This window comes from Drosophila rhopaloa, unplaced genomic scaffold, assembly GCF_018152115.1.
Source record: "Drosophila rhopaloa isolate 14029-0021.01 unplaced genomic scaffold, ASM1815211v1 contig_115, whole genome shotgun sequence".
In the NCBI taxonomy this organism is placed as follows: Eukaryota; Metazoa; Arthropoda; class Insecta; order Diptera; family Drosophilidae; genus Drosophila; species Drosophila rhopaloa.
This window is the reverse complement of record NW_025334990.1, coordinates 9,797,520-9,907,161: the sequence shown is the minus strand read 5'-3', so window position 1 is coordinate 9,907,161 and position 109,642 is coordinate 9,797,520. Positions and strand designations below refer to the sequence as shown.

Below are 109,642 nucleotides of genomic sequence, written 5' to 3'. Positions count from 1 at the left end.
AGCCTTCGCTGGGGATTACGGTTCACTGTCGAGTCGTTCAGTGAAAGTGAGCCGCCAGGATCCAGCAGGACTCAGTCAGTTGGTCGTCGTCTGGTCTGGCCAACACCGCCCCCTCTCCCGCGAGGACTCCACCCCCCCTCCCAGTCCCTCGAAAATGTTGCATTCGCCAGCAGTTTTCTATAATTTGTGTTGCCCTTCTTGGGGGTTGGCTTGACGGTTTTCATTTTTTGGTTTTTTTTTTGTTGTGGCGGCTGCGGTTTATGCAAATTAGCAAAGTTAACATTTGCCAAATTGTCGAAAATTTCATTTGGCCAGCTCATCCTACTAAAGCAATGTTTGTTTGCCTTTACAAGGCAGACATATAAATATAACCATATCAGTTACATCAACGTTTTAAATGTATTTACTTTTATTATACATTTTTTTAAATTTATATGCTTCTTTAACTCGATTTAAAATTTACCAGGGTTTTTCTTTTACCAAAAACTTTGGGTAGTTTTTCTTTACTGATAAAATAATTGTAAAAAGTAAAACAGGTTAACAAATTTTAAAATTATTAAAAATCGTTATTAAAAAATATTATTAAAGATATTTGGGAAATAATAATATATATTTCGATATTATGTTTTGGCAACTACTTGTAAAAGTAATCCACAAGTGGAAAGAGCCGAGCATGCGGAAATGGGAAATGCGAAAATACGAAAATCCGAAAAGAGAGCTGTGAAATCAAAGCATTTTCGGATTCTTTTGATCAGCAATGTGTTAGGATATAGATGTCCGCCCCTCGAAGTCAGTGCCTGGCCCCTCCCAAATCCCGCCTTCTAAACCTCCCTATATTTCCATCTTTATTAAGGCAGATCTTCGGCTGTCGGCCGACCAAGTGACAAAATGCACCTGCACGCGAGTTTTCCCAATGGGAAAAAAAGGAGTGGGATGTGGAGGGGCAGGAAAAAGCGAGTGCCATGAGTTGGGAGCAGCTATCTATCATAATTAGATTTCGTTCTGTGCTGAAATGTCGTAACGGGAACGAAATGCGTGCACATAAATTAAGTGTGGAGTTTTTCCAGACCGCACTTTTCCCTCATTTCCCTCCCACTGGCACAGCAGCAAATAGAGCGCCTAATAGGATTTTATTTAATTTCCGTCGCCCAAGGATTTTCCTAATGAGTTTTTTAACCTGCACAGAGGAGAGATTCCCCCACATTATTTGGATGGGGGACTCAAACTGCGCCCAAGTGAGCAGTCTAGAATATTTGAATAGAAATGAAACCTTGGGATCAGGTGGAGCCACGTCCCAACATAAACACGACTTCGGTTTGATAAACACAGTTCAAAAAGGATGCAAAGGCCAGGAATCTGTTTATCCTTTGTCTGGTTTCTAGGATATAGCCACTCTGCTCCCTTTGTTGTTGTTGTTGTTTGGCTTGCAGATGCTGCTGTTGAGTTTAGCGAACTTCGCTGGGATTTTCTTTGTGTCTGTCCCCCCCGTTTTCCGACCCCCATTTCCACAAAAAACCCCCTCGGAAAAAGGGGGAGACAATGGCTTCAGCCAAGTGAATTGCCCTGGGAGCGCAATTTTTCTCTGTATTTTCGGTGTGAAATTTATGCTGCACTTGGCTAATTTAATGCTATTTTTCCACAACATAACCAGTGGAAAGGGTGCAATTAAATGCAAGAGGAATTGATATGATTTGCGAGGAGATTTGCATAAATTAGCATACAATGCGTGCCAGTTGCTAGCACTTAACCATAATTAGATATATACACAAATGTTGCGACCGTTTGTTCAGGTAATTAAATGCAGCCCAAGGCAAATATCTTTCACATAAGTTCAGTTTACAGTGTGTTACGAAACTATAAGAAATAACAAACAAGAATTGCTGGAAAAATTGTATTTGGATAGGGAACATTAATATTTAATATTAATATTAATATTTTTATGAATCTAATGCAATTATCGACCATTTAATGGTTATAAATCAGTTTGTTAACTGCCCTGTAATTCGATTTTCTATGTGTGTTTATTTTAAACTATTTTTTGAACTACATATCAGCAACATTCTATTTAGCAACGTTTAATTTAATTACAGACATGCATGAATTTCCCAATCAATGAAATCATTGAACTATACAAATGTGTCTGCGTATATACAATTTTCATTCATCAGAGTTTCCTTTGATATTGGCTAAATTAAAATGTATTCGGTTATTTCAGTATTAAATTATAGGACTTCTAACGTTAGAATTGCAGTTTATTTAAAATTCTGGGAATACAATTTCTTAAATACTCTAAAACGAAACCAAAATGTGGTATTATTGAAGTTTTTTTTTCAAAACTAAATCATTCTTTATCTGGCTAACAAATTCCATACAAATTTATAGTCATAAAAGGGGGTTTAAGTTCTCATCCCCCGCGTAAACTGCGCAGTAAATTCAATCAGTGCAGGCACTCCAATAAATGGCGAATCCTTTCGCTCATATTTGAATATTTGACATTCTTTGGGGGAGGTAGATACGTACTTGAATAGACCCCTTGAAAGTCCCTAGAAGTAGCTATGATGTGAAGAAGATTATGAATTCATTTATAATAATTTAGTTTGAGTTATGCGTGCAACACTGAAATCCACTCAGCTCGGAATCCCATAATGAGCATATTCTATTAGTCGGGGGAGGCGTTCCACTTCCACCCTTAAGAACCGAGGGTTGAAAATTAACAAAGCCCAAATCCCGGACACATGTTGCATTCAAATGTCGTCTTTGACGGAGTCTGGGTAATGCCGTGTTGTGACAAACCCCAAATCGCCCAAACTGACGGACGGGCAGCCGGGGAATCCCTTTGAAGCCCGTTAAACATTTGCACCCGCAACCACCAAAAGCAACGAAAACAACAACAACAAACAGAGTTTTTTTGGAGGGCAGGAGAAGAGCGACTGCATCACCATCATCCGACATCCAGACAACCAGACAGCCGAAAGGATATGCCAGGAAGTTGCTCGGACGGGCATCAAAAAGCTTTGCCCAACTCCCACAGATTTCCATGTCTTTCCCTTTTTCCAGGACATTGATAACTGACACGCAGTAGCAACTGAAAATACGGGAGATGTATTTGTTTAGCATAATGGATTTAAGGCACTCGGTATTTGGTATAATTGAAAATCGAATCAAATCGCGTGAAATTTAATCAACTTAAGAACTTGGGGAAACTCGAGAGCTGGGCTAACTCCCAACTCCAATTCGGATCGGGTTCACAATTCCCCAGGCGAGCAAGGAAATGGAAAAATTAGCACAAATCCATGTGATAAACTGGCTACTATTTGCTTTGAATTGAGTTACTCCACAAAAGCCCCCCCCAACCACGATCTGCGAGGCAGGAAGAGCGAAGGGAGGGGGGCCACTAAGCGCACAGGAAGCCCATTGGAGCGGATGCCACAGCTCCGGACATCCAAACTCTAGACTCTAATGCACGATTAATGCCCAATCCCTGACGCACTGTACCCGCTTCCCCAATGTGATGTGCATTTCCTAGTTACTACAGGCGAACTTTTAGAGCTGGAAATACATTAAACGAAAGTTTATTAAAACGCGGAAATAGAGACCAAATTGAATGACCTTGGTTCTTAAATGCGGGTATTAGTTTAACTAATTTTCTTCTTAAAGTTAAAGTTCATAATGTAATACCATGATTTAATGAAATGCTTAATAATTAATTTAAAAATAATTTACTTTTAAATCTAATAATTATGATTCAAATCCTAATGTTTTAAGCGGCTTGTCTTCAATAATGATTCTCACCGTAATCATCATAATCTGTGAAAATATAAAAATATTAAAAATGTATAAAAATGTAGATATTTTATAAGCTATAATTGAACCAGAATATTGGCTAAAATAAAGATAAAGAGCTTTAAAAAATAATCTTAAATAAGAATACTTTAAATTTATAAAATAAAGATAAGAAACTTTAAAAAATAACCTTAAATAAGAATGAATTAAATTTCTTCTAAATTTTTCAAAAAGCAACAACTAGATATATAAATTTCTAAAAAGCCAGGAAATAAAGTAAATTTAAAAATATTACCCCTTAAAAAGAATCTTTACCTTTGATTATTTTAAAATAATAAATAATAAATTAAAATATATAAGTTTCTGTAAGTTCAACATAAAAAGTTTCACTGTAGTAGGCGTAGGATGGAGGCTTTGTCGTGGGCGAATGTCGATGGCTTTTGTCCATTTCGAGAAATTAAGCCCTGTAAGCGGCTTTCATGGGACTTTGCCTCCGACTCAGTGGCATTTCCCAGAATGCGGCCCATCTGGCCACTTGGGCCATGTGGAGCTATGTCCGCCACTGGAAGAGGAATGGAGGTGGAGATGGAGATGGAGATGGAGTCACTTTCGTTGACGACCCTTTATTTGATACCATCAAAGTCATCACAGTATATGTACTATTTAAGCAGATTTGCCACTTGGTCACTTGTTGGAGCGACGGCGGGAGTTGCCGAAGATGCGCAGGTGTTTGCTCCGGGTGAGTTCCCTGGCTTCCCGCTGGCTAAGTTCGTAGAGCTCGTTCTCCAGCCGCTGGATTTGAAGTGCCATGGCAGCTGGCGAGAGGAGACTTAGTTCTGGAAGAAGGAGTTTCTGGATATTTATGAACTTGTCACCTTTGGCGAACCACTCACCGTACATATTGCGATTATACTCCTCGCTGTTTCTATCCAGCACACAAATCGCCTCCTGCTCCTTGTCCTTTTCCTCGTCCATCTCCGAGATGATGTCATCCACATTTTTCTGATCCTGACGACCTTCCTCCGTCTCCTCATCGCTTTCCTCGTTGGAACTGCCGCTCTGCACCGGCTTTTCCGCCTCCAAATCCTCTTTTGAGATGAACTCTTCATCAGAGGGACTTTCCCTCTTAATAGATTTCCGGACTTTTTCCATTTTTGTTGGCTGAATATTAAACTTAAAATGTGCTTCTTTTAAGTCACTTGTCACTCGCAGAGTTGTATTTAATGGAAGTTACAGCCTTGCCAGCGTGAAATTGCCTAATTGACCTTACCACCTCGCTAATAGATAATACCAAAACAGAAGGGACCCCCAATTTCCCATTTCAAGTTCCCAATTTTAAGCCACCCTGGGAGAAAGTTTCTCACCGCCTAATGAGCTGTACGAAATTAATTGTCACCACAGGAGGGTTGCCATCTTCAAAACGAATACGTAATATGCAAATTTCCAGGCATTACCAGGGTTGCAGCCAAGGTCAGCGAAGGAAGCCCTGCAAAAACTGGGAACTGGCCATTAGAAAGCGTTTTCAAAGGACTCGGCTTCTTGTAAACAATCCATCAGCAAGCGCTTCCCACCCCATGACAAAAATCACCTCTCCAACTTAACCAACTTTTTGAACAGAGGCGTATGCAGAAGAAGATTTAAAGGGGGGTTAATACGTAAGCTTTTGGATAAAAAAGTAAAATGTTAACCATTTTCCAAGATTATTTTAAAGCTTAATTAATAATTTAAACCAATTTCAAACTAAAATTCCTTAAGTGTTGATAGTGAATTATCTTAGGGGGTCTTTGAACCCCCGAAACCCCATTGTTTTAGTCACTACCTCCTTTATTTTGGGCGCACGTGTCCGTTTGCTTTGGTGGCGGCTTAACTGCCAAAGGAAAAGGACATGGACATGGAATATGTGTCGTGATGGTGACAAAGGGACGCGTGCTCATTATTCCCCTTGTCCAAGTGCTCTGTCTGTTTTTGTAGCTGCTTTATGGACAAAGTTTTCGGGCAAAGTATCGTTTGTACTTGGGCCCGCGACTCATGCAAATTGAACAAGTTAAACTTTTGAGGGGTCGCGTTTGCCCCCATACCTTATTTTCAAGGAGTATACTCCCCAGGGTGGCTGGCGTCTGTGTAAACAGTGTTTGCACTGTACAATGGGCCCCATTACGCTGCAGTTTATTTGCCAGGATTCGGCCTATTTGCCGTGTTATCATCCATTCGGCACGTGTCACTCGCATCGGGGGATTGGAGTGGGTCTCCCACTTGGGTCTGCAGCTGACTTTGATTTGTTCAAATCGCTGCTTAATGGATGTTAACATGATGCAGGCAAAAAAAAATATAATAAATTATGGCAACATATTATTTAAATATATGGTACATATTTTCCAGAATCTATGTGAAATAAAGCATACAAATTTATGCAAACAGAAAGACATTTGTTTCTTTAATTTCTATGATGGGTATCTTAGTAATGATATGTACTTATAATTTATGATCATTCATATTTAAACCATTTATTTTCTACGATATATTTTTGAAGATATATTGACGATATTTCTTCTTTCCACAAAAGAAATAAACTTTAAGCAATCAGAGGGAAAACATTTGTTTAATGATATATTTTTACGTCGTTATCTACCGATATTTCCCATGAAGCAAACAAATCTTTAAAAATATATTTAAGAAAAACATTTTTTTGTGAATTTAAAAATGGGAGTTATGAGTTACATAAAAAAATATTATGAATTCTGTACTTGACCTTTTTAACTTTCCAAATGAAAGGAGAATTAGAAGTGAATTTTTAGCACCTTAAGCTGATGCCTTTCAATTCAATGCCTATTACTAAAATTATGCTTGGGATAGAACAGTTTGCAGAATTACCTCTTTAAAACCTATAATATTTTCTTCACTGTATGGAAGAAGACGCAGTAACCACAGTGACAAGAAAACAGCCTGGGGTCAAAGCAACCCAAACAAAGGAATAGAGTGGTGGCCAAAACAAACATGCTGGCCAGAGACAGAGACTAGACGATAAGTTGGTGGCAGGACATTGTCCCAAATCCGAAAATGACCCCCGACTCAAAAAGGGTCCTGTGCCAACTGCAAGTGCCACTGCAAATGCAGCTGCAGCTGTAGCCACCGTTTAAATGGTATTAGATGCCTGCTTGCCAAGTATTGCCAATTTTAATGAACAACATTTTCACATTTCAGCCATGCAAATGGCCCATTTAATTGGATTAACGCACATTTCCGCTGCGTCGCTGGCCAATTTATCACAGCTTTATGTGTGTTTATGTTTATTTATGTTGCGTTTTAATTATGCGCCACAGTTGGAAGTGTGCCATGCGGAGATGGAGATGTGGAGATGGAGTCGAAGATGCGGATGTTTGCCTCGCTGCAATTGCTCATTTCTTTTCTTTGCCACCGCGACCATCTCTTTCTTTCCACATCTACCAGTCTCTTTCATTTCTTTCCTGATTTACTGGCTGATCCATTGTGAGCGGCTGTCGATTGCAATCGATACGATCCATACCTCGCCTATATGTATGTACATACATATATTTTTTAGCACCGACTCCCCGTTTCCCCAGAAATCCGACAGCCCGATGCGAATACCCATTGGATTGTATCTGATTCAGCGGGATGAATGCAGGTAATTTGAAGTCTTGTTTGCGGTTCGCTAATTTCATTGCTTCAACGTCGATTGCCGCGATTGTTGTGTATCGATAGCCGAAACGAAACGAGTGAAAGTAGCAGCCCATTTCTGGCCAAAACATATTTTTGAGGGTAAAACATGGCCCATTGCAGTGCTCTGGAAGTACTTAACTACCACATTATTACCCAATAATTGCAGGCCTAATGGGAATGTTGGTCATTAAAGGAGATAATTACAGCTCAGCGATTGATAAACTCAAATAATACTGTCTTACTAAAATTGACCTTTAAAAATTTAACAAATGGGTGTTATAAATTCCAAATAGGCTTTAAAGTGCTGCATATAAATTTGGTTACAAAATGGTCCGTCAGGTACAAATTGGCAGAAAAGGCTCCCAAAAGTGGTTGTCTTAGACTTTTGTTTCCTTAATAAAAGCCAAATGGAATTTAACTTTCTAAATAAAATTCCGATTACTAATATCAGTTACTTCCTCAAAACAAACCAATTTAAAGATATTTTGAATAAATATACGAGTGGTAAGTGTTTTTTGAGTCCCATTAAACATGAATATTTTTCTCAGTGAATGTTGTAATAAAAAGGATGTAGAGTTTGAAGAATAATAATGAGAGTTGTTACAAAAAATCTTCAGTTACAAAAAGTCAAGATACCACAGTTTAGCCATCTTATTAATTTTTCCCTTTTTTAACTTTTTTGAGCCTCAGGAATTGGGTGGCCTGACAGGCAAATGAAAGACCTCTTTTTTGCTGTCAAGTTTGATACAGATGAAGAATAGAAAAGGTCCATGAATGGAGCAGTGCCCGGGGAACCAACGACATGGAAAGTGGATTTGGTTGCGGCTCCTTCAATGAAACATCAGCAGACATTCAGTTTCTGAGGTGGAATGGGATCTTCGGACTTGTCGGACACGCTTTAATGTCGTCTGTCCTGCCAGCCGACATATAGTAAATATTCATTATAATAGATACTTATCTTGCACCCTTTCGCAGGACAGCGCGTTGGACTCCCAAGCCGACTTGAATTAACGGTCGCATTTCTGGCTTATTAATTGCCCACATACACGAACGCAAGTCCTGGCCAGAGTCCTTCGTCCTTATACTTTCGTCCTGAGACCCCGGTCCCCTGTCACTCGCGTCCTTGGCGACCTGTCGCCACCAAATGCAAAACATAAAAAGCATAAATATTAAAAGCCTAATTAATTTTAGGTCGCCGGGACGGGACTTATATTTTATTACAGAACTGAATGTCAATAATTGCACGTAGGCCGGCTGCAGGTGTGAATTATCTCAGTTCACCTGCCTTTTGTCGTCGAGGAGAGGCAGGTTTGTCACTTCAATATGCCGCAAAACTGTTTAAATAATTAAAGCAATTTACAAGGATTTCACAGGGAACAGCTGCTGCACTTTAAAATTTATCAACGAACAGGAAATTTTCGTATAAAAATTCCCAAACATTCGTTTACATTTTTTAAATAATTTATGGGTACACGTAAACATTTTGTAGGGGTTTTTTATATTTTGAGGGTTCTTTTATTGCTACATAATATAATAAAACTTACATATATTAAAAGTATAATATTATACTTACAAAAAACATCACATTAATAAAAATATTGAATAAATTAGTACAAAATATGTGTGTATAATAAAAAGTAATTATGCAGATAAAGTAATTGTTTGGCCAGTTAAGAACAGTTAAAAGTATTTAGGCATTTATTTATAGCATACCTATACATTTTTCCAACCATTTTTTCGTTCAAATAAATTTGAGTTTCATAGGCCATACAACATTTTTTCCAGTGCAGTTATGTACAAGTTTTGGCGACAATTTACCAGGAGCTGCAATTAGGCATTCCGGCAGCCCGACTTGCCCTTTCGATTGCCTTTGATTGATGAGTGCTGCATTGCTCAGCTCTTCCCGAAGAAGCCACCTGAAATTGAGAGTGAGGTCTGCGGACTGGGGATGTGGCGACTATGGACCTTTGCCAAAGCTCCAACAGGTGAGTCTGGGGCAGTAAAAGTGGCCCCACTTGCCTCACAGCCCAATCATTTTATATACACATCGAAGTCGCCAGTGCCGCCGGCTAGTCTTTTTAGTTGTCTTTAGTTGCAGGTGCAGGTGCACTGGAGTAGAGTCTTAGCCATTCACCGTTTGTGGCTATCAGCGATATTGATGGATAACGAGTTTGCGGTGCCGGGAAAGTGGGTGAGTGCCACAAGTAGCCGGCATCGTAATTCGCTTTTCCATTAATTGATATGCGACCGTTCCCGTCCAGTTGCATTATTCATATAGAGAAAACTCAGCCACGCCAAGTCCAAACTAATTTCGATTTTCCAGCAATTTCCCTTTGATCTGCTGGCCGGGTGATCCCAACTGTCAGAAGCGCCCAGCTCACCAGATCCTTTCAAGCAGCATCCGCTTGACAAAATAGTGCCTTTGAAGTGCTGAAGTTTCTTAAACAGCTAATTATAGACGGTAATGGTGCATTTTTTGGTGGAAAAGCGCACAGGATGCGGAAAAACATTTCCGAAAAGCACAAAAATAAAACACACATTAACCGTGTTTCTGGAAAAGCTGTTAAAATTGATGAGACAAACTGGCGCGCCATGACTTTTGACCCACATCGCTGACTTCTCGCCTTACCTCGTGGCAAAAAATCTGCGAAGATGTGTCACGGATTTCGAATGGGAATGGGTGAATTGGACGAGGATGGGGGACAGAAGATGGGGATGAGGATGAGAATTTGCGACCACCAAGACGCTGTCTGCGGCAATCTTTCGGCGGCGCCGCCACTTCGTCTGACCCAGTTTTATATTTCATGGCAGACAAATTGTCTGCGCGATATGTGCGCTCCACAGATTGTTTATGATGCTTTTGAACTTTCCTTTAAACAAGTCGCAGAAAAACAAGCCGAAAAACGACGCAAAAACTTCGTAGGTCAAAAGGAATGCCAAAACTCTGAATTCAATTATGGCCAATTGGTTGGGGTGAGCAGGCCAACTAATGTAATGGAGATAACCGCAGGATCGCATCGCATCGCAACACCTTGGCCAATGCCAATTAGTCGGACTGGCCTGGCCAAATTTCAATTAACGTCAAGAGCAATCAACGAAACTTTCCACCCAACTTGTCTCTGGTCGGCTTGGGAAAAGTTTGAACTCCGAACTTTGCTGCATTCTGGGCTTTTCAATTATTTAAAAACCGAAAAAACAGCTGCCTGCAAGTTGCACAAGCAAAGGTTTGGTTTTACAATCCACTGAAATGTATTTACTCGTTATTTATTCTTGGTTTGATGACTAAGGAAAAATATATTTTAAATATTTTATTGGGATTTATTTTGCGTATAACCGACTTGATTTATAATTTTCAAAAAATAAATAGTCACAAAAACCAAAAAATAAAAGCGGTATTAATTACACAAGATTTAAATGATTGTACATTATAAAATATTAATACAATAAAAATTAATAAAAACAAAAGAATAAGATCATTTTGAAAAATACAATTAAAACTTTGTTTTAGAATTCTATAAGCCCTACAAAGCTTAATTCAGTTCCGAATAATATCAATGATATAGTAAATATTTTTATGAAGCCTTATTATAATAATTTAATAGTTTGATTATCTTAATGAAATATGGTCAAACAAAGTTAGTGTTTTTTTCTAGGTGTGACATGACTAGTTTGAATTGCAAAACTTGTTAGCTGCATCGCAATTATGACAGAATTAAGTTTTATGCTGTGCCACCGAGGTGACCAACTGTCAGACCCGGCTAATCCCCGATCCCGCTCCGGATCCCGAGTCCCGATCCCCGCCAGACAACCGCAAGGCGGCAAAAAAAGCGACTCAGACCGCACATAAAACTGTCAGGGAGTGTGTGTGGTGTGATGTTGTGTGCTGTGGTGTGTCAATGGCCAGTGAGATGTGGTGTGGATGCCACACCATACCAGCTCCACCCACATGCTACACAAATCACTTCGGTGGGTGGATGGCTGAATATGGATGGGTGCATATTGGATGCACATTCGGATTTTCGTCCATGTTGTGCCATTGACTTTGCAACTTTGTTGCGGCGATGTCGCCCTGTCTGTTTGTCAATAAAACAAACAAAGAAGTTTGTCCCCCAAACCGACAGTGTGCGAAAGATACAAGCTGAGTATCCGTATCTGTGTATCTGCATTTGCACCGGAAGTGCAACTCAAACAGCGAGACACGAGACAACTTTTTCTGCAGATCCTTTCCATCATCGTTTCCATATTTTCCTTTTGTCTAGAAAGTTTTTCCCCTCCCCTCCGCTCCACTCTATTCGACTCAACTCCTATTTTATCAGTGACAAGTGTCAGAAGCAAAGCGCCGAGGAAATTAAAGTTCTATTGGCGGAGCCCATTAACCCACGTTCAAGTATCGATGATGACTGTCAATGGGATACGGAGAGAAAATGCTTAACTTAAATTCTTGACAAAAGAAAAAGATTTATTTTAGGACAATATAAAGCTAATCTTATCTTATCTTGCCATTAAAATAGTTCTTACAAAATAAAGTTATAACTACAAAATTTAATACCAAATTTTATAACTCTAGAGTTTTTCGATATATTTATTTATTTGATATGTAATATATTTCGATATGAAGCTATCATATATTATCTTACCATCTTATCTTAAAATCGTTCTTAACAAAAAAGTTATTGACATAAAATATATTATAATATTATAAAATTCAGCTCTTTAGAGTTTTTTGATTTATTTATTTATTTGATAAAAGTTATACATTTTTGAACATAAAAAAAAATAATTTAAAGCACAAAATAGATTTACTGGAAGAGTGGAGTTTATGATATTAATATAAGGTGTGCAATATTAAATCTAAAACATAGATTTTACTTCATTAAACCTAATGTTTTTTAATTACCAAACACAATATCTCTCGAAAACCACTATTAAAACCAAATAAAAACTAGCTTAAATGTGCAGATAGTAATATAAACCCCAATATTCTGTTTTGGCCCCCTTAAACTATATGCACGCTTCTCAGCCGTAATTCAGCCGGCTTGTACGTGATTACTGCCTGATTGCAGGACTAGATAAAAACGCCAGACCCGTAATTATGGCTCCAGATCCTTTTTATACCGCCATCACTTTGCCTTTCTCACTCAATGAAGCGCAATAATTGCAGCGCTTAATGCAAATTCTTAGCCCAAAAGCCAGCCACACCCACTTTGGCGATGGGGGCGGGGGCGGAGAAAGTGGGGTTCGGTTGGTTAATGCCGGCACTGTGTATGCAAATGAGTTTCCAATGACTTGCCACGAAAACAAAACAACACGCAGCGAAGCGAAGGATATGACGTTATGTCGTCTGCTGCACTTGAACTTGGCTCCGTCGTCCGCCATTAACTTGGCCACATGCGTCTGCCCGATGTCTGTCCATATATACACTATATGTATAAATATATATATATAGAGAAGTACATATAAGCTGGCTTAAGGAGTGAAAGCTTCATAGCCACTTGTATTATAGTTGGCTGCAGGCGTTTTATGCGAAATTTGCACTTTTATTGGGATCGGGGGGTCTGCTCCTTTCAACGCTCAACTTAAAGCGATAAGCGCCTTGCAATTTAGGTTTAGTGTCTGCCCTTTATTCCGCTTATCGGTGCACTTTAAATGCTGTGCGGGAGTGACACTAAAAGCCTCTGCAGATGTCGCGTCGTCGGCCCGAAAAGTCATTGAACATTTGCGATAGTAAGTCACTTGGGTCGGTTTTTGAACAACTTTAATGGGTGACGAATATTTGGTTTTGTAAAGAACATGCTCTTATTTATTATTTTATTTGATATTCACCTCATTGAAGCTCTTTAACTTCTTATCCCAGGTTATAAAATCTATATTTAAATCCATTAATCTTTAAATTCTTATCAAAGATAACTCGAAAACTTTTATAAGTCGAAGTCATTAATTATAAAAAATCACTTATACATGGTTTTGAATTTTATAAGTGTTACTCTTTGAGATAAACAAATGGAAATATGTTATTTTTGCTTAAAGTTAGGCTGTATAAGTATTTTGTAATATTTTTAATTATGTTAACACTTAAATTTCAATTTCAGGCGACTTTTAAAGTTGCTTTTTTTTTCGCGCCTTTGACTTAAAAGTTTTTAAAAAGTGGCAGCACAAAGTATCCTATTCAAGTGCGTTGATCTGGCAACTGCCTGCAAAATCAGCTGTTTTTTGATTACATTACGTTTGCAAAGTGTCGTAATTCGCAAAAACCATCTAACATCTAACATCTTGAGATTCGGCCAAACATGTCGAGGCACGCGTTGATAGGTAGGTTCAAAGGTGGAAACCACGGCCTCTGGCCAGGCGAACTAACCCGGATTCTCGCTCAGGTGGCGGCACCGGCTTCATTGGCCGCAATCTGGAGAAGCACCTGGCCCAAAAGGGTTACGAAGTGACGGTGATCTCCCGGATGCCAGGTCTCAAGCGCATTACCTGGCACGAGCTGGAGAAGAACGGGATACCGGACTCCGTGAACGCTGTGGTAAATGCCACGGGTCAGAACACCCTGGATCCGACGAGGCGCTGGACCCCAGGATTCCAGCAGAACGTTTGGAACTCCCGCATCAACTCGTCCAAAACACTGGCTCAGGCCATCAAGGCGGCTCCCCAGGTCAGCTCCTTTGTGAATTTCTGCGGCGTTAGCCACTATCCACCGTCCGAGTCCAAGGTTTACAACGAGGAGGACCAGGTGCAAGGATTCGATTACATGTCCAGATTGTGCTTGGCCTGGGAGGAGGCTGCCCACACTGGCGATGAGCAGGATTGCAAATGCGTGAGTTGCTCGTAGAGAATATCTAGAATCCCCATTAATAAGACCCCTCAATCCTTTCCAGACCATATTAAGATGCGGTGCTGTTGTGGGTCATGGCGGTGGAATGGTTCAGTCTATGTGGCTGCCTTTCAAGCTGGGAGTCGGAGGCCCTTTGGGCAGTGGCAAGCAAATAATGCCCTGGATACACATGCACGATCTGTGCAGCTTGATACAGCACATCATAGAGAAACCAGTGCCAGGAGTGGTCAATGCCGTGGCTCCCGAAATAGTCAGCAACTTGGAGTTCAGCAAAGTAGGTCCACCTTAATTCCTATTATAAAATCTGAATGTAATATTTCATCTTCTTGACAGGCCTTTGCCAAAGCCCTGCATCGTCCCTGCATCTTCAGCATACCAGAGTTTGTGGTCCATGCCATCTTTGGCAAAGAGCGGGCAGCTCTTGTCCTGAGTGGGGCCAAAGTCAAGCCCCAGAAAGCCCTCTCCTCGGGCTTCAAGTTTCAATATCCCACCGTCAAAGAGGCTGTGACGCAATTGACCCTCAAAGGATGAACTGAATCGACATTGGATGCGGCTGAACCGCCGCTTTAGTTCAAAGTTACCTGTACATTAAATAGATGACAGTACCAAGCACAAATTAAAACGAATTTCTGCGACATGGGAGTCATGTATCACTTCACCCGAAAATATAGCCATTTAATTTGTTTACTCATTAGTCATGACCACCAGTATTTCACAATATTTTATTAGTGTCACATTAAATGTAATTATTGGCTGAATTCATATTATAAAAACATGTTTAAATATTTTTAATTAGTCTGTCTGAAGGTAATCTTTGTGGAATCCATCTGTAAACGTGTATTATAAGTTAAATAACACCGTGTAAATTTTAGGTTATTCACAAGAGTTGCAACTGAGTGTGAGTGCTAGATTAGGTGATAAATCCGATATATATAAGCCCTTTTTGCATGGTTTCTGGCCAATTGAAATAATTGCCACCAAACTTAAATGAGCAGACAAAAAAAGTTAATTGACGTGCACACGCTGGGAATAGACTATAATACCACATAGTTATAAACATATATCAATTGCTGCTTTTTTTCGATCGTTCGGTGGGTTCTATAAATTGAGGGCACATTTCTGTTGGAGAATCAGTTTCATTTTGAGCCGCCAAACCGAAAATGCTTTCGAAATCGCAACTATTATTGATCGTTGTCGGCATCTGCTTGGTATGATGAATTGGTATCACGCGATTTCAGCCCGGTTATAACTAATCCATTAACAGAATGCAGCCGCTTCGGCTGACGTGGACTGCAGCAAGCGTCCCCCGTTTGTGAATCCCAAAACCTGCTGCCCCATGCCGGATTTTGTCACCGCCGAGTTAAAGCAGAAGTGTTCAAAGTTTGACATGACCCCACCGCCACCTTCAGATGGAGAGGCCACTGGATCCTTTGAGAGCACGCGCCGCCATCATCATCCTCATCCACCACCTGTGAGTATCTCTGGAACAGGATCTTGGATCACTATAACTCGGATTACCACCTTTTAGTGCTTCTTCTCCTGCATCTTCAACGAAACTGGCATCTATCAGAACCAAAAATTGGATCAGGATAAGCTGAAGAGCTATCTGCAGGTGGTGTTCAAGGACAGTTCCGACCTGCAGACCGCTGCCACACAGGCCTTCACCACATGTGCCACCAAGATTATAGAGTTCGAGGCCAATTTACCAGCACGTCCCTCTCCGCCACCTGGATTGCCACTGTGTCCTCATGATGCCGGCCACCTAATGGGCTGTGTGTTCCGAAATCTGATGAAGAATTGCCCAGACTCGGTGAGAAATGATTCCCAAGAGTGCACCGATATGAAGGAGTTCTTCACCAAGTGCAAGCCCCCACGTGGTCCTCCTCCTCCTTTTGGTGATGATAAGTAAAGAAAACCAAAGAAAACCTCAACATCTGAAAGTCCGCAATGAATATACCTCCCCCAAGCAGAACATTCAATATTTTTTCATTTCTAGCCAATAAATACTTAAAGCTCAATATGGTTTCACTTTCTTTCGGCTGATAGAAGCATCCTTTGTGCCACTTATCGCCAAGATGCACGTCTGGGCGCGCAATGAGTTAGAAAATTAGGTTTTCCTCCGAGGAAATTGCTTATCTCGCGCATGTGCGTGGTTAGAAAACCATTGAATTTCCTGGCTAAAAAGGATTCATTCAATTTCTGTCTGGGAAAGCGCGAAGGACATGGAGGAGGAGCTGAAAACATTTTTAGAGAATTGCCAAAAGCAAGAATTTTCAGCAAAGGAAATGCTGGCCATTTGTCAACCTTTGATTTGGAGAATACGCCTGGCTAGAATTAAGAAATGGTGTCTTATCCTACTGCCCTTGGTGATTATCTATTTGCTTTGGTTATGTAGCGACACCTTTGGTTGGTGGTCGAGTGCAGTAGGACGATTGCTGCTCATTCAGATCCTTCCCCTCTGGGATTGGACACCCTACTATAATGCCAAGTGCTTAATTCCACGAGATCAGCTTGTCCAGGAGCAGCCATCTCCATTGGGAAAATATGAGACCCAATGGCAAAACTGTGCTCTTTGTGAAAGTTTAGGTATGTTTAATTTGAAGAAAATTACCCTTATTTCATTTGTCTTATTTTCAAACAGAGGGAATAGCCACTGCTTCGAATGTAAGCTACTCCACTTTGGAATCTGAGTACCTGGATCGGGGACAACCTGTTATTGTAACAGATGCTGGTTTGGAAATGGATATCATTAATCTTCTAAATCTTATAGAGAAGAAATCGCCGCAATGGTTGTCCAGTGAACCCTGTGATGTTTCCAGCAATCTGCTGCTGAGAAAGCTTTTCAACCTAGAGGCAGCTCTGGACAAGATCCACTCCTGGCAGGGACAGTCATCGAATAATTGGCATCTTCAACTAAGAAACTGCCAGAAGAAGGCGGTAAAGTCCTCTCGACTATTCCTGGAACGTCCCTACTACTATCCTCTTCACCTGGCGCCGTATTACTCCAGCTGGTTATTAGCAGTCCATCAGCAAAAGTTAAAACAGTCGGAGATTTATGTGCGTGGTCTGGTTCTCATCCAACAACTCAGTGGACACTTTGAAGTAGTTCTTCATCCCAAAAATCCCTGCGATAAGGGAGTGTGTCCCAGTTTGAGAATGCGGCTAAATGCTGGAGAAGGTCTGGTATTCTCCACGGATATTTGGAGTGTTAGCTTTGGCCTGGAGAAACCTCAATCCAAGCAGAGCTCCCTGGCCAGCATCTTCGAGATTGACTGGCAAACGTAATGCAATTTTCTTAGTTGGCCGAAATTGTATTTACACACACAACTAGATACATATAAATAGAAGCCTAAAGTTATCGAGAGTTTCTGGAAGGGATTGGGATTAGGAACAGATTTGACTTAGGCCCTACGGCACTTGGCCTCCACGAGTTTCTGCAGCGTGGCCGTCAGGCTGTTGATGGCATCGATCTTCATCCGCTCGATTCGTTCCTGCTGCACGAGAGACATTTTCTGGATCTGCACCTGTTCGCGCTGCAAACTCCGCTGAAGTTCCATCTTCTCCCGCTCCACCTCCAGTTTGCGTTCGAAGTAGTCCTTCCACCAGATGTCATCGGGGATGCCAGGGACTGAGCCCATAGGTCGTGCCAGATCGTAGAGCTTGCCATTGGACTCCAAATGCTGACTACAATCGCTGGTGCGTTCCGCCTCCGCCACTTGATCGCCATCGTACTCCATCTTAGGTTGGCGCACCTCCGACATGCTATTGCTATCCTCATCGAACTCATCGTTGGACTTGCTGTCCAGATTCATCTGAGCCTGCAGCAGGACCTGATCTACGGGCGTGATATATGGTTGACCCTCCTTAGCACTACTCTGGGTTGGAATTTGCTGCTGCATTTGCGGGGTTCCGGGTTTTATGTTAACGGGAGTGGGTTGAAGTTGAATAGTTTGCTGGGGAAGTCCTTGGGTTTGGTTTTGTCCATTAGTTGTTGGAGCCGGTGCCACTGTTAAGGATTGCTGGGGTAGTTGCAAATCAAAGTCGGCCTTCTTTCCCTGCAAATACTTGAACATCTCTTCGAAGAACTCCCAGTGTACGTAGCCGGATACGTATTTCTTGCTCAAATTCTTATTGTAGGTGATGAGGATGTTGTGCCACTTTTTCTGCACCTTGGCGGCGGAGTATCGAAATCCCAAACGTTGCAGTTGCCGGGTGCAGTGCAACCAGAGAGCGGTCCTTTTTTGTCTGGAAAAGGGTTGGTGGATTTAAGTAATTTTAAATACTTTTGGGTATGATCTCCCACGAACCTGCCCTCTGTGAAGCTTCCCTCCATGGGACCACGAATGTGGATCAATGCTCTAGTGGCCTCTGTGGTCCAAGCTCGCTCGTAGGGACCACGCCCTAGACTATTGGCTCCCGAGGTATCCGCCTCTTCCAGCAGACAATCATCATCCAAGTCCTCCAAGTCATCATCACTTATTTGGTAGGCTATAGATATGATAAAATATATTGTTTTTAAATCAAAATTTGTGAATAGGTTGATTGACTTTGGAATTTTATTATAAAGCACACATTTTAATATATTTCAAGATCCTGGCGAAATATAACAAAAAAGGACAAATTATCATAATTGAATTGTCAACAAGAAAGAATAAAATAGTCAAATTTTTACTCTGTCCTTTTTTGTTCTAAGAGCTAGAATAGAAAAAGCAATTAAATTCAAAAACTTGTTGCTTTTGCGCTCCTGTCGCAGCCCTGGCGTTCTCGCAGCATTATTTGTGCGCTCCCAGCTCTCTCGCTTGTCCTTCTTTCTCTCTTTCAATCTACCACCCAACGCCAGGCCAAAAAGCATCCTAGCTATGTCGAAGATGCTAGCTGCCGCTGACATACATCACGTATGATACATACATACATATCTACATCCTGACACACCACACACACTATGTCCTTCGTCTAAGCTTGTGCAGACACCAATACCTATGTATGTACCTTCCTGTCAAACGCTCAATTTCCTATTGTGATTTTATTTACCAAATAGCAGACTTACGTTCATTATCCTCTACGTTGTTTCCGTTGCTCTGGGAGGCATTGCCTCCATTCAGTTGAACTTGAGCCATTCGGCCTGTGGAGATTTCAGGTATTAATCTGTTTTTTCTGCCAGCCTATAGGTGAGCCTTAGACCTTTCGCCTGTCAATAGTTTTCCCGTACTAACAGGACAATTTTCGGGCTGCAGCTTCCAGGCATCGAGAACTTCCTTCGTGGTGCGCCTACTCTCTCCGCGCTCTCTCCGCTCCTCTTGCTCTCTCGCTTGCTCTTAGATCTGGAAAGGGAAGCTGCGGCTAGCCAAGGAGTAGTGGTATTTGTGCCGGTAGAAAGGTGGCTCTAGAAAGGGGGGAAGTAGGTGGTCCGGGTGGTCCAGTGGGTGGGGGAGTGCAGCATCTGCGCACTTTGCACTCTGACTTCGCAGGTCTGTTAGCCGCAGCCACAGCCTCACTGGAATGGCTGGACGGTTGGAAGGTCTAACCTAAATAGTTCTAGTCCGGCTACACTGGAAGGCTACACTACAGTTAGGCATTGATAGGGTCCCACTGCAATTTAAACATGTCAGGCAATACTAACGACAAAACACAGCCGAACCTCTTGAGTTCCCGCACACCATGGTAGAACTCGATTAAGTCGTGTTTTTCTCTTTCTCTAAAGCCGGATAAATGAATTCAACTCATGTAATGGCGTATTTTTAAAAACTGTAAATTAATTTATTGACTTAAAAAATAATAATGATTTTATTTAGTTTTGTTTTTGCTTTAATAAACCAAAATACGTCACGGTTGTAACTTTTGGAAATACCGATTTCGGATTCGTTTTAATAAGACATTGTTTTTAATTTCGATTTAATGACTTATAGCTAATATTTATTAAGAATAATAGCATATCAAAAGTTACCTTTTTCTTAGTTATAACAAGTGTCCAGAAAATGAGATTTCGGCTACTTAATGTTGCCTACTTAACATACGTAAAAGAGGATTTTCTATCAAACAACCAAGTATGTATAGCAATATTTATGTAAATTTTGTTAACTATTAAATATAAATCGTTTCTCTGATTTAAAGTTAAACATTTACAAAAATAATCTTTTTTTAAGAGTGCACCGAAAGTTTGTGTTTTCAATTAGGGTGCGCCCACTGTCAACAATTTTCTAACGGCCTTTTTCTTATCGTTATATCGATAGATGGTTGCCCTGGAGTTTGTACTAGTGGTATCTCCAAAGTCGCAAGTTCGAGTGTTTTTTTACTTGGTACGCTCTTTACAAGACCTGAAAGTTAGGAAGTATTGAACACTATCTAACCCATTACGGTAAATTAAAAGATACATTTTTGAAATTAAACTGTAACACCAAATTCTAACGGAAATTTAAACAACTTGGTTATCGCTATATCGATACATTGTCAAGGCTGCCAGCTCGTTTTCCCGGCATTTATAATATTAGGTGGCAACTCCATAACCGCGGACTTGCGCGTGGAACAAAATTGTGTTTGTTATTAAATAATTAAATAATTGTAATTTATAGTTGTTAAGAGAGCGCGAAGACAATGCCCGCGGTGGAGAAATGCGTCATGTAAGTACCTGGAGTCAGAAACTAAAGGAATCCAGCATGTAATCTCCTTGAATTACTCTCCGCAGCACCGACTGGAAGCGCCTCTGGCAGATGGTCTCCGGAATCCACTATGAGACGCCTCAGGAAACGGTGCGCGAGGAACTGATGAACGTGGCCACCGAACTACAGGCCGGTGTGCTCCAGTTCAAGCCCAAAAGTGCCTCCAACATTCAGCTGGGCACGCTGCTCAAGGAAAAGAAGCAGGAGAAGCTGCTGCCCTTCACCGAGCGACTGCAAGATCTTCTGGACTTGGAATCCGCACAGTGCTGGGAGATCCTGTGCTACTACCTCACGCAGGAGTACCGCGGCTCGGCCAGCCTCCTTACCCAACTCATTTCCACCGAAACGAACATGGCCAAGCTGCACGAGGACATCCGGCACTACTACTCCTTGGAGCGCATGATAGTGCTGAAGATTGTCAAGAACCTGATTGTGTTCCACCGGGTACCGAATCACCCCTACCACCAAGAGTATCGCGCCGTGGTAGAAAAGATAACCCTATCCCGTCTGAGGGATTCCTATTTGGAACAGTTGGAAACCCTGATCAGCGAACTCCCACCTAGGAAACTGATGGCGGGCGAGTGCTTCCATTCCGCGGAGCGATTGATTGCCTGGTCGGAGAGAAACGCCCGCGAGACCAACGAAGTGCTGCAAATTCTTCTCCTGCTGGCGGAGCACCTGCCCATGGGATTGGAGCAAATCAAGAGGATATTCGCCGCTTGCAAGCAACACTCTTTCGGAAAGATACAAAATTACCTGGACGACAGCCAAGCCTATCACCAGGAGCTGATCCGCAGCCTCACGTACTCGGAGCTAATGCTCATTCTAAAGTGTCTCGATTTTGAGAACCCGCAGGAAAACTCAAATTTGATTGAAAAGCTGATTGAGGACTTGCAGGTGGACATTGCCAGCATGCACCATCGACCGGAGCATGGCCCACTACTTCTGGTGTGGATGTTACTCCGCCTGCGTGGCACCAACGATGCCGACGACGCCTCCAGTTTGCTTCGGTGCCGGCAGTTGGGCAAGCGGGCCGTGGATCTAAAATGTTTTGTCCAACTACACCTAGTAGCAAGGCATTCCATGTACGCCGATGATTCGATGCTATCGCGGATTGTACGCAAGACCATTTACAACCAAGTGGGATACATGTGCAACCTATTTGATGGCGATGGCAGCTGCGCCCGGTATGAGGGCATTTACGAACTGCTCTGCGAACTGGTGTCCTGGCCTCACTTAGCTAAAGATTTTTGTAGTCGGGAAGGTAAGTACTATTTTATATCTTTAAATATGTAAAATGTTTAGAACAAATAAATTTATTTAGATGATGGTCCGCGGTCACTATATAAAACTCTTCTGGAAAACTTCCCGCTGGAATTTACACATCTGTCCAAGCTGGCACAATCGCTAACTAAAGGTGGACAAGGCAACTATGTAAGCTAGAAACCTCTTTTAATTAAAGATATCAATCTAAATATTTCTTTTAACCATTTAGGTAAAGAGTCAGTTAGAATCCCTGCCCATATTGGCTCTCCTTTACGATGAAAATCAGCACAAACTCAGAGAGGTAGACACGGATGAATTTGAGCTCGTAGCCAGTGTGCGTCCCTTTCCCCGGATCGACTATACCATACCGGCTGGAACCAGTTGTACCGCCATTCAACATCCCTCCGGCTGCTTTATGCACTTTCGCACACAAGTGAACTTCTTCGACGCCCTACACCACGAGATTAACTGTCTCCTACGAGAAACGGGCGCCCTGCATGGCGATTTTGAATCCAGCGACCGTATCCGTCATGTAGAAGCTGGCTTGAGATTTCTGGAGAGCGCTATCCAGCTCAGTCAATCGGTTTCCGGCATCAGTGCCGAGATGGTGCATCCCACCGAGATGTGTGTCGATCTGCTGCACAAGTTCAAGAGCGTCCAGTGCCCACCTGTTGGACTCCTGTCCAGTTGTCTTAATGTGTGCACTGCCCTGCTGCCACTGGTGGACGAAGAGATATTTTCTCGAATTAGCAACCTACAAATCCTGCCCACCGTAAGCCAGGGATCCCAGTCTGATTTCAGGATGTATGCCAATGCCAGTCAAGTGGGCTTTGAGTCCCGCTTTCTCGGCTCAGTCATTGATAATGTGGAGAAGAAGAGCGAGCGCTACGAATTCCTGCTTTCTTACCTCGGATTCCTGCGCACCTACACTAAGCTAAAACGGCATCGTCACATCCAGGTGGAGATTCCTGGTTTGATATTCCTGCTGAGGGATGTTTTTCCGCACTTGCACACCTGGCACTTCCGCTCTCAGTTGGAAAGGAACAAAATATACTTCGAGGTTCTGAGCTTTATATGCGACATACTGGACTTGTTTAACACCAGCAGTGGATCCAAGTGCGACCAGCGAGAACTTTTGGTGAAGGTGTGCGTCTATTCGCTTCTGAATTTGGATAATGGTCTGATCCTTTTAAGGTAAGAATTGATATTTATTCCCAAAATCCCTATTCATTCATTTGTTATACGTTCAGATTTGTGGGTGTGGGCAATGCCTACGTGCAGTACACCATGGAGTTGGAGACTAATTGGATGCAACAGCAGCCGCACGGCTTGATGATGCTGGTACGTCTTTCCATGCGCATCCTTATGCAGCTGCTTCGGCTAAAGGACAAGGTATATGGAAACAGTGAAACCCTATCTCCCCTGGAAGCGCTAATATACACACAACCCAAGCAACGGGACACTCTGCGGATCATTCCCACAGTATGCAGCTATATGAGCAACATATTTGATAGATGGCTTCCGATCCTGTCTTGTCGCCTTCTGAAGAGAATCGCACTTGAGTTCAACATGTCTCTTTTGGCCTGTTTGGACATGGAGGCAGATCAAATCCGATTGACCTTTATGCAAAAGTTGCCTGATGAGTTGGAGAGCGATTCTATCAAGCTAGCTATACTGGAGCTGGTAGATGCTTGCATTGCCAAGCAACCGGGCGTAACCGAGGCTTTCTTCAAGGTAAACTACGCCCAAGACAAACGCTCCCGCTCCTTCTTCGGCAAGGAATGTGTTCCTAATATTGGAGAGAGCATCGTCACTTATATGCGAGAGTTTCTGGATGTCCTTCAAGTGGAGCCTTTGACCATTCAGCAGGCACTTCCTGGCAAAATCATGAACATCTTCCACTCGCTCTGGAAGCACAATCTTCAGATGCTAGTAGACGAACTGCTGAAAGACAAGCTGTTTTGGGAGAAGCTCTGCGCACCGCTCTTTTCCGAGCTTCAGACGAATGTTAGGATCTACACACAACTCCTAAATATCATATCCATAGAAGTTTACACGGGGAATGGAAGCAATACCGCCCTTCTGGATGTGATGAACAAGTTCTTTGAGCCGAAGCATTTCAAGCCCTGGCTAAATTACGTATTCAACATGCCCATGGTTCCTGCTCAAAATGATTTAACTTCCTCGGACGAGCTGCCCGACTGGATCTGCTGCCTCCAGGCTTTTAAGGATCTGATCGTCATTCTGCTTAAAAAGCAGCCCAAGTTTATGACTATACCCGAGGCTCAGTTCAAACTGATGGCCCAAAAGTGTCTTAAAGTCTTGGTGGATCGCTCTCACTATCTGGAGGACATGCGTCCGTTTATCATCCTGGCTGAACTGTATGTGTTTCTTCTGCTCCAATTCAAGCACTCGTACACAAACAGCGCGGATGAAGAGCAGGAACTGATGGAACTGCTTCTGCAGCTAATGAGTCGGATTTGCTCTTGCTATGAAGATCAGCATGTAAGGGCCAAAGAGGCCTGCTTGGCCATTGTGACCAAGTGCACACATCTTTACACCGACTTACTCATCCGGGACTCGTCAATCGCCCTGCGTTTTCTCAACTCCGTCGTAGGCATTATCTGCAGTGAGCTGCAGCACATGGAGAACTCGGTGAGCCTGGAAAAATCACAATGCCTGAATATTTCGGACAGTTCAGACAGCAAGGCTTCAACCAACTCACTGATCCTGTGCCTCAATCTTCTGAAGGCGGTGGCCACCATATTCCATAATGATGGTCCCGGGAACTGGGATCTGCCATTTGTTTCGGTTCGGTTGTTCCAACGGCTCGTGCGCTGCGTCTCCAAAACGTTGCCTTTGTTTAGCAAACAAGTGCTTAGTGTCCAACTGCTGGATGTGCTAATTGTGTTCGCCAAGGGCCATTGCTCTGTGGAGTTCCTGCACTGCGATGTGGGAGAGTATTTGTGGCTCAATCTACTGCCACCGAGGGAACTTTTGCAGTCGAAGTATGAGTTTACTAAGCCGTCGCCGGCGGATTCAGAGCGCTGGACTGTGGAGCAGTGGTGGCCTGTTTACGCCAGGGGTATCGAGTTCGTTACCATCATCTACGAAAAGCACAAGAAATGTTTCCTGAAAGAGGCTTTCCAGTTTGTTGGCATTCATGCGGTCTATCTTGAGGATGCCTTGCTGCTGAGCAAGCAATCTCTGGAACCAGCAGCCATGCAGTTGATAAAGGCAGCTGTTTCAATGGTGGCCAGCCTGACGGAGCACCACAAAGAGTGGAAGCAGGATAACGATTTGTCGCTTGTCAATATAATGGTGGGTTCAATGAAGATAAATCTCTTGACTACAAATGTAATTCTTTAAATTTTATTACAACAGCGTGCAGTTCAAGGATTATTGTGCCACAGTTCATCTTTGTTCCATCAGCAAAGAAATTTAAAGTGCCTCCTGGCTGGTAGACGATCGCAACTGGAAATCCTGCGCAGCACCGAGGCTATAATAATTGATGACGAACTCATCTCCGCCTGTAATGAGTAAGTTTACCTTTTAAATCTTATACTTTCAGATTTTTGATTGTTTTGTTCACCCTTAATAATTATAGCCTCACGGATATAATTATTTACTGTGTAAAGTCCTTGCTGAGATTCAGTCCCGATTTGATGGAACTTCTTTGCTGCAGTGTATATGAGCCCTCCAAATACTCAGCATTGCTAGATGTAAAGTTTGGGGCCCCTAAATTGAACGAAGAAAATCTTACGCTCACATTTGGAATTATTCTCAACTTGGTTAACATATACGTGAAAGCTTTAAATATGGTATGTAGATGACCATCATACTGCGGACCATTTTGTAATTATATTTTTTTAACCGCAGCAAAACTATGGCTTCAGTGAGGTACCCCTTAATACACTGCCTAATGTGGAGCAATCCGGAGACAACGACGATGCAGACATCTGCGTGGGCAATCAGACGAACCGCACCTTCTCCAAATCCTTATCCAGCGTCTCGATTTCTTCCGTCAGTTGCCCAGCCAGTGAGCTGCTCTCCAACATGGACGGACAGCTTTGTCTGCTGGCTTTGGAGCACCTGCTCATGTTGGTGGCCTCGCAGGCTATTTACATAATCCGGTCGCCGGATCTGGAACCACGCTGGAAACAGATTGTGCGCCGGGACATTAGCAACGAGTTGGTGATTTTTAATGAGTTTGTGCGCCGCAAGGTGATATTGGATTACAAGGAAAACAGGAGTCCGTGGCTGCGACGTAAGCATGGACACTACAAGGTCAAGTTTGCTGATCCGGCAAGGAGTTCGCCCAGTTCATCACGCAGTTTAGATATTGTCCGTCGTAGCAACACAAACACAAATGAGCTGAGGGTTAATGTGGTTCGCAGACTACACCTGCAGCAACAGCAACGTACTCCACCGCCACATAACTTTGACATGTCAAGCGAACTGAGTCCCATTGTAGCGAGCCAAGGTGCTACCATGTCGTCGACGCTGGAGCACAAAGACAGCCGAAAGCGATTATATCCCGCTCAGCAGGCTGGCGATGCCTTCTTGGAGGACGAACTGGCCGCCATCGACCTGCAGTTTTTTCCCCCGCCCTCGGAGCACGGTTATTGTGAATTGTCGCAGGTTCAGATGGTGGAAGAGGACTACCTCCAGCTTATGTCGGCCCTCTTTAATGTGATGCCCCATTGCGACTGAGCTGTTTACCCATTTGATTGTTAAGAGGTTGGTGAATTACTGAATAAAGTTTGTACACTTAAAATAATTTCTGCCTACTTTTTCGGTATTACAATTTTTATTTGAGATTTTAACATCGACAGTCGAGGCGATATAGCCAAGTCCTATCTAAATGAAACTGTTCCAAAACTCTTTTATAGGTTGCAGATTTAATATACTCATAAGATGAAATGGGCCAAATCGAACTATATGCAGGTTCTTAATAAATAAGTATTATTTTTTTATCGGTTAAATATTAAAAAAAATTATATTGTCTTTATTTTAACATCGTAATCAGTTGACTTTAGAATTATTAAGACAGTTAAATATTTTAATAAGCGTTCATAATGGTGTCAAATAAATCTACACTAATAGGTATCATACAAACATTAATATAAAAGTATTTCGACGGCGAAATCAAATATATGTTTCTTAAATCTAGAAATTTGTATTATTATTATTTCAGCCAATAATGAAATCTTTGAGCCAACTAAAAAGTGTTAAAATAATTTACACAACTAAAAATCATAAAAATACAATCATATAAGTGAATAAATGCGAATAAAATTATTTTCTTTAAGGAATTCGATTTTAAAAAATTTAGGAATTAGAGATTGTGTCATTCTACTAAGTAATGAAATAGTATGTATTTGTGCTCAGTGTACAAAATTATTTTCTACAATTGTGCAAATGACGTCACGAGAATAGACGAGCCCCCAACAACGTCATCGCACTCTCTTTTGAAGGAGAGTCAACCACCGCTGGAAGAGTCTACTTCACCCACGCCGCGAAACTCTCCCCCAGAAAGAGAGAGATTTATGCTCGCTCACCAAGCGAAGAAGTAAACGTCGCTGCTTTTTCCGCTGCCTCCGATTTCGCGGCAGCGTTGGGCTGATTATGGACTTTCTGCTTTCGGCCGCCGTTTAGTACCCAGCGATTGGTAATAGAGAACGCATGTGCAGACAACGGAGCGGATACGCAACGTGAAAGAAGACAAGCCATCAAGTACGAGCATTAAGGTTTACTGTTAGGCATCCGATAATCCGAGAATCAGAGAGACATCGTCGTCATTAGGGCAGCCAATTAGCCAAATCAGTGATTGTGATAATGCTTAAAGGTGTTCCCACGCTAGCCGGTCGCAACCTTCGTCTTCTGACGACCCAGGGACAGGTGTTGGCCCACCATCGCGCCAAGGCATCCGCTGCAGAGCCGGAGGAGCAATTCGACCAGGAGACAGATCTCTTGAAGCGCGCCAAGTTCGGACACACGGGCAAACAGCTGCAGCAGAAAATATCCACCGAGGTGAGTTCCGCGAAGGGTTTTCTTTTTTGTTTCTAACGGGGGTTGAGCGATTAAACAGCTGACTATGTACAATTTTCGGGCCTTAATTTTGCCCGGCTATTGATTTTTCATGTGATATCAGAAAAGTAAACGCATAATACCCACAGATGCGCAAATGCTGGCGGAAATAACAAACAGTTTGCAGAAATCCAAAAATAGATTTTGAAATTTAAACAAAACCAAGATATAGACTCTGGCCTGGAAGTGATTTCGGGCACGTAAGGGCATATGACTTTCATTCAGCCTGACAAGGGTTTACTTTTTAATGAAGACGCCGGGGTTTAGTTTAATTAGATAAATGCCAAGCGCAGCGTGACTGACGCAATCTCCAGATAACACGCCCACTGTCCTGTCTCTCCCTCAAAAAGATAAAATGTTATATCTTATCGGATCTGGGATTGCGGCGACTAGACTACCGGCCAAATTAATTGTGAAATTATCATGACAAATTTTTGGGGAATAGGTGCTAATCAGTTGCAAATCAACTGACACACTCATTCTTAATCCCCAAAAACCACATGTGACATTTGCAACTCCAAAATAGTACTGGTTGTCAACAAGTATATAAAAATTTTAAAAAAGCTAGACGATGGCGAGACGCTGACCGAGACATTGAAACACTGATTGTGAGATTGGGAATAGAAATGGTTCTACAAATCTGCCTTATATTAATCTTTTCACTCGTCAAATACCAGCGCCAATCGTGGACCATAAATAAATATGTATGCACACAGAAAAAATATAATAAATAAGAAGTTCATTTTACCATTTCTTTCAACTAAAATCTTATCTTATTAGATTAAAATCTTATCAACTCGAAAATATAATTTATGTAATTTTGATAAGCTAAAAATATATGCACAAGTTATTTTTAAACTTTATGACAATGTTTTTTTGCACTTAGGGTGCACTAAAACTATGAGATTTCTTAGAAGTTCTGAATTACCATCTTATCTAAGTGGCAAAATGACATAATTATTATCATTTGGAAACGAAATCTTCTTAATACCAAAATGTATTCACAGAATATGATTGAAAATATAAATTTTACATAAACATCTTTTAAACTTCATATTTTCTTATATAAAAATTCAGACCCATTTTGTATCTTATCTATTGGAACAAAATTTGTGAAAAAATGTGTGTTCATATAATAATTTTAAAAGCCTTACTTAAGAAATATTTTTTAAAGTGTATATGATTCACAGACTCTTGGAGTGTTTAAGTCACGCGAAACTGTCACCCGAAAATAAATAGTGTAAACGTGAGCATGGCAACACAAAAAACACATATTTATTCATAATTATATATTATGTAGGTATATGTATATAAACCCAAAGATGGTATTTTATACGTGAACAAATACGGTTGCGGATTATTTAAATTTGGCAGAAGTCCATCACTAGTCGAAATTGTTTTGCGGGTTTTTCGTTGCCATGGGAGAAATGAAAGAACACACATTTATAAATGTTTAGCATACGCTTACGTATTAATATTTTAGCTGCCACAACACAAAAACCAAGCCCCTTCACTTCTCACATGGTTACTAGAAAAGAGAAATAAAGAAAGAGAAATAGTTCTCTCAAATTTTAAACAACAATTTTGGATACTCACTTGCTCTATTCAAGAATTTGGCACATTTTTTTTATAATGAATATTTAATAATAAATTAAGAAATGTAGATAAGCTTTACTCAAAATAATCAATCTTTTCTCTGAAAAAATTCTTGGGATATAAATGTATTTTTTAAAGTCGATAAAGTTTGTTTATCACTTATTCAACTTCACAAAACGAAAAAAAATTTCCGAATATACAATTTAATCTTAAATGTTTATATTTATAAAGATTATTATCTCTAGGAACAATCAAACGCGTCTACATATAATTAAGTATATTCAGAAAAACTCGTTGATTTACGATTATATTTTTCTGAAGTCCCCAATTATTTTGGCAATTAAAGGGCTACTGCTTTTAACTAAAAAGCGTTTATTTTTACAAATAATTGCCTATTATAAAATTATTTCGTAATGCCTAGACATAATCGAACCTTAAGTTTAGAATATTACATAAAAATAGCTTTTATAGGAGAATGTACACGTGATAGTGATAGTTCTTTCATTTTTCCGACTAAGTTTCTCTTTGATAATTATTATCTCTGCACTTCCGTGCAAATTGTGCGTCAACATATCGAATTTTAAAGGTGCCAAAGTCCCACGCTAATGGTGACAGGCCCCTTGAGCGGAAACTTGTTTGGCAAATATTTTATTCTTTTTATTTTTTGCCGCACCTGATCTTGTTGTTGTTGTTGTGCAAAATGTTCGCCCTCACATGACTTTCTTTTGCTTAAATATGTATTTAATAATATGCAAATGAGCAGCAAGTGCGAAAACAGCTTAACAATGAAAACAGATTTTGAAGGCAAAGACTTAAAATTTCTGAGAATGGGAGTCTGATTTATAATAGGGATAAGGGCACGTGCAAATAATCGTATCAGTTAGCTGTAATCAAAAGAATAGCTTTATTTGTGGAATTTTTTTTGTACAAAGTCAACTATTTGTAATTTCAGCACTTGCAAAGAAAAAGGAAATTAGGAAAAATACAGTGACTTCTGTTCCGCTGATGTCATGCGGTTAGGTAATCCAATCCAATAAAACTTATGACCCAAGGCAGGACAGAAAGTATTCGGTTACATTAATGAATGATTACAGATTTTCCATCAACAAAATTATAATTATAAAGAAAACGTTAGTAGGCTAGGAATAACAAGTAGATGGCATGCAAATATTTTCAAAATTAATACGCAAGTATTTTGCAGATATTAGGGAAATATTAAAAGAATAAACTAAGCAGTATGATAATTACCATCATTCTTGTAAGCTTTAAAAATGTTGCAGAGTTTTGGGGATTCCATAAAACATTGGATAGATCAACGCCCTTTTTACTATAAAAGGTGCTTGTTAATGGTGTCTGTCCATTATTTCCACTTCGATCCAGTTGCGGTATACATTGGATATACCACTAAAATATGCTAGTACGTGCCGCTCAGTTGGCTCTTAACATAACTGGGAATACGTGACTTTAGCTGGGCATTCCTGACCTCAACTACAGCTGTAATATACAACCAATTCTTTGTCCATTTCAGAAGAAACTGCGCGCTCCACCGCTATTGAACTTGGTATTTGCCAATCGAAAGTTGTCCTTCTACGACACCAGTTCCACTCCAAAGACCAAAGAGGATAATGCCAAACTGTAAGTAGATAAACAAAAGATAAACTTTAACCTTTCACATCTCCAGTATCAACTTACACCTCACATCAATTCAAACCAGAGCACTTGCATTCAGTAACTAATTGTTCGAATTACAAAATATTTGTTTAATAATTTACATCTACCTCGTCTATGGTTGCTTTTTCCTCACTATTTCCCACGTGGCTAGAATAATTTGGGTCAACAATTGCGCTGCTGCCAGGCTGCATTTCATATCCCAATGATCCATTTTTAGACTCAATGCAGTTTACAATATTATTAATAGCTCGAAAAATATTGTTTTGAAAACAACAGCCGAAACCGTTGACATACACAATTAACAATCTCTGCCAAAGTCCAAAGAAATTGCGAAAATATTTTGATGGCGCTTTCGCGGTAAATATTTTGTGTTCAAAAGGGAACTTTTGTTTTAAATGTATTGAAAGGATGGGGCTGGGGTTGGATGCTCCAAAAGGGAGGTATCTGCCATGAAGCACGCGCTAATTGCCGGCAATCGCGAGCGCATAAAAATAAATTAACATACGTTTATTAAACGAAGATAAAAATCGAATTCGCTCACTCTTTTTGGGTCTGCTGAATTATATGTAAATATGTCTGTATGGCTTTGATGTATGATGTTGGCGAACTATAAAACCATTGGCCGATCGTCGACTGGGCTCATTTCGGCGGTGACGGGCCGCAAGTTTGCACAGTGAAAAAGGAGGACAAATAATACTAATCGTATCGAAATGATGGGCGATCGTAGTTGGAATCTGCTGCAATATGCCACCGAAAGGGCACCCATTCCATTGGACGGATATACTGCCGAGGAGGCGGCCCAGTTCAAGGATAGCATCAGGCAGAAGATAGTAGACGATCTGAAGTCCATGACGGGAGAGGAACTTATCGAACTGGTCAAGCAGAATGCGGCCAAGGTGGAGGAGGAAAAGGCCGAAGTTGCAGTTAAGGAACCCCTATCCGGTACTGAAGAAGGCAAGGAACGCGTTCAGGACGATGCCGATCTGATAGATGCCGGCATTATAGCCGAAATGGTGGCCGGACTTTGCACCAAGAGCCAGAAGGAGACGTTCATCAAGGTGATAACGAAGTATATCAGGTAATTGTGAATCATCCGGAGACGTGCCCACCTCTTTATCAGACAAAAAGAAAAGGGGTTCCGTCGCGTGACGTTTTTGTCTCCTTATCCTTATCGGTTTTGTGGAAGTAGTGTGCCATTTAGAGTGCCAGACAATGAACAGTGCCATTATAATGCCATAAAATCCAGCCATATCTACAGTTGTATATGCTCGTGTGCGTTTTTGTGTACCAGCCGGGGATTGTATAGAGAAAAAGGAGTTAATTAATTTATTTTATTGGCAATAACATGATTTAGAAATTAGCACATTGCGGCGCGGCTCTCCGTGGTGCCCTGCTCACCGCTCACCGCTCTCCAATCGCCAATCTCCAGTCGTCTATCCGTATCTATCTATCTAAGTGCTCCGTTCGCTGGGAGCAGCAGCAAAAGTCACACTTTCCGCTAATGTATAAAACGCTGGCGCGCTTACTGTTGTTCCCATTAAACTTGCAACAGCTCAGCGCTCAAGTCAAGGCGAATCGAGCTCGAAATCCATCCAGTCAAATTCACATACACAAATTGAAAACCAAGCGAATATCACGTATACGCCGTGATGGTGCAAACAAGTGAAATGGACGCGCTGAAGCGCCAGAGCGAAGATGGTGAGACGAAGGAGCGGGAGGAGAACTACAGGCGGGGCAAGGAGCAGGAGACCACGGAGACGGCGGCCATCATCGAGGAGATCATCGAGGGCATCTCGCTGCAGAATCGTCGCGGCACTATAGTGCGTACTATATCCGCGATAATCAGGTAAAAATAGTGCCGGAAAAAGCAACCAGAACAGACAGTCAAGGGCGGGGACAATATGTAGTATACCAAATCGAGTGCATCGTAAAAATAGATTGTGCACAAAAACACTACACCCCACTCACCCCTTTTATCTATATGACACACCCCTTCTATAAATCGAAAATTGCGTTGATTGACGCTCATTACACGTTGTTTATGGCCAACATATGGAAATCGTAACTAACAATTGCCGTATGATCATCCTGTCTATCACCCTTTTTTAGCAATCAGCGACGCCACTATTCGATGCGGCCGTGAGTAATCGATTGAACTGTTCTTGTACCCCGTAGAATTTGAATCAGTTGCCATGCCATGTACCATAAACCAAACGTCTTAATCAAGCCCAACTCAACTAAATTGAAGTTGATTGAAGTCTGCGCGAAATGATTTCCCAAATTGATAGTTCGCAAAAAAAAATAAAATCCGAATTAATCAAATCAGCCAGCCTTGGAGGAAGATCTATATTTAGAAAAGCAAAACAACTGGATCTTTGCAGTTTTAATGGCCGCGCTGCATTAGATGTCTGTGAGCCAATTAGCACTTGGAGTTCAGCGCCAGTTGGCCAAAGACAAACCCCCCTAAAGTTCCCCCTTACCACTTTCACACCCCCGTAGTACTAGTGCCATGTTTTCTGTGAATTTTTGGTCTTGCTTTTCCACACACGCATGCTAAAATTCAGTCGGGGATCGCCGCTTAATTAGCAGGTGCCCTAAACCCAATTGCTTTTCTGTGGCTACGAAACTATTTCGCTAATTCCCTTTATATTAACTGGTCATCTTTCTATTCACAGCCATCGGGAGCAGGAGCAGCGCAATGCGGAGGATGTGCTATTCGATATGTTCGCCAGCGAGGAGACGGGTCTCATCTCGATGGGCAAGTTCCTGGCCGGGCTAAAGACCACTGGCATTCGCAGGAACGATCCAAGAGTACGAGAGCTAATGGACAATTTGAAGAAAGTTCATAAATTGAACAACTACGAGACGGGCTCTTCGGCGGAGACGCAGCATCTCAATCGGGAGACCTTCAAGGCGTGAGTTTAGACTTTGGGAATTCCCACCCAAGCTGTATTATAATAACTTTGGTACTTTCAGAGTGGTGGCCCCCAATATTGTGCTGATTGCCAAAGCTTTTCGGCAGCAGTTTGTGATCCCCGACTTTACCAGTTTCGTCAAGGACATCGAAGACATTTACTGCCGCTGCAAGACCAACACTTTGGGCAAGTTGGCCGACTATATTCCGCAACTGGCCAGATATAACCCCGATTCCTGGGGTCTGAGCATCTGCACCATTGATGGCCAGCGCTTTTCCATTGGCGATGTGGAGGTTCCGTTCACCCTCCAGAGTTGCAGCAAGCCACTCACCTACGCCATTGCTCTGGAGAAGTTGGGCCCCAAGGTGGTGCACTCGTATGTGGGCCAGGAGCCCAGTGGCAGGAACTTTAATGAACTCGTCCTGGATCAAAACAGTAAGTGGGGGAACTGAACAAAATTCTTAACTCAAACCCAACTACATTTTTCAATGCCTGCAAATCAAATCTAATTCATATGATCGTACCATTATTTAAATAATTCTTAATAATATTTCAAATTTTAAAAAAGTATTGAAAAGTTAAGTTATGAATTTCCATTTGGGATCATTTGATCATTTAAAAGCAAAGTTATTTATTTCTTTTTTATACGCTTTTTTTATGGATATGACTTCTAACTTTGTAATTTCACTGTCTATCCTTAAAAATATGAATGGAAATATTATTTTACTTGAAATTTGACTCTATATATTAAGATTTTATTTTATACTAATCGAAATATTTTATTAAATTCTTAGAAAATCTTCTAATAATTCTGTTTTTCCTCCACAGAGAAACCGCACAACCCGATGATCAATGCAGGTGCCATTCTCACCTGCTCCCTGATGAACGCTCTGGTCAAGCCTGACATGACCTCCGCCGAGATCTTCGACTACACCATGTCCTGGTTCAAGCGGCTGTCCGGTGGGGAGTACATCGGCTTCAACAATGCCGTATTCCTGTCCGAACGAGAGGCTGCCGATCGGAACTACGCCCTGGGATTCTATATGCGGGAGAACAAGTGCTTCCCCAAGCGCACCAATCTGAAGGAGGTGATGGACTTCTACTTCCAGTGCTGCTCCATGGAGACCAACTGCGAGGCAATGTCCGTGATTGCCGCCAGTTTGGCCAATGGAGGAATCTGTCCCACCACCGAGGAGAAGGTGTTCCGGCCGGAGGTAATCCGGGATGTGCTCTCCATCATGCACTCCTGCGGCACGTACGATTATTCCGGTCAGTTCGCCTTCAAGGTGGGACTGCCAGCCAAATCCGGTGTGAGTGGTGGCATGATGCTGGTCATTCCCAATGTGATGGGCATCTTCGCCTGGTCGCCGCCCCTGGACCACCTGGGCAACACGGTGAGGGGCCTGCAATTCTGCGAGGAGCTGGTCTCCATGTTCAATTTCCATCGCTACGACAACCTGAAGCATCTGTCCAACAAGAAGGATCCCCGGAAGCACCGCTACGAGACCAAGGGACTTTCGATTGTGAATCTGCTCTTTTCAGCAGCCAGCGGAGATGTTACGGCCCTGCGTCGTCATCGTCTCTCTGGCATGGACATCACCCTGGCGGACTACGATGGACGTACTGCCCTGCATCTGGCTGCCTCCGAGGGCCACTTGGAGTGCGTGAAGTTCCTGCTGGAACAGTGCCATGTCCCACACAACCCCAAGGATCGTTGGGGCAACCTGCCCGTGGACGAGGCCGAGAACTTTGGGCACAGCCACGTGGTGGAGTTCCTGCGCTCCTGGGCGGAGAAAGTGGATCTGTCCAGCGAGGAGTGCAAGACCGAGGCGGTGACCAGCAAGACACAAGCGGATGAGGTCAGTTCAGGTTCAACTTCAAGCTTAAGTTTAAGTTCAAGCTCAAGTCCGAAGACGACGAAGTTGCTGGATGAGAAGCCGAGCAAGAATAACGACAAGTCCAAGCTGAATTCCAATCTCTGTTTTCAGGAAATCTGCAGCACGAGCGACCTGGAAACCAGCCCGGCCACCAGTCCCATTCCCACGCCAGTGGAGTCGGGATCCAGGGCGGGATCGGGGCGATCCAGTCCGGTGCCATCGGATGCGGGCAGCACGGCGAGCGCCGGGAGCGCCAGCAGCATCGATGACAAAACCAAGCCGGGACTATAAGCATCCTGAGATCCGTTACCCGCTGAATCTCTCCGACTAAATTATTCGCACAACCTTTTAGTTTATACATGACGTATTAGATTAAAGTTAAGACACGAAATATCCCCAGTTTCGCACTGGTCGGTTAGTCCTATATAATTTGTAGTTGTCATCCCACGTGTAAGCTTTGGTCCTTCGATCAGGATCATCTGCACGAGCGGCATTGGTACTTGTAGTGCTTAGTTAGTCTCAAATAATCCTTTATAAAACAATGACAATAATCTAAACTAATATCTACTAACCCACAACTTGTGGTCTGTGACCCGCCTAAATGTATTACATTCGTACTTGTCAATTGATATTTGTATGCGTTTGTAAGTGTATTAAATATCTTGTTCCAAAAAGCTCGAGCTATGTGCAGACATACTTGATTGCAGTTGAATATATTAAATATAGTTACCTAAAACAACACAATATATGGCGTATCACTTAAATGGAATAACTAAAGACTTTTTATGCGCTTTAGATCAGAGCGTGAAAACGGATTGAAAAGTTAGTGCGTAAGCTTTGGTCAGCTAACACATCATTTAATGCTGTGTTGAAAAATAACTCTTTTTCGACCCTACCTTTTTTAAAAAAAACTTCAATCAAAAATTGTAACCGTCTTTTAGGTTTTGAAAATTCAAATATGTTGCATTACTTGATGGAATACCCTTGTTAACAAAGTTCGGTTTGCTTATACCGATAGTATTGCATCCCTGGTTCCCGCAAAGCGCCGTTATATGAAGTCAATGCAGAATGGGAGAAATAAATGGTAATTAAAAAAGGTTAAGAGACACCGAAATTAACTTTTAATTTTGAAGCCCTCAGCTGTGTAGGACAGGATGACGTAGTTTCCCTGCGAATCGTCTGCACAATGGCTCGCGATGGCAAACCGAACAGCCTGGAGGAACTGGACAGCTATGGGAACACCGCTTTGTTGAAGGCCTGCTATTTGGGGCGATTTGAGTGCGCCCACACACTTCTGGAGTTTGGTGGAAATATTTACGCCATGAACTACTTTGGACAAAACGCTCTTACACTAGCGAGTTATTCTGGTCACTTGCACCTGGTTAAGGAGCTACTACGCCGGAGATCCTATGAGGATTTCAATCTGTCCTCTATGATTCCGGCTCTCTGCGTGGCTATAATGCAAAAACATACTGCCCTGGAGGCATATTTAATTCAGTTGGATCCGAATGGTGCCCAAGAAACTCAAACTGTGCATGGCAAGTACATAAAATTATCTAATTAAATTAAATATAAAACGCACTTATATTTTAGGTCTCGGAGTGGAAGAACTGCGTGGAATGATGAAACAGGCAGATCGCTTAAACAAGAAAAATGTGTCCTCACCTCCTACTTTTATAAGTCATCGTCTTCGCTGATAAATTGTGTATTAAATTCTTAAACATTTTGTAATTTAGCTATTTAAAATATATATGTTTGTCAATAGTGTGGCCATCTTTGTTTTGTTGTTCTATTAGGTTGGCAGCGCGGGGCCCGGTTGTTATCGATAGTTGCGACGCGTGCGATCGATATCGCCTGTGGCTTTTCACATCCCTATCCCGCTCATTTCGCCCGCCTGATCCGATTCTAAGCAAAAATTTGCCCACGTTCGTCATTCATTTTAAAGACACGGCAGTGGCAACATAATAATTATAAGTACTTTCTTAAGGCAACCCACTTAAGTTAAATAGTGCCCAGTTATTTTTTCCCAAATTCGCATCACGCCCCTAAGAATAAAACAACAAATTCAACATGTTCGAGGCACGCCTGGGACAAGCCACCATTCTGAAGAAGATCCTGGACGCCATCAAGGATCTGCTCAATGAGGCCACCTTCGATTGCAGCGACTCCGGCATTCAGGTACAATCATACACAAGCCTTAAACTTTAGTGCAATCTAATATCTTTGGTGACCTCACAGCTGCAGGCCATGGACAACTCCCATGTGTCCCTCGTCTCGCTGACCCTGCGATCCGACGGATTCGATAAGTTCCGCTGCGACCGCAACCTCTCCATGGGAATGAACCTGGGCAGCATGGCCAAGATTCTGAAGTGCGCCAACAACGAGGACAACGTGACGATGAAGGCGCAGGACAACGCCGACACAGTCACCATCATGTTCGAGTCGGCCAACCAGGAGAAGGTATCCGACTACGAGATGAAGCTGATGAATCTCGACCAGGAGCACCTGGGCATCCCGGAGACGGACTTCTCGTGCGTGGTGCGCATGCCGGCCATGGAGTTCGCGCGCATTTGCCGCGATCTGGCGCAATTCAGCGAATCTGTCGTAATCTGCTGCACTAAGGAGGGCGTCAAGTTCTCGGCCAGCGGAGATGTGGGCACTGCCAATATCAAACTGGCTCAAACCGGTTCCGTTGACAAGGAGGAAGAGGCGGTCATCATTGAGATGCAGGAGCCTGTGACGCTGACGTTCGCCTGTCGCTACCTGAACGCCTTCACAAAGGCTACGCCCCTGTCCACCCAGGTGCAGCTGTCGATGTGCGCAGATGTGCCGCTGGTGGTCGAGTATGCGATCAAGGATCTAGGCCACATTCGCTACTACCTGGCACCCAAGATTGAGGACAATGAGACATAAACCGCCCCCTTATATTTATATGCCTATCGTAACCTCTCATCCTCACGCGTACAATTCATTCCTAACTTTTAAGCCAAATCCGCATTTTTTCAATAAAAGCTGTATTTTGTAATGTTAACTAGCTTACTCTTCCTTTGGTTATAATTTCCGCATACAAGTTACAAATCGTTTTAAGGGTAATAACCATTTATTCGAATTTTATGTATAACACTGGGTATAGTTTAAGGGAAGAGATTGCAAACATATATAAATTGTAATAGTATATCAAACACCTGGTGTACCGTAGATATACATTCAGACGGGTTCGCGTGGGATAGGCAAAGAAAACTAGGCATATCTCCAACATAGTTTAAGTTTAACTCCGCTAGCCTCCATAGTGCCAAAAAATCTGGACACACTATCGGGGAGTGTGAAAATAAGGGTAATGGGCGAATAATTCATACACATGTATATAAGTAAGTACTCGTTTCGTATCAGGCACATATTCGGGAGTTTTGCATTAAACAGCGCTTAGCGAGTGTGTGCCTGGAATCAAGAGCATTAATAAATAGTGCGTGTTTACACGCTTCCAATACTTGCATACTTGGCTTGCTTATGCTAAAAGCTATATATATCCTATACATATTTTGTGAGTATATAAAACATGGAAAGCTGTGTCATATAAAAGTGTATAAAAAATGTTTGAGATTACAAAGTAATAAAAAAGCAAGAAGAGTGCGTATAACAATGAACAATTCGTTCCTGCGCATAACAAAATTCGATTTACACGCCTATGCGAAAGGAGAAATCCAATACAGGTGACAATATTTTACAGTGATTTTGAAACCCCATTGTCACTTACAATGTACCATCGTCGTTTTATTGTTCCTCGTCGGGTATTGGATTCTCCAGTCCTATAGGCATATAGACCGATTGAAATTCGTCCTATGAAGCAGCCAAACTTGCACTGGGACTGGAAGACTCCTCGTCGTCCAGCGAGCTGCCTTTGTCATTATTTTTGTGCTTCGGATCTGTCTGAAGCAACGTCTGTAGAGATTTTATGCAGAGCTTGGATCCTTCCATGGCTTCGTTGGATAGCTTAAAAGAAAGGCGAGATTAGTGATTATTATTAATTTAGCCAAGGGATTTCCTACCATGGTGAAATTAAGAAATCCGTGCGGAAGCCCCTCCAATATTTCCAAGTTTACTTGGCGACCAAGGCCTTTCAGTTTTTTGGCGAACATAACGCAGTCATCCAGACAGGGATCCATATTCAGAGTCTTAAGTGGGAAACAAAAGCCGGTTTAATCATAGTTATTTCACCTACTTCATAAACTTACAAGTATTTTGGTCTCCGGCAGCTGGGATAGCCATTCATCACTGGCCCAGTAGGGCGATAAAAATGGATCCTTAGGCACATCGAATGCAAACTCCTCGCTGGGGCTCCTTGCTAAAAGCGCGTCCATGTTGCGCACGTCCTGCTGACACCCGTTGCTTCCATGAATCTCGTAGGATTGCGTGCAGCGAGTCAAGGTGTTGGTTATGTTGTTCACGGCTTCCTGGAGTCGTCCCTGCAGTGTATCCATCGCGACGAGATCACGACCTGTCTCAACCAGAATATCGTCATCCGAACTGATCTTAGCATGTCCATTCGCCTGAACTTGGGCTGCCTCGGCTGCAGTTTCTTCGGTTACCTCCATGGTGGCGGTGTCAATTAGATACTTGTCTAGGAAGTTGTCAATGTAGGCGGCAGAGGTGGGGTCCTTAGGTGGGTCGGCGGATATTTCTACTGGATAGTGGACAATGGGCTGCGAGTCGTCTTCGAAGGACACACACGAACTGTTGTCGCCCTCGCTGTTGGGTAGATCGGTTCGCTCCACAGTCTGGCTGTGGTAAGAGGCCGAGGCACTAGCGAAGGTATCGCTACTCTCGTCATCGTGCTCGGTATTGGCCTCCAGCGGCGTCAGGGGACTTCTGGCTATGGAGGTGCGGCGACTGGAGTTCAAGCTCCCCATGTTCGACTTCGGGGCATTGCGTATCTGGGCGGCATCCTCCACATGCCTGGCATTCTCCTGTAGCGTCTCTTGGGCTGGTGCTGCATAGGCACGAAGGCATCGCATCATGAAGCCAAAGGGCAGCAGGGGATCCATCAGGCAGAGCAGGCGGGCAGGACTGGGTACAAAGCTAACGAGGGTTGGGCAATAGGCCAGAAACAGTCCGTCCGGCACTCGAACTCCCTGCTCGATGCACTTGAGGGCCACTCCAATGGACAGATTCGCGCCAGCCGAATCTCCAGCGCACACAATCCGCTCACCCGTCGTGCCCAGCAGTTCGGTATTGTTCAGAAGCCAGCAGTAAGCGTAGTACACCTCCTGCAAAGCGCGTGGAAATGGAGCCTCAGGCGCCAAACTGTAATCCACCGATAGAATGGGACAGTCCAGGGCCACGGCCCAGTCGCGCAAATACAGTTCGTGGGACTTCGAAGACTGGGCCACAAAGCCACCGCCATGGCAGTGGAACAGAATCGAAGGACTCGGCGGTGTGGGCTTGTGCCAGCCGCGATAGCGACCCTCGCCGAGCATTCCCGATCTTCTCTTGGCGCTCAGCAGGCGAACAGAAACAGGCAGACCAGGTCCCAAATGAGCCGAGGGCACAGGAATCTCCACAAAGTCATCATCGCCTTGGTTCTGATTGACATCACTGCTGGGATTTGGCGACGACTTGAAGTCCTTTCGACGCGGAAGCTTCAACGGTTCGGCTGGCAGCTCTATCAGCCGGTTCACCTTTATGGAACTTCCCACAATGCTGGGCAGCTTGTGCATCAGCTCGGACTCGGCCAGAAACCAGAAGGATTTGCAAAAGTCGATCTTGGCATTCTGCGAGATGTTAACGATTCGGCGGGCGCGTAGTTCTGGATTCATTAGGTACTTTCCACTGGTCCACAGACTGCGGGTGGTCTTAACGATGGCTCCATCGCCCTCCTGGGAGTAGTAGGACTCCGAGTAGCTGGCCATGCTGATGCCCAGAAAGCGGAGTACGCCGCGTATGGAGTCGCCGTACTGGAAGCCCAGGCAGCGGCCGTAAAAGCAATACTGGTTAATGGTGTCGCCGAGCTCAAAGAGCTGCTCGGCCGTGTGGTTTCCGCAGGCGAACAGATCCCCCGTGTTGGCCGACCACTGGCGCAGGATCAGCAGGTACTGCAGGCAGGTGCACAGCGAGGATAGAAGCTGCGAGCACGCCTCCACCTCCTTCATGTAGAACTTCTTGCGGAAGAACAAGGCGGAGCGGGTGGCCATCAGCTGGTGGCAGATGTTGATGCCATGCGTGATGCATGCGTTGGTCACATAGATGAAGCTGCGGTAGCCATTGCCCGGCGTCTGCTCGTCGAAGTCGTACTCGTGGGCAAAGGCTTCGATCTGGATGACCAGCCGGTTGGCCAGGACGATGAAATCCTGCCAGGCAATGTGGGCGGCGTGCAGGCGCTGGCCAAATTCGGTGTGATCCTTGGCGAAGAAGGCGGCGTGATCCTGGCAGGCGGCGAATAAGGTTCCATAGGCCGTCTGCAGGTCGGCGGGTGCGGGTGCGTAAGCGTCTTTTCCATTCAATGGCTGTGGGTTGTCCTCGTCCCCGTGGCCCAGTTTCAGATTGTCGTTAAAGAGGGCAATAAACTTGGGGCTTCCCCGTTCCGCGCAAGCCGCGTCAATCATTGTGCACTGCCAAGGAAATAGAGTAAGTAATCCATTTATTAGCCACTATTGCAGACAAAGACCACAACTACAATGACAGGTGATAAACTTTTCCAACAGTTGCATTACTTTTCCGGATTAGAGTTAGTCACTCTAACGACCATGAAGGTCGTCTTAAAGGTAGAGCTTAAACCAGTTTAAATACTGGTTAAAACCAAACTTAATAAACAGCACAGTTAATCATAGAGTTTTTGGTATAACAAGACAATAGATTCGAGTTTCCCAGAAAATTAATTACTCTAAAAACCGAAGAAAAGCCATCAAAAAAACTTTCACTTGACAACTACGCACTAAACTATTTAGAGCGAAGTTCGTAGTGTTGAGTGTGTCATTCTCCTTTATTATGGTATTTTTAAGCAAGAGTACTTACAGAATAAGGGCTCCAGACTTTTAGTTTAATACATTTCTAATTGGCCCAACTATTGCGGCTTCTAAACATAACTATTCGACCTAACTAACCGAATGCTGGCCAGTGTGCCTGTGTGCGGGAAATGTCGTTGCTTTTTAAGCTAAAATAGGGGGATTCCCCGAGTAAAGCAAATTATCTTGGATTGTTCTGACTATTTAATATTTTACTATAATTTTATTCCAGTGAAAAAAACTATTCTGAAATATTTCTTAAATATCTTAACAGGATGCTTAACATAACCCATTTTCTTAACTGAGTCTTTATCATTTGAAATGCACTTATAGTGTAGTGGAAACAGGCAGTAACTCGATTTAGGTATCCCTAAAATTTTTTGGCATAGTCCGATACCATGGTATCTTCCAACCCGCGATCACTGGTCACACTGAACATATAAAAAATTTCGCAATAGCGGCGGCTCGGTTCTTAATTAATTCATCGCAACTAAATCCACTATGATTGCACTCTGATCGGCGTCGGAAGATCGGAATAATGAGTGTCAGCATTGTGCAGTACTACGGGAGACAGGAGTCCAAATGCGGCTACTGCGCCGGCAAAAACTGCAGCCTGTCGCACGGTAAGAATATGAAAATACAGGTGCATTGGTGGTTCGCATAATTAATCGCTCATTCGTCACGTGTGACAGGTATGCACGCCTATCGGCTGGACAGCCAGGACTACCAGGACCTCATCGATCGCGGCTGGCGACGCTGCGGCAACTACTGCTACAAGTTCCGCAACCATGAGACCTGCTGTCCCTGCTACACCATCAAGTGCGACGGGCTGCAGTTCAAGCTGTCCAAATCGAACAAGCGCATTCTGCGCCGCATGAATCGTTTTTTGCGCGATGGCAAGCGGGACTCCAAACCGGAAGGCGGCGACGGTGAGGGGGATCCAGATGGCGATGAAGTCACAGGGTCTGGCGAGGCTACCGCCAGCGAACCGCAGCCCCAGCTGCCCGATAAGAGTCCGGCGGTTATCAATGTGGACCAGGTTGCATCACTGGCACGGGCTCAGAAAAAGCCCACCAAGCAGGCTCCTGCTCCAACGGCTGAGGCCCCAACGCTGGGCTCCAATAAATGTGGGTATATACAGCAAGTCGCTCTTATTCGTATTCCCTTGAGATTGAAGATGTGAAATGTTGATTACAAACACCACTGAAAACTCACTGAGCAAGACATTTACGACCTTGTAGAGTATTTTAGACCAAAAAAAAAACTTAACAGTGAAGTAATATATCGGAATGATTTGTTTTCAACTTAACATTTTTTTAAATATTATTTTGTCTTGTTATTTCATCAGAATGATAATATTTGATAAAATTTTGTGCGTACATATTTAGCAATCTAATTTAAATCAAAGTAGAAAATAATTTTAAACTAATTACAGAAAACAACCTGAAAAAAAAAAGAATAATTTTTTAGCTTCATTATTGGACAACGAAAGAAAATATTGCCTTAGATTTTGCTCAAATCGGCAATTCATAGGTTGGCCAGAAAAACAACTTCCGTTCTCTGACCCGAGTGTAAGATTCCGTTTTTTGCCGCAATCTTAAAAACGAAAAATTTAACCAAATCGAGCTTATCTCTTCCCGAGATCTAGGGAAGGGGTTGAAATATACAAATAAGCAAATAATGAGGGTGATACAGTAATTAATTATATGTAAATTTCAAATGAATTTTATTTTAAGAGATAGCTGTGTCACTCCCGATATTTATATGGGAGCCTAAAAATGTTTCATAATGACAATTTTAATTTAGCGAATATCGGGATACTCTACGATCCCTATTTAGGTATTTTTAGGCTTTCTAATAATAACAACTACTTCTATTATCTGCAAGGGTAATACAAATTTATAGATTTCTTGTTATTAAATGTTTGATTAATTTTCAATAGCTGCAGCACCGATCTCAAATGCGCCGCGCAAGAAGGCCAAGCAAATGCGATTGGAGCGCAGGCAAGCCAAACTGGGAGACTCTGCCTCGACCTCTACCTCAACGAAATCGCTTTCCCAGGAAAAGAGCCTACGCGACTTCTTGTCGTCCGACAGCGAGACTAACAAACACCAGTTGAAGGTAAGTGCGGATAGACGTAGATATACAATTCATGTTTTGGTAAGACCGATTGCAAAGCTCAGCTGGCTAGCGTGTCCCTTTGTTATTATACGTTTATTCTGTGTACCGTCCCTTTGTGTTTTCTGTGTCAAACCCCCAAGTACGAGTCTCCCTCTACATGTAGACACACTGTCTTGTGCTGTTTGTGTTCTTGCAGATCGTTTTGGTCGCTTCCTCAGACACACAGCGTACTTGTGCCGATGCAGTGATCGCTTTGTATCGCAAATATCAAGTAACCATTCACAACGATAACCCCGCACGCCTCACCCTAGCTAGTATGCAGCGGTTCTTGGTCAAATCACCCCTTAAGGTAATTATAAATGCCAATTTACCTTACCAAAAAATTTATTCGCAGCTACGATTGGTGCACGTCTACGACGAGGAATTTAACCGGACCTTGACTGCAAGCTTTGCGCTCTACAAAAAATATCAGATCTCGATTCACAACGATCCGCCCAAAAATGAGAACGCCTACAAGAATCACCTGCAGTTGACGCCCATGAAGGTTTCCCTACTTCTAGTGTTTTTTGATCTGCACATATAAGATTATCAGTTTTTACTTTATCTCGAATTGATCTCTTTTATTACAGAATGAAAAACCTAGCGATGGACCCGAAATGGGCTATGGATCCTTTCATCAGCAATATTGGCTGGACGATAAGTTGATTGCCGTGGGTGTGATTGATATTCTGCCCGCGTGTGTAAGCTCTGTTTACTTCTTTTACGATCCGGATTACAGTTTTCTATCGCTGGGCACATATGGTTCTCTTAGGTAACAACCGATTGCAACATATTGATTGAAACACAACTTTATTGCTGACATCCTTTCAGGGAAATTGACTTGGTGCAGACGATCGCCGAGCATGTGCCTGCCTTAAAGTATTACTACATGGGCTTCTACATACACTCCTGCCCAAAAATGCGCTACAAGGGCAAGTTGTCCGCCTCATTTTTGCTGTGCCCAGAGACTTATGAGTGGTTTCCGCTCACCGATGGTAAATTATACGATTATATTTCCATAATCTTTTCTAATTAGAATCACTTTTTTTAGCCATACGCTCTAAGCTAGATGAAGAAAAATACCAACGCTTAAACTTAGATCCTGCTGCTAGGGATGTGAATGAATTTTTAATGGAGCATTTGGATGAAGTTATGCTGCTATTGGATTCCAAAACATGCGCAGATTACAAGCGTTATGTGCAGGTATGTCCACCACTGCATATAAAAGAGAACTAGTTCAAAACATAAATTTTTATTTTTTTGACAGCTGCGTGGCCCAGACAACGATGTCGATACGATTATTGAGTATAGTAAGCTCGTAGGAAAAGTCTGTGCCCACCGCATGCTATATGTGAATATGCTGTGAAAGATGTAAACTGAAATAATTGAATTTGTTTAGATTCTCTGTTTAAAATCTTAGTCAAGTAGAGTTTGTAATTGAAATTATTTTGATTGTTTATATTACGTTCGCGTTAGCAAAGATGTACTAAAATAATTCTGCAACATGTTGAAATTAAATAAGTTTTAATAAGGCTGCCATCCAATGGTCCTGCACCTAAAATAATATCAATTTTTGCGGCTTATAAAAAAGATTATTTACAGCAGATTACCCACTTTGTTGGCATGTAAGCGAAAAGATGCTTGTCATTAATACATATTCCGAAAAGCTGACAGTTTCCACTCATAATCGCTGCTTATCTGAAACAGGCAGCCAAACGCATCAATTTAGCTTTATGGGGCTGGCAACATACACATTCTGTGTTGGTACAAGTCGGATAACCGCTGGAGATAAAGCCCATTATATGGCACACACACCGTGAGATAGTTGGCCAGGAAGCTAAATGTCGCCATATTGTCAAGATGTGCTGAGCAGCTGAAAGTCTCGGATGTGTTTCGATTCAAATTCCCAACTGCGCTTACTCTGGAAATAAAGTTATCCAAGGTGAGGAGTGTGAAAAGTTATTTGCGGGTATAGGTGAATATTTAATAATAAATAAACTTAAGTCAATACCGTGGCTTCTGCGCTTCTGTGGCTTTTCACTGTCATTTGCCAAGTGCGCTAATTAAACAAAATTATAAAACCAGTGAAACGGTCAAGTGAATTTTCGTAACACGTGTTTTATAGGGGTGTTTTTGAAAAAAATTAAGTTCACTACTGGTTTTTGGCAAAATAAATATACTCTAGCATTCGCTTGGTTGAATATGTCCAAATAATTAGCAATGCGAAAATATGGGATCATATTTTTGAATTATTAGTCACCGTGTTTATTGATTTACATTTTAGCACGATTTTGTGATTTTTTTGTTAAAAAATTTCTCAGGTTTTTTGTTTCAGGAATCGCATGCGATATTTGGCACGCTATCAGAAAGCGTTAAAAAGCCAATCGTCAGTCGACGGTGAGCTTCAACCGTCAACAACAATTTAAACAATTTTTAACCGTTTTGCGCTGCCCAGTCGCTGCTGCTGTTGCTGTTGCCGCTGAAACTGACTGCGACTGCGGCAGGTGGAAGTTTTGCTTAAAATCGTCGCCCAAGTATATATGCCATTGGCAGTAGCCGATTTAGCTTCATTCGCCGCGCGACGTTCTCAGCAGTTCGATTCGGCCGGCGAGCTGCCAAATAAGTAGCAACCATATAAAGTGAGTTCGGTGCAACCTAGCCATTATTTCGGGGCTCTCAACGGGAAAGTCCAGTTTTTTCGAATATTTTGGAAAATATCTGCAGCTGCATTTCGAGCGTAGTATTTGGCGCCACAACTCCATCCGATATTTTTTCGGGGGCTGTGGTAAAATTCCATGCAAAATTTGTGCCACGAAGAAGTACGAGACGAAAACATAAACAGAGATAACCCGAGATGATGACTTTGAGTGTTTTGTGATCGCGAATGCTTTTGGTGCTAAAAGTGCGGTTCATTGCTAACTTTCCGTAACAAATCAATGAGAAACTTCTAGCGAGACAGGCCCCCTTAGATCTACTTCTCAAGACTATGTTTAGAAATAGAAAAAGGGTCATTCCGATTTTCATTTTCGAATATTTGCATTAAATTGGGTTGGATAGAAATTGGAACTTTTCTTTGGCTGGTATCATCTTTAGGAAAATGTTAACGTAATATTATTTTCTGCAATATTTCAAAGAGAGAAATTCCAAATTGTTTTACATTTGTTCAAAACATTCGAAAGTAAAAGCCAGAACAGGCCGTTATTATGTTTTGACTGGCGCTTATTTCGGCTTCGACCGATTTTTATTGCAGTTACCGAAAAAATTTGCATTTCAAATAATAACTGGTTTCGTTATTTCGATTCATTGAACCGCGACCACTATTCGAAACAATTTCAATTTGTTTTGTTTCTCGCTTTCGGACAAGTGATCCGTGGGTTCCGCTAATTCCAGGCCTTGGCAACAACCCGGGAAGCTATAATCCCAAGTTATTGCAATGAACAGACTAAGGATTTGTGACTTTGGACCGACAGAGGGGTTGATTGAAAGAAGTATCTGGGTTAATGTACAGGTTTGGGTCTTCGCAAAATATTCACACACGCTTTTGATTTATGCAACGATATTCGGATTTTCGATCCGTTTGCCCAACACAACTTATGTACATATTTTTGAATCGTGAAAATATGAATAGCACGGGTAAATATTTGACACTCGTGATTTTTATTAACATGTGCGTGCAATTTTCGCAATTGTCGCATTGATTTCGGATTATTCAATCCACCGAATAAATGGTCAGGTATTTACAATCATTATAGAGTGTATATCAAATTTTCATGCGCCACGTAATTTTCCGAAATTTAATTATAACGTGCAAAAATGCAAAAACACAAATTATATGATTTCAATGGGAATTGGTGCAAAATGGCAGTTCGCCCGAGTGAAGCTATGAGAACCAAAAATGAGCAAAAACAATGATCTACAACAATAACTGTCGACTAACTGGGTTCATTACCGGTCTTGATTTGTTTGCCAGTTACGCTTGATTGCCGCCGTCTAAATAATTTGCAGAGTTCTATGCCGAAACACATACCATAGACCCGAAACCGAACCCAAATCAAACAAAACAAATAAGTGACAACAAATGAGACTTAAATGGGTGCTGGTACTGGAGGATCCCAAGAAAAAGAGGGAAGGGAGCTGCCAACCAACCCAAAACCATGTCAAGTGGGTTACCAAGTCTTATGTAAATGGAACGCGTGCTGTGAATATCCAACGTTTTTGCCTCATCTTCGGATTCCAACTGGGGCCCGTGGGCCACCTATATATAATACCCGTATTGATCCTCCCAAATGATTGTAAATCAAATCATTTATCGCGGCAATACTTATTACCACAGTCCACCAACAGGGTCCACTGCGATTGCGGCTAATTGACGATTAACCTGACTCTAACGACATCGTTTACAAGCTGATGGCTAAATTATCACGACCATGCCCATGCGCCATATTCGACTACATTTTATCATTTTATAACACCACTTTATGGCCTATAAATTGTCGAGCTGATTTTATGGAGTCAATGGCAACGATGTTGATAAAAGCGTAACGCTGCAGATTAGAGACAAAGAGGCTGGCGCTAGCTTTATTTCCTCATATAACCAAAAAGGGTAAAACCGAAAAAAACAATAACCTGCTTTTGCCCTAAAGTAATTTGTTTAGGCTTTCAGAACTTGCACAATGCTTTTGGGTTATCGGCAGGCAGATCGCGAATTAGCTGTAACAATCCCTGCAATTAGGGGTTCACTAACTTACTATTAGCCGAAGGTCATTAGCTGCGTTCTTTGATCTTCGCTCAAAGGTATAATTAAAAAATTTCAATTCACGTATTGCGAATCAATAATTCCAATCTAGTGCCCAAAATATGTTCCGTTCCTATTGTTTGCCAAAATTAGTTTTCCCGAATCAATCTACGGGTATTCACATCCAAGTCACGTCAACAAACCAGAATCATTGCGATTCCGTGTGGGTCAAAGTGGTAGATTGCTTTTAGGTTTTCTTCTTTTTTTCTCTAAGATACAGTTATCTAGTCGTAGGATACGATATGATATATATGGAGCTTCTATATTTGGAATGAGAAATTATTTTTACTGCCGAATGCCTGCATCTATGTGTATATTACCGGGATCGCGCTGCTGTTAAAGATAAGATGACGTTAACTTAAATTGCAATTTCTCGGTTCCATTCAGAAAATTGATTGCCTGATGTTGAGATTAGTTATCACGCCGTGTATAGGAAAACCTAAAATTTATGAGCCCCTCCAATAATCGTATTTAATGATTTAAGGGGACAATTCAAACGGCGTTGAGTAGGGGAAGTCGTGGTCCGTTTTTTTTTTGGGCACCAATATTTTGTGTTTTGGCCGGATATATAGGGCAATAATCAAGCAATCCAACAAGTGTTCCCCCATAATTCATAGCGCTCTTTATATGCCAGCACCTTTATGTACATAAGCTGAAAAGCTTTCGCGCAAACATTTCTTTTGTGCAACGAAATGCAGCGGAGGCAGCTGTTTAATAAAAAATGTTTCGATTAGCAGAACATGGTTTCGGAACGTCGAGTTCTAAGCAATACTATTGCAAAAATGGATCCCACGGATTTTTATAGATCGGATGATTAGAAAATGAGGGTAGCATGCCGCCGGGCAATTACCATATATACCCGCTCAGCTTCCTCGATTGTGGCCTTTAGCGAAACTTCGACACTTTGATGGCACGATCGGCGGCGGTTATAGTGGCATTTGATTTAGTTATGTATTTTGTTTTGGGCCGTAACTCAATTTGCCTAAACGGAGACACTCACGTGCCGGCCGTAAAGTGCCAAGTGGGACGTGCTCATAATACATGACAAGTGGATTGCACGCAGATACCGCCGAAAGCACTTTCGAATGATACGGTTTTAGTGGTTGTTACCCAAATGTCGGAAATTCAGGTTTAGTTCTAGTCTATTTAGACCTCTACACGTGCAGTTGCGATTATCGAATTTGTTGCTATAGTTATAGTAACATCTCCATGCAGTTAAACGGCTATCACTTTTAGATTGCAACTATAATGAATGTTGAGTAGAACTGAATTACTAAAAAGTGTTACCTTTTTACTAATGCATATACATCAATTTTTAGAGATACTTCAATTTTGTGAAACAAATGATTATAAACTGTTTTAAAAAATGTCAATGACTATTTGTCATTTAAAATTTATAACTTTTTAAAGGCCCTTTTTGAGACAAACATTTTAAGAGTCAAAAACCAAATGTATTATGACAGCTTAACTTAAACCAGACGTTAAGTTATTGAAAGAAATATATTCCGAATTTTATTTTAAATGGTAAATGTTTGTTGGCCAAATTGTGATAAAACAAGAAAGGAAAGCTAACTTCGGGCGGAGCCGAAGTTGATATACCCTTGCAGAATACTCTATAATTATATTCTCCAAAATTATTCCTATGATGCATTCTTAATACTCATAAAAAATCCAAACTTCCAAACTTTAAAAACACCAAAGTTATGGCATTTCCGATCAATCAGTTATATGGCAGCTATAGGATATAGTCGGCCGATCCTTATGAAATTTGGTAGGTCGGATTGATTGGCCAAATATAAAACCCATAGAAAATCCCAACTTTCTAACTTTACAAACACCAAAGTTATGGCATTTCCGATCAATCAGTTATATGGCAGCTATAGGATATAGTCGGCCGATCCTAATGAAATTTGGTAGGTCGGATTGATTGGCCAAATATAAAACCCATAGAAAATCCCAACTTTCTAACTTTACAAACACCAAAGTTATGGCATTTCCGATCAATCAGTTATATGGCAGCTATAGGATATAGTCGGCCGATCCTTATGAAATTTGGTAGGTCGGATTGATTGGCCAAATATAAAACCCATAGAAAATCCCAACTTCCTAACATTACAAAAACGAAAGTTATGGCATTTCCGATCAATCAGTTATATGGCAGCTATAGGATATAGTTGGCCGATCCCGGCCGTTCCGACTTATATACTGCGTGCAAAGGAAAGAAGGGTGTGTGCAAAGTTTCAATTCGATAGCTTTAAAACTGAGAGACTAGTTTGCGTAGAAACAGACAGACGGACAGACGGACAGACAGACGGACAGACGGACAGACGGACAGACGGACAGACGGACAGACGGACATGGCTATATCAACTCAGGAGGTGATCCTGATCAAGAATATATATACTTTATAGGGTCGGAGATGCCTCCTTCACTGCGTTGCACACTTTTGACCAAAATTATAATACCCTCTGCAAGGGTATAAAAAGACAAGTTAAGTTCTAGTGTGCCTGCTGTTGGAACAACTGAAATATCTGATCATGTATCTAGATGCAAGCGTTTTGTTTTTTGATTAATTTTAGTTTGGTGTTTCAGACCGCATAATAACCATTAAAGATTTATTGGTTTTCGGAAAAAAAGGTAACGCTGTCCGGACACTAAATTAGTTTATTTTTAAACTTAATAAAATCAATTATTCAAAAAAAGCAGCTTAAGTTTATGGCTTTTTTATACAAACACGCTTATAAACTTTTACTTTGAGTTCCGATCAACACCGGGTTTCCAAACATAACCGAGACCGACCATTTAAATGTAAATTTATTAAAATTAATAGACATCTTTGACATCAGGTGTTGCCGAAAATAGCCGAGGGTGACTCGGCAACTCCTAATAACTCATTTAAATTATGCGGCTACAATTTCGGCAAATGCCTCGGGGAGTACCCCCGAATGCGTTAAGTGATCTGCATAAAATAAAAGTCTTGCTAACAGCTTCCTGTTGTTGTCGTTTCAGCTGACACCTGACGCGAGGCACCCGGAGTCATAATAAAAGCCGCCGAAATGGCCTTCATGCCGTGCTGTAAGTATCCAAATATTCAAATAATAATATATTGCCACACGCTCGAAATCGCCCCAAGCACACGAGTCATCAGCGAAAAATGTCTCATCAATAACACCTCACGTGATCTTCGATCGGCGAAGTGAAGTCCCCCAATTTGTATCGATCGCAAATATTGAAATTCGCGCATGCGCAGTCCATTAGAGATCTGTGACCCGCCCCAAAACGGGAATAGAGATCTTTTCCGATCCGCTAATTGCCCTAATGTGCTGCGAGGGGCCTGTACTATCGAAAATTGAATAACGATCTGTCACAATAACCAATATTTGCTGTCGTTCGCAGTTTATGTGCCCAAGCGGATCAACCTGGCGATCATGCTCTTCATGGCCTGCCTTCTCAGCTATATGATGCGCGTGAATCTCTCGATCAACATCATCGCCATGGTGGAGGACACGAGCAGCCACGACAATGGAACGGAAGTCGAGGCCCTGCCCAATGTGAGTTTTCCAAGATTTCCTTAATGAAATGATTATAGAGTTCAATAGGCACTGAAAAAAGTTTTATTCATTTCAATTCACTCTCTCATTTTTTAAACTTTTTTTTAAGCTAAAGGATAGTTTTGTATAGTGCTGATCTAAAATATAATTTCCTAACATAGCAATTCAAGTTTTATGTGATAAAACATGAATAATTGACATCCCTGCATCCTAACATTAAAAAGAAAGTTGTTAATAAATAATTTGATAATTTGGTCGGAATCTCAATGTCATGTTAATTTTTGCCATTGAGTTAAATAGCTTTTTTGGAAACTTTGGTTTTCTCAATGTCATGTTTAGGTTAAGTGACAGAAAACTCGTAACTAGAGGCCATTCGTGTAAAAAAAAGAGTCTATAAAAAGTTTTCGTTTAAAAAATGAACATCACATGGCGAATTTGTGTTTCCCAAAAATTAGACTTCAGGTTAACTTGACAAGTTAACTCTGACAAGTTAACCTTAACCTGATATTGAGAAATGGGCCCTAATTAAGGTACCAAACCGTATTTCTAGTAAAATAATTGAATTTGATTTATTCCGAAGATGGATATCATTATATTAACAATTGTATATTGCAGTATGGACCTCGTTATAACTGGACGCAATCGGATCAAGCCCTTCTTTTAGGTGCCTATTTCTATGGATATATGATCACTTCCTTGCCCGCCGGCACTTTGGCTGAAATGCTAGGAGCTCGAAATGTGGCAGGATATAGTTGTTTGGTGGCCGGAATCCTTACGGCTCTGACTCCGGCGGCTGCTGCCTGGGACAAGTATGCGGTGTTCGCCGTCCGGTTCCTGATCGGATTCCTCAACGGCGTGGTGTATCCGTGTTGCCACAGCCTGGTGTCCAAGTGGTCACCTCCGGACGAGAAGGGCAAGTTTGTGGCCTCGCTGATGGGCGGAACCTTTGGCACTGTCATCACGTGGCCCATCAGCGGAGTGATCATCGAGAATCTGGGCTGGGACTGGGCCTTCTACATTGTGGGCATATTCGTGCTGATTGTGGTGGCCATATGGTTCTACCTGGTGGCAGATACTCCGGCTCAGCACAGCACGATCAGTCTCAAGGAGCGGGAATACATCGAGAACAGCTTGGGCAGCACTCTAAGCAACAAGAAGGTAAGTTAAGCAGCTAAGCTAAAATATAATTATTTCATTAAATATCTTCCCCATTCTTGGAATTAAAATTAGCCAACCATTTCTAAATTATTATGTTTATTTCTATGATTTTGGATTAGATCCGAATTCGACTTATTACGGTCGTAGTAAAACCTTGTATGACTCATGTCGCGGTGTTTTTATAAAAACAATTAGAGCTTTTCCATTAATTCTGATAAATCTTTTGAATGGTCTAATTTTATTGATAAGCTTGGCAAAACACAAACACAATGGTCAAATTAAAATATAAACAAGATAGAACGCTATTGTCTCTTTGATATACAAAATACTTTGCTTAAAACTTAAATATGGTCATTATTCTGATTGGAGCGCTTTTATAATAACAGCGTTAATACAAAATAGCTTTGGCTATAAACTTTGAAAGGTTTTTTAAATAACAAAACATTGAGTACTAAGAAATATTTTTTCAATACTTTATTATTGTACTTTTGCAGAAGTGGCCCCCATACAAAGAGCTGATCCTGTCACTGCCCTTCTGGTCGCTTATGTTGCTCCACTACGGCAGCATGTGGGGTCTGTTCTTCCTGATCACAGCCACGCCCAAGTTCTTGAGCGAGGTCCTGGGCTTCAACCTCTCCTCCGCCGGCGTTTTGTCCAGTCTGCCACATGTGGCACGTCTGCTCTGTGCCTTTGGATTCGGTGCTGTGGCGGATTGGATTCGTCGCCGGGGCTGGTGGTCCGTAACCAAGATGCGCAAGGCCTTCTGTCTGCCCTGTAAGTTGATTTAGATCATTAGAAAATAAAGTATTTTATATATTTATTATTTAATCATGATCAGCTCACATCTTGCCCGGAGTAATGCTGATTATCCTGGCCTACTTCGGTCGCGATCCATATGTTTGTGTGGCCATTATGACCATCTCGCTGGGCTTCAACGGTGCTGCCACTGCTTCAAACTTGGCCAATTCGCAGGATTTGGCCCCCAACTATGCGGGCACGTTGTACGGAATCATCAACTGCATTGGCACCACTCCGGGAATATTCTCGCCCCTGATTGTGGCAGCCTTTACAAAGAACGAGGTATGTGGACACCACCTCTTAAAATACTTTATCAAAATTAATCCTCAATTTTCCATTACCCATAGAACACGATCGATCAGTGGCACTGGATCTTCATTATTGGAGCCGCTGCCTATATATTGCCCGCCCTGTTTTTCTGGGTATTTGGATCGGGAAAGATCCAGAAGTGGAACGAGGTGCAGACCACCGAGTCTCGCGAGGATATTGTCAACACAAAGTTGTAGTTTGTGCCCTGACAATCACCTGTGATGTTGTATCTTTAGTATTATGCCATAACTACGATGTGTACTTGTTTATGGAGAGTCCTATTAAAGCTTTAGCCGTGTATTTATTATTAATGATAATGGTTTCATTTAACGCACGTGAGTTCTGACTCACGAGTCAGGTGAGGTCGAAACCAGTTCGTCTTAGATTGGCACAACGACCTTAGCCTGGTTTGGGGGGAAACACTTTGGCGAACAGGTTGCGGCTCTTTGCAGAACTTCGTTCGATTAGGCACTCATGCAAAAAACGGAATTGACACTCATAATTAGTCAAATGCTAATCAAATTTGAGGACATTTCTCTACCCAATAAATTCCCATTTTTAATTACGAATTAACGTCATACCTATACGAGTTTTTAGTGGGTTATGAGTGAAGTCAACGCCGCGGCAAATATTAGGTGCGAAAATTCACATTAAATTCAAAATTATAATGGGTTACTCACAGACATTGTGTGAAATCAGAAAATAGCTAATAATGGGCTTTCGTTTTCAGAAATAAAAAATATTATTTGTCAAGATTTTTAATTTTTAATAAATAAATAGAAAATAAAATTTGTATACATATTTGTTTCAGTTTAATTGTATTACTCATACGTGCAGGTGAAATTAGGATAACACTTTTAACATATTTAAACGGCTATTCATTTTCATGTATTTAACATCTACTGGCAAGTTTTCAAGTTAAAGTTTATTGATCGACTGCTAAACTTTTATAGTTTTTAGATTACCACTAATGCTCACAACAAATTAGATACTTTCCCGAGACAAGTTAGCCACTTAAACAGCCCATAATTAGCACCCAAACTTTCAGCCATTAAGGACACTATTCTTGCCTATAAAAGCCTGCGCATTGAGTGTCACCACAACTCAGTACGCAATGATAGAACCAGGAAGGTGGCCATCACCAGGCAAAAGGACCTCCGAGTCCAGCAGCAGCAGGAAGAAGGGAAAGGAGCCAAGTTTATGGAAGGACACCATTCTAGCCACTTTTTGGGAATACACGGAACGAACAAAGTTGAGCGGCATGTGGCTGATGCGCCGCAATCGCACCCACGGCCTGTCCAGGTTCATCTGGTCCTCGGTTCTGCTGCAGCTGCTCCTGCTGAGCATCTACCTCACCCTGTTGCTCTGGCTCAAGTTCTACTCCTACCCCATCCTGAACACCATTTCCAATGACCTCTCCATCACGGACGTTGCCTTTCCGGGCGTGACCATTTGCAGTCCAAAGGTGGTCAACTCTGAGCGGGTCGATCGTTATGTGAAGACGCTGTGAGTAGCTTAAAAATATTGCCCGGGAATCCAATCAAAAGGAGGAGTTTCTATTACAGAAAGATTCCCAAGGAGTACGACATCGCAGAGGTGATCGCCGGTTTTGACTTCCTCAACGCATTCACCGACCAGAGTTTCGAGCCTCCAGCTCATGACAGCTATCGGGCAACGGATGCCGTCCTCCGGCTTAACAATGTGTCCACCTGGGAGGCGGCGATGGCCGTGAGTCCGGGATGCTACGACTTTGTGAAGCGCTGCTTCTGGGGCCACACGGAGTTCCAGTGCAACCAGAGCCACGAGTACCTGTCGTTTATTCCGACGACGGCGTATTTGGGTCCCTGTTGCTCCTTCAACTACAATCCGCGCAACGCCAGTTTTGTGCCCTTCTCGGCCAACATCTTTGGCATGGACGGCGGCCTGACCTTTGTGGGTGCGGAGGGCAGTGAGCGCAACCTGAACACCGGCCTCATCGTCCTGGTGCACCATCCGATGGATTACGTTACGGAGTCGGCCGCCTCGGTCACAATCACGGCGCGATCAGAGAGCTTTGTGGAGGTCTCGCCCACGGTGCAGAGTTCTTCGGCGGAGGTCTTGGAGCTCTCGGAACGGAAGAGGGACTGCCTCATCTCGGACGACTTGCAGCTGAGGAGCTATCGCCAGGCAGCCTGCCTGCTCGCCTGCCAGACACAGGCCATTGTCCAGAAGTGCGGTTGCCATCCGTATCTGCTGCCCATCGTGGGCAACAAGTTCAAGGAGTGCAACCTAAACGACACCTTCTGCTACGCGGAGAACTATGGTGGGTGATATTAAATTCTCTATGATGGTTTATTCATTTTATTTTAATGGATGTTATGTAAACATAAAAATGAAAGGTATTTATTTCATATTTATATTTACATATTATACCTTCGCGAATTCTTCAACTTTAAATCCTTTTTTAGTAAGCCCATTAAAAAGGTATAAATGCTTTCATAATTTCGTGTTACAAAGGAACAGTCAGGATAAACTTTTGTATGACCATTAAACCACTATATTTTATACTATCGTATTTATGTTTCTGCATTATTTTTAGTGATTCTCAACATAACTACATATAATTAAATAAACCAACTAGATTTTCCTTTCCACAGACAACTTTAAGAGCGTGCGATGTGACCAGTGCCTGCCCAATTGCTACGATGTAACCTACTCCACGCTCTCCTACAGAACGGATCTCAACCAGCACAGGTTCTCAGTGAGCCGATACTAGTGAGTAATAAATACGTTATGTGACCCCTTCGGCTAAATCCATATCCAACAGCTCGCAGGAGCTGCTCAACAATGATAGCTTCGTACTACGAGTCTATCTGGCCAAGCAAGTCGTCCCAGTCATCCGGAAAGTGACAGTTATGTCTTGGGTTGGATTACTATGTGAGTTGAGGTATCTTTTTTTATTATAGAGGAATTAACAAAGGTCATTTTCAGCGGATTTGGGTGGTATTTTCAACCTCTGCCTAGGATTAAGCATGATTTCTGTGGTCGAGTTTTTTTATTACTGCACTTATCGCTTGTACATCAATTATCAACTGCAGAAGGCTCAGCTACCTAGAAAGGCGTGGCAATAGATCGTATAATGTTTCTATGCTATATAATATTCCTTTGTCTTAAAGAATCATACTTCTAAAAATGTGAATAAATGTGCAGGTTTCGAAATCGACTATCTGTTTTTGTTTTGTCTGAAAATTTTTTCAAGATATCCTTAATTTACTCGATTGGAAAGATTGCGAGCTTAAAATCATAAGCACGATTCGTTATTCAAGGAATTAAAAAATCAACCAATCTATTTTATAGAATATAAAGCATAGAAAATAACTGGGTTAAATTTGTCTTTGAGAAAATTTAAAAGGTCGCGGCAAAGTCGAAGTCAAATTTATCGATAAAAGGGTTGTCGTTAATATTTCTTTGTTAGTACTTTTAATGAACGGTCGCACCTTTAATTTATTGAATTTATTTTTAATTACGGCCACTAGAGGGGAAGCAACATTAGATAAAAAAAAGAAACAAATAAGAAAAACTTTTGTTTTAGGAAAAAAATTAAATAATAAATTATTTTCATATGTGATACATACGATTTTTTTATAATTTAAAAAAATGTAAATGTAACCTAAAATGTTATTTAAATTTGTAAAAAACTCTTCGAATATTTAAATATAAGTTTTAATTGTAGCTTAAAATATTATTTAATTTACAAGAAGAACGGTCGCACTGCCTGAATACATCGATAGTTGCAGCAATCGATGTTCGCGAAAAGAGAAACCATCGATGCATCGATAGCGGTCACCGCTTCTGTTGGACTCTATATTTTAATTTGTTTAACAAATTCTTAGGCCAGTACGCAAGGTAAAGCGGCGGCGCAAATAACTTATTTATAACAATTACCACAAACAGCGCGCAAAATGGCCGAGGTTGAAGCCGTGCAGATAATTGCCGAGTCATTGAAGCAACAGGTAAGAGGATCACCTGGTCGTCCGTCCGTCTGTCTGTCCGACATTTTGGCAATGCAGTTATATATGCACATGCACTGCCGAAATTGTCTATGTCTTACATTTCGGGGGCCGTGGAATCTGCATAGCTGGCGAGAACAATGGAGTGGTCTCTTATCTCGATACACCTGTTTGTTGTGCAAAGTTCAAAAACACTTGGTAGTGGTCGTCGCAGCACCTCCCCGATTACTCCCGTTCATAAAAGACGGAACAGATTTGATAAAGACCGTGTTCCAAAGGTTTGGTACCACGACCCAAACACCCTTGTGCTTGCAGCGGCGATTATCGCCAGGGGGCAGATTAAAATCAATAAAACTTTAACCGGATTCCGGGGCAAATCACTTAAGAACGTGTTTGCACATTGGTTAATGATTCGGTCTATAAATTCACGGAGCTTGAATTTTTGATTGATGGCTAAATGGTTGGTCTAAATACCCCTTCGTTATCTCTAATTCCGAACAGGGCGTGGAGTATGTCTTTGGCATCATCGGCATCCCCGTCATCGAGCTGTCCATGGCCTTCCAGGCCGCCGGACTGAAGTACATCGGAATGCGGAACGAGCAGGCCGCCTGCTACGCGGCCCAGGCGATTGGCTATCTGACTGGAAAGCCCGGTGTTTGCCTGGTGGTTTCCGGACCCGGACTGCTCCATGTAACAGGTATGACTTTGGATATAATGGACATCTACCTCCATTTGCTAATCCAACTCCATTTGCCAACCAGGTGGCATGGCCAATGCCCAGGTCAACTGCTGGCCGCTGATTGTCATCGGCGGAGCCACCAACCAGGATCACGAAGGCATCGGCGGCTTCCAGGAGTGCCCGCAGGTGGAGCTGTCGCGTCCGTACTGCAAGTACGCCGCTCGTCCGGCCACCGCCGCCCTCATTCCGCTGCACGTGGAGAAGGCGGTGCGTTACGCCACCTACGGACGGCCTGGAGTCGCCTACCTGGACTTCCCCGGCAATATCCTTCAGTCGAAGGCACAGGAGGCCCGCATCTACAAGGCACTGGCGCATCCTGCTCCCCCCCTTGCCTATCCCCCGCATGATGATGTGATCCGGGCCGCCAAGCTGCTGCGCCAGGCCAAGCGACCGCTGGTAATCATAGGAAAGGGCTCCGCCTACGCCCATGCCGAGAACACCCTGCGGCACTTCATTGAGAACACCAACCTTCCCTTCTTGCCCACCCCGATGGGCAAGGGCGTGGTCTCCGACACGGCCCCGCAGTGCGTCTCCTCGGCCCGTACTCTGGCCCTGCAGAAGGCCGATGTTGTGCTGCTCCTGGGCGCTCGCCTCAACTGGATCCTTCACTTCGGAAAGGCTCCGCGCTACGACAAGGACGTCAAGTTCATCCAGGTGGACATCAACCCCGAGGAGCTGCACAACTCTGTGGTGGCCTCGGTGGCCATCCAGGCGGACATCCGCCCCTTCGCAGAGCAATTGTTCGAGCAGATGAACGCTGTGAATTTCCGTTTTGGCTACGAGCAGGATTGGTGGAAGCAGTTGGCCATCAAGTGCAAGCAAAACCGCGACACCGTTCAGAAGATGTCGCTGAACACGGAGACGCCGCTCAACTACTACGCTGTGTTCCACCATTTGCGTGAGCTGCTGCCCAAGGACACGATCATCGTCAGCGAGGGAGCTAATACCATGGACATTGGTCGCTCCATGCTGCTGAACGAGCAGCCCCGTCATCGCCTGGATGCCGGCACCTTTGGCACCATGGGAGTGGGTCCTGGATTCGCGGTGGCCGCTGCACTTTTCTGTCGCGACTTTGCGCCCGGAAAGCGAGTGCTGTGCGTGGAGGGTGACAGCGCCTTCGGATTCTCCGGCATGGAGATCGAAACCATGGTGCGGTACAAGCTGCCCGTGACCATTGTGATCGTGAACAACAACGGCATCTACGGCGGTTTCGACAAGGACACCTTCGAGGCCATTCGCAGTGAGGGCGATCTGACCCAAATGTAAGAACACGCGGCTTATCGGCTTATCTGGTTCAACTACTTACGGTTAATCTTATCTTGCAGCACACCACCCTCGGCGCTGGGCGTTCAGGTGCGCTACGAGGAGATGATGAAAATGTTCGGCATGCAGGGCTACTTCTGCACGGAGATCGACCAGCTGCAGGCGGCTGTCAAGGCGGCCAATCAACTTACGGACAGGCCGACCATCATCAACGTGGCCATCAGCCCGTCGTCTGATCGCAAGCCGCAGTCCTTCAACTGGCTCACCGAGTCAAAACTGTAGGATTACACTCTTCGCCTAGGTCTTAAGCACAAAGTTCACCATTCCGAAAGTTATATTGCCACGAATTTTTCTGTATATACATGCAATTTTTGATACGCCTCGCTTTACTTCTTAACTGTTGGCGCGCTTTAATTCTTCCTCTAGGCCGAGGTAGTCCAGGAACCAGGTGAAGTCAACAAGTCGGCCTTTGTGCAGGAACGGCAGTTTGGGGCACAGCTCGAAAGCGATGTTGAGAGGAGCAATGTCGGGCACCTGGTCGCTTCGCATGTTGAAGAAGGCCAAGAAGTCTCGCACCTCGATTTCATTTTGGCCGTTGCGCTGCAACACCATTAGGATGTCCTCCACAAGTTCCAGACTGAAAGGCAACCGGCAGCCTCGCAAAGTGGATCTCACCTGAGACTCGCTGATGTACGGTCTGCAGGCCGGATTGATGTGGCTCAGGTGATCGTTAAGCTGTTCCACGCCGTTCCACAAAGCTCGCTTCAGCTCCAATTGGGCGGCAGCCCGCACTCGATTTCTGTCGCAACTGGGGGGCATTGCCTGCTCAGCCGAGAAGTAGCGACACACGGTCACTATTTCGTGGTTGAGCAGGCACTCCTTGGACAGGTAAGACAGGAGAGTGGAGCGCAGTGTGTCAAAGCCCACGGTGGTGAAGTCCCCGAGGTCTCCATCCGACTTGCAGCACAACACAAACTGCTTGTAATCCGGTCGCACTGCATCGCGGATCTTCTGCATTATAAGCCGTATATCGGCTACTGGGAACTGAAAAAGAAACAAATATTTTTAGTTGAGATTTTTTAAATCATTATTAACCTTTCCGATCATGAACAACCCGAACAAAATCGACCGTAATTGCTTCTTTGATATTTAAAGTTTTTAAAATTAAAAGTGCATTTTTAAGTAGTTTTATGAGGATGAATAAAGCTTAGATAAAGTTTTTTATATATGAATGATTTTGACCTAAACATATCGAATGAAATGTATTTTTCTAAAAATCAAAAGAGGCAATTGTCTTATAGAATGAAGTAGTCTTTCTGCTTTGTAAATATCATCTTCAACAGATTGACATGTTTTTGAAAGAAAGAACTGCAAAACAGAGTGTTATTAATAAGATATGCTTACCTCGCTTGGATGCTGCTCCATGTACATTAGCGTAAACTCATCAGCCGAAACAATGTGAAAGATGTGATCCTTTAGAGTCATGGTGCGTCCTATGTAGAAGTCATTGGCTCTATAGTACTCAGGTCGCGAGGAACTGAACATATCCTGACCCGGCAGCGGAACACGCGCCTTTTTAAGGAACTCGCCGCCCAGGAAGCCCGAGTTCCTACGTGATGACTCATAGATCTGCACAGTATCATCGGCCAGGAAGTAGCTGATGACAAAATCTCGTTCTCCATTGTCTCGAATGGCAGAGATGAGTTTGGCTCCGAAGCGCAGGATACACCCATCGTATTTGAAGAGCTTCTTGAAGTCGGCTTGCGGTGGCTTGGGTTCAACTGTGATGCAGTTGCCCTCGGAATCCTCGTGGCTTCCCCAACCATTATAAGGTGGAAGGCGACGCGATCCCATGCCTCCTTGAGTGTACGGTCGAATATCACTACGCTCTGGAACCGGTTGAGAGCAAAACTCCTGGATTCCGTACTACAAAAGGATTTTTGAAGAAGATTCATAGTTATTATTTGTAATATTCCTCATTAGCACTCACCTTTTCTCTATAGTAACTCTGTGTGAACTGATCGCAGCCTGTGAGGACGACGGCCCGTCCAAAGACATTTAAAACGGCACCTATCTGCAGATCCTGGTCAGTGTAGTACAGCACCTGCTTCTGGCCCGTGTTCAACGGGTCGGCTACGTAACGCACATCACGCATACTGTTGCCCAGCACATTGAGCAGTGTCAAGGCGGTCTGTTGACCGGGCAGTGGGAGTCCCGAAAATTCCTTTGGAAGCTTGCCGCGTTTCAGGAAAGTGCTGGGTCCTTCACGCCCAGAATTCCGTGGGAACTTCTCCTTTATGTCAATAGTGTCATCGGCGAGATAATAGCAAATCTCTAGCTTCCGCACATCGCCAAACTCGCTGCGGTCATTCCAATACCCCTGAAATTTAAGCACTCGTCTGTCGAACTCCAAAAACTGGGCGAACGAATGCTTTTTGGGCAGAGCCGAGGAACAGGAGTTAGCTGTCTGCTTTAAACCGGAACGTTTTCTGATTTCCGTTGTTGGATCACTAAGAAAAAGGATTCAAGGATTGGAATAAATACAGTAATACAGTATGTTAAGTAAGATTGTAAACTGACGATGAAAGATTATTACTTCTTAAAAAGACGTTCTCTAAGAACAACTTTAATATATAGTGAAACAAAGCAAAATATATATTTTTGCTGATAAAAGCTAGTTTGATTTATAGAAAAATTACCTTTCTCACGTATTGGCATACCAATAACACAATAAATTTTTAAATTGACTTGTAGGAATGTCTATAGGTTGCAAAACAAATCACGTACAGATGTACGAATGCAGTTAAGTGAATCTAACTTACTCAGTAAATTATTTCAATGCTAAATGTTTTTGTAATCTATTTTATAGAAGGCTTTGAAATAATTGATATGTTTTTTAAATATGGTTGTCCTTATTCAGTGGTGAAGATGTTTCCCTATAAAGTAACTTATTCGAAGAACAAAGGAAGTTAATTGCATGAGGAATACGAATCTTACCATGGCTCCTGCTGGGCCTCGGGCACAAAGATGCCAGCTCTGTTTAGGAACTGTCGCGTGAACACATCACACCCGCTGATGTGGTAGACCCGATCAAAGATCTGGATGTCAGTGTCCACATTTAGGTCGAAGATGGAGATGAACTCGCGGTCGGTGGGTGGTGCTTTCGGGATTCGCTGGCGGTGGACCAGGCAACCCTGCGGAATGCCGGAGTTCTCCACCTTCGGCTCGGTGACCTGCATGGTGCCGTCCTCCAGGTAAAAGTAGATCTTCACCTTGCGCACCTGGTAGGGGGCGTGGTAGATCTCGGTCAGGTTCTCCTTGAAGTAGGCGCTGAAGCAGAGCACCTGCTTGTCGTAGGCCAGCCAGGGTGGCAGCTTGGTGGTGGCCTTCGGGGCCCACAGGCTGTTGATCTGGGCGGGCACGGGCGGACACTTCGGGTCGGCCACAATGCCATTGGGCTCCACCAGTTCCGGTTCCCGGCGGTCGGATAGCATCTGGATGCCCTGGTAGTGCATCAGTGTCTGTTGCCGCGGATGGCGACGCTTTCCACGCTATTAACATGTCTCAGTTTAATAATTATGCATACCCCAAGTTACCACTTACATCGTAGAATTGTGCACCTGGCAGCATGGGCATTCCCGGTAGTCGCATCATTGTCACGGATAATTTTGTACACTTTTGGATATTCCAAAATTGAATTTTGTTGCCAATTCCTTTGCCAAATTGTTTGTGGTGGTTACATTTGTCTCGAAGGCAAAATCAATTCTGTGGCAGTTAACGCCACGCAGCAGAATTCTGGACTGGTCGAGTGTTTCGACATTTCCGCTGCTATTCGATAAATGGAACAAACGGAACTATGGCAATGCCACCTTCGCCATGGCAGCCCGAAAAGTCAACTGGCCAACAAGCGAACTAACTAACTGCAACTGGTAGTGGTTTCCAAGGAGAGTTTTGGGCAGCCTCTACTTTCACAGAGCCATGTCTTTATTGTGTTAGAAATTTACTCACATTGTGATTAAATTCTTTTATGACTAAGCCATGATTGTTTTTGTCTAAATTAAGTTATTAGAGGAGTCAATGACCATAGTAGCAAGTACTCATTATTTTAAATAAATAAATATATTGTATACGCGGCTTAGGTAAAAAGAAAATACAAATTACATTAGACCAGTACAAAAGTAAACCGGATTTTAATTTTGTTTTTGAAATTTTGCCATTATCATGACCATATCACAATTTAAAGCCAAATAAATTCAACTCCAACACTTACCAATGTTGTTCGTATTTCGATTTCTTCTCTAAAACTTCAAACAAACAAACCTTCAAGTGCCAGTGCCACCTGTGGTTGACTCACGTCACACCGACTACATTTGTTGTCTCTGAACCTGAAAGCATTTCAATCAGTGATTGAATTAGTGTCGCGGTCCAATGACTTTCTAGAGTCATGGCCACCAGTCTTAGTAGGCTGGTGTTCCAGACGCAGTGTTTGCTAATTAGTTCGGCATGCAAAAGTAGGAAACCCACCGAAGCACGTGCTTTTTCTCACCTCTCTCTAAAACAATACCCATCTCTCTGGTCTAATACAGAATCGTATAACGATGGTATGGAATTGGATCTGTAAGAATAGAGGCGGTAAATGCTGTCAAGAGCTCGAACGGACAGCACAAGAAGCGGCAAAATGAACCTGTTGTAAGTTACTAAACCGTGAAGCGATAATTGCTTAGTTCCTTCTAACAAATGAACCTCCAACTTAGAGCTAAGATCATACTTTTCCTGTTGATCCTGGAATCTGTGTTTGCATTGGACGCCAATCTCACGGCTTGGCGTCATCACAGACGACAAAAGCGGTTCCTAATCTATCAGAATGGCGGTGTTATCAAGGTTAGACATCAAATATTTATTGAGAATAGTGATAAACATTAATTTGTATCTTTACAGTTTGTTTCAGGCTGTGCATTTCCGGTTCCGTTTATGGAGAAAAAAGTCTGGCGTCAGCTGGTCTGGCTGATGAACTTCCACTATCAGTTTAATGAACCGCAAACTCCAATCTACTGGTGGAAACTCTGGGATAGTTCGCGAGGTCTCAAGGGTCCTGTGACCAATCAGCCAGTTGCACCATCCATCCCAGCTCGCCTATTAGTGGATGAGCCCCAGCTTTTGCTCTTCAAGTTCGCCGAGGGATATATGAATCAGTTGGGTCAGAATGGGAGTGCCTGTCTGGAGCGTCTGATCTGCGAGAATGGTCAGGTGGACGAGCATAGTGGGCTCTATGCGCAACTGCTTCACAGATTATTAAGGTAAATGACTTCCATTTGGATTTAGCACAAAGATTACTCTTTTAATCCTTTAGACCACATCGAACGCTGGACGGGAGATACTTGAATGCCTTTAGGATGGGTCGCCATGGCGTCAACTGCCGCAAAGCTTTTCCAGAGGCCCATCACTGTTTTTTGGACGACTACATACATCTCCATGAACGGGGACCCACACAGAGTTTTCTTTAAGCCTAGATTTAGATTTCGCGTGAGCTTTCTCTTTGAACAAATGGCGCCGGTTGCCAGAAGTTCAATAGCATTTACATGACATGTACAAAACTAATTAATGGTAATTAAAGATAATAATTAAATAATTACACATGTATGACTATATACAACGAGGTCAGGCGAATTCCACTGGCTCTACTTGCCACTGGACACGTGTTCATCCTCGTCGTCGTCATCATCGGATACTCTCCAAGTCAATTGGTAGTACTTTTTGTCATTGATGGCCAACCAGAGGAGAGCACATCGGTTGGTGCAGAAGTTGCAGGTGAAGAGCTGCTTGGAGGTGCTGCCACGCCTATAAAAGGGAGATTTAAAATTGGGAATTGAAGACACTGATAGTTTTTAAGATAAAAAAACAACTTAAAATATATAACCTATTCCAAAGAAAAAAGAAATTGTAAAACAATATAAATGGGAATATTGACCGAAACACAAGTGAATCGCACTTTTTGAAAATTATATTCTATGTTTGGATTTACTAAGTCGAACATTATTAATTCCCACATTAAAGTAATATAGACAATTATTAAAGAAAATGAATATGAAGTGAAATGAATATTTTAGAATAAAGCGTTAAAACCGAATTTACTTTGTTTTAATTATTTAAAAACATTCGAATTGAAATGAAAAAAAAGATTTCCGTTGTAGGCACTTTGCACTGTACTTCTTGCGGTTGTGATAGGTCCATCTGCCCTAATTAGAAAGCAGACCGGTTTGGGGAGTATCAAAACAAAGACCACATGACTAACACTGGGTATACGTAAACGCGACTCCGACCCACCTCTTCACGACCATGAAGTAGTACGAGGTGTACAGACAACTCGAGCAGGTGGAAGTCGTGCAGCGGGCGATGGGTCCGTTGTTGATGTGCGAGCTGATGTAGGGTTCCGGGAGCAGGCGGTGCAGGGCGGCGTTCTCGTAGACGGGCACGGAGCGGTTCAGGGACTGGAGGGCGTGCAGGCAGTCGTCGTAGAGCGTGACCCGGTTCTCCGCCGACGGAACCGGAAATACTGTGCGGGTGCCCACCGGAAGCAGCAGTCTGGAGTTCGTCTCTAGCTCGCGCACCCAAAACAAACCCTTTCGGCGAACGGCGCTTTAATAAAGAGGTAAGTAAGATGTATCATAAAAAAAAGAAATACACATTATTTAAATAAAGGTATAGATCGATTGAGTACCCCAATAATATTTGCCTGTGTTCAAAAATAAAAGGACTTCTTAATATTAATTTTGTTTAAACAGCTTATCTTTATCTAATGATAATAAGTTATTATCATATATGTATATAGCTCTATTAAGTTTCTTTTAAAAGATGTTTCCCATTTCTTTAAATTAATTTTAACACTGTTGCTATTGTAAACTATGTTGCTGTAGTAAGTAATGTTGCTGAATATTCCCCTAGTCATCCAAAAAGGCAACCTGCCAACTATATCGCCATTTCTTTTTCGACAAACATTTCGGGTAAGTATACTAGCTATCGCCAAACTTGTGTTTATAAACGGAAAGCCAAATTAGTCAATCAATTGTCAATTATTTAAATTTAAGAAAAATAAAAGAAACTTCTTACATGGGAGTACTTCTCTGGCGGTTGTCGTAGAAATTTTGGTAGAACTTCTCGTAGACCATGGGTATATAGTTGATAGCGGTGTTGTGGAAGATGCGCACATGGTTCATGAACTTGGAGAGGGCTGCCGGCAGGTAGATGAGAGCACAGCCTGCCAAGAAAGAGAAATCGATGATGGATGGCTGGCTGACAGACCACGATGATCGCCAGGTTTACTCACGATCGGCGGCGAGGGACTGCAGCATGGGCAGGTTGGAGATACGCTCGGGGATGTGGACCAGTGCCTCGTTGTCGCTCACGTTCAGCTCGTTGAGGCGGACGCACTCGCTCAGCTGAATGGGCAGTCGGCGGAATTGGTTCTTGGCGATGTTTAGGTGCTCCAGATTGCGCAAGCTGCTCAGCTCTGAAAGTGGGATAAGCGGGTAGACTCCATGGTGGCAGGGATCTCTAAAGGATCCTACTCACCCACTGGCAATTCGGTGAGTTGATTGCCCGACACATTCAGCTGCTGGAGACTCAAGAGGAGACCCAGAGTGGGGGGCAGCTGCTTGAGTTCATTGTTGGAAACGTCGAGGAACTCAAGGTTCTCCAGCATATAGATATCTGCGGGCAGTTCGCTCAGATTGTTGCCCGCCAGATGGATGAACTTGAGGGTCGTGATGTTCAGCAACCACTTGGGGATCACCGAGATAAAGTTCTCCTTGAGATAGACCTCTTCGAGATCCTCGTACAGGAACAGATCCATGGGCACATCCTTGAAGTTCAGATAGCTCCAGTGCAGAATCGTTTTGTTCATGGCGATGCCGTTGCAATTACACAATGCCCGCACTGCTGTTATTTGGTTCGCGGCGCCGTCAGGTTTTGGTTGCTTATAGTTTGGTGGTGTTTCAATTATATTTATTTGCGTCTCTACGCGGTCATGATCATCATTTGGCACCGCCGCCCGCCAAACAAAAACTGCCACCGCCACCAGCGCCACCACAGCCACCCAGTGGCTCAGGCCCAGTGGCAGCACCACTAGAATCAGCAGCAACAGTTTGCTCTCCACCGAGAATGGGAGTCTCCTTCGATTCGGTTCGGATCGGTTCTTCTTGGCTAAATTTGTCTCATTCGCCTTTCGCAATTGCTCACGAGCGTCACCTTTTTTCTTCTTCTCTGATTTTGTATTTTATACTTATTTATTTATTGCATCAATAACGCTCACCCATCATCGCGCCTTTCACTGTCCACCGACGTATACGTAATGTTTTGGGTGCCCGAAAGTATACCATTTCGTTTGGGAGGCGGTTTAATGCCCAGTGCCGAGCTTTGGCACTGACATTGAATTTTCCTGCTGCATTGATTCAACCCCTTTCCCCCATTTTTCATGCCGCATTCAAGGTCGTTGCTGCAACCCAAATGCAAAGGGCAAGCTTCGGAAGCTCCCACATTCGGAGAGCTTTGTGGTAGAAGAAAGGGGGTTATGTTATGGCAAGTTACCATAAATTGGCCAACGGAAAAGCATATATGGTTGGAAAATCCAAGCTGAGCTTTCATGAAAAACCTTGGAAAAGCCACGGTTATGAAAACTACCTAATTTTGTAGAAAACTACACAGTTGCTAATAAGTTTCCACCACCTATACGTTTCAAGAAGTAATTTTTATTTGCTTGCTTTCTTTATTTTGCGAAAATAAAGATAAAATATCAGATAAAAAAAACATTTCTAAAAATAAGAGAATATGCTTCTAAAGCGTTTGGAGAGTTAATTTTAATCTTGAAAGTATTTTTTCAACCAAATAGTAAACCACACTTGTAGATTTGTTTTATAAATAATGAAATAAATATTGTTTTATTTTCAGGCTTGCGCCTGATTAAAAATTTTAAAATTATTTTCCACTTCCACCCTTTGGTTTCTCAATATCCATAGTTTCCATATCCGTAATCGTAGCCATATCCAGGTTGATGATGATGATGATGGTGGTGATGTGGGTACGGATAGTAATCGTAGGACGGTGGTGGTGGAGGAGCAAGTACTCCGAATCCGACTCCAATTGGCAGCGGAAGAGGCAATCCCACTAAAACAGGTGTTCCCATTGCTCCAGCAATGCAAAATACAAGTCCGATAAGAGCGATCACAGCTTTCATGTCTCTGGCAAGGTTTCTAAACAAACTGACAAATCTGAGCTGATGCTTTCGGCTTTTAAGCATGATGTTGTTACGATTTTGGGAATTTCAATATCTGCGTGTGCAAATAAGTTAACAAAATAAGTTAAATTTCACCTGCCGAAAGGTGCGAATTGCTCCTCGAGTTGTATTTCCCCCTCCAATGCAAATTTACAATTGCTCACGATATTTGTGTTAAATCGCACACGAGATTTTGGTAATTAAGTAAATCTCTACTCAGAAAAGAAGTGTCATTAAAAATATACTCTTTGATACTCTTTACATTTTTTCACATCGAATGATACTGAAAGAAACGGTTGGTTTTAAAAATCATTACTTTTTAGTAATGATGATGGTGATGGGAATCGTAGTGCGGATCGTAGTGGGGATCGTAGTGGCGACCGTGGTGATCATCGTGGTGATGTGGATCGTAATGCGGATCGCCTCCAAAATGAGGCACAGCAAATGCGGCTCCAATGAGGAACAGAAGTCCGATGAGGGCGATTACAGCTTTCATGTTCCTGGCAGGCTACTTCAACAAACTGATGCATCTCCATCGATCCATTGGCTTTTAAATGATTCTGACATTTCGATTTTGGGAATTTCACAACAAGGTGGACAAACATCAGCAAAAGTCAAGCAAATTTCAATGGCCCCCTTGTTAATTGTTTTCAATATTTGTGTATTCTCGCACAGTAATTTTTGGGTTATCTTTTTTATTAAAGCTCTACACCGTTTATCACAAGTCTTAATGGGAGGGGACAGGAGAATTCTAGGCTCCCGATTTAACATTCACAGTCAGCTGTTTGAAGTCACGATCGCTGAGCAGACTCCACTTGTAGCCCAGGATCTGTGAGATCTCCCTTTCGACGGCCTCGTAGGATCGGGAGTTTCGCTTCAGCCAGGCATTGAACTCATCGCTCCATTCCGGATGTCTTGGCCAGTCGCATCGCAAGATCACCGCAAATCGCCGGACATGGAGATGCTGGAGATTCTTGGCCGTTTTCGCAATGAGCAGGAGCGTCGAGGTGGAGACTTTCTCGCGGATAATCTGGGGGCATAAGGTGTTAAGGTGTTAAGTGAGTCTCTACATATTCCTAATTACACCAACAATTTGTCATCAATTTGCAAGCTTTTAAATTGAATAGGTTATTATTCTTTGGATATTCTGATCAATATATAAATTAAAGGTTGGATTGTTTTTCAGAAATGTTTAGCTTGGTAGTGAGTCGCGAATCTGTATTTTACACAAATAAAACGAGCTAGCTTAGAAATCGTTTACTTACTCGAAATTAATATTTAAAAATATTATATGTATGTTGCTGAAGATTGTCATAGTTTTGAGTTACATTTTAAGAATATATTATAAATGGCGCAAAAAACCTTATGAAACAACTCTGTCTATATTTATAATTCAGCAAAGTAGTGTAAAGTACTTATTGGTAAGGCCATTATGTTTTTCGACACTATTTTATTGAGGCTAGGGACAATCAACTGCTTTGGGCCGCAATTGGATTATTTGGTATCTAACTGATTGCTTGGATTGTGAATGAAAATATGATGACTCACCAGGGTGTCCATGTTGAAGCATTGCCGGCACATCAGCAGCATCAAACTGTCTATGCGGCTGTGAAATGGCTTGGGGCTGGAAAAGCGCGGCAGGAGTTCGTGGCCATAAACGGCCAGCGTATTGCGATAGTGGTCCACCATGCGGACGAGCAGCTCGGCGCGTATCCGTGCCTGGGGCGCAGAGTACGTGATGCTGTGGACAGGTGCCTCCGGCTGCATCACCACCTCTCCATCCGCCAGATTCTCCACTCGCAGGTGGACGCGTAGGCGCGGATTGGTCGTCTTCACATTTCGCCAGGCCTTCACGCCGCAGGCACTTATTGTCAGGTGGTTTGGCGTATAGCAGTTTTGCAGCAAGTGCAAGTGACGCAGCTTGGTGTCCGCCAGGAGGGACAAAACATCGTCATCTATGTTCTGGGGCGATATGGTGAGCACCTAAATCACAATCTTTATTTAGCGCAGTGTCAACACATGAAATGCAAACGTTTTCACCTGCAGATTGAGGAAAAGACCCACATGCATGATGGGACAGTGCAATGTGGTAACATTCACCAGGTTCAGGACCCTCATCTTGGTGCAGCAGCTGCAGACGACCTCGTCCAGCAAATGATTCGCCTCGTAACGTTCCAGTACAAAGTCCACCAGTTTGAGGGTGTGAAGGTCCGTCAATCGAAGGAGCAGCTCCTTCAGGACCCTCAGAAGCTGACCGCCGGTGCCGAATAGTTTGATTCCCTCCGGATCGTTGGGCTGCGACATATTGCACGGAAAGTGGTAGACTAGAGTTCGGATCCGGCTACCCATGCCAAAGAATTCCGGCCCAGGATTCTCCTCATTGGCCTAAAGCAGTGAAGGTTTTTAGAATACCATTGAAAATATGTTAACATAATATTAATACCTTGTCAATGTTCCACGTCAACATGGTCATAAACTGGAAGATGTTGTTGAAGCTGTGCCACGGGCGAAACTCAATCCCTCGCATATATCTGCCGATCCTCGACAGGCAGTATTGGGTTCGCATGTGATCGAGGCAAAATTGCCAACCGGAGTAGTAATTAAACTTTGGTTTCGTGAGTGTGCGATCATCCACCAAAAAGTTGTTCCAAACAGTTGGCAAATAGAAAGCTCTATACCACTGGCGACAAACCTGCAAAAGAATTAAGAATTTTGAGCATTATGATTTGTAAGTATATTCAGAAAAATAACTTAAGATCCATTTCCCTATCTGCTTTTTCCATAGATTAGATTGTGATTAACAAGAAAAAAAAAATTTGCGATTTTCCAAAAATTTGAGGAGCTAACATGTAAATTGTATTCAAAGTTACTGAAAAAAACAAATTAAATATCTACGATTTCATATTGAAGGTTTACATGGGGCATTATAATTTAAAAACTAAAAAAAATTACTTATGCATCGGCCGGGAATCGAACCCGGGCCGCCCGCGTGGCAGGCGAGCATTCTACCACTGAACCACCGATGCTCGGTGACAAACTCGATTCCCAGAAATCTCCATATTATGTTAAGGTGTTTTACATAAAAGTCTAAATATAGAATTATCGGGGAGTTGACTTTCAAATAAATTAAATTATTATCAAGAATCATCAAATTTTTAAAGATTTAAGCAGATTGAAAATGGAGTGTTTCAATAAAACTGGAGAGAGGCAAATAAACTCTATAGTAAGTGCATGCATGTGGACATGTTGTATTAATATAAAGGAACTATTTAAATATGGATTTAATGCCCAATTTATAAACAGATTATGTGCTATTTCTATATACGCACCAGTCCGGCGTAGTATCGCTCTTTGGGACTGAGGTAGGTAAAGATTTGCTCTAGTATCAGATCAGGTAGGTAACACCACTTTGACTCAATCATTCCTTCGGTGTCCTGGTCGTCATCCTCCTCAACATCTATGTAACAGGCTGTTTATTTTTACAAGAAGTACAGATTATTTGGAGGACATTTAATGGAAGTATTTGACCTACCCTTCTCATCGCTATCGATCTTCCAGCCAGCCTTTTGCATAACCTCCAGCTGGCCGCTGCCCTTTCGCGCAACGCTCAGTGAGCTCATGTTTGGGTAATGTTATTACTATTTTTCAAATCGACGAATTATGTTTTTACAACGCAAACAACCGCACTGAACTATATGTACTCTAATTTTGAAATTTTTTTGGCACAGCCTGCGCTGACGGCTTCTTCTTGCTTTCGGTTTATTTTTATATAGTTGGACCGACCGACTGTCCGCTGCACTCGCAGTTGCGTCGCGTTTGGCCAGCGACTGTCTCCCGAATAGATTGTGTGATTCTTTCACATATTCAATTCGCTCTGTTGGCTATTTTCGAAAACTGAAACTGAAAAACTGTTTTCAGTTCTCGTGTTCGAAATTGTTAGGTTCTCGCCGCCTGCAATTGCCAAAGACCAGCGATCTTGCCATCTCCTCATCACGCTTTCGATTTATTTTGGTTATTATTTCATTGTTGATGTTTGGAACTTCGCTCGAGATATAGCAACTGTTGTGATTCCGATTCTCTGTTGTTTTCGTTTTCCGATTTAAATTTAGATGCCGGCACTTTGGGCAAGGTCTTAGGGCCTTCGTTTCGTGGCACGGAACTGGGGCAACTTGTTGATGCTACTGTTGGCTTCTGAGGTGTAAATTATAAATAAACACTTGTTTGGACTTGTTATAATCTAATCTATCTGAAGCTCGCGTTGCATGTAAACGGAACTGCAGTGTAAATGCACGGAGTATTCATGCAGAGAAAAAAATATTTTTAATTGTGCGAATAGGAGTAATTAAATATAAAATGGTCATAGTTTTCTCTAGTTTATGTCTAAAGTTGCACCATTTTATGTTCTTATTTTGTTAATAAAAAATTTGAATATAGACAGCAAATAATTAAAATTTTTGAATACAATGTAATCTTTAATTGCAGTATTCAGACTGTCTAACAACAACACTAAAGAATATTGATTGACTTATATAAATACATATATTTATAATATGTTTAGTATGTTAAAGTATGTTTTTTATGGTTTTCAATATTATTTTGTTTGGTTTCCTACAACGTTCCCATCTCACACAGAAATGTTTAGAAAATGTATTTTTGTAAAATGATTTTTCTAAGCCATGTTTTGAAGGCTCTAATTTTGCCTCCGACACGATAAGTACAACATTATTTGAGCCAAGAGTGCTGTAAGCTACTTACCAATCTTGGCGCTATCTTCCTCTGCGTTGGTGACACTTGACCCCACTTTGCCGGCAGAAGGCGGAAGAAAATTCCATCAGGACACCAAACGATGCCATCGTCGTTTCCTTGACGATGCCACCAACTGAGCCAGCTGTTATCCCGTTTTCCGATTTTCCGCTGTCCACTTGTGCATGTCCATTCGACGCTCCACAAAGGAGCATTGTCATTTTAACACACACACACACACACACTCCCGCTCTGTGGGAAAACTCCTCGAGTGTCCAGGTACACTTAGCGGAAACAGCTGTTTATGTTGATGGGGCCCCGCCAAGAAAAATGCATAAAGGCATTTGGCCATTTTACTCGTTTCGTTTTAGCCCTTGGCTTTCTTTTTTAGCAACAACTTTTCCGTATTGCAATTTCCCTTTTGCGTTGCATACTTTTAGGATCACGGAATTTTTCCGCGCCCAAGCACTTAAAAATATGCTGAATATTGAATGAGCCCGGCTGAGTGGGAATGTGCTTGGTGGAGAGCTGCGCTGCAACAATGCGCAATACGGCCTTAATTAAAACAATTTTAAAACCAGTTAAAACACACTTGCCGGTCACCCACACACGCACCCACACATATGCAACCAGCCAGTCGCTTGACAGTTGGCAGCGCCCTTCCGCCTTCGGTTGCGAAAACATCAAATATGACAGGGCCCGGCCCGGCGACCAAAATGTTGCTATGCAAATTTAAATGTCAACAAAAACTTGCAGTTTAACCCAAAAACCTTATTTGTGTCTGCCCGGCAACCGGCCATCCCGTGGGGATTTCCAGGGCTGCCCAAATGTGTGCAAACTCCATTAAAAGCGTGCTGAGATTAGAGATGAGTACGAAGACACTAGGAAACCAAAACATTTGAAAAAGAACAAAAATATTTAAAATTGGTTAATAAAAAATATTTCTAGAGCTACTAGATATTCCATATTCGACTTCAACTTTGTTTATCTCCCATAAATTATAAAATAAATATATTATTTGAAAGAAATTAAAGAAATTAAAATATATGAATATTTATATATTTAGATTTAATTGTGTTTTTTTTGAAATTGAAATTTTGAAATTTTTTTAATGCCATAAGAATTCAAATACAATAGAATGGAAAATAAGCGAATGGGAAGATTCAAAGATAAGTTTCATCTATTTTAATTTATGATTCTAATCTAATATTTATGATTCTAATCTAATCTAATTTAATGTTTTGATATGTCTTTCAAATTTGTGAAATGACTTAAGTTATTTTGCAGTTATACGCTTTTTTAAAATGAATTTTTGAATAATAAGTTTCAGGACAAGTAAATTTGTGTGATATTTGATATTAGGATAATCCATTGCCTCCAACGCATTCGCACCTCTAGCACCCATTTGTGAAAATCATAGGTCGGGTTTGCCGGTCGAAATATGCATATGGATATTCCTCTGTGCGTGCCGGTGGGTTGGCGGCGGCTTAAACTGGAGAACAGGAAGTGGCTGGTTGGCTTGGCTAACCAAGCCGGCAGGAGCCGTCCAACAAGTCCTGTTATTGTTGTTTGGCTGGCCTTGCCCAGGTGCATCGCACTGGCAGCTGTTTGGGCCATTGTTTGGCCATCGGATGTTGCCAAGTTTCGGAATTTAATGTATAATTTTGTAGCATTTTAACTACTGCCTCACCCGTGGTGACCCATTGTGCCATTCTGGCATGTGGTTATGTAAATTGTTGACTTCTGCTTGGGGAACATCACTAAGAAGGTTGATGTGTTTCTTGACTGTGCATTTGTGAATCGCATTTTAATGGCTTCTCAGAGTGCATTTCGTTTGGTCGGCAGCTTAGAATTCAAACTCATTCATCATTAAAAGGGAAATAGGGTTAACAAAATGCCTGACTCATTTCCTTAACAGTGAACATAAAGTAAATTTATTACATATATAACTTCTTTGGGTTAATAATAAATTATATAAACTCAGAGGCGGACACACAAAAAAATAAAAAAAAATTGTTATGCATCGGCCGGGAATCGAACCCGGGCCGCCCGCGTGGCAGGCGAGCATTCTACCACTGAACCACCGATGCTTGGTGAAAGTGCAGATCCCCAAAAGTCTCCAGTTTATTTTGAGTGCTCTATACAAATCTAAAAATATACTTTACTGGGAGTTTACTTTAAAATTGATTAATAATTAATTGATTACGGCAGACTTTAGGAACCATACTTTTTCTGGTTTGAAGAATTTTTCTTGATATTTTCTTTATCTACTGCTTAAATAGACAATCTTTTGAATATCTATTAGATCGCAGAACAGTCTAATACACTCGTATGTTTTAAATAGTTAAATGTGTTCATATATATATAAAGACTATACTATTTAAATATAAATGTATATTTTTAGATAGAATCCTGCACAGATGAAGATAAGTATTTTTGAAATCAATTTCAATTTTTGAACATGCTTTTAAAGTCTTTGTAAACTCTATCTACTTTTTTGAGGTTTAAATTTGTTTGATCCGATTGCTCACTGGTTATTTCGAATTTCATTTTGTCCATTTTACAGACAAACTTTTTGTGACAGCTCGAACTGCCTAAAATAACAATGAAATTGGGAAGCGCAGCTGCTGCTTATGCAAAGTTCTGTGGTGAGTGGATAACTTAAAGCCCAAAAAGTTTGGATAAACATATAGGGCTCAATCACATCAGCAATTTCCACCACTGCGATGGCGCTCTCGACTTCCGTCCCATCCTGACTCAATTGTTCTGCCATTGTCACAGCAAGCAATTTGCCTTGACAATAGTCATGCATTTTAATTGTGCAGCAGCTGCGGTTCATCGGAAGGAATTCCCCGCCCCCTCGAAATGGCGACTGCTAAACGCAGCAAATTGTGTGGCCATTAAAAAAACGGCGTATAAAATAGAAACTTTTTCAAAATATTCTTATTTTACGGTGGCACGGACGAGAAGGGGGGAGATGGCCTGCAATTATTTGTAAAATATTTATTTTACAATTGAATTGAAAAAGTTTCTGCCTGTGGCAGTTGCCCCAAAATGTGTAGCAGGAGCAACTTTGGCCCACTAATCAAATGAATGGGAATTAAGGCAGCGTCACTAGCCGGGAATGCTGGAAAGAATATTTTCACTGGCGTGTGCAAAACAATTAAGCTAAAATTGTTATTGCAATTTGAAAACAATTGTCAAATTATGCAAATTTCGTCTGATTGCCTCGAGTATTTTCCAACACGGCCCCCGAGTCCCCAGCTAACAAGGTAAACAAGCCCGAGACTTTTCCACCCCCTCCATCCAATCCCAATCCCCAACCCAATCGCAATCCCAACCTACACCCACCAGTTGCCACTTGGTGGGTGGAAAACACTGCTCAAAGATTTATGGCGCCGCCTCAAGTGTTTGGCGGGGGGTGGGGAAAAAAGTTTTGGGAGTGCGTCGGCAGCTTCACTTGGTGCCGACGTCGTCAACTGCAAGGCGACTGCAATTTGCATAAAAATTCATTGGCTTGGCGGCAAGTTGACAAAAAAGGTAGGAGCGAATAGCGCTAAAAGAATTATCCTTGGGATAACAAAATGTTAATACCCTTCGAAGAATATTTCAGTGAATTAAAACTTTGAATTAATTGTAAAAGTTTACATATCAATGGGTTGGCTTGCTTTGCTTTGCCAAAAACTTATTTGCTTGTGAATTTTTTATATTTACTAACTTTTTTTTAACTAATTGGAATGCGGGCAGAAATTGGATTTTTGCTTGTTTAATAAACATTCCAATTTCCAAAAAACAGATAACAGCTTTAAATGAATTGATTAAGATTGTGAAAATAGACATTTATAAAACGAAAAGCGGACCATATTTAACTAAAGAATTAGAAAAACTTAAATAATACAACATAAACATAGATGAAGTTTTTAGACTAACTTCTGTGATAAGTGACCATTATTCTAATTAAATGAAATTAAGGATTAAATATTAAAATAATCCTACCTACAATGTTAAGAAGATATTAAGCCATTTCGGTAAGCATTTGAATTAAATCCAAATTCATTTATATTTGCTATGATAAACATTGGTTAACTTAAAACCTTTTAATTTTTTTGAAAGTAAAATTCAAGTCATAATTTAAATAAAGTAGAAACCAGCTGCTACAGGAGCTTTTCCCTAACCTGTGGAAACTTGTACACAAAAACCATAATGACCAGGGTCAAAACATGTGCCACCGACTTCCCCGCAACATTTCCGTTACATTAACAAAGCGCCATTGTGTGGCACGAACGGCAGCAACAATAATAGCCAAGTCAAAGGACAGCTGCGAAAATGGCGCACACGCTGCGCTTTACAAGCGAAAACTAGTTTTTTTTTTGTTGCCCAAGGAGTGGACAGCAAAAATCCTTCCCCACTTTTCCTCTTACCAACAACATTGTACAGTGCGTGTGTATTTTTCGGTCAGTTTTGTAATTGAATCACGTTTTGTATTAAATAAACTTTTCAAATTATCGAAAAATTGACTTGCACTACAAACGGCGTCCTGCCTAGTTTAATTTACTTGTGTGTGCGTGCCCCACTCACACACAGGGGCGGTTGTGCGTGTGTGTTAACCATTAACATAAAAAAAAGCAACCTAAATGAAAGTGCTCGCTCCCTCGCTCTTTTTGGCCGGTTTTTTATGCAAAACACTTGACAGCCTCATTAGTATTGAAACGGTCAAAGTTGTTTGAGCGGTTTCCCTTTCTCCCTCTTAAATGTTGCCCTCCTGTTCGCGCATTCACGCTCTTTCAAATAAGTATGCTATAAAAAGTAGGGAAAAGTGGAATTAGGGATGGAATAAAGGATAATCGGTTTGATATTATCAAATACTTTTTCTTGAAAAACATATATTTCTTATATGAAATTAGAGATGAAAGGATATTCCGTTTAAGTTTATCAAATATATTTATCAAAAAATAGATTTAATGAAAACAGATTTTAAACTAACAAACATGGCTTTATGATTTGGTTACGTTGTTTTTATAAAATTAAATCACCAAGTTTAGAGGAATGTAAGATATTTTCTGTCTTAACAGATTAAAGTTGAACTTGGGGTCAGATTATAATAAATTATAAATGTATTATTAGATTATAGACCAAATACCAATTAAAAATGTATAAAATGTTAATAAATCTATGTCATACTCAGTCATACGTGTTATTCCGGTTTAAAGATGTAGTGCAAATTCCTGCCTGGAATTCTTCTTTTGTTTGAATTATAGAAAATGTCATTAAAATCAAAGAGATTTTTTATTACATGCAATATTTTTGTCATAATCTTGTTCTTTACAGCTTTTCCAGCATTGCACATTTATTTATGTGTATTTATTTTCGTTTCGTGTTGTAGCCTTTAATCCCATTGTTTGCGCATAATTGAGATAAAATGAGTTAACAAACAAATGGATTAATTTTTGTGATCACGTGCGGTCCGAGGCGTCCATGCACTTGCTCACTTATTGGGCGCACGGGCTGATGTACGTGTCCAACGTGTCCAACCAGACCAACCAGACCAACCAGACCATCCTGACCACCCAGAGCAACAAAAACCACGTTGGCAATACACAATACAAGGTCCGAATTCTTTTCCATAACATATTTTGCATGCAACACTGCGTGTCCGGCAAAGCTTGGCGCCATCATTTTCACCCATGCAACGGCTCTGAATCCAGCCGCCCCTTTAAGCCACTCCCAATTTGGCCCAAACACTGGCGGGGCAACTTGTTTTCGCGCCATTTGCACGCGTCATGAATTTTTCATAAACATTTAAAGGGATTTCATTACATCGCTTGCACACATGCAAGCGCCAAAAACTCACCACGCCGGCATATACATATATGTAAACCGTTCGACTCCCCTTGTTGAAAAGTTTTTCACAGTCGTACTTCGGAAAGTTGTTTCTTCAGGAACTGTAACCAAATTGAGTGTTGATACCAATTGAAAACTTGAATTTATACATTTCCTGACGCTTGTGACTTAACTTTAAAACGACCAATTCAAAAAAAAACTCTTATATTTAATACTTCTAAAGGAAACATATAAAACATTTACCAAAAAGTTTTGTCCTCTAGAGTTCTAATTCTGAAATAAAGATTATTACAAATAAATAAAAAATGAATATGATTTATATGAATAGGTTTGACTGTACGTTTACATAGGTCTCTCGTCAAGAAGCATGTAAATTAAAATTTAATTCTGTTCACAACCGTTGTATTTGTTGTTGATTGTGATACATTGACGTCCATCCTCCTTTATACTGCAACCTGCAACCTGCAACATGACGTTTGTATACGAAAGACAAATATGAATAAGCCGACCGAGGTTATAAGTGCGGTTTTTGTGTGGCAGCAACTGCTGCAAGTTAAATTTACACGGCATCCGATGGAAATGTTTTTAAGCCAGTAAGAAACTATTATTTAACGATTTATTCAGTTGCCAATGAGTTGGAGATTTTTGGTCAATTGACTGTGGTTTAATATATTTTGCTCATACAGTTTGCCAAAAAAATATCAGAATATAAAAAGCTACAGAATTCAAAACAATAAACTATTTATTTAGTAAACAGTTGATTATAGCTTAGTCCAATTTAATTAATTTTATTTATTTCTACAATTTATTGACAAACGTGCGCCCTTGGCCAAATTTGTTAAGTTAATTAAGAAATTATTAGCTGGCGAAAATGGGGCGTGCTAGCCTATAAATATAATTAAAACGCAGCTCGCTGCTTAATATGCAATTTGCATAATGTATTGTGTATATTTACACCACCCATTGTGTTAACCAAAGAATCGCCCTTGACAATTTTTGCATCAGCGTTGACATGTGGTTCCCGGTGGTGCAGCAGGAGCCGGTCACGTTGACTGACATTTCGTGACAGGATGTTGGACCTTGGACATCCTGGCCTGAATGGCCCCAATGGAACATGCTACATTTAATTGCATACGGAGAAAAAACAAATATTCGATTCTACAGCTTTCCATAGGAAAAACTATGTTACATGCGACTTACTAATTCAATATTAAAAGAATATAACTTATCAAATATATAAAAAGTCCTTTTATTTGTCTCATTGGTTGGAAGTATAAATGTACTTTTTTTATCACATTAAATCTTTATGAAAGTAAACGCTTCAAGTGTTATTAAGTAGCAATAACTAAGAGAACCTTCTTAAACTCAGTTATACTTTGGAAGTAGGGCAATTAGTGAATGTCTTTGTCTCTCATTTCCGAGTCGACTTTTCTTTAATGCATTCTCATAAAATTTTAATGATTATCCCTGACATTTGCCAATCCTTTTATCATCCCAGAACAGGTTGTCGACCACACAGCCTAAGCCATCTTTACTCGACTACGCATTTTAATTACCATCACGTGGCTTCACAAATATTTAATTGTCAGGGCTGAAATGCAAATACCTCTTCCTGTTCATCCTCGTTTCGCCGTGTCACCCGAGATGTTGGCTGAAAAGTACGACCAATTTGCAGTTACGAGCCCGTGAAAGTGACTCCCGCCGCATTTCATTAAAAATAATACCCAAACCTTGGCCAAGTCAAACTATCATCCCCCTCTGGAAGGGCCACCCCGCTGGCAGCGAATTAAGCTAAATTAGTGAGGCAGGAGGGGGGTGGTTCATTAAATGGGTTTAGCAAATACTACGCACATCAAACTGTCGAGCACATGCAGCAGCTCCATCCTCGGCTTTTGCCAACTGAGCCTGCCACTGACATTATTCATATTTCATGGCCCCAACGGCGGCTGCTGACTACGACACAAAAAGCGAGGAGAGAACTCAAGTTGCCAAGTACAACAATTATGGTTTCGCTCTATTTGCCCTGCACAAGCACAGTGGAATGGAATGGAATGGGTTGGGATGGGATGGGGGGCATTAGGATGGGGTCTTAGGATCCCTCCTTTATGGAGGTGTGTTTGTGCTAGCGATTAGCCTGACGTGTGCATAAAAGCCAGCCTGACATTATAATGCCTTTAGTTTTTATACCCAGTTGGGGCTGGGGGCTTGGGTTCGGTTGGGTTATGGCAAGACCTTTGCCAACATGCACAATTCTTGCATATTTATGCACTTTTAATTGTGTGTTTGTTTGCACGCGCTTGTGTGCTAATTATTGTCAGTTATCTGGCGCATATGGATTTTAATTAGCGGGGTGATGGGTTGGGACATCATTTCAAAGAGGCGAACAAATATGCAGTATAAGAAAAAAAGTAGCTCTGATTTCGGTTACCTACGCATACTAATTCATTATCCAAAATTGTGTATGATGTTTGCTATCATATTGAGTATAGCTAAATTTGGGACAGAAAATTGTGGGTATTTGTGGGGACCAAATTCATTACTTTTTGGTGCAAATAACAAAAAGTAATATGAAAATAAATAGTTACATTAGTAAAAAGGGACACTCCAATTTGTCAGGTTAAAATCGTATTACACACTTTTTAACGAGGAGGAAAAATACATAGTTCAAAACCAGTTTTCCTGAAACTGGAGACGGACTGGTTTTAGTCAGATACTAGATTTTAGTCATATACTAATGCTTTGTTTAATATTGTCTTAAAAATAAGAATCGTTTGGGCTTCTATTATTTTTTTCTGAGCAAAAGGAAGAAAAACATTTAAATATATGTAACCAAAGTTCTTAATATCCGATATTAAATTCCCATAGTTAATATAACATTTACGTGTTCCAAATTAACTTTTCAATGCTTAAATCTAAATAATTAAGTTAAGTATACATTTAAAGTGATATACCTCTGGCATTTTATTTAATTCTGCATTAAAGCTGACCTAAGCATTGACCATCAACAGTCGTTGACTTCAAAGTAAATACATACATATATATACACAAAGCAGTTGGGTTGTTTTTGCTTTCCAATTTGCAGACACATATCAGAAACGCATATTGAAATGTAATATTCAAAATGTAACTAAAATGTTTTGAAAGACAGCCAAAAACACAAAAAAAGGAAAAGGATGATAGTGCGGAAAGGAAGTGGAGGCAACGTTTATTTCATCGGCTAAATGGAGTGCAACTGGGCGAATCTGAAGCGGGCGAATCGGACTGGGCTCCATGCCATTTGTTAAGTGCAAGTTCAATAGCATTAAGAGTGCAACACAAATAACCATAAATTCGGAAAAGCTGCAAATTTTGCATATTTTTGCAAGTCCGCCTTTGCCCAAAGTTGTGGAAAACGGGAGTGGAGCTTCTGATTGGTAAGCCAAAAAATATAAAAATTGCGTTTCACCCAAACGCAGGGTAGCTGGAGTGGCATTTGTTTGCCAATGCCATTTTCAAATAGATTACGTATGCGCCCGGTGGTACTTCGTTCAATGCTCTTTTTCGTGTGATTTATTGGGGCGCCTCGATGTCCACACGACCAGTCGGCCAGTCAAGGAATTCCTAGCCGACTTCCTTAAGTTATTTCAATATTTACACTCGTGTAACATATGGCCAGATGGATGGGGGCGGTACGATAAATTGCCAGGCCAACCGCAATGATTTACTGCCCCAGTCCGTCCAAATACATGTATAAATATATATAAGGAATAGGTATACAATGTATACCCCTCCCTTTACTTCGATGTAAACGCACCTTTGTGTGCGCCAAATGCTCCTATGTTTCTATTTTCTACTCAAAACCGCATTTATATTTATTACTTTGGCATAAATCTTGTCGCATTTTCACATTTGTGTCGAATTTGTCGAGTTCGCATGTGTTTATGTATTCACATAAGACCAAACCGACTCCAAGGATATATCCCCCCGTAGCTATTGGCACGTCCACAGTTTTTGCCATTATTGCTGCTGTAGGTAAACAATAAACTGACCCCCAAGTTCGGGTCAACAGGCGGCAGTCTGCACCTGATGTGAGTTTCCTTCACGGGGAAAGTGCGAAATATATGGCGTGTGTTTTTCCTTCGTTATTGTACACGAAATGAAGTGTACATAATTTGGCACCGCACACATTGAGTTGCATAAATTTAGTACGGTGTCCCAATAAAACCATTGTAGTTGTCAAATACAAAGAGGGAGTGCGGAATTTTTGCCAAGTCGATAGAAGGAAAAGGTCAATGGGAATGTCGGCAAATGAACAAGGAGCACTAAATATGGCTGTCAACTTTTTTTTGGTAATTGTTTTCTTTATTGCTGCAATAACCGAACAGTATTAAATTCCATTCGAGCTGGGATAGTAGATTTGTGTAGTAAATATACTAGCAAAATAACTATCTTCAATAGACAATAGGTTTAAAAGACCTAAGTATTGAACAATTTCTTAATTGCCTTTAATTTTGATGCTTAATTCACCATGTTCCACGGCACAAATTCGTACACAATAATTTAGCTAGCTCACCTGTTAAACTAAAAACACCCTGCATAGTTATAGCTCTTTAATAAACTATTTTAATTATCTAATAAAGCAAATGAAAAACAATTTCAATTTAATTGCTTCACATGTGCAGTGTGAAATTTTTGGCCATAATTTTGAATGCCAACCAAATCAACTGCCAGTCAAATTGTCAAAATATTTGTACAAAAAGTGTTGGCCAAAATGTCAAAGCCAGGAAAAATGAAAACTATTCCACTTCTGACCATGACACGGCTGTCAAATATGTAAATTTGCATGCTATCCTGAAGCTGGTTGGTATTTAGAGCTACTGGTTTTCACAGAGCATGGAAAATGGGAAATTGTGGAAGAATTATTCGAAATTGGTTATGGCGAACGTTTGCAGTTTCTGCAAATAATAACGCATATTAGGAAAACAATTGCAGATATTAGCACTATTAACTGCTCGCCTGGAAGTTTGCTTTAAAATGGAACTTTGAAATCAATTAAGTCTGCGTCAGAGGAACTCACAAAAGCGATGGGAAAAGTGGAAATTGTGTCAACCGAAGTCTAGGGAAATTGCTTAACCTCTAAGGGTGCTGTATCGTTATTATCGTTATGGGAAGGACACTTCGAGGAGTAAAGTGGCAGAGGGCCTCTTTCGGTTCGTTGGCTCTGCTCAAAAATAACAAACTTATTGTTTAGATTTTGCCAATGACAGTTTTCCATGGCCTTTTGTGTGCACCGAAGTAAAAGTAAAGCATAACACACACAGGCGGGTACCAGCCAGAAAATACGAGCTTTAGCTCCAGTAGAATGGCAACTGGCAGCATTGGGTGCCCGTGCCCACAGACCCAGATCCAAATCCTTCTCATCTCCTTCCCTTCTGGAATCTCTGCATAAATGTGGCTAAAATGTAATGCAAACAATTGAAAAACTGTCAATGTGGGTGGCTGACGAAAGAAGACTCAGCTTCTTAAGCGCCAACAGCAGCAAAAAGATGTGCGGCAATCGAAGTGCAAACTGGGGCATATTCAGATACTTTTAGGGGCTAAGCCAATTTTGTAACCAATATTAAACTAAAGTTAATCTAATATTAGATGATTCAGGTAAACATTTTTGATGGTAAGTATTTCAAGAACTACAAATCGGGTGGCTGAACAAAAAAGTGTATTATAAAATACCTAAGACTTATGTTCTAATTTATTTACTTTATTTTTTGGTTTTCCTTCATGGTTTAAAAAATGAAATTACTTGGATTTATAGTTTAAAATTTGTAATTGAAATTTAAAATCCTAAAAATACACTAATTTGTTAAGCTACCAATTTTATGTACAATTTTTTTAAATAATTAAATTTATTCTTTGGTCAATTTCTTTTGTTCCTATTTTATTTGGTTTTATCATAGCAATCGCATTAAATGCAAAATGCGTGCTAAACACATTTGATAGTGAAGTGTTTATTAGCACTTATTTATCAATAATAGTTAACGTACTTATTGACGAACCTCCATATCCAACCAAATACCACCATTTAGATTAGGTACGAACAAGGTTGGGTTATACAAGTTGTCCTTGCGGGTCTTTGGATTGACTTTGATGTTGAATTTGGTAATCAGCTCCACAATAGAAGCCTTAACTTGTGATGTTGCAAAGCGCATACCTATTAAACACAATGAGAACTATTATCGTTATTAAACAAATTTAATTTGTATTTACCTAGGCAAACACGTGGACCATCTCCAAATCCCATGTAGACACCACGCTCGCGTAAGTTTTTGGATACATCGGGATCCATGAAGCGTTCAGGGTTATACTCCAACGGATTCGGGAAGTTTTCCTCGTCGTTCATGTAGCAGTAGTGAGGTATAACAACCACGGTGCCCTTTTCCACGGTGAAATTGGGGCCATCTCTGTTGGGAAGCTCCACGGATTCGGTGCAAAGTTTGGAGGTCATAAAACCGGGTGGGAATAATCGGATTGATTCTGTAAGTTTATAATTAATCTTGAGTGAGTGAAGTGAATACATATATCGAATTGTTCAACCAAGATAATGATGTTTGAAATTATTGTATCAATTTGATTTTTGTGGAAGTTATATTTAATATTTCTTACCATGCATGCAGGCATCCAGATAAGGTAACTCGTTGAGTTTATCGTAAGGTATGATTCCATCTTGTAGATGTGCCTGGATCTCCTCCCGTAATCGCTGCTGCACCACTTCATCACGGCCCAAAAGCAACAGCATGTGCGAAAGAACACCAGCAATTGTCTCGAAACCATCCAAAAGGAAGATCATGGTGTTTCCCAACAGGTGCGGAATGTCCAGGTTCCTCTTCTCTCCCAGTTGCATTAGGTAATCCAGAAAGTCGCTGCGCTGGAATTGTCCAGTTGCCAGTTGGGATTTTCGAGTCTGAACTGCTGTGCCCATTAGGTCGATGAAAAAACGCTCCACATGTTGCGGTATAAAACGCAGTTTGACCAAATTACTTAGAGAGGGAAAGGTGCTGACCAGGGCGAAGAGCATCGAGAAGGTCCAGGGAGGATTGAACAGATCCTTTATGTTGGCCAAAATGGGAGTAGGTTTGTCCGTAAAACTATCGGCACTCAAGCCCAGCACGCAATCTGTGACCATTTCGGAGGTGAAACACAGACTCAACTGTTGGGATACAAAAAATATTTAATTGGACTTTCTATCTTTTAGATTTACTAGAGTAAATGTTTTCCTATAAAACTATTAATATGTACTTACATCCTTGGCATTAATCCCATCGACTGCACCCAAGCGAATTTGCCTTTTCACCCACTCGGTCATTTTCTGGCACACCTTGTTCGTCACTGGATAGACCGTTTTTATCTGTTGGCTTATAATGTGGTATAGAGTACTGACATTTATCGATTTATAACTCAACTTACCCGACCATTGGTCAGACCTGGAGTGATATCAGCCCGCCGTTGCTTCCACTTTTCGCCGGCTATAAAGAATGGATTATTGGACAGGATGAAGTTGGTTTTTTCGTCCGCAAATTTGGATAACTCGTTGTCATGGAAGTTTTTGAAGTTCGAAACTAAAACGCGATGCGCCAGGTCTGGACTAGTCACCAGAAGTTGGGGAACCCGTCCGCTGAAGATGCCCACCGCATCGAACTTGTTTTTGTACTTTCTAAACAGACACAAAATACCAAAATAAGACACTGTTGCTTGAAAGAAAGTGTAGTTCTTCTCACTCGTAGATGTCGTTCAAGTCGTAGATCATATTGCGTTCCATTTTAAATAGATTGGGATAATTGCCGGTGAAGAGTTTGGGTTTGGGTCCCGGCACTTTTCGTTTTCGCCAGTAGTTGAAGTTCCAGGTCATGGTCAAATAGAGCAGACCGGCCAAAATAAGGCCCAAAGCTAATGTTACCAAAATCATTCTCTTTTACGAGCCGATCTGCATTCGCCACGAAATTCAAAATACGTCTGGTTGGAGCTTCTGCCAATGCGCTCTATTTGTACCTGGTGCGGTAATAAATTGCCCTCGGTCAGGGAAAAAGCTCGCAACTCAGCGATTAGAAGAACAAAATAAACAAACAGTTTCTGTTTGTCGCGATAAGCGTGCAGTGAAACTTCTACCACAAGAACTAAGAATTTGTATTAATGAAATAGCCGGATAACTCTATAACAATTGTATGCAAAAAGGGCATTAAAATATAAAAATATGTAAAAAAGCATTCTTGGATCACACAGTAATACAATAAATCACCATATAAAATTAATTTTTTTATAGTTTGTTTGCCTGTAGAATGTGCTTTTTATTGAATGCTACCTACCCAATACAATTTCTAGCCCATAAAGTGTTTGACGACCAGCAACAAAAAATCCATATAATTTATTTTACCAAAACTTATCAATTCGATCGAAGAGATCTAAAAATGAAATCCAATCAGCAATTTCACAAGTAAGCTTTAAGCTTTAAGAAGAAAGCGTAATATTGTGAAAATCAGCCAACAAGTTTAAGATTTAGACAGCTTTATTTCTTAATTTCATCAGCTTTTTTGGTGGTTGTATAAAATTATGTGGAAGTTTTTACTTTTAAAAATGTTTTAAAAATATTAACATATGTATATTTATTATTTTTTGTCTTTTAATCACATGGAACTTTTATTTTTGGAATATCCCTTTTATAACAAATTTCTAAGCAAACTATACAGAAGGTTTTTATTGGATGAAAATACAAATATATATATTTTATCGTTACTCAATAGCTTAAGGGTGACTTTCTTATTTGCTAGTTTCTTGGCAAAGTCAGCAAAGCTTTTACATATTAAATCCGTTTAAGCCCCAGAACTTGATACATTTTTATTTTATATTAGCTAATCCACCGGAATGGAGGATGAAACGTTAGAACTCACTTAGATTGTTGGACACCCACAGCCACGCCCCCTGGCCCCTTGCCCACCCAACCACGCCCACATCTACGCCCACATCCAAGCCGGGGCGTCACTCAAACACACCGCCATCCACCCTCAAAGACTCTAATTTGATCAGACTCAATTCAAGAGCGCCCGAGGTAGTGACTCCTTGGTGAGTGTGACATGACTGCTGGCAGTGCCGGCATACCTTTTGGCATTCGAAAGCTGTTTGCCAGTGCGACAGCTGCTGTCGCATATTCCGTCACTTTGTTATTAACTGCGTTGCCCTTTTATTTCTTTTATTTCCACCTCAAAGTAAGGGCGAATATAATTCCCTTTCAGTTGCGGTACAACCTGTCACTGCTTCTGCTCCACGACAGATGACAGGATGGATTCCGCGTGTCTCGGGTTGCTGCCACAAATAAACTAATCTAATGGCAATTTGCATTTGATTGCGAATTTGATTTGATTCGGTCGTTCCGCGTGCAAAGTTTCGGGACAGAGTGAGAATTAAAAAACCATTGGCACTCCAACTTGCTGCGGTTCCATCCACATGGATTCCTTTTTTTTATACCCTTGCAGAGGGTATTATAATTTTGGTCAAAAGTGTGCAACGCAGTGAAGGAGACATCTCCGACCCTATAAAGTATATATATTCTTGATCAGGATCACCTCCTGAGTTGATATAGCCATGTCCGTCTGTCCGTCTGTCCGTCTGTCCGTCTGTCCGTCTGTCCGTCTGTCCGTCTGTCCGTCTGTCTGTCCGTCTGTCTGTTTCTACGCGAACTAGTCTCTCAGTTTTAAAGATATCGAATTGAAACTTTGCACACACCCTTCTTTCCTTTGCACGCAGTATATAAGTCGGAACGGCCGGGATCGGCCGACTATATCCTATAGCTGCCATATAACTGATTGATCGGAAATGCCATAACTCTGCTGTTTGTTAAGTTAGGAAGTTGGGACTCTCTATGGGTATTATATTTGGCCAATCAATCCGACGTACCAAATTTCATAAGGATCGGCCGACTATATCCTATAGCTGCTATATAACTGATTGATCGGAAATGCCATAACTTTGGTGTTTGTAAAGTTAGGAAGCTGGGATTTTCTATGGGTTTTATATTTGACCAATTAATCCGACCTATTAAATTTCATAAGGATCGGACGACTATATCTTATAGCTGCCATATAACTGATTGATCGGAAATGCCATAACTTTAGTGTTTGTTAAGTTAGGAAGTTGGGATTTTCTATGGGTTTTATTTTTGCCCAATCAATCCGACATATCAAATTTCATAAGGATCGGCCGACTATATTCTATAGCTGCCATATACATAACTGAACGATTGGAAATGCCATAACTTTGGTGTTTTTAAAGTTAGGAAGTTTGGATTTTTTATGAGTATTAAGAATGCATCATATGAATAATTTTGGAGAATATAATTTGCAGAATATTCTGCAAGGGTATTTCAACTTCGGCTCCGCCCGAAGTTAGCTTTCCTTTCTTGTTTTTTTTTTTTTTGTTCCAGTTAGTGTCGCCACAACCGGAGAAGGACTTCGAGTTGATATGGCACACTCTATGGCACAACTTTAAGCCACAATCGGTCGGTTTTGGTTCAGTTCTGGCCCTGTCAGATAACTAAATCGAGCTGCCGCTCCACTCGCATAATGGCCCACTTTCCGCTTCCGCATTGGCCGCTGCCAACTTTGGGCCCTCTTTCGGGGGCCTTCATCAATAGCTCAAACGGAATAATTTTAATTGCAAGAACCGACCAACAATAGCAAACGAATTGCCAGCACTGCCCACAACTTCCGCTGGCACTTGGACCGGGTTTCAGTTGGCTTCTGGTCAGCACTTCTCTGCGCTCCAACAATTTTAATTGTAACTTTTGCCAACAACTGCAGCAAACATCTAGTAAACAGCCTCGTTTATTGTGGCTTTAGCTGGAATTTTGTCTTTAAACGCCCAATATTTGTGTTATAGCATCGTAAGCCTTAGTTCTAATTTAGAAAGGTGATGAATGAGTTAAGTTGTAAACAATCTCTTCAAATTTAACCTTTATTGGCATATAAAGTCTAGCCATAGCATTACATACATTCCAAGTAAAAGGTTCACAATTTATGGCCTTTAACCATTCGGGTGAAAAGTTAAAGAAAAAACACGTAAAGCATTTCAAATATATGCAAAAATATATTTCTTTTGAGGATCCCATCTCAATACCTCTATTAAATTTTGCATACCCTACTACATTATCGGCAAGCTATTAATCAAACTAGAAGTGAAGAGCATTAATTTTTTTTTTAAAGTCTTTGTTTTTAAGAAAAAACAACTTTATTCCTAAACAATTTTTTGAGATTTTAAAATGTCAATTCGATAAGAGAATGGAATTAAATACAGAACTATAAATGTAGCTGCAAAGTAAACTGAAAACTGTGAAACATTAATTAAATCACATTTGAAGTGAAATTAATATAAAATTTTAGGTGAATTTGAAATTTTTAATTAATACCAAATTTTAAGTAAAATTAAAAAAAAATTTTCACAATTTCAAATATAAGCCCATGTGATTTATTGTGAAGTCCTTTTTTAAGTTCAATTCCCATAAAATAAAATGTAATTTAAAAGAACAAATGTATTTTAATAAATAAATAATGTTAAACCTGACCTTAAGGCCCATGTGCAATATACAGACATTTATATGGTGTTTGGCATATTTAAGACCATTTCTCCCAAGCTAAACCGTCTTTCTTTTCTATTTCCCTAGTTTTGTGTCGCTTTTCCTTCGATTTGTGGCCTTTAGCTCAGACCATTTTATGAGGCTGACCATCAACATAGACATTTATCGAATGACACATTTTTTCCTGCTGTTCTGGTACTCCTGCTGCTGCCTGCGGATCGGCAAATTTGCGGCTTTGCTTTCTTGTGTCAATTATTTAGCTGCTTTTTCCGCTGGCCTCTACTGATTTTAATTGAACCTCATATACAAAGCAGGGCCAGGCTTGGCCTCAGTTTCAGCTCCAGCTCCAGCTTTAGCTCCCAAGTGCGGCCTTAAGTTGGTCCGTTCCTGCTGCTACTGAACCCGAGAAGTTGCGGTCCATCGGCGATGTCGATGTCGATGCCGTTGCTATCGGGCACTTTTATCGCCGGCCACATCTGCACCAAATAAAATAATTGAACGTTTTGCGATAAGCATCACCCAAGTAAAGCTCTCCAGATCCTCTAAAGAAGCGGTCCAAACGAGGCAGCAGCATCACAGGCCTTTTGGCCAAGTTGTTGCGGCTCCTGGCTGGATTCGTGTACAGCAAATGTCATGTTTACAGACCGCACTCAGCCGATTTGTGTCAAAGTTGAGTTTAGTATCTATAAAATTATATAATACACTTCCTGATTTCATTTTTTTGCCAGTTTTCTTGGCTTAATTCCTTCTTTTTTTTTGTTGTTTTTCTTTTTTGCAATGAAAATGTAGTTCAGTGTCCGCAGGTCTGAATACTGTGTGTGCTCCCTCTGTTGTTTTTTTCTACAAGCCGAGTGGCATTGTTTGGACTTGGCCCTATGCTGCGACTGGATTTGACTGCACCTCAGGCCTTGGCCATTGTGCTGCGCTGCCTTTTGTTGAACTTGTTGGGCCAGTTAATGTTGCCCCACGGTCTTCACAAGGTGGCAAGCCAAAAAGCCGAGTTCGGGGCTTAGGAATTCGCTGTAGCACTTAGCAATCGAAGCTAGTTAGTTGCCCTTTTTGGCCCCGATCAATTAAACTATTTTTTGTAATTAAGAAATAAATATATATTGTTTATATTTTATATAACTATTAGTGGTAAATTGCTATTTATGTTAAGGTAGTAAAAAAAATAAATAAGTAAATGGCTCCTTAAATTATTCAAATAACAAAATTATTGTTAGCTAGATTAAAAGAAATCACTTTATAAACAGAACTGTTTATTTTATTAATATGAATAGTTAAAATATTTATTGTTGCCTTTACAGTCAGTTTTAAGCGTATGTCTTTTTTCCATAAATATTTAAAAACAATCTTTTGTTTCATTTTGAGTACAATCATCCATAGTTATTTCCATGAACTTTTAAATGACATAAAAGAGCTGTTCAACTGCCATAAATTCTTTTCCTTTCATGATGGGCGGTGGCATCTCAATATCTCAACGATGTGCCGATAAATGCTACTCAGTTAATAAATAACTGCCCGAGGTGGAGAGGAATCTTCAGCAGGCAGTGTGCTTGAGTTGTCTTGGCCATGTTGCCCCGGATTTTGATTAACTGTTGTCAAGGCACAGAGCCATGGCACGAGCTTCTCCGGTCCGATGGCTCCTTTCGATTGCCGCTGCTGCAAATTACTTATGCATTATTATAGCTTTGATTTTCGGCTTACGGTGGCTGGGCAGATATTGCAGAAACAGATATTGGTATATATTTAATGGCAGGCAATGCCGAAGACCAGGGCGCACGCTCGTTTATCTTGATGCGAACGCATCCTCTTCATCTGGAGGCTCCAGCACCGATTTTTCAACAGCGGCGCGTTATGCTGTCTTCATTGTGGCATTATCTTAGCTCGACTTCAGCCTTTGTTTCCCTTTTTCTTCCCCCATTTCTGTTGTGTTTTTTTTGTTGTATTTGGGTGCATCCGTCAGCGGAGTTGCGACGACTGATAAGGAAACGCTGCGAAGCTGCTACCATTTTTGCATTGTACGCTAAAATATTTCTCATGTAAGGGCCCCGACCAGGAGACTCTGATTTGGCCAGGCGATGGGATTCCGCTCGGCAGCATTAAGGCAGCAGCACCAAAGGGTAGATCTGCAGAGCTGATAACATTACGTATACGCCGGGCTGTCTTCCTGTATTTGTATTTACCTTTCAGCAGTCGCTGCCGCGGCCTGTGAATTATTTTTGACAACTCTCTGGTCATCGATTAAGCAGCTTAAGGCTTATCAGCCATGCGGCTGTCGGTCGGTTCCCCAAAAAAGGGGAGCAATCAGAATGTTTTGGGTGACTGACCCCATGCATAAACTTAAGCTGTTTGTAAATACAGTCCGCAGAATAAATACGATCTGGAATGTTCGGTAAATAAACAACAACGTTTTTTCGAAGGATTGTAAAATTTATAAATATCCTCGTCAGAAAAAATGAGTTCATTGTTTGCATAGGAAATGAATCAGGGGATTCCCAGTAAAGAGTAAATATGAAAAATGTAACTTATGAGACTATTTGATTTTCTTATTTCAGATATTTTAAAAATGGATATCAATCAGGGGTTCCCAGCCACAGTCGTTTTATTTTAAAATATAAAGAAAATTTAAAATAACTAACAAAAATAAGTATTTCAGAATTTAATGTCATATTCGATGAGAAATATATTTTTATTAATAATATATAAGCTTACAGTTTAAAGTAAAAACAGTGAGTTTTAGGGACTATGAGAAAAACCTGAAATATTTTATATCACCCTTAACATGGTAAATAATTTAATTGCATCATCATTTTTAAAAAAATTAATAATCTTACAATGTAAAAAAATGTATGACAATCAATTTGCCATTATTAATGAGGGGCTTTCAAGGTTTCCCGCATGTACTAATTATTTTATAAGTTAGAGCGCTCATTAAAAAGAAGACACAAATTACAAGAGCCGTAACCTTTTAAGTAAGCCCCATTCTTTAGTTGGCAGCTGCATGAGCCCAACTTCAAAGATCAGAATCAATTAATACAAGCTTCTTTGTACTGCTTTTTGCTCCAATCCGACCGCAAAATGCCAAGTTCAAATGGATTGGCCCGGAGATATACGAAACGTAGCTCCCAGCTAAACGATTTATTAATGCAAACTGTCTATCGCCGTTGATGCGGTTGTGGTTTGATTCGCTTTTTGTTTGTTTAATTGAAATGAATTCATTAAGCCTTTGATTTGCCTTGCAAATTGCCCAGATGGATCATGGAGCTGGATTTCGAGCTGCAGCCGCACAGACTGCTCCTTTTTGCCGGCCTTACCTTTGCCTCGTCTCGTCTTTTGGCCCGGCTAATGGTTAACGGGTGATGTGGTGATGGCGATGGTGAGGCTGATGGGTGACGGGGCGCACATCAAAGAGCGGCCAGCTACCAACGTCATGGCCGCTCTACAATAATTTAAAGCGAATTAAATATACGAAAATTAACTGCAGCAACAGTTGCTCCAATTCCCAATTCGATTCCTACTCGGCAGTCGCAACTGTTGCACGTTTTGCATGTCAGGAAAATTGCTTCATTTGTGTCCGCGCGAATGTCAACAAGGAACATGATAAAGCGAACGGACATAATGAGAGTGACTGACTTGGAGGGCTTCACCCTTTTAAGAGTTAACTGGTCAAAGGGCTGACAAGCTAACAAGGCAAATGGGAAAAACAAAACAACAAAAAAAGCAGCTGTTTTTCAGATAATTTCAATTAGTTACCGAGGATGTAGGAAAAGTTTCTGTCATTTGTTTTGGCATAATAAAATGTAACACACCCTAGTTTTATTTAGACTTATTCGTTCATAAACACAAAATAATGGATAGTCAGTCTCTTACTGAATTTTTTATAGAGATAAGCCTTACATTTTTTTACACAATTGGCTATAAATTACATGCATAATTAAAAAATTTAATAATAAATCTTTAAACAAATTAAAAACTATTATTAATTTGGATTTAATTTATTGCTAAAGGGTAAACAATTGAAGTTACCAAGGTACTTAAATGTTTTTAAGTCTAGAGATACCTGAAAGTTAAAAGACTCATGGCCCTTATACCAAGTTTGCTCTGCACAATATCAGGCCACAAAAGTTTTCAATTTTCCTGCAACAATAATAGACTTACCAACGCGTTATGGCTACGTGACTGCCCCGAAAACTTTGGCCAAGAATTCTGGTCGTGCGGCAAATCAAGACTATTGCACCCATCGACAGAACTATGAGTTACTAAGGGTTTTCTTGATGGAATAGGGCTAATGGCACGTGCTTATCGCGCATATCAGCTGGCTTTATGTCGCCCATCGAGTGATTGGCCCAAAGATTAAATAAGTGTGCTGTAAAAATTGAATTTGCACTTGAGTTACAGGCTTTTGTATTTATGAGCTGAAGCCCCGGGGCTAAATGCTTGGCCAAGAGACTCGAGGGCAATTATGCAATTGTTTGTGGGCAAATAAAATCATGCCAAGTATTTTTTGGGGGAAACTGTTGGCCGGGTTCTGGGGAACTAAAAACTCCAAATCGATATGCAAATAAACGAATGAGGCGTACACACAAATCGCAAAAAACGAGCTGGGCTGAGCTGCCACGCCCCCCCGCTCCTTGGGCCCGGCCTCCACTTTCATGGCCACAAAAAGAAGTTTTGACCAAATTCGTCGTAGTCGTCGTCGTTGTCGGGACCTGCATTCGGCCAGATTCTTTGGATCCATTGGATCCATTCTCTGGTGGTCCTCCGTGGGTATTTTGTTGTTGCTGCTGCAATTGCTATTGCTACCAATTGTGCATGCAATTTATTTTTAAAGAAATAATTGCTTTGCCGCATGTTGGCCAGCTCAGCTCAGCTTGGTTGAGCTGCCTGCGATTATGCAAATATTAGTAGACCGTCGTCCCAGTCGTTGTTTTTGCTGTTCTTGCTGTTTTCGGTCGGCATTCCTATATAATAATAAAGAACGGCAAGTGAAAGAGTGGCCGGTGTTTGCATATAATCTAATTTGAATTTGAATAAGCCACACACAGAGTCTGGGATTGCATTTGGCCAGTGCCATCTTCCCCCTTCTCCACGAGACACTCTTCGCATAAATCAATATTGGCAAAAATAATTCACATTTCCACACATTGGTTTTAAGGTGGGGCTATTTGTGACACTGCCTGAAAGTATGCCACAAAGTGCAATAAAGATAAGCTCCCTGCTCATAATTTATAATGGAAGGAACGTTTTCCTTCTTCTGATTTAAGAGTTTGTGCATATATTGTGCAAGGAAGTCAATTAAAACGGCGTTAGAATTGCTATTTACGGTCTTTGGTATTTTTTCTTGATTTTTAGTAGCACTTTTGGATCTTGACAGAATCACATTGTTCCGGATTGAATAAATAAGTAGGTACATTAGTTAATTTATTGTTTAAAAAGATCTAAATAAATTCAAGAATTATGGTTAAATTAATCCAAACACATTTACAATATACCCATTTTTTTAGATTTTATTTAAATTATGTCCATATTTGAATGTTAATTATATTAAACTTAACTACATATAAATAAATTTTAAGTTTTTTGGGGATGCTGATTAGGATAAGAGTTGTATGTACTTTAATCTATGATTTCTTTAAAGCTAAATATGTCTTATTCTACACCCAACAAAGGTCTTTTTAAAATATTCCTTATAATTAAACGAAGGGTTTGAGGATTTATTTCTGACCATCTTCTTTACGGTCATCGCAATAATTAAAAAGTTATGATAGTATATAAATTAGCCAACTAAGAATTAAAGTTTCGCGTAAGTTTAATTTTTAACACAGTTCCCACTGTTTTCGCTGATTCCTCTGTATTGCCTTGGAGTACACTCTCGAGCTTTCCCTGTAAATAACTGATTGATAGCAATCGCTGAATCTGGAATACAAGCCCATTTCATTTGAGTACTGTTCGCAGAATTCCCTCCATCCACTGCGAAAAGAGCAAACATTTGTGGCCAACCCGCAACTTTCAGCGAGAACTTTAAAACACGCCAATTCGTTTATTTTATTCGACTTTGATGCTTTTTTGTTTTTTTGGGGATTGGTTTTTTTTTCGGGTTTGGTTAATGAAAGTGCCAGTAAATGAAATTGGCATCGCGTTATCCGCCAGCACGTCCGAACTGGCCTTATGTGGGCCCCAGCCAGAGTTTTTATCTTATAAAACAACAACAGGCACTTAAGTGTTATATGCCACCGTATTACAAATGCCGGTCCTCAAAATCGGGATGGCTGGATGCTTTCTGTGTGTAGCCAGTGTTTCACTCGTTCTCGAAAGGCAACGCAGCATATATAAATGAAGAAAGCTGATAAGAAGGACGGGCAAGTTGCAAGTGGCAAGTGGCAAATGGCAAATGGCAAGGCGGAGAAATTGCTGCCCGCATATGAATCCGAGCTGGTATGAAATCCGAAATTGAATGCAGGGCTCGTGGGTTCGTTCGCCAGGTGACAGGCAGTGGTATCATCCACAGGTGGAGACCACGGAATCGGGGCACATATTAGCAATTGCCTGGGGCCAAACACTCTGACATGGGTTGCACCACCACTCGCCGGGGGCAGTGTAGGCGAAAATGAGTCGGACGCGAAGCCCTTTCCACGCCTGGGTGTTGCACCCATGTCAGACCACATCCCCACATGACAACTGGCGTTAACCACCAGGTTGGATTCGTCGGATCGGATTGGATCCCAACCCAAAGAAATAAAGAAAGTCTCGCGGTGCCAAAGTCGCAAATCATAACGTATCATATCGCCTCGTATCGTGGTATAATTTTTAATGAGTTGCAGCACCGCAACACCAATTTTTATTTCCGTTCATTATTTTTGGCATTTCCCTTATCTTTCGCACGTTTATATGCATTCGTTTCATTCCCTTTTCTGCGCTGAACTTATCAAGGAAGCGTCATTGTCTGTCCGTCTCTGTCAGTGAGTGTTTTGGATATGTTTGCCAAAAATATATAAAACAAAAATAAACAAGGTAGAAAGTCTTGGGTTTAAGGCCAAAATGGGAAATACTCTTTCAGATTATAATATCGATGAGACTTATATATTAAAAATACTAGCTGAATTAAATGTAGTCACTTGTCACTATAGAATAGTTCTTTTTTTGTGTTTTTAAGTGTTATTTTTGAATTGAAGATAACGTTATTTTATTATTACTTTCTTCAACTATATTCCAAACAATAATTATTGTCAAATTTTGTTTCCCCGCAGACCTGATCTACTGTCTAATAAACTCGGAAGATAAAACATCCCGTAGCTCCCTTTTCTTAAATTATTCAAAAGACAATAAAATTGTTTGTAATATTGCTATTAAAATTAATACCATTTTTATTTTTTTTAAGATACCAAAATCTTTTTAAATTTAAAGTAACATACATATATTATAATATTTTTGATACACTGACTTGTGCTTTTAAAACTTATGTCTTACAAAAAGGCATAACCCAGTTATCTCTTTTTAATAAGAAAACAGAGTTGAAAGTTGGATTACCCTCTGCCAGGGTAAAACAAACATCGTGCCGAAAGTGCCAAAAATATCAAAACTTATTTCGCTGTTCTGCCAAAAGCGATTTCTTGAGCTGGAAAGGTGAGCGTGGCCAATTAGGAGCCGCGGCCATCGGCATGCAAACATTTGCGCCTGTTTGACCAGTTGCGAGTTGGCCATGCCAAAGCCACTTCCGTCACATAATAAATTCATAACAAATCACACGGACGCAGCGCCAAACACCGGCTCACACGGCCAGAACATGCGACATTATAATGCCACATTATGTTGCCAGTGCGTGAAAGAACCGTACATCAGAACATCGAGGCGACAATAAATCAAAAATCCGCACTCACACATGCAATGTGGTCTAAGTCCCCGTCTCCAGTTCTGCAGTTCTTCAGTTCTCCAAATCCCCAAGGCTGCCGGCTCGGTTTCTGCGTGTACATATCTGCTATTCGCAAAATTATTACACTTGACATGATTGAATATGCCGCTGAGTACCAGTTCCAGATCCCCAGTTCCAGTACCAGTCCCATCTGCAGGTTGTTCCCTCCAACCTCTCCTCGATTCGCGGTTCATGTAGTTGCGACTGGACATACATAGTTTTTTGAGGTCTCTGCGGACAATTCCCGTTTCCCGATTGTATGTTGTTTTGCAGTAAGTTGACATGCCGCATAAATGTAAGAGAACGAATTATTCGGCATAAAGTACACTGTTCGCAGTAATCATTTATGAAATAATTAGGAAATATAGCTTATCACTTTTGCAAATTTTTGAAAAACCCCTTTTTAGAAATCTAAAAATCAGCCCCCATGAAAAAGTAAATACAATAAAGTTTCTTGTTATAAATATATTAAATAACTTCTTATTTTGGATCAGTCAATTTTTATAGAGCCAAAAAAATAGTATTGCAAAAATAATCAATATAAGGGGAAACCAAATGGGATGTTTTTTGGGTAATAAAAATGTATAGAAATTTTACCGAATGTTAATAGTTAAGGAACTTACTGTCAGAATATGTAATCTATTAAATTCATTTGTTTTCTAGGCCTTCAGTGACAGTAACACCATCCGCTGGACTCTACTTGCTCCTCCAAGTCTAGAATCTTTGGTGGAGTTTGGGCAACCATCTCGTGGGACAGCCAGAACCATGTGGTACTCCACGGAGGGCAAGGAGGAGATCGCGCTCATCAACCAGGGCTACCGCCTCCTGGCAGAGTACAATCTGGTGAAGGAGGAGCTGAAGAACATCTATGCGATTCCCAGCTATGCCTCCGGATTGTGTTGGTTCGGCGTGATCTTCGTGCACGGAGGAATCTATGCGGGCAGTGTGTTCCGCTTCTCCATTGTGCTGCCTGACAACTTTCCGGAGGACGTCATCCTGCCCACGGTGGTTTTCTCCTCAGTGGTGATCCATCCGCACGTCTGTCCGGAAACCAACACGCTGGATCTGTCGCCGTTTTTCAAGGAGTGGCGCAAGGATCAGCACCACATTTGGCACATCCTGCGGTATATTCAGGCGATCTTTGCCGATCCCGAAGGCAGTCTCTGTACCGGACCCGCCGGCGATCTCGTCGTCATGGATGAGGTCGTCAATATGGAGGCCCTAAACTTGCTGGCCAAGAGTCGAACCGAGTATATCAAACGGGTCCAGGAACGGGCCATCTTCTCGCAGCTTCACATTTACGACCAGCCGCATACGGATGATTCGCACTACATTATCTTGGAACCGTATTGTCCAGAACGGCATATAAAGTTCATGGACCACCTAAATAGTCCCAGCTGGAAGGAGGCCACGTCCGTGGACTGTTCCAGTCCGTCGGAGTTTTTGGGACACATCGATTCCTCCAGAGAGCTGGATGAGGAGGAGGTAACTCATCTGGAGAAGCTCCAGCACGGGCAGAACATGGAATCCCAACGTGAAGAGACTGTGGTTTCTTAGTAGATGAATGAAGAAGCTAGGCAATAAAATTAATAAAGTATAGTTTTTATATAACAAATGCTTTTTGTTGCTTTTGTATCTTAGTTTAAACTGTAAACAAACAGCGTATTAGCATATAAAATTTATATATAGATATGTAAAACAGTAAAAATTGAAAATTTTCATATTTATTAACAGTTCCTCTAAATATTTGTTTTTGAAGATATTTTCCTGTAAATTATATACTTATGTATTATTTATTTTCGTTATGTTTCCATGGCCATTATTAAACCTTTAGTATACTGCTGATTTTAAGTGTTGTTCGACCGTAGTTAATACACTAAATGAGCAGTTTTGGCATCGTTTTAATAGTTCTTGTTTACAAATTTGCAATTAACAACACAAAAGGGCAAAACAATGACCATTGAAAAAACTATGTTTTAGACAGCATTGTTCTTGTTTCAATTAACAGTTTTTCATCCTGGTGTTTGTGTTACCCTTTAGTGCTCAGAAATAATAGGAAACCATTTTAGTAAGTGGCCACTTATTGTATCAAATTTCTAATTGACCACAAAATGATATAATTTATAATCGAACTCCAATTTCTCCCAGTGACTCACAACTTCATGTGTGCGGGTACGTTTGTATGTATATCCCATCCCCGTTTCGCCACATTAGCGATGTTAATAATGTCATCTTTCAGGTGCAATAATCAAAATAATAATAATTATGACTCGTTGCCCGTTGGCAAAGTGAAATGCATTCCTGTTTTCCCGCTTTTAGCTCCCTTCCCTTTGGCGAACGCATTTTAAGGCAGTCGCTTGCATGCAATACAGTGATCCTTAAAATGATAGCACTACTTTTAAAAGGTAATTTTGAAAATAAATACTGAGTAGAATTCCTTTTTTGAAAATCGTTCTGTTTTGACTTTTATTGAAATATTCTTAAGAGTTATATTTTCCTTAAAATACTTATTAGTTATTTATCATTTTGAACTTATTTATGAACTCATTTATCATATTGAATGTATTATAAGACATTCTTTATAAAATTAGAAAAATTTGTTTGGTACAGGAATAAAAAATAATCGGTTTTTGAGAACTGTAGACTACTCTGATATTCAAACTGTTTTGTTTCCAGCTTAACTGATTTTTGCAAGAACAATAAGAGTTTTTTTGACATTTATAAATGATATAATTCTTAAATATCGACTATTTTACTACATAACTTTTTTAATACATTTTTTTTTGATACGCAAAATCCAAGGGTTTTATTAATAGTGTGCTTGTAAAACTCCATTTTAAGACACTTTAATCAATCTGTTGTTATGTACATTTTATGTATGTATTTTGAGACATATATTTTTATGATCGCTGCTGTGCTTAACGCATCAAAAGGCTGCTTCGCATGCATGCAGCTCAAATGCAAGGGAGACGGCATCGTCAGTTGGCGCAAATATACAAAAGTGACAATCTGATTTATCACTGCACTTTGCCAGCAACATCGTCCGTGGCCAGGCAAGCTGGTTTTCCCTTCCCGGATCCTCCATTCAACCGCCTGCGTTTTCCTCCTGCTGGTTCCCCAAAATTGCTCATGAAATTATGGACGATAGTTGGCAGCCATATTTTAGGCCATTTCGCTAACGGGCCTACTAAGTGGGCGACTATATCACAGTCGGGCAGTGCATTTGAACTAATTGCCTGGGAAGCAGATCTTCTGCATATGCATTTCCGGATTTTACTCCACCATCTAAGGACAGTGAGAAATGCGCGACAAGCGAATTTCACCAGTTAAGGAAAATGTGTGGGAGTTGCAATGCGACAAATGGGAAAACAGATTACATGGCCATTTGTATTATTTTATTGATATAATCAGGACCCATTACAGATTTTCTTGAAATAATATAATTATAATTCAAACTAGATATGCTTTCTTTATAAGCTTTAAAACGGTGTTGGTTTTAATACATTACATATATATTTTATAACTTTAACCTACGAAGATAAAATTGTGCAATAAAATTTGACCCAACATAGTAAAAACATGTTCAAAAGTAAAACAAAACACTTTATGAAGTATAAGTAAAACAAAATTTGCATGAAGCGTTAAACTTTTTAAAATGTTTTGACCTAGTCCTTGCACCTTAAACTTTTTCTAGTTTTCTCTATATAGAATGGATTTAAAACATTTTATCTCCAATGTAGATGGTCCTACCAAACAGTATGTTTGCTAAGCCCTCTTCAACAATATTGTTCTACATATAAAAATTAAGTCACGTCCGGTTGGGGAGCCGCCCAACATTCATTGGCTGCCTTTATTGAGTGGGCGTTACGGCAAAAATTAAGACATATTCGTAAGCCAAACAGCAGATACAACAGCACACAACAACGTTAACGTTAACGTTAACAATTAAGTTGTAATAAATTTAAGCGGCATCGCGTGGGCAGGGAACAGTTTGGCTCATGTTAATGGTCTCAACTTCAATTAAAAGGCCATAAAGAACTGTTTCCAGACGGGTGACAAAATATAAGGTTCCATTGTATTGAACTTCGTTTTGTCGGGTTTTGTTTTCGGGGTCTCTGTCCCCAGTGGAATCGAGCATCGAGAATTGAGAATCGGTATTGGAATCGGAATCGGCATGCCCCCGCCGCTGCAGTTATCAGCAGCCATCAAAACAATTGCCACCATCGTGGTGGCGGATGCGACAATGATCATCGCTCTGGTCTGTAGATGGAGATGGAGGGGGAATGGAGGGGGGTGGAGATGGAGATGGAGGGGCGCGGGCGAGGGTGGTCTGTGGGTTCGTTAGCTCCGCATTCGTTTGTCTGACAAGTTGGCGGGCTGACTAACCTAAAACGCCGCTGCCGCAGCGTATTCAAGTTCAATTGCGCCAACAGGTAAAACGGACGGACAAGACTACCAGACGTCACTGAACAGTGGAGCTAAACACTAAAAACTAACTAACAAATTCAGCCTCCGAAAATTTGGCTAATTTTTTCCTCAAACTAGATTGTAACTTTTTATTACAATTTTGTTTTTTTTTTTTATTTCCTTCGAAATGGGTAAAGAATTTTATAATATTAATAGCAGAGAATAAATATGTTTTAGTGACTTAAAGAATTTATTTAATTTGGTAATATTAAAAGAGAGAAAGCAGAATTTATTTAATTTAATTTTTCTATTTACAGCTTTTTTTACCGCTAACTTCAAGCCAAATAATACCATAATACCAAATGATACCACTTTATGTAGATAGAGCCGTTTAGTTACATGTATAACATATAATCAACATTAAAAAAAATAAATTTAGTTGGTTGCTCATACTTAATACTCAGTTCGGTTCAGGCTTAAATTTTTAAATTATTTTATAAAACGTACCTTCCATAAAAATTAATATTAGGTAATTTAAAAGGTACTTCTATGAATGAAAAGTAATTATAAATATATTAATAAATCATCTAAGCTAAAACCTGATAAAGTTTGACAATTTGAATGTGTTTAAGAAGAAATGCTAGCTAGTTTTTTCTAATGTTATTCCTAACTTTAAAAGTTATAAATGAATTTAAAGCCACTGTGCAGCCTGCGGGCAGAGCAGATTGAACTCCTGCTCGGATCTGCGGCAGCTTTTCGATTTCCTTGGAAAACCGCTAGAGACCGCCGACCCCCGATCTGCTCTGCTTAGCATTCCCCGTCGCCCTGACCATGGAGTCTCTGACTTCCAGACTTCCCAAAACCCTAACATCCCGACTTCCCCACTTCCCGACTACCCGACTTCATCTGAGACTGGCTGGCAAAGACACAGATTGGTATTTATATGCAAGTTCATGGCTCGGCCGAAGCGCGCACACACATCATCATCGATTATAATCGAAATGGGATTGTAAATCAAATCGCATTGAATGGTAGTGACTTTAAAATGGGCTTCATTATCGCCGGTGCCCCAACCGCGGATCCAGCCACGTCCTGCCTTGAGTTTCAGTTTGTCGATGTTGCCTTGCTTTTGCTATTGTCGGCGTTTTGGCGAATCGCAGTTCGGCGTTCGGCATTCGGCGTTCGCGGTGGCTGAAGTGACATTCAATGCCATAATTTATGAGTTTATCTTTTTCGCGCCGCCAAATCGTACGCTAAATGCTGTCTGCTCCGGCGCGGTTTTGGTCTCAGACTCAGTTTCGATCCGCGAACCATATTGCCGGGGAATTGGGGATGTGAATGGGGATGGGGACATATGTATGCAAACCAACGGCAAACAAACGAAATGTGCATATTTTATGGCACTGCGGACTGTATTGCTTCGGCCAAATGCAAAGCCTGAAGTTCCGATTCAAACTCTGCAGTTGCTGTTGTCGTTGTCGATCGTTTAATGTCGAGCAATTAAAATTGGAGTTTTTCGTGTGGCGGCGGCACATTCGCGTATAGTAGACCCTTGGTATTTGGTATGTGCTGCAGCTTATGAGTTATGGCCCTCGTTGTCGGCGGCCCTGCATAGCTTTTTGTGCTGTCAATTTCGCCAGTGCCATTAGATACGACTCGGATATATATTGCCCAGCTGTTGGACATGCTGGCATTAAAAACGCAGGGGGGAAATGTTGAAAAACTCCTGTATTTGCATGGAATGTATGCTTTTTATGATGTACTTAAAATACAAGAAGCTATGCAAAATAAATAAAGCTTGAACATTGTAATAAATTATAAAAACCAATTTTTTTATAGCCTATTTTGTACCTACAGAATCTAAAGATTTAGAAAAAAGTAGTAAAGGTAGATTAAATTTAAATTTGAATAATCTCCAACAATACATATAAATGTACTTCAGATAAATAACACTAACAAATCTAACAAAGTTCAAGCTAATAAATATCCTAACCTATAATATAGGTTAATTACTTAATTTTAGTTTCTCTCTAATTCTGTGAAAAAACTATAAATGAAATTAAATTGCTTCTTCATTTTATTGCATTGGGTCATTTAAGCTTCATCAGAACAAAAACAAGCTTCGTGATGTAAAGTGTGGTTAATGCAAATCATTTGTGAAGTTTTAATCGATTTATATCACTCTAAAACCAGCACACATAAATACCGCACTTCCTGAAACATTCCTGAAGCTGTTGAATCTGCACTCCAGTGTGGATCCCCACCAGCAGCATCAGCAATATGAGGAGAAACTGCAGCCATGGCAACAGCAACAGCAACTAACCAACTTGATGCCCACTTCTTTTCAATTTCAACGCACTTGGGTCCGTGTGGCATGGGGCACTAAAAGAAGTATGTAATCACGGCTCCTAATTCTAAACCGTTTTTCATGGCCGAAATGCGAACCGGTTGGCCAAGTTTAACTAATACATCATTACGCTGGCATTTTCCTGTTGCTGCTGCTGCTGTCGGTGATGTTGCTGGTGGTGATGTTGCTGTTGCTGGTGGTGGTTGTTGGTTGGTGGTGGTACTCTCGTAATAATCAATTACGCGTCAGGCACGATCTTGGCAAAAGAGCGCGCGATCCTCGCATGCCTGGCCGCTCAATCATCATCATCATCAGTATCACTCGGTCGCGGCCTCAGTGGATGATGATCGTGGGGCTCTATAAGCAATAAGCTCCCAACTCTCGTCCCCAACTCAAGCTATTTTCTCTTCTTTTCGGCTTGCAACTCATGCGCCAATAATAAATTACAAAACAAAACTCTAAGAACAGGTTCAATTACATTTAACAAGAGCGACGGCCAAACAGCTGATTTGTGGTTTACGACGAATCGCCGGAGAAGGGGGTCGAATTGCATGGGGCCCAATGGCAAATTAAATAGATTTACGCTGGTAAAGTGTTGCTGATTGGGATAATCAACGCGCTTGCAGAAATGCAGCTATGCCGCTTGATGTTGCTGCTGTCGAGGCATTATTACCGCCGCTTGTTATTGCCTGTGTTGCTGTTGCAGCTCTTGTTATGGCAATTGCAACTAGCTCAGAACAACTCGGGCTGGTAATCCCAATTTCGTATTAAAATTTGCATGGTCGTTGACGTCCAGCAGCAACAGCAACAGCAACAGCAGCAACAGCAACATCAACACACAACACCATCATCAACACACATTGACACACTTTTCGCCGCTGTTGTTGTTGCATTTCCGGTGGCGTTGAAGTTCGCGTCCGGTTTTAATAAAATTGCTGACTCCGCTCAAGTGTTGCCGCTGGGCTGATGCAGCAGCAGCAGCAACGACATCAACATGTTGCCGCCTGCCTTTGCTGCTGCTGCTGCTTTTGCTGTGCTGCTGCTGCTACGTTACCATGTTGATATCACCCGCAGCGTAAATCTTCTGGATTAATCCAATTTAACACTTTATGCTGCACTGCGCTTTGGCCATGTTGCTGCTGCAGCAGCGGCAAACGGCAAAGTTGCGGTAAGTAACATCAGCAGCAACAGCAGCTACATATATCAGCGATATGGTTGTGGGCCTTTGCACAGCGAGAAAGCGATTTCAAGTGGAAAATATGGGGTACAAAGGGTATTATCTATCAAGGCAAAATGCCAAGTATTGGTCTTTTTGTAATACATATTTTATAAACACATACTTTTTACGGACTCAAGTGATTGTTGTTGGGAGAGAACAATTTATGTAAGTAAAGGAATGCATTG

The 109,642-nt window shown here is 41.4% G+C and overlaps 21 protein-coding genes and 2 non-coding genes across 33 annotated transcripts; 13 read left to right on the top strand and 10 right to left on the bottom strand.

The window, feature by feature from the left end:
* Positions 1 to 4,467: 4,467 nt before the first annotated feature.
* Positions 4,468 to 4,968, bottom strand: LOC108049451. The gene is made up of 2 exons (XM_017130625.1): positions 4,677 to 4,968; positions 4,468 to 4,619 (listed from the first exon to the last, which is right to left on the bottom strand). Exons 1-2 carry the CDS (start codon positions 4,933 to 4,935, stop codon positions 4,468 to 4,470), a joined length of 411 nt encoding a protein of 136 aa, XP_016986114.1. The 5' UTR covers positions 4,936 to 4,968.
* An 8,669-nt stretch (positions 4,969 to 13,637) lies between these two features.
* LOC108049505 (epimerase family protein SDR39U1) lies at positions 13,638 to 15,085 on the top strand. The gene is made up of 4 exons (XM_017130709.2): positions 13,638 to 13,770; positions 13,833 to 14,275; positions 14,337 to 14,567; positions 14,627 to 15,085. Exons 1-4 carry the CDS (start codon positions 13,749 to 13,751, stop codon positions 14,822 to 14,824), a joined length of 894 nt encoding a protein of 297 aa, XP_016986198.1. The 5' UTR covers positions 13,638 to 13,748; the 3' UTR covers positions 14,825 to 15,085.
* Positions 15,086 to 15,201: 116 nt separating this feature from the next.
* LOC108049506 (general odorant-binding protein 67) lies at positions 15,202 to 16,311 on the top strand. Its single transcript, XM_017130710.2, has 3 exons — positions 15,202 to 15,501; positions 15,558 to 15,764; positions 15,822 to 16,311. Exons 1-3 carry the CDS (start codon positions 15,454 to 15,456, stop codon positions 16,200 to 16,202), a joined length of 636 nt encoding a protein of 211 aa, XP_016986199.1. The 5' UTR covers positions 15,202 to 15,453; the 3' UTR covers positions 16,203 to 16,311.
* Positions 16,312 to 16,515: 204 nt separating this feature from the next.
* LOC108049436 lies at positions 16,516 to 17,654 on the top strand. Its single transcript, XM_017130613.1, has 2 exons — positions 16,516 to 16,879; positions 16,935 to 17,654. The coding sequence occupies exons 1-2, from the start codon at positions 16,516 to 16,518 to the stop codon at positions 17,576 to 17,578; spliced, it is 1,008 nt and encodes a 335-aa protein (XP_016986102.1). The 3' UTR covers positions 17,579 to 17,654.
* Positions 17,590 to 19,803, bottom strand: LOC108049435. Its single transcript, XM_017130612.2, has 4 exons — positions 19,475 to 19,803; positions 19,341 to 19,415; positions 18,601 to 18,781; positions 17,590 to 18,538 (listed from the first exon to the last, which is right to left on the bottom strand). Exons 2-4 carry the CDS (start codon positions 19,408 to 19,410, stop codon positions 17,695 to 17,697), a joined length of 1,095 nt encoding a protein of 364 aa, XP_016986101.1. The 5' UTR covers positions 19,411 to 19,415; positions 19,475 to 19,803; the 3' UTR covers positions 17,590 to 17,694.
* Positions 19,804 to 20,791: 988 nt separating this feature from the next.
* On the top strand, positions 20,792 to 26,995 carry LOC108049480 (nucleoporin Nup188). The gene is made up of 8 exons (XM_017130665.1): positions 20,792 to 20,910; positions 20,976 to 22,213; positions 22,274 to 22,383; positions 22,445 to 23,409; positions 23,466 to 25,536; positions 25,600 to 25,754; positions 25,823 to 26,036; positions 26,095 to 26,995. Exons 1-8 carry the CDS (start codon positions 20,885 to 20,887, stop codon positions 26,926 to 26,928), a joined length of 5,613 nt encoding a protein of 1,870 aa, XP_016986154.1. The 5' UTR covers positions 20,792 to 20,884; the 3' UTR covers positions 26,929 to 26,995.
* An 875-nt stretch (positions 26,996 to 27,870) lies between these two features.
* LOC108049493 (glutaminase liver isoform, mitochondrial) lies at positions 27,871 to 37,108 on the top strand. Of its 8 annotated transcripts, XM_017130688.2 has the most exons (7): positions 27,872 to 28,248; positions 31,430 to 31,536; positions 33,682 to 33,711; positions 34,248 to 34,487; positions 34,549 to 34,922; positions 35,316 to 36,346; positions 36,476 to 37,108. In XM_017130688.2, the coding sequence occupies exons 1-7, from the start codon at positions 28,054 to 28,056 to the stop codon at positions 36,653 to 36,655; spliced, it is 2,157 nt and encodes a 718-aa protein (XP_016986177.1). In that variant the 5' UTR covers positions 27,872 to 28,053; the 3' UTR covers positions 36,656 to 37,108. The 8 variants fall into 8 exon arrangements, with proteins under 8 accessions (XP_016986173.1, XP_016986177.1, XP_016986178.1 ...); XM_017130689.2 differs by lacking the exon at positions 33,682 to 33,711; XM_017130685.2 differs by lacking the exons at positions 27,872 to 28,248; positions 31,430 to 31,536 and adding an exon at positions 32,205 to 32,650.
* Positions 37,109 to 37,335: 227 nt separating this feature from the next.
* Positions 37,336 to 38,133, top strand: LOC108049445 (DNA replication inhibitor plutonium). The gene is made up of 3 exons (XM_017130621.1): positions 37,336 to 37,448; positions 37,498 to 37,902; positions 37,958 to 38,133. The coding sequence occupies exons 1-3, from the start codon at positions 37,433 to 37,435 to the stop codon at positions 38,059 to 38,061; spliced, it is 525 nt and encodes a 174-aa protein (XP_016986110.1). The 5' UTR covers positions 37,336 to 37,432; the 3' UTR covers positions 38,062 to 38,133.
* Positions 38,134 to 38,242: 109 nt separating this feature from the next.
* On the top strand, positions 38,243 to 39,395 carry LOC108049482 (proliferating cell nuclear antigen). The gene is made up of 2 exons (XM_017130667.2): positions 38,243 to 38,542; positions 38,603 to 39,395. The coding sequence occupies exons 1-2, from the start codon at positions 38,435 to 38,437 to the stop codon at positions 39,275 to 39,277; spliced, it is 783 nt and encodes a 260-aa protein (XP_016986156.1). The 5' UTR covers positions 38,243 to 38,434; the 3' UTR covers positions 39,278 to 39,395.
* A 47-nt stretch (positions 39,396 to 39,442) lies between these two features.
* On the bottom strand, positions 39,443 to 43,483 carry LOC108049481 (hormone-sensitive lipase). The gene is made up of 4 exons (XM_017130666.2): positions 43,373 to 43,483; positions 40,597 to 42,969; positions 40,411 to 40,536; positions 39,443 to 40,354 (listed from the first exon to the last, which is right to left on the bottom strand). Exons 2-4 carry the CDS (start codon positions 42,961 to 42,963, stop codon positions 40,202 to 40,204), a joined length of 2,646 nt encoding a protein of 881 aa, XP_016986155.1. The 5' UTR covers positions 42,964 to 42,969; positions 43,373 to 43,483; the 3' UTR covers positions 39,443 to 40,201.
* Positions 43,484 to 43,786: 303 nt separating this feature from the next.
* LOC108049498 (arginyl-tRNA--protein transferase 1) lies at positions 43,787 to 47,083 on the top strand. Of its 2 annotated transcripts, none has more exons than XM_017130697.1 (8): positions 43,787 to 43,985; positions 44,055 to 44,489; positions 45,305 to 45,483; positions 45,878 to 46,027; positions 46,113 to 46,294; positions 46,354 to 46,517; positions 46,574 to 46,725; positions 46,790 to 47,083. In XM_017130697.1, exons 1-8 carry the CDS (start codon positions 43,901 to 43,903, stop codon positions 46,886 to 46,888), a joined length of 1,446 nt encoding a protein of 481 aa, XP_016986186.1. In that variant the 5' UTR covers positions 43,787 to 43,900; the 3' UTR covers positions 46,889 to 47,083. The 2 variants fall into 2 exon arrangements, with proteins under 2 accessions (XP_016986186.1, XP_016986185.1); XM_017130696.1 differs by lacking the exon at positions 45,878 to 46,027 and adding an exon at positions 45,680 to 45,832.
* Positions 47,084 to 47,384: 301 nt separating this feature from the next.
* LOC108049499 (sialin) lies at positions 47,385 to 56,444 on the top strand. Of its 2 annotated transcripts, none has more exons than XM_017130699.2 (7): positions 47,385 to 47,464; positions 53,327 to 53,392; positions 53,714 to 53,868; positions 54,484 to 55,026; positions 55,521 to 55,800; positions 55,865 to 56,106; positions 56,172 to 56,444. In XM_017130699.2, the coding sequence occupies exons 2-7, from the start codon at positions 53,374 to 53,376 to the stop codon at positions 56,328 to 56,330; spliced, it is 1,398 nt and encodes a 465-aa protein (XP_016986188.1). In that variant the 5' UTR covers positions 47,385 to 47,464; positions 53,327 to 53,373; the 3' UTR covers positions 56,331 to 56,444. The 2 variants fall into 2 exon arrangements, with proteins under 2 accessions (XP_016986188.1, XP_016986187.1); XM_017130698.1 differs by lacking the exon at positions 47,385 to 47,464 and adding an exon at positions 48,067 to 48,161.
* Positions 56,445 to 57,247: 803 nt separating this feature from the next.
* LOC108049455 (sodium channel protein Nach) lies at positions 57,248 to 59,243 on the top strand. The gene is made up of 5 exons (XM_017130629.1): positions 57,248 to 57,639; positions 57,699 to 58,435; positions 58,770 to 58,887; positions 58,940 to 59,049; positions 59,104 to 59,243. Exons 1-5 carry the CDS (start codon positions 57,248 to 57,250, stop codon positions 59,241 to 59,243), a joined length of 1,497 nt encoding a protein of 498 aa, XP_016986118.1.
* Positions 59,244 to 59,931: 688 nt separating this feature from the next.
* On the top strand, positions 59,932 to 62,501 carry LOC108049495 (2-hydroxyacyl-CoA lyase 1). Its single transcript, XM_017130694.2, has 4 exons — positions 59,932 to 60,125; positions 60,624 to 60,819; positions 60,884 to 62,123; positions 62,187 to 62,501. The coding sequence occupies exons 1-4, from the start codon at positions 60,075 to 60,077 to the stop codon at positions 62,404 to 62,406; spliced, it is 1,707 nt and encodes a 568-aa protein (XP_016986183.1). The 5' UTR covers positions 59,932 to 60,074; the 3' UTR covers positions 62,407 to 62,501.
* On the bottom strand, positions 62,402 to 66,046 carry LOC108049494 (EF-hand domain-containing family member C2). Its single transcript, XM_017130693.2, has 5 exons — positions 65,728 to 66,046; positions 65,122 to 65,675; positions 64,115 to 64,634; positions 63,529 to 64,050; positions 62,402 to 63,168 (listed from the first exon to the last, which is right to left on the bottom strand). The coding sequence occupies exons 1-5, from the start codon at positions 65,776 to 65,778 to the stop codon at positions 62,518 to 62,520; spliced, it is 2,298 nt and encodes a 765-aa protein (XP_016986182.1). The 5' UTR covers positions 65,779 to 66,046; the 3' UTR covers positions 62,402 to 62,517.
* A 730-nt stretch (positions 66,047 to 66,776) lies between these two features.
* Positions 66,777 to 67,628, top strand: LOC108049510. Its single transcript, XM_017130716.2, has 4 exons — positions 66,777 to 66,813; positions 66,879 to 67,005; positions 67,063 to 67,421; positions 67,475 to 67,628. The coding sequence occupies exons 1-4, from the start codon at positions 66,803 to 66,805 to the stop codon at positions 67,626 to 67,628; spliced, it is 651 nt and encodes a 216-aa protein (XP_016986205.1). The 5' UTR covers positions 66,777 to 66,802.
* On the bottom strand, positions 67,608 to 70,471 carry LOC108049509 (leucine-rich repeat protein soc-2 homolog). The gene is made up of 5 exons (XM_017130715.2): positions 69,694 to 70,471; positions 69,449 to 69,631; positions 69,232 to 69,379; positions 68,449 to 68,760; positions 67,608 to 67,962 (listed from the first exon to the last, which is right to left on the bottom strand). The coding sequence occupies exons 1-5, from the start codon at positions 70,022 to 70,024 to the stop codon at positions 67,803 to 67,805; spliced, it is 1,134 nt and encodes a 377-aa protein (XP_016986204.1). The 5' UTR covers positions 70,025 to 70,471; the 3' UTR covers positions 67,608 to 67,802.
* A 554-nt stretch (positions 70,472 to 71,025) lies between these two features.
* On the bottom strand, positions 71,026 to 71,589 carry LOC108049454. Its single transcript, XM_017130628.2, has one exon. It carries the CDS (start codon positions 71,414 to 71,416, stop codon positions 71,123 to 71,125), a length of 294 nt encoding a protein of 97 aa, XP_016986117.1. The 5' UTR covers positions 71,417 to 71,589; the 3' UTR covers positions 71,026 to 71,122.
* A 169-nt stretch (positions 71,590 to 71,758) lies between these two features.
* Positions 71,759 to 75,240, bottom strand: LOC108049432 (F-box only protein 39). Its single transcript, XM_017130609.2, has 6 exons — positions 74,925 to 75,240; positions 74,722 to 74,861; positions 73,836 to 74,084; positions 73,433 to 73,777; positions 72,941 to 73,375; positions 71,759 to 72,422 (listed from the first exon to the last, which is right to left on the bottom strand). The coding sequence occupies exons 1-6, from the start codon at positions 75,010 to 75,012 to the stop codon at positions 72,144 to 72,146; spliced, it is 1,536 nt and encodes a 511-aa protein (XP_016986098.1). The 5' UTR covers positions 75,013 to 75,240; the 3' UTR covers positions 71,759 to 72,143.
* Positions 74,348 to 74,418, bottom strand: Trnag-gcc. The gene has a single exon. It is a non-coding gene; the product is annotated as a tRNA-Gly (tRNA).
* Positions 75,241 to 78,154: 2,914 nt separating the features above from the next.
* On the bottom strand, positions 78,155 to 78,225 carry Trnag-gcc. The gene has a single exon. It is a non-coding gene; the product is annotated as a tRNA-Gly (tRNA).
* Positions 78,226 to 87,839: 9,614 nt separating this feature from the next.
* LOC108049507 (probable cytochrome P450 28a5) lies at positions 87,840 to 89,986 on the bottom strand. Its single transcript, XM_017130711.2, has 6 exons — positions 89,728 to 89,986; positions 89,417 to 89,663; positions 89,253 to 89,357; positions 88,616 to 89,159; positions 88,220 to 88,486; positions 87,840 to 88,163 (listed from the first exon to the last, which is right to left on the bottom strand). Exons 1-6 carry the CDS (start codon positions 89,913 to 89,915, stop codon positions 87,997 to 87,999), a joined length of 1,518 nt encoding a protein of 505 aa, XP_016986200.1. The 5' UTR covers positions 89,916 to 89,986; the 3' UTR covers positions 87,840 to 87,996.
* A 439-nt stretch (positions 89,987 to 90,425) lies between these two features.
* Positions 90,426 to 103,099, top strand: LOC108049508 (protein crossbronx-like). 2 transcript variants are annotated; one of them, XM_017130714.2, is made up of 2 exons: positions 90,426 to 90,440; positions 102,148 to 103,099. In XM_017130714.2, the coding sequence occupies exon 2, from the start codon at positions 102,250 to 102,252 to the stop codon at positions 103,039 to 103,041; it is 792 nt and encodes a 263-aa protein (XP_016986203.1). In that variant the 5' UTR covers positions 90,426 to 90,440; positions 102,148 to 102,249; the 3' UTR covers positions 103,042 to 103,099. The 2 variants fall into 2 exon arrangements, with proteins under 2 accessions (XP_016986203.1, XP_016986202.1); XM_017130713.1 differs by lacking the exon at positions 90,426 to 90,440 and adding an exon at positions 101,633 to 101,756.
* Positions 103,100 to 109,642: the final 6,543 nt, after the last annotated feature.

Excerpts from the sequence above, each read along its gene's own strand:
- LOC108049451 (XM_017130625.1), bottom strand. The coding sequence starts at position 4,935 with ATGGAAAAAGTCCGGAAATCTATTAAGAGGGAAAGTCCCTCTGATGAA. Across the intron at positions 4,620-4,676 it reads GTATAATCGCAATATGTACG|AACTAAGTCTCCTCTCGCCA; the intron begins GTGAGTGGTTCG and ends TCCTTCTTCCAG.
- LOC108049505 (XM_017130709.2), top strand. The coding sequence starts at position 13,749 with ATGTCGAGGCACGCGTTGATAG. Across the intron at positions 13,771-13,832 it reads GTCGAGGCACGCGTTGATAG|GTGGCGGCACCGGCTTCATT; the intron begins GTAGGTTCAAAG and ends ATTCTCGCTCAG. Across the intron at positions 14,568-14,626 it reads GCAACTTGGAGTTCAGCAAA|GCCTTTGCCAAAGCCCTGCA; the intron begins GTAGGTCCACCT and ends TCTTCTTGACAG.
- LOC108049506 (XM_017130710.2), top strand. The coding sequence starts at position 15,454 with ATGCTTTCGAAATCGCAACTATTATTGATCGTTGTCGGCATCTGCTTG. Across the intron at positions 15,502-15,557 it reads TCGTTGTCGGCATCTGCTTG|AATGCAGCCGCTTCGGCTGA; the intron begins GTATGATGAATT and ends ATCCATTAACAG. Across the intron at positions 15,765-15,821 it reads ATCATCCTCATCCACCACCT|TGCTTCTTCTCCTGCATCTT; the intron begins GTGAGTATCTCT and ends ACCACCTTTTAG.
- LOC108049436 (XM_017130613.1), top strand. The coding sequence starts at position 16,516 with ATGGAGGAGGAGCTGAAAACATTTTTAGAGAATTGCCAAAAGCAAGAA. Across the intron at positions 16,880-16,934 it reads TGCTCTTTGTGAAAGTTTAG|AGGGAATAGCCACTGCTTCG; the intron begins GTATGTTTAATT and ends ATTTTCAAACAG.
- LOC108049435 (XM_017130612.2), bottom strand. The coding sequence starts at position 19,410 with ATGGCTCAAGTTCAACTGAATGGAGGCAATGCCTCCCAGAGCAACGGA. Across the intron at positions 18,782-19,340 it reads CAACGTAGAGGATAATGAAC|CCTACCAAATAAGTGATGAT; the intron begins GTAAGTCTGCTA and ends TCATATCTATAG. Across the intron at positions 18,539-18,600 it reads GGAAGCTTCACAGAGGGCAG|ACAAAAAAGGACCGCTCTCT; the intron begins GTTCGTGGGAGA and ends ACCCTTTTCCAG.
- LOC108049480 (XM_017130665.1), top strand. The coding sequence starts at position 20,885 with ATGCCCGCGGTGGAGAAATGCGTCAT. Across the intron at positions 20,911-20,975 it reads GCGGTGGAGAAATGCGTCAT|CACCGACTGGAAGCGCCTCT; the intron begins GTAAGTACCTGG and ends TACTCTCCGCAG. Across the intron at positions 22,214-22,273 it reads AGATTTTTGTAGTCGGGAAG|ATGATGGTCCGCGGTCACTA; the intron begins GTAAGTACTATT and ends AAATTTATTTAG.
- LOC108049493 (XM_017130684.2), top strand. The coding sequence starts at position 28,054 with ATGCTTAAAGGTGTTCCCACGCTAGCCGGTCGCAACCTTCGTCTTCTG. Across the intron at positions 31,537-34,247 it reads AAAGAGGATAATGCCAAACT|CCATCGGGAGCAGGAGCAGC; the intron begins GTAAGTAGATAA and ends TTCTATTCACAG. Across the intron at positions 34,923-35,315 it reads ACTCGTCCTGGATCAAAACA|AGAAACCGCACAACCCGATG; the intron begins GTAAGTGGGGGA and ends TTTCCTCCACAG.
- LOC108049445 (XM_017130621.1), top strand. Across the intron at positions 37,903-37,957 it reads AGAAACTCAAACTGTGCATG|GTCTCGGAGTGGAAGAACTG; the intron begins GCAAGTACATAA and ends CTTATATTTTAG.
- LOC108049482 (XM_017130667.2), top strand. The coding sequence starts at position 38,435 with ATGTTCGAGGCACGCCTGGGACAAGCCACCATTCTGAAGAAGATCCTG. Across the intron at positions 38,543-38,602 it reads GCAGCGACTCCGGCATTCAG|CTGCAGGCCATGGACAACTC; the intron begins GTACAATCATAC and ends GTGACCTCACAG.
- LOC108049481 (XM_017130666.2), bottom strand. The coding sequence starts at position 42,963 with ATGATTGACGCGGCTTGCGCGGAACGGGGAAGCCCCAAGTTTATTGCC. Across the intron at positions 40,537-40,596 it reads TGCCGGAGACCAAAATACTT|ACTCTGAATATGGATCCCTG; the intron begins GTAAGTTTATGA and ends TTCCCACTTAAG. Across the intron at positions 40,355-40,410 it reads GATTTCTTAATTTCACCATG|CTATCCAACGAAGCCATGGA; the intron begins GTAGGAAATCCC and ends CTTTCTTTTAAG.
- LOC108049498 (XM_017130696.1), top strand. The coding sequence starts at position 43,901 with ATGAGTGTCAGCATTGTGCAGTACTACGGGAGACAGGAGTCCAAATGC. Across the intron at positions 45,484-45,679 it reads CTAACAAACACCAGTTGAAG|ATCGTTTTGGTCGCTTCCTC; the intron begins GTAAGTGCGGAT and ends GTGTTCTTGCAG. Across the intron at positions 45,833-46,112 it reads TGGTCAAATCACCCCTTAAG|AATGAAAAACCTAGCGATGG; the intron begins GTAATTATAAAT and ends CTTTTATTACAG.
- LOC108049499 (XM_017130699.2), top strand. Across the intron at positions 55,801-55,864 it reads CAAGGCCTTCTGTCTGCCCT|CTCACATCTTGCCCGGAGTA; the intron begins GTAAGTTGATTT and ends AATCATGATCAG. Across the intron at positions 56,107-56,171 it reads CAGCCTTTACAAAGAACGAG|AACACGATCGATCAGTGGCA; the intron begins GTATGTGGACAC and ends CATTACCCATAG.
- LOC108049455 (XM_017130629.1), top strand. The coding sequence starts at position 57,248 with ATGATAGAACCAGGAAGGTGGCCATCACCAGGCAAAAGGACCTCCGAG. Across the intron at positions 57,640-57,698 it reads GATCGTTATGTGAAGACGCT|AAAGATTCCCAAGGAGTACG; the intron begins GTGAGTAGCTTA and ends TTTCTATTACAG. Across the intron at positions 58,436-58,769 it reads CTGCTACGCGGAGAACTATG|ACAACTTTAAGAGCGTGCGA; the intron begins GTGGGTGATATT and ends TCCTTTCCACAG.
- LOC108049495 (XM_017130694.2), top strand. The coding sequence starts at position 60,075 with ATGGCCGAGGTTGAAGCCGTGCAGATAATTGCCGAGTCATTGAAGCAA. Across the intron at positions 60,126-60,623 it reads CCGAGTCATTGAAGCAACAG|GGCGTGGAGTATGTCTTTGG; the intron begins GTAAGAGGATCA and ends AATTCCGAACAG. Across the intron at positions 60,820-60,883 it reads CGGACTGCTCCATGTAACAG|GTGGCATGGCCAATGCCCAG; the intron begins GTATGACTTTGG and ends TTTGCCAACCAG.
- LOC108049494 (XM_017130693.2), bottom strand. The coding sequence starts at position 65,778 with ATGATGCGACTACCGGGAATGCCCATGCTGCCAGGTGCACAATTCTAC. Across the intron at positions 65,676-65,727 it reads CAGGTGCACAATTCTACGAT|CGTGGAAAGCGTCGCCATCC; the intron begins GTAAGTGGTAAC and ends ACATGTTAATAG. Across the intron at positions 63,169-63,528 it reads TGGAGCAGCATCCAAGCGAG|TTCCCAGTAGCCGATATACG; the intron begins GTAAGCATATCT and ends TTTCTTTTTCAG.
- LOC108049510 (XM_017130716.2), top strand. Across the intron at positions 67,006-67,062 it reads AGAATGGCGGTGTTATCAAG|TTTGTTTCAGGCTGTGCATT; the intron begins GTTAGACATCAA and ends GTATCTTTACAG. Across the intron at positions 67,422-67,474 it reads CTGCTTCACAGATTATTAAG|ACCACATCGAACGCTGGACG; the intron begins GTAAATGACTTC and ends TTAATCCTTTAG.
- LOC108049509 (XM_017130715.2), bottom strand. The coding sequence starts at position 70,024 with ATGAACAAAACGATTCTGCACTGGAGCTATCTGAACTTCAAGGATGTG. Across the intron at positions 68,761-69,231 it reads CGCCAGAGAAGTACTCCCAT|CGCCGTTCGCCGAAAGGGTT; the intron begins GTAAGAAGTTTC and ends TCTTTATTAAAG. Across the intron at positions 67,963-68,448 it reads TACTTCATGGTCGTGAAGAG|GCGTGGCAGCACCTCCAAGC; the intron begins GTGGGTCGGAGT and ends TCCCTTTTATAG.
- LOC108049454 (XM_017130628.2), bottom strand. The coding sequence starts at position 71,416 with ATGCTTAAAAGCCGAAAGCATCAGCTCAGATTTGTCAGTTTGTTTAGA.
- LOC108049432 (XM_017130609.2), bottom strand. The coding sequence starts at position 75,012 with ATGAGCTCACTGAGCGTTGCGCGAAAGGGCAGCGGCCAGCTGGAGGTT. Across the intron at positions 74,862-74,924 it reads GATCGATAGCGATGAGAAGG|CCTGTTACATAGATGTTGAG; the intron begins GTAGGTCAAATA and ends AAAAATAAACAG. Across the intron at positions 72,423-72,940 it reads GCTTCAACATGGACACCCTG|ATTATCCGCGAGAAAGTCTC; the intron begins GTGAGTCATCAT and ends TTATGCCCCCAG.
- LOC108049507 (XM_017130711.2), bottom strand. The coding sequence starts at position 89,915 with ATGATTTTGGTAACATTAGCTTTGGGCCTTATTTTGGCCGGTCTGCTC. Across the intron at positions 89,160-89,252 it reads ATGGGATTAATGCCAAGGAT|TTGAGTCTGTGTTTCACCTC; the intron begins GTAAGTACATAT and ends GTATCCCAACAG. Across the intron at positions 88,164-88,219 it reads TGGTCCACGTGTTTGCCTAG|GTATGCGCTTTGCAACATCA; the intron begins GTAAATACAAAT and ends TGTGTTTAATAG.
- LOC108049508 (XM_017130714.2), top strand. The coding sequence starts at position 102,250 with ATGTGGTACTCCACGGAGGGCAAGGAGGAGATCGCGCTCATCAACCAG.